Source organism: Hyla sarda, chromosome 1 (assembly GCF_029499605.1).
Source record: "Hyla sarda isolate aHylSar1 chromosome 1, aHylSar1.hap1, whole genome shotgun sequence".
NCBI lineage: Eukaryota > Metazoa > Chordata > Amphibia > Anura > Hylidae > Hyla > Hyla sarda.
In genome coordinates, this window is record NC_079189.1 from 550370526 (window position 1) to 550514704 (window position 144179).

The 144179-nt window shown below is 44.3% G+C and overlaps 1 protein-coding gene across 1 annotated transcript; it reads left to right on the top strand.

Annotated features, from left to right (window-relative positions):
- Positions 1 to 31340: 31340 nt before the first annotated feature.
- Positions 31341 to 96197, top strand: TBCA (tubulin folding cofactor A). The gene is made up of 4 exons (XM_056541643.1): positions 31341 to 31591; positions 88977 to 89082; positions 94422 to 94508; positions 95364 to 96197. Exons 1-4 carry the CDS (start codon positions 31539 to 31541, stop codon positions 95442 to 95444), a joined length of 327 nt encoding a protein of 108 aa, XP_056397618.1. The 5' UTR covers positions 31341 to 31538; the 3' UTR covers positions 95445 to 96197.
- Positions 96198 to 144179: the final 47982 nt, after the last annotated feature.

Consider the following 144179-nt stretch of genomic DNA (forward strand, 5'->3'; position numbering starts at 1 on the left):
TATCTCTACCTCCTATCCAGACCTCCTATCCCTTCCTCGTATCCCATCCTCCTATCCTGCCCTCCTATCCCGACCTCCTACCTGACCTCCTATCCCGACCTCCCATCCTGACCTCCCATCCCGTCCTCATATCCTGTCCCGACCTCCTATACCGTCCTCCTATCCCGACCTCCTATCCCGATCTCCTATCCCGTCCTCCTATCTCGACCTCCTATCCCGTCCTCCTATCCAGACCTCCTATCCTGTCCTGTCCTCCAATCTCGAGCTCCTATCCCGACCTCCTATGCCGTCCTCCTTTCTCGACCTCCTATCCCGTCCTCCTTTCCCATCCTCATATCTCGACCTCCTATCCAGACCTCCTATACCGTCCTCCTATCCCGATCTCCTATCCCGTCCTCATATCTCGTCCTCCTATCTCAACCTCCTATCCCGTCCTCCTATCTCAACCTCCTATCCCGTCCTCCTATCCCATCCTCCTATCCCCACCTCCTATGCTGTCCTCCAATCTCGAGCTCTTATCCCGACCTCCAATCCTGTCCTCCTTTCTTGACTTCCTATCTCGACCTCCTATCCCGACCTCCTATCCCGTCCTCCTATCCCGTCCTCCTTTCCCATCCTCCTTTCCCGTCCTCATATCTCAACCTCCTATCCAGACCTCCTATCCCGTCCTCATATCCCGTCCTCCTATCCCGACCTCCTATCCCAACCTCCCATCCCGTCCTCATATCCCGACCTGTAATATGTGTACCAGGTATTGAAATATTTCCAGCCGTACGGAAATTATATGGGAACATACATTTCCCATTGATTTGCCCGGGACTTTAAACAAAAACCCTGACCCTCACAAATGGGGGTAGTTAAGGGTTAAATTAACTATTCTATATTTTAAGTGGACATATAAGTAACATGTGACCAAGAATTATCGAAATATCTCCAGCCGTTTGGAAGTTATGCCGTAACATATATTTCCCATTGACTTGCATGGGCTTGCATTTAACCATAAGCCCCGCCCCTGGCAAATGGGGGTGAGTAAGGGTTAAATCACCTATCCTATGTTTGTTGCTGACATATAAGTAACATGTGTGCCAAGTTTCATGTTAATATCTTTAGCCGTTTGAAAGTTTTTGTGAAACATACACACATACATACATACATACATACACACACACGTTGAGTTTTATTTATATATATTTATATATATATATGTATATACATATATATATATATATATATATATATATATATATATTTGTGGGGCAAAATTTAACTTAAAAACAACATTTTGTAACTTTTTTGGGCTTCCAATTCTACGCAGTGCACTTTTCGGTAAAAAATGACAGCTTATCTTTATTGTGTAGGTCCCTACGATAAAAATGATACCAAACTTACAGTATATAGGTTTTATTTTGTTTTCCTTCTTTTAAAAAATTATAACCCCTATAACTTTTTTTATTTTTCTGCCATGGTCTGTATTTTTATTTTTTTTTATGGAACTTTTTGATCACTTTTTATAAATTTTTACAAAGTGACAGAAAATACACAATTCTTGTACTTGTGGTTGAATTATTTTATATTTTTATAGTTCGGACATTTACGCATGCAGCGATACCACATATAATTATGTTTATTTTTGCTTACATATATATTTTTTTTTATGGGAAAAGGAGGGTGATTCAAACTTTTATTAGGGAAGGGGTTAAATCACAATTATTAACTATTTTTCTTTACTTTTTTTCTTTGTAATAGGGGGCTATTACATGCAATCATTAAATTTCATACACTGTTCAATGCTATGTCATAGCATAGCATTGATCAGTATTATCTGTACTCCATTGCTCCAGCCTGCTGAGGCTGCCTGGAGCCTTGGAGAATCAATCAGACAGAAAGGAGGCAGGTAAGGGCCCTCCCGTCATCCTTTCAGCTGATCGGGACATCGCAATTTCTCCCACGATCATCCCCATCAGCTCCGCTGAGCTGCAGTGAGTGTATTTCCAACATTTTAGATGCTGCGTCTAAAGGGTTAATGCCAGGCATCGGGCCAATAGCCAGTGAGCCATGGGTCCTGGCTGTTGATAGCACCCAGGACTGAAAGAATATGAAGCGAGCCCAGCTCCTGAGCTTGCATTATAGACCTGCCGCACCGTATACACACAGTGCAGGTCATTAAGGGGTTAAAGGGGAGGTCTATAGTATCTGGCATAGGAAGTTTGTCACACAACACTGGTATGTATGTGGATCAGGTTTCAAGAAGTTTTGTTCCATAAATTTGTGTTGGAGCTCGGATAAGAACAGGACAAATTGTATGCATCCAACTAACTAAAGTGATAGGTGTTTGGTAGGCCAGGATATGGCCTGTTAACAGAGGGGTGTCCATTGGTGCCAAAATAGGACAAAGGAGAGATGTGCAATTCACATGGTGATATGTGCCTTCTCCCAGGACACCGGCCCCATATCATATTTCATAAGAAATTATATATTACTGGGATGTCATCATGTACTATGTAGACTCCCCCTAATTATTTATCCCCATATAAGCTGGGATACTTGTCAATAAAGGGTGTCAGTTGGTACCTTAACTGTGTGCAGTCCTTTTTTTTTTTTTAATAAACTTTATTATTAGAAGAAAAACATAGGGGGAGATTTATCATTGCTTTTAGAGCATTTTTTTGTCTATGTTTTGGCACCGTTGAGGCGCAAGCAGCATATTTAGTGACTTTTATGCGTCTTTTGATATAGACAGTTTCCCTCTTTTTGCCTACCCCTAGAACTTTTTAGGTGAAAAGCTACACCACCTACCAGTAGGCGTGAAAATCACTTCTACCTTCCGCAATTCAACCTTTAACCTCTTGTGGACGACAGCTTCCCACTCCCCTTCTATGACACGAGCTCAGGAGCTGAGCGCAGGTCATAGCTGGGTGGTCCTGGTGGCTGTCACCAGGGCCCATCTCTTATGCCAGACATCACCGATCAGGGTGATGCCGGCTTTAACCCCTTAGACACCACAATCAAATTTGATTGTAGCGTCTAAAATGAAAGTAAAAATGTCCTGGCAGCTCTGTGAAAGTAAGTAAAAACACCTAACCTGCCAAATTCAGGACCTGGGAAAGCATCTACTTCCCCCTCTCACAAGTGTCTAGAAAAAGTGTATGCGGTAGAGCTTTTCCCACCACAGCAGAACTGCGCAAAATTCATAATCCTGCTGCACCTTCTTGATAAATAAGATGCACGCTAGTCAAACCCCCCACCCAATTAAACGTGGGAAAATAACTCTACCATAGGTATTCTTTGATAAATGATGGTCATAGAGTGTACACTTTGTCAGAGCAACAAGAAATGTCATCAAGGCATGCATATGGCAAATAACAAACAAGTCACAATGACATAGTATAAAGCAAATAGATATAACATCATGTTTACCCTCTGGGTTTTTACTTTCTAAATTGGAAATATCTTATAACCAACATGAACCATTTTATAATAGTCTCTTGTGATCTCATATTCCTAATGCATATATTCTTTTATTAATAGCTCACTCAGTTCAACTAATGGTCTCGTTCCCAGTCTGGCTAACATGGCATGACAGGACTGCAAAAACTATTTCCACCAGGCTTAGAGTATATATCATACCCCAGAAGAAGTATTTAACACCAGTACTCCCAATCTTATGCATTTGCACCCAGTCTCCATTAAAGGGGTAATCCACCATAAGGTGATTTTAGTACGTACCTGGCAGACTGTAATGGACAAACTTAGGAAGGATCAGCACTTGTCTTGGGGATAATAATAATAATAATTTTATTTATATAGCGCCTACAGATTCCGCAGTGCATAAATGGCTATGTTGTGAGATTACCATAACACTGTAACTAGCTGTTTGTGAATTGGTATTTCCTGTTTGAGTTTTCTTTTCTTGACTACAAATCCCACAATTCCATCTTCCTCCCTCCCACACATCAGCCACCCCACCCATTGAAGCTCAAATGAGCTGCATCCATTCAAATCAGTGTGGTTTTCAATAAGGGTGCCTACAGCTGTTGCAGATTGATCTATCTCCCACCAAGCGATCCCTCCACCCATTGAAGCAGACAGGCTCCCTGTCATCAGCTGACTAGTGAGTCAGGTCTCTGCCGCATTGCAACCGGGGAAAAATCTGAGACAACAGTAATTTTGTATGCTGTTAAAAATAAATAGTGGGGTGAAAATCATAGAAGAATTGTGAGAAAACCGTCACACACAGGTACAGACACTATATTGTGAACTACACTAACTTTACAGCCCCTGTAGCACAGTCAAATAAAAAAAATTCCTGGAATACCCCTTTAAGCACCTAACTCCAATTTCCACAAGGAACCCTTCAGCGCCCCCATGCAACACCCAGTGGTGTCTTTAAAGTGTTTCATCACCCTTTTGAGTTCTGCCACATCAGGCAAGTAGTGTGGATACGTCTTCCACTAGTGGAAAAAGCAGTTTGCAGGAAATTCTATGTTTCTAATTGCCAATAACAACTCCCTGTGCATGACTGTATGGACTTCCTTAAGAATTTCTGTAGAGGTGGGGATCATTGGGAGGAGCCAGTGACACAGAAGACATTTCATGAGTCTTCCTTTATCTGGTGGGTCAGACTCCCTTTCTGGAATGTAATGGGATATGTATGGTTCAGGCAACAGTGTTGGTGCAGGACCCCACATATTCTTAATGGGGTACTTCGGTGGAAAACATTATTTTTTTTTCAAATCAACTGGTGCCAGAAAGTTAAACAGATTCGTAAATTACTAAAAAAAATCTTAATCCTTCCAGTACTTATCAGCAGCTGAATGCTACAGAGGAAGTTGTATAGTTCTTTTCTGTCTGACCACAGTGCTCTCTGCTGACACTCTTTTTATTATAAAAATAAAAAAACTTATCCTATACAGAAAGAAAAAGAAAACAAGCTTAACCAGCTATAACATAAAACACAAACAAAACCCTGCCTAACCGGCCAGCCCAGCTTAACAGAAAAATTAGTTAATAAATAAACCCACTTACCTAACCAAACTATCTAAACAGCACACTGACACACACATACCGAAAATGAAAATAAAAATAGCACAACTTGGCTTAAAAAATAAATAAATAAATTAGCACTACCCGGCTGTAACTCAAAAACATCCATACTTGGGAAACATACAAGAAGAAAAAAAAATAATAAAACAAAACAGAAAACATAGTACACCACGGCAAAAAAATAAATAAAATTAAGCTGGAATAAACCTAATAAACCACATATCTACTGAAAAAAAAAACAAGTAAACCACATATCAACATAACTGGTCCAACTTCCAAAACAATAGAGAATCTAAATAAACTAACAAATATATAAACATATGCATAAATAAACATGCACATGCACTACAGAGAACCTTTTTACAAAATCAACAGAAAACCCTAGGGGAAAAAACAAACAAAAAAAAACACACTAAAACTGTGCCCTCACCCCCACCACCCCTCCTGCACATGGGTCAGAGTCCATACCGTTCATACAGTTCACGAAGTCCTGCCCTTAACTGACCCATGTCAGGTCCCCCCCAAAGCAAACAAATAAACAAAAACACCACCACCCACAAATACACCCTCCCCACCTAGCACTCCTCCCAACCAATTTATACACAAACTTATGCACACTAAACCACAACCCACTTTAGGCCCAAGTTCGGTCACCTGTAAGCCCTTCATAACGTATCAGCTTAAAACAAAACAAAATGCTAGCGTGCACATGTATTAGCCCACCACCAGGAAGAAGGATGGCAGACTTGATACATCAAAATAATTTTAAACTCTTTCCTTAACTCCCCCTACAATTCTCCCTAATTCTATCCCTCCATTAAAACGGACCCTACTCTCACCCTATCTCTATCCCTATAACACTTCCCCTAACCAAAAGGTCTAGTACCTAGGGCACATCAAAAGAAAACCCTCTCCTTAGGAGAGAAGCCCTACTGGTACCAAGACTGCCATACTCCAAAGACCTGATCTTCCCGAGGTCACCGATGATATTCCTACAGACCTCCACCTCGGAGAGGATTTTTTGTTGGGTTGACACTAAACACCGTGCGTTCCACGTGTAGTACCTAACCCCCTAAGCTAACTAAGAATAAAGTGCCCCGGTCTCGGCCACCCAGGTTCCTAAATGCCCCATAAGCCCACTCCGGATAGGTAAGGCCGGCAAGTTGAATCCAGCCGATGGAAGCACCAACCCGGTTGTAAACCCCTATATTAAAGGGACAGTGAAGCAGGAAGTGGTCCATGCTTTCAAGCGTGTCCCCGCACTCTTCTCGGGGACATCCCCGGTCATCAGAGTTCCTGAACTTTAGGTTGTCCCTTACATATAGCTTCCCCTGAAAGCAGCGCCAGGCCAAGTCCCAAAACTTCTGGGGGATCCTTTTCATGTTCAAAAGATACAACCCCACCCTCAGATCCCGACCTGGGCAGTCCCTGAGCGCCAGAGGCTTCTGGAAGTGGGTCAACAGGACCCGTTTGTCAAGGAACTGCCTTGACTGGGTCCTGATCTCCCACACTCCCAGACCCCACCGACGTATCACCTTCAGAGTCGGGGTAGCGTAAGCCGGAAGATATCCATGGGGAGTACGGAGGTCCTTCACTCGCCCTCCTCTCTCCCATTCCTGGAAGAAAGGCTGAAACCATTCCCTGCAGGAGAGTACCCACGGAGAAGCCCTCTCTGACCAGAGGTTTGAGATGTTGGCTTTCAGCGCCAGAGGCTTCTGGAAGTGGGTCAACAGAGCCCCTTTGTCAAGGAACTGCCTTGACTGGGTCCTGATCTCCCACACTCCCAGACCCCACCGACGTATCGCCTTCAGAATCGGGGTAGCGTAAGCCGGAAGATATCCACGGGGCGTACGGAGGTCCTTCACTCGCCCTTCTCTCTCCCATTCCTGGAAGAAAGGCCAAAACCATTCCCTGCCGGAGAGTACCTACGGAGAAGCCCTCTCTGACCAGAGGTTTGAGATGTTGGCTTTCAAGAAGGTGTTCGTTAAGAACACCACTGGGTTTACCATAGATAAACCCCCAAGTCTCCTTGTGCGGTACGTAACCTCCCTCATGACTAGGTTCATCCTGTTCCCCCATAACATCTGGAAAAACAGGCTGTAGATCCTAGTGTAGTAAGCCTCTGGCAAGATACATACACTGCCCAGATAGATAAACAAGGGGAGCAGATACGATTTGATCAGGTGTACCCTTTCCCTGAGGGTCAAAGACCAACCCTTCCACTGGTCCACCTTCTGAGTGGCATCCTGGAGATTACCATCCCAGTTTTTGGTGGGATAATCATCCTGGCCGAATGTGATGCCTAAGACTTTTGCTGATTCTTGGAGATCAAACGTGGGATCCCCCCCTTCCAGCCAGAGACTCTCACACTTATCCCAGTTGATCTTAGACCCGGATGCCTCTGAGTAGCGGTCCACCTCCGACATCACCACATCGTTAGCGTACGCGACCACTCTCTGGGTGACATCCAGCTCCGCCAGACTCATCCCGACTCCGGCCAACGGCCCACAATCTACCCTCCGGACGAAGGGATCGATTGCGAACACGTATAAAAGCGGGCTCAAAGGAGAACCCTGACGGACTCTGGACCCCACCTCAAAAGAGCCAGACCAACCGTTCACCAGTGGGAAACTCTCTGCCCCGGCATACAAGATCTTAAGCCAATTAACAAAAGTACTTGGTAAGCCATATCTCAGGAGGACCGACCAGAGGTACTCGTGGTTCACCCGATCAAACGCCTTGACCTGATCCAGGGACAACAAGTACCCCTTCCAGAGAACCGCACTACTCCGCTCCACTGCCTCCCTGACACTAAGGACCGCACTTAAGGTGCTTCGGCCTGGAACAGAGCAGTGCTGAGCCCCCGAAAGGAGCCGGGGTGCAAACTTCACCATCCTATTAAACAGTATCTTGGCCAGAAGCTTCCTGTCCGTATTGAGAAGAGCTATGGGCCTCAGATTCTCAATACGGCTAGGATCTTTACCCTTTGACAGAAGAATCAGGGCTGACCTCCTCATTGACTTCGGCAGAGTGCCCGAGGAGAGACACTCATTGAATATCTCAGTCAAGATGGGAGCTAAAGACTCCTTAAAGTTCCTGTACCACTCAGATGTTAAGCCATCCGGACCTGGCGACTTCTTAGGGGCAAGCCCCTCAATCGCTAGTCTCACTTCCTCTTCCCTGATGTCTTCTGCCAAAACGCCAAGAGAGGGGTCTACCCTTGGCTCAGGAATGGTTTCAGCCAGGAAATCCGACATCACATCCCGATCCAGATCCTTCCTTCCCAAGAGGTGCCAGTAGAAGGATCTGACGACCTCCAAGATCCCTGATCTGGACCGATTCAGAGATCCTGTACTATGAGTCCTGAAATGATTTTACTACTCACTGACATCTTACAGTTTCTGTAAGGGTCAGGCGAGCGGTACCTCCTGTAATCCCTCTCAAAAACCAAAGATGTGTGCCTGACTGACACCTCATCAGCAAGGACTTCACTCTGGAGATATCCTCTCGGCTACCTCCAGTCGAGACGAAAAGCTTGAGTTTCCTCCTCAGACCCTGATATGGGCGATACCTGTTCAGGGATCTGAGGCTCGAGAGCTGGCGTAAGAACCCTGCAACCCGCTTCTTGAATATCTCCCACCACTCTGACTTACTACTACATAGGTCCAGTAAAGGTACCTGACTCTGAAGAAAATCCTCAAAGTACTGTCTTATCTCCGCTTCCTCCAGGAGGGACGAATTCAGCTTCCAATAACCTTTTCCCATCCGGGGGGTCTCTGAAACATTCAGGGAAAACACACTTATACAGTGATCGGAGAACTTCACCTCAACCACGGACACTACGGAAGAGATGGCTTCCTCCTTTATATAAAACCTATCTATCCTAGACCTGCGACTACCTTGATGATAGGTGAAACCCGAGTTGCCCGAGGGGCTCCGGATGTGGGCATCCTCTAGGCGAGCTTCTCTAGCTATGCTAATCAGTGCCACACTATCGCAAGTCAGCAGACCATTGGAGCCTCTCTTATCTTGGGACCTCGTGACATTATTGAAGTCCCCACCAAAGATTACTTGCCGACTCGTAAAAAGAAAGGGCTTAATCCTCATGAAGAGATCTTTACGGCCCCGCTTAGTTTGCGGGGCGTAGATGTTAATGAGCCGGAGCTCCTGTCCCTTCATGAAGACATCTAAGATCAAGCACCTCCCCATTTCTAATTCAATAACCCGTCGGCATTCAACAGGAGCGGTAAAAAGGACCGCCACCCCACTATACGGCTCAGCCGCAAGAGACCAGTGGGAGGGACCACGCCTTCACTCTCTCCTGGCCTTTACCAGGGAGGCTAGATCTGACAACCTGGTCTCCTGTAAAAAGAATATGTCGGCTTCAAACAGCTGAGAAAATAAAAGGCTGCAATTCTAGCCATATCAGACTTTATGCTGGCACAGTTAATGATGCCAGCGTCAATGGGGTGAGTGCCGCCATACAGGGTGATTACATTAGACGGCCTCACCCTTTACTTCTGTTTCCCCTTCTTCTTAGCCCCCTCATCCCCTGAAGAAGAAAAGGCAGGACCGCTTTTGGACCTTTTCTTGGATTCTGATTGATCCATATGGTCCCTGTCTCCATCCGGCCTCGGTCTAGCCCTGCCCTCTGAGGAAGGTGTCTCAACAGGACAGGGCCCAGTTCCCCCCAGAGGCTCTTTCTCCCTAGGAACCTCGCCCTCACCTTCCCCCTCCAAGGAGGGGGAGGAGATGGTATTGAGGACGAGGTACCGGTTTGACAGGTCAATCAGAGGGGGGGCAGCCAGGCTTCCGCTTTGGACCTGGCCAGTAGTACAAGGAACAGAGGGCTCTGACCTCTTCTTTCCCCCTTTCCCTTTGCCCTTTTCTTTCTTTTTAGGCCTCTCCCCACTCTCCTCATCCACACTTTCATAGTGGGAGGAATCAGAAGGGTCGGCCATATTGCCTTCCTCTTTGCGCAGCCTCCTGATCCCCTCATCCAGCACGTCCTCCTCCAGGGCTTCAGCGGTTACAAGGCCAGCTTCAGGAGCAGGGGCTGGAGCTACCCCCGTCACCTGGGCACTCTCCAGCTCCCTACTCCTCCTATGATTTTCCTCCCGCCTTAGTTTAGCGGGGCCCTTTTTCCTACTCACTAGCCCTGTTGCGCCCCCATCCCTGCCCGTACCCTCCCCAGCCGAGGCAACTTCACAGCTCTCCTCAGCAGGAGCAGCCCCAGCACGGGCAAAGTCACTGGGACAACGGCTAAAAGGGTGCCCGAGGACACCACACAGGTGACACCGGATCTGCCTGCAGGATGCGACCAGATGACCCACCCCACCAGACAAAGCCCAGACCTGCACAGTACAGCCTGCGCTAAAGTGGGTGGGGCTGCCACACCTGTGACAGACCTTAGGCTGCCCCTGGTAGAAGACCTGGATCCTATCACGTCCAAGGAAGGCGGCTGATGGAATGTGGGCAACCGTACTCCCTGAACGCTTGAGTTTGAAGGAAAACGTTCAGGCCCCAGACCAGATCCCGTGCTCATCAAAGTTTTTCTTGGGCATGTCCGTCACATCCCCATACCGTCCGAGCCAGGTCAAGATGCCACTTTCTTGACAGAGTTCTGACAATAAATCGCCTTTACGGCGAGATCCCGACAGACGGGCTCGTTCTTCGCCACTTCGTAGTTTGACCAGAAGAGTTCAAGACCCTCTGGCCGAACAAAACTGATGTCAAACTCAGACGAACCGTAGGGGTGAATCAGGGCAAAGATGTCACTTGCCCTGAATTTCATCTGAAGGAGGAGCTCAACCACTTTAGCGCGAGGTGGACACGCATCCTCGCCCCTCCAAATCAGACAGACCACATTCCTACTGTTATTGTCCTGCCCGGGTGTCGGGAGGGACCAGACCACCTCCCCATTCCGCTCTCAGAAAGCTCCCTCTCTATCCAGAAAGACAGGTCGACCTCACCCCTTCCCTCTACCTGGATCGACCTGTCGCCCCTGCGTAGAGCCTCCAGGAAGCGCTGTTGCAAGTGGCCTCCAGAGCCGGATGGAGACGGGGACCCCCCTGAACCCCGGCAGCGACATTGGCATAGCTCCTAGGAGCAGTCACTACCGGAGGGGCAGCCAGACCAGACCCAGAACCACTAACACCACCATTCACACCACTACTCTCATCATCTTTATTTTCATTCATACCACTACTACCACCAACATTCACTCCACTGACACTCCCACACACATTCCTCTCATCCGCAACACTACTACAGCCATCATTCTCACATCTTGCACTCTTATCATCCTGCCTAACAAATTCTGGGTTGGCTGGGACTTGTAGTGTTGCTGGTCTAAGATAGGTCTTCTGTGCTGGTCTAGCTGCTGGGGTCAGCGCTGATGGCTCCTCCTCCATGGCTGAAGTCTCCTCCTGAGTCCGGGGCTGCCCCACCGGGCGCACCCCAGTTCCTCCCACAGTGCCTGTGCTTAATTTCCCCGACCGTACGGGCTCTGCAGCTAATCCAGGCGCCCAGACAATCCTCTACCCTCACAGTGGAGTGCCCCGCAGAACACACTGTACTCGGAGGACCGCCCCCCCGAGCTCACAGATGCAACACTCTCTGCCACCGGCGCCCAAACACTCCCCCCCTCACAAGTGCAGTGCCGGTAGTGCCCACAGCACTCGGGGAACCGCCCCCTGAGCACACGGCAGCATAGCTCGCCTCTGGCACTTGGACACGCCCTCCACCACCCTGGGGCATTCCTGTAGTGCCAGAGCTGCCCACCATGAGCCCACCCTGCCCCTCCCTTCCGGCTACCCATCTATTGCGTCCGCAGCCTTTCCTGACGCCATGCTGTATCCCCCATGCTAGCTCCATTCCACCACAGAAACGGGGTCTTGCAGTCTGGGGGACCCAGCAGCCTGAACCAGCTTTGCAGCTGGCCCAGACTGCTGGAAAGGAACAAACCCATATTGTATGGATTCCTGTGTCTTTTGCTTTTTAGCTTTCCTCTTAACTGCCACATCATCACCAAAGGTGAAATTCTGGAGGTGGGCTGGGGACTCCTGCATGACTATAGCCCTCAATAAGCCTCCAGCCTCACTCTCCACATCTTCATCTTCGCTTTCACTAAGCGGAAGCGCCACCTGTGCCGGCTCGATGTAACTGTCCTGAGTCCGGGTGTCACAGGGAGCAGGGACAGGCAATGCATCCTTATCTTTCATAACCTTTACACTTTGCACCAACTTCTCCTCCTCCTCCTTTACACCATCACAACCATCCTCCCTTTCTTCACCGCCACTACTCTCCCCATCCTCCACCTCCATTTTCACCTTACCTGGGGATTTCATGGCGGCAAACCGGCATTCATTCTCCAATTTCTCTCTGAAGAGACCGCTCCCCTCCAGGATCTCTGCCCTCCTTTCCTCCAACTTCACGATTTCACTTTTCAGTGCCGTGACTTTCCTCTTCAGCTCAGGCCGGTTCTTTTTGGAACTCGTGCTTGCGAGATTCTGTGCCCCACGCAGGTCCTCTCTGGCCAGCCTGAGCTCTTTACCACACTGCTCATACTCCGCAAACCGCACGGTCATGCGGGAGCAGTATGTCGCACTTGATTCCTTGGGTCCTCTTTCAACCCACAACTCCAAGCTTTTCTTCCTTGCCTTCCTTCCACCGCCGGATCTCTGGCTGGCACCCGTTGCCAGGGGAGCAGAGCCTGCATTGCTTCAGACTCTGCCAGATCTTCTCCCCCCGGCCGGAAAGGCTGTTGCTGTTTGCTCTCCTACCCCCCCCCCCCCCCCCCCCCCAGCCTTGAAGAACGGGAGGTGGAGGCCAGGGACGCCATGCAGGGAGGCTCTCCCGAGGAGGCTGCCACACTCCAGGGGAGGCTGATGAATCACCTGCTCTGGTCTGCTGGAAGTCTCTGGAGCACACAGAGATACACCTGAATGAGCTGCACACCACACTGCTCTGGACTACAGGAAGTGCTTTCTGCTGACACCTCTGTCCGTGTCAGGGACTGTCCAGAGTAGGAGCAAATCATTATAGCAAACCTATCCTGCTCTGGACAGTTCCTGACACAGACAGAGGTGTCAGCAGAGAGCAGTGTGGTCAGACTGAAAAGAACAACAATTCCTCTGTAGTATACAGCAGCTGATAAATACTGGAAGGATTAATATTTTTAATAGAAGTAATTTACAAATTTGTTTAATTTTCTGGAGCCAGTTGATATGGCAATATATATATATATATATATATATATATGTTTCCCACCAGAGTACCCCTTTAACAATCCCATGAACCTCCATCAACATTTTTGACACCTGAGTTCATTCCCACATACATTATCATAGATCTGTCGTATGTAAATCATAAGTGGGAAAACTGGTGAGGTAATGAGGAGGTGGTACAGGGCTTCACCAGTTAAATGCATACATCAGTATATTTCCCTTAGTTAGGCATTAGTGTAGATTTAGGGACTGCCTGCAAACCTTCCTTCATATACCCCTGTATGTCTGGGTCATCTAAGCGAGAAAACAATTTGGTGAGCGCCTTTGCAGCCAGTCCCTTTAACTCCACATCCCTGATGGTTGCGTAGATGAGAGAAAGGGAGAAAGGACTGTTACCAGAGCCCACCAACCAAAGTCATTTGGTTTCTCCACTGAGGCCTAACCCTGCACCAAACCATGAAAAAAGGAGCAAAACTGATAGTATAGCCATTGATGTGAACAAAGAAGGTCATATTTTACTCGAAAGGCATCCCACTTCATGACCACTCCAGTGGAGTCCATCAGGAAGTTGCCAAAAAGACACAATGGACCTGATTTACTATTGTAAACCCTGTTTTGTTGGGTTGGTGCCAGAATTTGGTATTGCGCCACACATTGTGTCTGCCCCAGAATTTGCGGCAAAAATGTTAAAAAACGCGACCAACTGTCCATTTTACTAAGAAAACGTGGAAAAGGGACATGGCCGTCAGTAAAAGGAGGCATGGCCGTAGAAAAGGAGGCTTGCCCCCACATTTAAAAAAAATATATTTACTAAGGTTTCCACAGAAAATGTGGATAGATTAATCGCTTGTAGAATGGACTTGTCACGATCACACCCTATCGGTCCAGCTAAGACGCTGGAGAGAGTGTGATGGTGCAAGGGTTAAGGCCACCAGACCTCTGGGTATACACTACTAGTCCCAGCAAGTCACCAAATTAACCCTTAGATAAACGTGTTTCCACCAGAGCTGCCTTCAGAAAGGTGAGCTCATATATTTAGAGATCAAAGACCAGAGCTGATTAATTAAACATTTAATCTGATAAAAGGTATCACAGTGCTAAATATATAAAAATACAGAAACAAATGACATACAGGTACAAAAATATATAAAAGAGTTTAGCAAGGCAAGTTCAGAAAACAAAAGATGAAGTTCTTACAGCATGATGGTATAGCAGTCCATGAGAGTGAGTTCCAGCTGTTCTTAGGATGGTCTTGTCAGCTTGTTGCACAGCCTTTAACACCCAACTTTGAGTCTAGCATTGTTTTAAATATCATATCTGCATTCTTGGGAGGGAGACTCCATTCCCCCCTCCCCTCTGATCCCACCAGGGGGTCTTCTCTCTTCCTGGCTCCTTATCTGTGTGATTATATGATGGGACCAGAGTGCCATGTGGATGAAGCATCCCCTCTCAGCCTCAGAACCTCCAGTTCATGCCTTCGCTGGGCCTCTCTTTCTGCCGCCTCTCTCTCTCAGCAGCTCGTATCTGTGCCTCTCTCTCTGCAGCCCGTGCCTCTCTCTCTGCAGTTTGGTACTGGAGAAGCAGTTGGAGTTTCATATTGGCATCCACATTCCCAAGGTGTTGTAAGGCAGTCCGCATATAAGAGTCCAAGGCCTCATGTGGAGTACTGTACTGATGGGGAGTAATGTTGTATTCCCTAGGAGATATCAGTCCTTGGATGGCAGTTCCAGCTGTAGGACTTTGTCTCATGTCACTCAGCTCTTCTGCACGGGCATCATACTCCACAAGATCAGCAATAAGTTCTTCCTTGTTCTTTCCTGCAGTAGGGATGTCCTTTTCTTGGCACATTAGCTCCAGTGCAGGCTTGGACTGCTTGCGATATGCCTCCATATTTACGGGATGAGACAGAGGAGGTAGAACAGGGGATGGGGAGGACAGAACTTTCTTGTACTCTTTTTGTATGTCTTTTAAACCAGCACTGAGCTCGGTCTTTGGAATTTACACACAATAATATGTATGCAATTTCTTTTTAGTGCTAAGATTTCCCTACAGGTAAAATCCAGCAAGCACAAAAAATCTCTAAATATATCCCGACGCTGCCACCAGTTGTCACGATCACACCCTATCGGTCCAGCTAAGACGCTAGAGAGAGTGTGATGGTGCAAGGGTTAAGGCCACCAGACCTCTGGGTATACACTACTAGTCCCAGCAAGTCACCAAATTAACCCTTAGATAAACGTGTTTCCACCAGAGCTGCCTTCAGAAAGGTGAGCTCATATATTTAGAGAACAAAGACCAGAGCTGATTAATTAAAAATTTTAACTAATAAAAGGTATCACAGTGCTAAATATATAAAAATACAGAAACAAATGACATACAGGTACAAAAATATATAAAAGAGTTTAGCAAGGCAAGTTCAGAAAACAAAAGATGAAGTTCTTACAGCATGATGGTATAGCAGTCCATAAGAGTGAGTTCCAGCTGTTCTTAGGATGGTCTTGTCAGCTTGTTGCACAGCCTTTAACACCCAACTTTGAGTCTAGCATTGTTTTAATATCATATCTGCTTTCTTGGGAGGGAGACTCCATTCCCCCCTCCCCTCTGATCCCACCAGGGGGTCTTCTCTCTTCCTGGCCCTTATCTGTGTGATTATATGATGGGACCAGAGTGCCCTTACATCCTGCTGCTTCAAAAGAGCGTCTGACTTCAAAGGAGATACAAACAAACAGCCAGACCCCCAATAAAATGTAATACACAAAAGAATACACCGTCTGAATGACCTCTCACCCATGTCTTGGATAATCCATCACACACAGTTATAATTTATAATACACATTTATGATTTTAATAATCAGGCCTTGGGCCTGACAGGGCTCATCATCTATCTCACCTTCTGTGCTTACTGGAGGCCCTGTTAGTTCCCTCCACCTAAAAAAAGGGGGGGGGGGAGGGTAGAGGAGAAGGCAGATGGAGTATTAGCACATGTTAGATTTTTTTGGAGTGTCTGCATCCTAGTCCGAGAGTTTGAGAATGCTCCTCTATTTTGATGACCCCTACTTCTGTGGGCTCTGCTTGTCCTCTTGTTTATTTTTTTCTGAACCCCATGAATTGGTTTTAGAGGAGTTGATCTCTGTCTCTCTATGTTCTTTTTTTAATACAGGATAGGCTTTATCATCATGAAAATCCTGTAGGTTTTCCAGAAATTGGGCGTGTTTACGTTCCTTCAAATTATACTGGACCTGTTCAATGGCGTTCTGCAGATTTTTCATTTTTGCAGTTTAATTTTTTCCTCCTCACATTCTAAGAGCCATAACTCTTAAAATGTTCACCTAAAGACCCATATTAGGGCTTGTTTTTTTTGCATAATTAATTGTACTTTGGAAGGACATCACTTATTTTAACTTCCCAGACAGTCTGTAAACAGTGTTAATGATTATTTTTTTACACTGTTCATCCTTTAGTGTGTCATCATGATTGTAGTTATCTTTGTTTTACAGCTATGGTAATTATTTTGTTTCAATATACAACATAAAGTGCCTTAAGTACTTACCTGAAAGCCAGTAATGTGCATGCTTAGGAAGGATCTGTGCTTGTCTTGGGGCTAAATGGCTGTGTAGTGAGTCCACCATAATGCTGCTGCTTTCTTTTTGTGAAATTGAGTTCCCTCCCTCCAACTACAAGTCGTTTGTTTGTAAGTGTGAGGTGACTTTTCTCCCTTCCAGACATCAACCATCCCACCCAATGCAGCAGAGCTGAGCTCCCTTCCATGTAAGATGTGCTTGAAACCACAATTCCCTGCAGCTTTGTGGACTATGATCTCCCTCCCACCCAGTGATCGCTCCACCCATGCTGAGTGTTGTAGTCCCTGTTATGTGTGTGTATGCTAGTGTGAAGGGGGGGGGGACGCCTGAATGACACATGCTGGGAGTTGTAGTCCGTTATGTGTGTGTATGCTAGTGTGAAGGGGGGGGAATCCTGAATTACATGTTCGGAGTTGTAGTCCCTGTTATGTGTGTGTATGCTAGTGTTTCCCAACCAGGGAATGCTGGGAGTTATAGTTTTGCAACATCTGGAGGCACCCCGGTTGGGAAACACTGGTGTATGCCCTGTAGAGGTGTGGTGTACTACACCCCCAGGAGACTACTGAGACAATAGAGGTGTTGTGAACTACAACCCCCAGGAGGCTACAGAGGCAGCATGCTGGTGTTATACCACAGACGGAAGACTCCTGAATGATACATGCTGGGAGTTGTAGTCCCTTTTCTGTGTGTATGCCAGTGTATCCCAACCAGGGCTGAGTTATATAAGTGTGCTGTGTATAACGCAGGTTTCCTTGGGCTGCAACTGGGAGGATCAACTGCACAAGCTGATATCTGCTTTTACATGGGGTGTTCAGTAGCCCAATAAAGAGGACATAGAAATGCATGGGTTTTGTACAGGACATGAACATCACTGTATGAACCTTGTGCATTTCTATGTCAGCATTCATACAGGGAAGCAGAATTGCATGGGGTTCATACAGGGGAGCATAAATGCATGGGGTTTACACAGGGAAGCAGAAATGCACAGGGTTCATACAGGGAAGCAGAGATGCATGGGGTTCATGCAGGGAAGCAGAAATGCACGGGGTTCACACAGGGAAGCAGAAATGCACGGGGTTCATACAGGGATGTAGAAATGCCCGGGTACGGTGTCAATTTTAGGACATCGTCAGTCGTACCTCCGTCAGGCAAAACAGCATCCCGCATCCTCCCTCAGACCCATCTCTGTCAGGCGTCAGCCACAACTCCCTCCTTTGTCATCCTAAAGTCTCTCATCCAAAACTCTGTCATCCCTCAGACAAAAAAACATCCTGCCGTGTAGCAGACCCGAGTCAGTGTCAGCTCTCTGCTATACGGGTTCTGCTGTACATGCTATTCAATGTCGGCTCTGCTATACAGTGCTGTGCAGCGTCGGCTCTGTTATGAGGCAGGAAGTTGCGTCTGAGGGAGAATCCTCTGAGGCATGATGGCATTTTGGATGAGGGACTTTCAGATGAGGAAGTTGTGGCTGAAGGATGACAGCGATTGGTGTGAGGGAGGAGGCGGGACGTTTTGCCTGACGGAGGACGGAGTTATGGCTGACAACTGACGGCGATTGGTCCGAGGGAGGAAGCGGGATGCTGTTTTGCCTGAAGGAGGACGGAGTTGCGGCTGACGACTGATAGCGATTGGTCCGAGGGAGGAGGCGGGACGCTGTTTTACCCGACAGAGGACGTAGTTGTGGCTGACGACTGACCGCAATTGGTCATAGGGAGGAGGTGGGACGCTGTTTCACCTGAGGGAGGATGGAGTTGCGGCTGACGACGATTGGTCCGAGGGAGGAGGCGGGATGCCGTTTCACCTGACGGAGGAGGGAGTTACGTCTGACGATGTCCTAAAATGGACACCGTACACAAAGTTCATTCAGGGATGTAGAAATACACGGGGTTCATACAGGGAAGCAGAAATGCGGGTTCATACAGGGACGTAGAAATGCACGGGGTTCATACAGGGAAGCAGAAATGCACGGGGTCCATACAGGGAAGCATAAATGCACGGGGTTCACACAGGTAAGCAGAAATGCACGGGGTTCATACAGGGACATAGAAGTACATGGGGTTCATACAGTGCAGCAGAAATGCACAGGGTTCATACAGGGAAGCAGAAATGCACGGGGTTCATACAGGGAAGCATAAATGCATGGGGTTCATACAAGGGAAGCATAAATGCATGGGGTTCATACAGGGAAACATAAATGCATGGGGTTCATACAGGGAAGCAGAAATGCACAGGGTTTATACAGGGAAGCAGAAATGCACGGGGTTCATATAGGGACGTGGAAATGCACTGGGTTCATACTAGGGATCGACCTATATCGATTTTTCAGGGCTGATACCGATAATCTGTCACCTTTCAAGCCGATAGTCGATAAATTATACCGATATTCCGGTATAAATTATCGGCTATTTCAACCCCCCAGGCGGGGCAGAAGCCGTTGCAGATCAACGATTTAAAGCAGGCGCTTTAAATCAATGAACTGCAGCGGCTTTTGCCGGGCCAGAGACCGCCGCCGCTGCCCGCTTCTCTCCCCCTGCCTGTCCTGGGGTCCTGAGTCTAACCACCACAGTTGCCCCATCCTCTGCCCACATACTGCCGCCGCCCCCCCCATCCTCTGCCCACATACCGCCGCCGCCCCATCGCCTCCCCCCATCCCCGGTGTTATAATTACCTGTTCCTGGGGTCCGTGATACTTCTGGCTCTGTTGGGGTCCTGCGCTGCTACTGTGCGCACTGACGGTGACGTCGCCCTGGGGACGTCACTCGTCATTACGCAGCGCACAGCAACAGCGCAGGAGCCAGAAGTATCGCGGACCCCGTGATCAGGTAATTATAACAACAGAGGATGGGGCGGGGAGGCGATGGGGCAGTGGCGGTATGTGGCCAGAGGATGGGGGGAGGCAATGGGGCAGCGGCGGCGGTATGTGGCCAGAGGATTGGGTAGGCAATGGGGCAGCGGCGGCGATGGTCATCTCTGGCCAGGGGGCGGCGCATTATCAGCAAGGTGATTGCTGATACCGATAATGTCCAAAATCGTGATTATCGGCCGATAATATGGGCCAAACCGATAATCGGTCGATCCCTAGTTCATACAGGGAAGCATAAATGCACAGGGTTCATACAGGGGAAAGAGAAAATCATGTCAGGAGGGACGTACAGGAGCACAAACATACAGGAGAAAACACAGTAGCATGTACATTGTCATACAGGAGAAACCGAGAAGAAGGAAAAAACGGATTTTGGCAGCTGCCGCTAATTGAAATCTACATTTGCAGAATTCTGCGAGTGGAGTTTTGGATGAAATCATAAACCTGTCTAGGACCAAGGGCGTACAGGTACGTCATTGCGTCCAGGGACTTAAGGACCAAGGCGTACGGGTACGCCCTCTGCGTTTCCGATCACCATGGTAACCGGGCGGTGAACGCAACAGGATGCCTGCTGAAATCATTGATAGTTGTCTTTGGGGCTAACGCTAAGCCCTGGCTTAGTAATGGACTCCGTCTAAAAAACGGCTTCCACTACTAAGTCTGAAAAGTAATTAAAAAAACAAACACACACACACAAGTTAAAACATTTCTATTAGGAAAAACATTCCCCCCCACAGCCCTCGTTAACCATTTTATATATATATATATGATACTATAGTTGGATAAAACACAAGACAGAGCTTCTCATTGGGCAGTATGTTTTATATGGTTGGCACTACAGGTGAGTCGCATAAGCGGAACACTCACCTTGTAAGGTTGTGTTTGGCACACAACAACCTTGAGGGCTTTGAGATGTATTCAGAGTTAGCAGGGTGGCGGTGCAGCCGTCCGGATGTTTCGAGTGTATCCTCAATCGATAGTAGATTCAGTAAGTAGTAGATAAAAATATCCGGGTGATCGGCGCAATCCGCATGACGTACAAAATACAAAGTATGCTGATAAAAATCCAAAGGTTCTTTTATTTGCTTGTGTCAGACACGTTTCGAGGTTTTATACCTCTTTTTCAATGACTACAGCTGTAGTCATTGAAAAAGAGGTATAAAACCTCGAAATGAGTCTGACACAAGCAAATAAAAGAACCTTTGGATTTTTATCAGCATACTGTCACGATGCCGGCTGGCAGGTAGTGGATCCTCTGTGCCGGAGAGGGATTGGCGTGGACCGTGCTAGTGGATCGGTTCTAAGTCACTACTGGTTTTCACCAGAGCCCGCCGCAAAGCGGGATGGTCTTGCTGCGGCGGTAGTGACCAGGTCGTATCCACTAGCAACGGCTCAACCTCTCTGGCTGCTGAAGATAGGCGCGGTACAAGGGAGTAGACAGAAGCAAGGTCGGACGTAGCAGAAGGTCGGGGCAGGCAGCAAGGATCGTAGTCAGGGGCAACGGCAGGAGGTCTGGAACACAGGCTAGGAACACACAAGGAAACGCTTTCACTGGCACGATGGCAACAAGATCCGGCAAGGAAGTGCAGGGGAAGTGAGGTGATATAGGGAAGTGCACAGGTGATCAGACTAATTGGAACCACTGCGCCAATCAGCGGCGCAGTGGCCCTTTAAATCGCAAAGACCCGGCGCGCGCGCGCCCTAAGGAGCGGGGCCGCGCGCGCCGGGACAGGACCGACGGAGAGCGAGTCAGGTACGGGAGCCGGGGTGCGCATCGCGAGCGGGCGCTACCCGCATCGCGAATCGCATCCCGGCTGGAGGCGGTATCGCAGCGCCCCGGGTCAGTGGATCTGACCGGAGCGCTGCAGTGAGGAGAGTGTAGCGAGCGCTCCGGGGAGGAGCGGGGACCCGGAGCGCTCGGCGTAACAGTACCCCCCCCCTTGGGTCTCCCCCTCTTCTTAGAGCCTGAGAACCTGAGGAGCAGACTTTTGTCTAGGATATTGTCCTCAGGTTCCCAGGATCTCTCTTCTGGACCACAACCCTCCCAATCCACTAAAAAAAAGGTTTTCCCTCTGACCTTTTTGGATGCCAGAATCTCTTTGACGGAGAAGATGTCCGAGGAGCCGGAAACAGGAGTGGGAGGAACAGATTTGGGAGAGAAACGGTTGATGATAAGTGGTTTAAGAAGAGAAACGTGAAAGGCATTAGGAATACGAAGAGAAGGAGGAAGAAGAAGTTTGTAAGAGACAGGATTAATCTGGCACAAAATTTTGAAAGGACCAAGATAGCGTGGTCCCAACTTGTAGCTAGGGACACGGAAGCGGACATATTTAGCGGAGAGCCATACCTTGTCTCCAAAGGAAAAAATGGGAGGAGCTCTTCTTTTCTTATCCGCGAACTTCTTCATGCGTGATGAAGCCTGTAAGAGAGAATTTTGGGTCTCTCTCCATATGATGGAAAGGTCACGAGAAATTTCATCCACAGCGGGCAGACCAGAGGGCAAGGGGGTAGGGAGGGGGGGAAGAGGGTGACGGCCGTACACCACGAAAAATGGGGATTTGGAGGAAGATTCAGAGACTCTGAAGTTATACGAGAATTCGGCCCATGGAAGAAGATCTGCCCAGTCATCCTGGCGGGAGGAAACAAAATGTCGTAAATAATCACCCAAGACCTGGTTAATTCTTTCTACTTGTCCATTGGATTGAGGATGATATGCAGAAGAAAAATTTAATTTAATCTTGAGTTGTTTACAGAGAGCCCTCCAGAATTTAGACACGAATTGGACGCCTCTATCCGAGACGATCTGCGTAGGCAACCCGTGAAGACGAAAAATGTGTACAAAAAATTGTTTAGCCAACTGAGGCGCTGAAGGAAGACCAGGAAGAGGGATGAAATGTGCCATTTTGGAGAATCGATCAACGACCACCCAAATAACAGTGTTGCCACGGGAAGGGGGTAAATCAGTAATAAAATCCATACCAATCAGAGACCAAGGCTGTTCGGGGACAGGCAGAGGATGAAGAAAACCAGCGGGCTTCTGGCGAGGAGTCTTATCCCGGGCACAGATAGTGCAGGCTCGCACAAAGTCCACAACATCCGTCTCCAGAGTCGGCCACCAATAGAAGCGAGAGATGAGTTGCACAGATTTCTTGATGCCCGCATGACCTGCGAGATGGGAGGAGTGACCCCATTTGAGGATTCCGAGGCGTTGGCGTGGAGAAACAAAGGTCTTTCCTGGAGGAGTTTGCCTGATGGAGGCTGGAGAAGTGGAAATCAGGCAGTCAGGAGGAATGATGTGTTGCGGAGAGAGTTCAACTTCAGAAGCATCCGAGGAACGAGAGAGAGCATCGGCCCTAATGTTCTTATCGGCAGGCCGAAAGTGAATTTCAAAATTAAATCGGGCAAAGAACAGAGACCACCTGGCCTGGCGAGGATTCAGCCGTTGGGCAGACTGGAGGTAGGAGAGGTTCTTGTGATCGGTGTAAATAATAATTGGAAATCTTGATCCCTCCAGCAGATGCCTCCATTCCTCAAGTGCTAATTTAATGGCTAGAAGCTCTCGATCCCCGATGGAGTAGTTCCTCTCCGCCGGAAAGAAGGTCCTAGAAAAAAAACCACAAGTAACAGCATGCCCGGAAGAATTTTTTTGTAGAAGGACAGCTCCAGCTCCCACTGAGGAGGCATCAACCTCCAATAGGAAGGGTTTGGATGGGTCAGGTCTGGAGAGCACGGGAGCCGAAGAAAAGGCAGACTTGAGCCGTTTAAAGGCGTCTTCCGCTTGAGGAGGCCAAGACTTGGGATCGGCATTTTTTTTGGTTAAAGCCACGATAGGAGCCACAACGGTAGAAAAATGTGGAATAAATTGCCTGTAATAATTGGCGAACCCCAAAAAGCGTTGGATAGCACGGAGTCCGGAGGGGCGTGGCCAATCTAAGACGGCAGAGAGTTTGTCTGGATCCATTTGTAGTCCCTGGCCAGAGACCAAGTATCCTAGGAAAGGAAGAGATTGGCATTCAAACAGACATTTCTCTATTTTGGCATAGAGTTGATTGTCACGAAGTCTCTGAAGAACCATACGGACATGCTGGCGGTGTTGTTCTAGATTGGCAGAAAAAATCAGGATATCGTCCAGATATACAACAACACAGGAGTATAAAAGATCACGAAAAATTTCATTAACAAAGTCTTGGAAGACGGCAGGGGCGTTGCACAGGCCAAAGGGCATGACCAGATACTCAAAGTGTCCATCTCTGGTGTTAAATGCCGTTTTCCATTCATCCCCCTCTCTGATGCGGATGAGATTATAAGCACCTCTTAAGTCCAGTTTGGTAAAGATGTGGGCACCTTGGAGGCGATCAAAGAGTTCAGAGATGAGGGGTAGGGGGTAGCGGTTCTTAACCGTGATTTTATTAAGACCGCGGTAGTCAATGCAAGGACGTAGGGAGCCATCTTTTTTGGACACAAAGAAAAATCCGGCTCCGGCAGGAGAGGAGGATTTACGGATAAAGCCCTTTTTTAAATTTTCCTGGACGTATTCAGACATGGCAAGAGTCTCTGGGGCGGACAGAGGATAAATTCTGCCCCGGGGTGGAGTAGTGCCCGGGAGGAGGTCGATAGGACAATCATAAGGCCTGTGAGGAGGTAGAGTCTCAGCTTGTTTTTTGCAAAAAACATCCGCAAAGTCCATATAGGCCTTAGGGAGACCGGTTACAGGAGGAACCACAGAGTCACGGCAAGGGTTACTGGGAACCGGTTTTAGGCAGTCCTTGGAACAAGAGGGCCACCAACTCTTGATCTCCCCAGTGGACCAATCCAGGGTTGGGGAATGAAGTTGAAGCCAGGGAAGTCCAAGGAGAATTTCAGAAGTGCAAATGGGGAGGACCAAAAGTTCAATCCTCTCGTGATGAGATCCGATGCACATTAGAAGGGGCTCCGTGCGGAAACGTATGGTACAGTCCAATCTTTCATTGTTTACACAATTGATGTAGAGGGGTCTGGCGAGACTGGTCACTGGGATGTTGAACCTGTTGACGAGAGAGGCCAAAATAAAATTTCCTGCAGATCCGGAGTCCAAGAAGGCCATAGTAGAGAAGGAGAAGGCAGAGGCAGATATCCGCACAGGCACAGTAAGACGTGGAGAAGCAGAGTAGACATCAAGGACTGTCTCACCTTTGTGCGGAGTCAGCGTACGTCTTTCCAGGCGGGGAGGACGGATAGGACAATCCTTCAGGAAGTGTTCGGTACTAGCACAGTACAGGCAGAGATTCTCCATGCGGCGTCGTGTCCTCTCTTGAGGTGTCAGGCGAGACCGGTCGACCTGCATAGCCTCCACGGCGGGAGGCACAGGAACAGATTGCAGGGGACCAGAGGAGAGAGGAGCCGAGGAGAAGAAACGCCTCGTGCGAACAGAGTCCATATCCTGGCGGAGCTCCTGACGCCTTTCGGAAAAACGCATGTCAATGCGAGTGGCTAGGTGAATGAGTTCATGTAGATTAGCAGGGATTTCTCGTGCGGCCAGAACATCTTTAATGTTGCTGGATAGGCCTTTTTTAAAGGTCGCGCAGAGGGCCTCATTATTCCAGGATAATTCTGAAGCAAGAGTACGGAATTGTACGGCATACTCGCCAACGGAAGAATTACCCTGGACCAGGTTCAACAGGGCAGTCTCAGCAGAAGAGGCTCGGGCAGGTTCCTCAAAGACACTTCGGATTTCCGAGAAGAAGGAGTGTACAGAGGCAGTGACGGGGTCATTGCGGTCCCAGAGCGGTGTGGCCCAAGACAGGGCTTTTCCAGACAGAAGGCTGACTACGAAAGCCACCTTAGACCTTTCAGTGGGAAACTGGTCCGACATCATCTCCAAGTGCAGGGAACACTGGGAAAGAAAGCCACGGCAAAACTTAGAGTCCCCATCAAATTTATCCGGCAAGGATAGGCGTAGACCAGAAGCGGCCACTCGCTGCGGAGGAGGTGCAGGAGCTGGCGGAGGAGATGATTGCTGAAGCTGTGGTAGTAACTGCTGTAGCATAACGGTCAGTTGAGACAGCTGTTGGCCTTGTTGCGCTATCTGTTGTGACTGCTGGGCGACCACCGTGGTGAGGTCAGCGACAACTGGCAGAGGAACTTCAGCGGGATCCATGGCCGGATCTACTGTCACGATGCCGGCTGGCAGGTAGTGGATCCTCTGTGCCGGAGAGGGATTGGCGTGGACCGTGCTAGTGGATCGGTTCTAAGTCACTATTGGTTTTCACCAGAGCCCGCCGCAAAGCGGGATGGTCTTGCTGCGGCGGTAGTGACCAGGTCGTATCCACTAGCAACGGCTCAACCTCTCTGGCTGCTGAAGATAGGCGCGGTACAAGGGAGTAGACAGAAGCAAGGTCGGACGTAGCAGAAGGTCGGGGCAGGCAGCAAGGATCGTAGTCAGGGGCAACGGCAGGAGGTCTGGAACACAGGCTAGGAACACACAAGGAAACGCTTTCACTGGCACGATGGCAACAAGATCCGGCAAGGAAGTGCAGGGGAAGTGAGGTGATATAGGGAAGTGCACAGGTGATCAGACTAATTGGAACCACTGCGCCAATCAGCGGCGCAGTGGCCCTTTAAATCGCAAAGACCCGGCGCGCGCGCGCCCTAAGGAGCGGGGCCGCGCGCGCCGGGACAGGACCGACGGAGAGCGAGTCAGGTACGGGAGCCGGGGTGCGCATCGCGAGCGGGCGCTACCCGCATCGCGAATCGCATCCCGGCTGGAGGCGGTATCGCAGCGCCCCGGGTCAGTGGATCTGACCGGAGCGCTGCAGTGAGGAGAGTGTAGCGAGCGCTCCGGGGAGGAGCGGGGACCCGGAGCGCTCGGCGTAACACATACTTTGTATTTTGGACGTCATGCGGATTGCGCCGATCACCCGGATATTTTTATCTACTACTTACTGTATATAACAAAAAAAAGGCAAGTCGTCGTAGTCCACCGAATCCAACGTAGTCCTCCGCATTCACAAATCTGAAACAAGAAGAGAAACACAAAAAAATGGGTTAGTAAATTTTTTACTACACTGGTGTAAAACTGCGCTAACACTAAGTTACGTTAATTACTCTATACCTGTGTAAAACTACCCTGCGCTAACTATGCTACACTTAACTATGCGAACACTGAGTTACGCTAACTACTCTATACCTGTGTAAAATACGCAATGCTAACTATGCTACACCTGTGTAAAACTGCGCTAACACTATGCTACGCTAACTATACTACACTGGTATAAAACTGCGCTAACACTATGCTAACTAAACTACACCTTTGTAAAACTACCCTAACACTACCCTACGCTAACTACACTACACCTGTGTAAAACTACGCTAACACTACGCTATGCTAACTACACTAAACCTGTGTAAAACTACGGTAATACTACGCTACGCTAACTACACTACACCTTTGTAAAACTGCGCTCATCCTACACTACGCTAACTACATTACACTGGTGAAAAAAACTGTGCTAACACTACGCTATGCTAACTACATTACAACTGTGTAAAACTGCGCTATCACTATGCTACACTAAATACACTACACCTGTGTAAAACTATGCTAACACTATGCTACGGTAACTTCACTACACCTGTATAAAACTATGCTAACACTACTCTACGCTAACTACACCACACCTGTGTAAAAACTACGCTACGCTACACAGGTGTAAAACTACGCTATCCCCACCCTAACTACACTTCACTGGTGCAAAAAATTGTGCTAACACTACACTGCGCTAACTACGCTACAGCTGTGTAAAACTATGCTAACCACACTACACCTGTGTAAAACTACGCTAACACTACGTTAACTACACTAAACCTGTGTAAAAACTATGCCAAGCTTTACTGGTGTAAAACTGCGCTAACACTACTCTACGCTATCTACTCTATACATGTGTAAAACTACAACTCCCATCCTGCCAGGACAGCTTTAAGCTGTCTAGGCATGCTGGGAGTTGTAGTCCCTTCACTGTAAAACCTGCAAAACTATAACTTCCAGCATGCCTGGACATTCTTAGGCTGCCTGGGCATGCTGGGAGTTGTAGTCTCTTTACTTTAACCCCTTAAAGGAATAGTCCAGTGGTGATTCAGTGGTGAGCAACTTATCCCCTATCCTAAGGATAGGGGATAAGTTGCAGATCGCGGGGGGTCCGACCGCTGGGGCCCCCCACGATCTCCTGTACGGAGCCCCGACAGCCCGCGGGAAGGGGGCGTGTCGACCTCCGCACGAGGCGGCGGCCGACACGCCCCCTCAATACAACTCTATGGCAGAGCCGAAGCGCTGCCTTCGGCAATCTCCGGCTCTGCCATAGAGATGTATTGAGGGGGCGTGTCGGCCGCCGCCTCGTGCGGGGGTCGACACCCGCTATCTCGGCGGAGAGCCGGGGCCCCGTACAGAGAAATCGCAGGGGGCCCCAGTGGTCGGACCCCCCGCGATCTCAAACTTATCCCCTATCCTTAGGATAGGGGATAAGTTTTTCACCACTGGACTACCCCTTTAAGGACCCGGGCTTTTTCCCTTTTCAATTTTTCCTCCTTAAATTTAAAAAATCATAACTCTTTAAAATTTTCACCTAAAATTCTATATGATGGCTTATTTTTTGCGTCACTAATTCTACTTTGTAATGACATTAGTCATTTTACCCAAAAATCTACGGTGAAACAGGAAAAAAATTCAATGTGCGACAAAATTGATGAAAAAACACTATTTTGTAAGTTTTGGGGGGCTTCCGTTTTTACGCAGTACATTTTTCAGCAAAAATGATACCATATCTTTATTCTGTAGGTCCATACGGTTAAAATGATACCCTACTTGTATAGGTTTGATTTTGTATCACTTCAGAAAAAAATCATGAATACATGCAGGAAAATGTATACGTTTAAAATGGTCATCTTCTGACCCCTATAACTTTTTTATTTTTCTGTGTTCAGGGCGCTATGAGGGCTCATTTTTTGCGCCGTGATCTGAAGTTTTTAGCGATACCATTTTTGTTCTGATCAGACTTTTTGATCACTTTTTATTCACTTTTTTGTGGTATAAAAAGTGATCAAAAATGCGCTATTTTGGACTTTGGAATTTTTTTGCACATACGCCATTGAACGTGCGGTTTAAAAAGCGGTATATTTTTATAATTCGGACATTTCCGCACGCGGCGATACCACATATGTTTATGTTTATTTTTATTTACACTGTGTTTTTTTTATTCTTGGAAATGCCGGGTGATTCAAACTTTTATTAGGGGAAGGGATAATTGAAAGGGTTAATGATTTTTTTACACTTTTTAATGCAATATTATAGCTCCTATAGGGGGCTATAACATTGCATTAACTGATCTTTAACACTGATTGATTCATCTCCACAGGAATGGATCAATCAGTGTTTTCGGCGATTGAATGCTCAAGCCTGGATCTCAGGATTGAAGCATTCAATGGGCGATCGGACTGCAGGAAGGAAGGTGAGAGTCCTTCCTCCTGTGCTACAGCTGTTCCGGATGCTGCGACTATACCGCGGCGATCCCGAACAGCTCCCTGAGCTAACCGGCACTTTTTACTTTCACTTTTAGCTGCGTGGCTCAGCTTTGAGCGCGCGGCTAAAGGGTTAATAGCGCGCGGCACCGCGATCAGTGCCGCGCGCTATTAGAGGCGGGTCCCGGCTTCACTATGATGCCGGGCCCGCGGCGATATGATGCGGGGTCACCGTGTGACCCCACGTTATATCGCAGGACCGGGACCCAGGACGTACTCATTCGTCATGGGTCCTTAAGAGGTTAAAACCTAATCTACGTCCTTGCAATTTAAAACCTTAGCTACGCTACAATCTAAGCTAGCTACGCTACACTGATGTTAAACTACGCTAACCCTACACTGGTCTCTCTCTCTCCCTGCCTGCTACACTACGCTACCTAAGCACTCAGAGTCCATAGTAAACTGCGCATGCGCTCGCAGTGTTCTACGGAGTTCTGCTTGCTACACTAGCACTACGCTCCTAATGTTGCCTATGTTAGCCCTTTGCTGTCAGCGGAGTGCTGCACATGCGCTTTCAGTTTTCTACGAATTGTAGAGAACTTTAAACATCACCGGTGCATTGCCGTGGAATGAGATTTGCCATAGAATGAGATGGTCCGCCTCCATCACATCCTATTGGCTCACTCTTGTCACGTGACATATTTAAACGTCACGCATCGATGCGCACAGTAGTGTCAGTTTGGCTATCACAGGGAGAGGATCTCCTCACCCTGTGATAGCTGAAGCGGCACGGAGCTCTCATGGCCTCTGTGGCCCGACAGAAGTTCACACATGTACGCAGCTCATACGGCTGCCTCATATACATTTACTCTATTATTACATCCACAGCGCTATCGGGATCCCTATGCCCGATGGCGCTGTCATCAGTCTGCATCCCCGCGAGCGCCCCACGCCCGAAGCTCCACTCCCCGTCCCCCGTAGGTCTATTCCCAGTCCCCTGTTAACGCTCAGGGAGCGATCAACAGCGCTATGGGGATTCCTATGCCCGATGCCGCTGTCATCAGTGTGCGTCCCCCCGAGCGCCCCACGCCCGCAGCTGTACTCCCCGTCCCGTTAACGCTCAGGGAGCGGGGAACAGAAAATAGAGCATCGGGCGCAGGTAAAGTAGTACTGCGCATGCGCAGCACTACGCGAATAACTTAACCTGCGCCCGATACTCTACTTTCTGTTCCCCGCTCCCTGAGCGTTAACGGGACGGGGAGTACAGCTGCGGGCGTGGGGCGCTCGGGGGACGCACACTGATGACAGCGGCATCGGGATCCCGATAGCGCTGTGGATCAACAGTAAATGTATATGAGCCAGCCGTATGAGCTGCGTACATGTGTGAACTTCTGTCGGGCCACAGAGGCCATGAGAGCTCCGTGCCGCTTCAGCTATCACAGGGTGAGGAGATCCTCTCCCTGTGATAGCCAAACTGACACTACTGTGCGCATCGATGCGTGACGTTTAAATATGTCACGTGACAAGAGAGAGCCAATAGGATGTGATGGAGGCGGACCATCTCATTCTATGGCAAATCTCATTCCACGGCAATGCAGCGGCTCTCTCAGAAAGGAGCGCGTGTCGTCTACTGGTAGAAGACATGCCCTCCATTCATTTCTATGAGAGCGTTGATGGTGTCCGCGTGTTGTACTCACAGGTTAAGTTTACATTGCTGCTGCGCTCCCAAAACGGGTCGGAGCACAACTGACTCCACCGGGTCGCTGCCGGTTCTCGACGGATCCCATTGACAGGTCAGTCAGGAATCCCACAGTTTACCATAGAAAAAAAAATAGGGCGGAGATTGACGCCAATGAGAACTTAGCCCTACATGTGGCTGCAGCTGCAACCAAACTGGCACACAATATTTAGTATGTCTATCACTAGGTACAGCAATACTCTTCTAGGAATATTTAACAATTTTAGTGTAAGAAAACCACCTTTATGCACCTTGATACTTGACAGTGACAACCCAGCACTTGTCAGCTCTGTGTACTGCAAATACAACGCCTTGCAACGTGACACTATCACGCATGCGCAAATGCTTCACACACCGCTACCACGCCAGCGCACATACAGCACACATTTAGCAACAGGACACTACCACGCGTGCGCAGAAGCAGCTTTCTCCTAGGAGCAACTCTGTAACAACCGAATACTCGTACGCATGCGCAGAATCCTCAGCGCCGACTCGTGACAACTGCCGCGCCGCTTTCCAAGTTACTGCGTCACCTAGCACTGCGCATCCTCCGTGGTGTCGCAGCTGACTCATCCGGACTTGTATCATCCTCTAAGATGGCGGACCCACGGCTGAGGCAAATAAAGATCAAAACTGGCGTAGTGAAGCGGTGAGTAGTTCTGAATGGGGCTGTTAGGGCGGCGCTGCCTTCTGGACCTGACCCCCACAGTCACCTGCCTACAGGATACCGCAGCTTCGTGTGCGGCTTCAGGGCTCTCAGGCCGCATTGTTCCCACGGTGTAAGCACAGAGAAGCCCCGGGCCCGTGCAGTACTGGTTGTCATAGGGACGAGTGCGGGGTCACGTGGTACACTACTGGGTGCATTGCTAGCCCCGCGCCTTCTACACTGTTCTCTGGCCCTAGTTCACACTTGGTATGACTGCTGGCCGCACCCTCTTATTATTCACGTGTGAAGGACCTCCACAGAGGTAGCATTCATGGACTCTATGGCCGTCACATGTTGCTGAAAAATTTAGCAAACATCTCAACACAAAGTAATAAAAAAACAAAACATAGAAAAGCTGATCATACAAAAAAAGGAAATGTTACCAAGCGTACCGCTTACTAGGCCCCTGGCAACACTTAAAGGGTACCTGTCACTAAATAAACTTTTCTAAACTAACTCAGGCTATGTTCCCTGACTACTCCTCCCACCCTTAGAAAAAAACTTAAGAGCTTTTAAAAGCTCTGTATCTTTCTTACCTTTCTTCTTGCTCACATAGTGTAATCTCTCATCAGAAGTGGGCGTTTCCCAGCAGGCGTGACATCACTGAAGCCTACTGGGGGACAACTTCTGCCCTCACATGGTTGCAGCTAGGTATGTCCCGATACCATTTTTTTTAAAGGGGTTCTCCGGTGCTTAGACATCTTATCCCCTATCCAAAGGATAGAGGATAAGATGCCTGATCGCGGAAGTCCCGCCGCTGGGGACCCCCCGTGATCTTGCACGCGGCACCCTGTTTGTAATCAGTCCCCAGAGCGTGTTCGCTCCGGGTCTGATTACCGGCGTGTGATGTCACTCCTCCGCCCCCGTGTGATGTCACGCTCCGCCCCTCAGTGCAAGCCTATGGGAGGGGGCGTGACAGCTATCACGCCCCCTCCCGTAGGCTTGCATTGAGGGGCGGAGGCGTGACGTCACACGCCGCCGGCCCTGTGGGCGCCGGTAATCAGACCCGGAGCGAACACGCTCCGGGGACTGATTACAAACGGGGTGCCGTGTGCAAGATCACAGGGGTCCCCAGCGGTGGGACTCCCGCGATCAGGCATCTTATTCCTTATCCTTTGGATAGGGTATAAGATGTCGAAGCTCCGGAGAACTCCTTTAAGACAGAGTACGAGTACCGATACTTTAATTCTAGTACTCACTGATACCAAGTACGTGTGCTTTTATTTTAAAGGGAATCTTACACCAGGGTGACCCGGTCTCTGGCACTGATTACCGTCCTGATATGTAGGTTCCTTGTTGTGTACAATGGAGGCGGCTGCTATAATATGAGCCAAGATTCCTCTCTTCTCCATTGGGCAGAACAAAAAATTAGCATTATGGGCGAGACCGATGATCACATGGTGAGCAGCGGTAGAAACTGGGTCGCCTGCACTATCTACCTATAAATTCAAGTTAGTGCAGGTGACACTGCTGTAAGATTGCCTTTAATATTAGGTAGTATCCCCTTGCAGACACTAGCAGAAGCCCCCCCTTGTAGACAGCAGCCCCCCCCCCCCTTGTAGACCGCAAGCCCCCCCCCTTGTAGACCGCAAGCCCCCCCCCTTGTAGACCGCAAGCCCCCCCCTTGTAGACCGCAAGCCCCCCCCCCTTGTAGACCGCAAGCCCCCCCCCCTTGTAGACCGCAAGCCCCCCCCCTTGTAGACCGCAAGCCCCCCCCCTTGTAGACCGCAAGCCCCCCCCTTGTAGACCGCAAGCTACCCCCTTGTAGACCGCAAGCTACCCCCTTGTAGACCGCAAGCTACCCCCTTGTAGACCGCAAGCTACCCCCTTGTAGACCGCAAGCTACCCCCTTGTAGACCGCAAGCTACCCCCTTGTAGACCGCAAGCTACCCCCTTGTAGACCGCAAGCTACCCCCTTGTAGACCGCAAGCTACTCCCTTGTAGACCGCAAGCTCCCCCCTTGTAGACCGCAAGCCCCCACCCTTGTAAACAGCTCACCTGCGGCTGTCCTCTGACGGGTGCTGCTGCCCCATTCTCCCGTCAGCATAATAGCGTTCTATGGAGGAGCATGTGACATACATGTCACTCTGCTTCCTCCGTAGCGTTACACTGGGTGCAGTGGAGGAGGTGGAGTGACGTGTATGCTCCTCCATGGAATGCCATGATGTGGACGGGAGAACGGGGCAGCGGAGCGGCAGCAGGTATCGGATCTGTTATCGGGACCTTGAACGAGTCCCTGATACCAGGGAAATGGCTAGTATCGGCATCGGGACATCCCTAGTTGCAGCACTGTGATGAATAGAAGACCTCAAGCTCTGTGCAGCAGCTTTCAGTCTGTGTATCTTTCAGTGAGGCTCTGTGCAGATTTCAGTCTGTGCAGCTGTCAGTGAGGTTCTGTGCAGCTTTCAGTCTGTGCAGCTGTCAGTGAGGTTCTGTGCAGCTGTTAATCAAGCTCAGTGCAGAGAAACATTTCCTGAGTTTGGTCTCCTGCCATTACAAGCAGGAGTCCACTTTGGTTTTTTCCTCCTTACATTTAAAAAATCATAACCCTTTCAATTTTGCACCTAAAAATCCATATCATGGCTTATTTTTTGCGCCACCAATTCTACTTTGTAATAACATCAGTCTTTTTACCCAAAAATTGACGGCAAAACGGGAAAAAAAAATAATTGTCTGAAAAAATTGAAGAAAGAACGCAATTTTTTAACTTTTTGGGGCTTCCGTTTCTACGCAGTACATTTTTTCAGTAAAAATTACACTTTTTCTTTATTCTGTAGGTCCATACGATTAAAATGATATAACAACAAAAAAAGAAGGGATGAAATTCAGCTCACCACTGTGGGACAATAACTGATTGAAGTTCTTGTAGTAGTAGGAGAGCAGGGCAGGCAAACAGCGGGCCGGGTCCCGGGATTCAACTTGACAAAAGGAAGTCAAAAGAGCAGGGGCCTCCAGCTGCTCCAAAAATTTAAAAACTTGAAAAATTAAAACTTCACATTTAATTCAACTTGTTAAAAACAGAGGATATCCATAGAAAATAAAATGGTACAAGAAACCGACGCGTTTCGAGCCGACACTGGCTCTTAGTCGTCGCACAAAGAATTACGGGCATGTGCCCCTTATATAGTCCTGCTTCCAATTGAGCCCAACGGAAGCAAACAGCATGGATTCGGGAACAAGAATGACGTAAGTGGACCATGTTGGATTCTATAATCTCTATATATACACACATGCCGGTATCTATACAGAGATATATAAATATTTGGCGATTTTGTTATATAGCATATGGTTAGTGCTTACATACATGTTCACACTTTTTTTCTTTACACATCATGCGATTCTGTTTCACTATATGATTTGTATCTACTCTGGTCCACATCCATGTATTGCACATTCAAAACACCTATTTACTCCATTACGACAATACCTCCAGTCCACATTTTCTGGCATTTTTGGTGAATCCAACATGGTCCACTTACGTCATTCTTGTTCCGGAATCCATGCTGTTTGCTTCCGTTGGGCTCATTTGGAAGCAGGACTTTATAAGGGGTACATGCCCGTAATTCTTTGTGCCACAACTAAGAGCCAGTGTCGGCTCGAAACGCGTCGGTTTCTTGTACCATTTTATTTTCTATGGATATCCTCTGTTTTTAACAAGTTGTATTAAATGTGAAGTTTTAATTTTTCAAGTTTTTCAATTTTTGGAGCAGCTGGAGGCCCCTGCTTTTTTGCCTTCCTTTTGTCAAGATTAAAATGATACCCTACTTATGTAGGGTTGATTTTGTCGTACTTCTGGAAAAAAAATCATAACTACATGCACAAAAATGAATGCGTTTAAAATTGTCATCTTCTAACCCCTATAATTTTTTTTTGTTTTTCCACGTACAGGGAGGTATTTTTGCGCCTTGATCTGAAGTTTTTATCAGTATCATTTTTCTGTTGACCGGACTTTTTGATCGCTTTTTATTCATTTTTTTCATGATATAAAAAAGTGACCAAAATACACTATTTTGGACTTTTGAATTTTTTTGCACGTACGCCATTGGCCGTGCGATTTAATTTAATGATATATTTTTATAATTCGGACATTTCCGCACGTCTTGATATCACATGTTTATTTTGATTTACACAGGTTTTTTTAAATGGGAAAAGGGGGGTGATTCAAACTTTTATTAGGGAAGGGGTTAACTGATCTTTATTAACTTTTTAGGATAACCATAGGATAACATTGATCGATGATTCTGCCGCTTGACTGCTCATGCCTGGATGTTAGGCACTGAGCAGTCATTAGGAGATTGGACACAGAGGAGGAAGGTGGGGGCCCTCCTTGTGTCCTTCAGCTGTTTAGGACACCACGATTTCGCCACAGTGGTCCCGAACAGCCCTCTGAGCTAGTCGGGAGTTGTTTACATTCACTTTAGACGCGGCAATCAACTTTGAATGCTGCATCTAAAGGGTTAATAGTGCGCAACACCGCGATCAGTGCCGCACGCTATTAGCCACGTGTACCAGCCTTTGTTAGAGGTCGGGCCTGACCTGCTATGAAGCCGTGGCCCCGCCCTGAAGAGGTTAATGACAGTGCCCATTTAACCCCTTAACAACGCAGGACGTAAAGTACGTAAAGTAAATGGCACTTTAGGCACCAGGACGTACATTTACGTCCTATACATAACCGGGAGCATCGGAGTGGTGCTCAGGTCATGCACGGCAGGTCGCAGCTGTTGATAGCAGCCAGGGAACCCGCCTGTAATGGCAGATATCCGCGATCAGTCCACCTTTAACCCCTCTGCAGAAGTGCGGCAATCCGATCATCTGTAATGGCGTACGGAGGTCCCCTCGCCTGCCTCCGGGCGTCTCCCGGGGTCTTCTGCTCTGGTCTGAGATCGAGCAGACCAGAGCAGAAGATAGCCGATAACACTGATCAGTGCTATGCCCTATGCATAGCACTGAACAATATTAGCAATCAAATGATTGCTATAAATCAGGGGTCTCAAACTCCCGGCCCATGGGCCATTTGCGGCCCGCGGAATGAAAGTTTGTGGCCCGCACCAGGTATGTGTAATTTGTATTGGCCGACGCCCGGGACATGCAGTTCCGTGTGCCGGGCAGGTAACTTCTTCAGGCATTTAGCCCTGCTCCGGGCAAGCAGCGCTAAATGCCGGAAGGCTTCACTTATTCTGCTCTCCTCCTCCCGGTCTCCGATTGGCCGGTGGCCCGAGTCTGAGGAATTACGTCGCCCATAAGACGTCCCTCCGCAGACCCGCATAGGAGGACGTCAGTGACTTCACTCGTCAGGCCGCCGGAGAGGAGAAGCGCAGGACAGGTAAGTGTGTCTGTGTGTGTGTGTCTGTGTGGGTGTCTGTGTGTGAGAGTTGGGTGGGGGGGGGGGGGGGTGACACTGCTACCTAATGTGGGGGACCTGCTTCTACCTAATGTGGGGGGACCTGCTTCTACCTAATGTGGGGGGACCTGCTTCTACCTAATGTGGGGGGACCTGCTTCTACCTAATGTGGGGGGACCTGCTTCTACCTAATGTGGGGGGACCTGCTTCTACCTAATGTGGGGGGGACCTGCTTCTACCTAATGTGGGGGGGACCTGCTTCTACCTAATGTGGGGGGGACCTGCTTCTACCTAATGTGGGGGGGACCTGCTTCTACCTAATGTGGGGGGGACCTGCTTCTACCTAATGTGGGGGGGACCTGCTTCTACCTAATGTGGGGGGGGACCTGCTTCTACCTAATGTGGGGGGGGACCTGCGTCTACCTAATGTGGGGGGGGACCTGCGTCTACCTAATGTGGGGGGGGACCTGCTTCTACCTAATGTGGGGGGGGACCTGCTTCTACCTAATGTGGGGGGGGACCTGCTTCTACCTAATGTGGGGGGGGACCTGCTTCTACCTAATGTGGGGGGGGACCTGCTTCTACCTAATGTGGGGGGGGACCTGCTTCTACCTAATGTGGGGGGGGACCTGCTTCTACCTAATGTGGGGGGGGACCTGCTTCTACCTAATGTGGGGGGGGACCTGCTTCTACCTAATGTGGGGGGGGACCTGCTTCTACCTAATGTGGGGGGGGACCTGCTTCTACCTAATGTGGGGGGACCTGCTTCTACCTAATGTGGGGGGGACCTGCTACTACCTACCTAATGTGGGGGGGACCTGCTACTACCTACCTAATGTGGGGGGGGACCTGCTACTACCTATCTACCTCCAGTGGCCCTAAGATAATTTGAGTTTGAGACCCCTGCTATAAATAGTCCCCTGATAGTCCTATGGGGACTATTAATGTGTAAAAATAAAAGTAAAATGTGAAAAATCCCCTCCCCCAATAAATATGTAAATTGTGAGTTTTTCCCCATTTACCCCCGCGTGCGTAAATATCGCCGCGTGCGTAAATATCCAAACTATTAAAATATAATGTTAATTATCCCGTACGGCAAGGGCGTGAACGTAAAAAAAGTAAAAAATTTATGCTTTTTTTTTTTAATAACATTTTATTCCCAAAAAAATGTATAAAAAAATATTAAAAGTTTTATATATGCAAATGTGGTATAAAAAAATATTACAGATCACTGCGCAAAAAAAAAGTCGCTGCTTATACGGAAAAATGAGTTATAGGTCAGCAAAATAGAGGAATTTTAAACGCACTAATTTGGTTAAAAAGTTAGCAATTTTTTAAGAGGTACAATACTTGAAAAGTATGTAATCATGGGTATAATTTTAATCGTATTGACCCACATAATAAAGAAAACGGGTCTAATTTACCGTAAAGTGTACGGCGTGAAAAAGAAACCTTCCAAAATTTGCCAAATTGCTGTTTTCTTATCAATTTCTCCACACATCGTGTACCTCGCGCCACACCTATCCGACCGCCAGTGGCTTTGAATAAAAGCCTTTTTTGCAGTCATGAAAGACCCCAAATTTCAGGTAAAAATATTGCTATACCCACCACCTGCACACAGCATAAAGGCTGTGTGCAGGTTATTGCACCAAAATGTCATGACAGTTGCGCTTTAAGGGGTTAAAGGGGTATTCCTATCCCAGTAACAGCCCCCCTCCTTCCTACTAACAGTTCTTGTTGCAAAACTACAACTCTCAGCATGCCCGGACAGCTGAAGTCTGTCTGGATATACAGGGAGTTGTAGTTTTGCAATAACTGGAGGCAGCCTGCTTGGGAAAGACAGGAATATTTCACACAGACATTCAGAAATGTCTATTCTTTTTGCGAATTTTGCTCGGAAATGCATTGCACTCTATGAGATGGCGCATTTCCGAGCAGTTCCATTGCCCTCCTGATCAGGCAAATGTGCGGAACATCCGCATGTGTTTTCTTTGCATACATTCTGCACATTTTGCGCCATGTGAGCATGGCCTCTGGGTTGGTTCTGGAAATTCTGGTGTGGCGGCCTCCTGTTGTCTTCAATCCGGAAATTCATATTTTGGACTCCGGCAAAAGAATGAACATGTTCCTTCTTTGGGCGGAAATCCGTGCAGACAGCATTGCTGTTTATCGTGGCGGTGCGTGTCTGTGCAGTCCTGGCACCGATGGATTTCAGGAATTACAGCTTTAAAGGGGTTATCCAGGAATAGAAAAACTGAGCTAATTTCTTTCAAAAACAGCCCCACGTCTGTCTCCAGGTTGGGTGTGGTATTACAACTTTGCTCCATTAACTTCAATGGAACTGAGCTGCAGAACCACACCCAACCTGGAGACAGACAAGGAGCTGTTTTTATAAGAAATTAGCTTTGTTTTTCTATTCCTGGATAACCTCTTTAAACCAGTGCGAATCTATTGTAAACATAAAGCATTATTTACATTAAAAACAACTTTTGACATGTCGATCAGACACTTCAAAAGTTGTTCATTGCAATGGGTCTCATTCCCAAGATGTGCTGCAAGCTATTAGCCGGGGAAGCGGGCAGCATTGCGCTCCACTCTCCAGACAGCCAAGAGATCTATTTTTCTGCGTAGAGAACATGTCATATCCCACAAAAAAAGCTAAAATGATCTTACTCACTACCTAGTTATGATGATTTACATATACTTTTTATGTGTCTAGCACTTATATTTCTCTCACCTACCTTATAGATAGTCATCCTATCCCCTGGAGGGGGGGGTCTCCTCACTCTGACTCCTCCCTGAGTCTGCTGTGCTGTGCTGGGTCTCTTCATCCAGTCACTGCAGGCTGTCCATGTAAGGAACTGTCCAGAGTAGAAGCGAATCCCCATAGCAAACCTCTCCTGCTCTGGACAGTTCCTGAAATGGACAGAGGTGTCAGCAGAGAGCACTGTGGTCAGATAGAAAATAAATTCAACAACAAAAGATATTTTCCTGTGGAGCATACAGTACTGGAAGGATTAGGATTTTTTAATAGAAGTAATTTGCAAATCTGTTTAACTTTCTGGCAACAGTTCATTTAAAAAAATTTTTTTCCACTGGAGTACCCCTTTAATGCGGGAAAGTGCACAGCATCATGTTTTACTCCCACAAATCCAACCTTTTCACTGCATAGACTTAAAGGGGTACTCCCTATTTGTAGGGCTGTATACTAAAGAGAAATCCAAAAAAGAAATGCGTTTCCTCTGATGTCCTGACCACAGTGCTCTCTGCTGACCTCTGCTGTCCATTTTAGGAACTTTCCAGAGCAGCATATGTTTGCTATGGGGATTTTCTTCAGCTCTGGACAGTTCCTAAAATGGACAGCAGAGGTCAACAGAGAACTGTGGTCTTTTTTGGATTTCTCTTTAGTATACAGCCCCTAAAAAGTACTGGAAGGATTAAGATGTGATTTACAAATCTGTTTAACTTTCTGGCGCCAGTTGATTTAAAAAAAAAAAAAAAAAAGTTTTCCACGGGAGTACCCCTTTAACCCCTTAAGTACGCAGGACGTAAATGTACGTCCTGGTGCGGTGGTACTTAACGCACCAGGACATACATTTACGTCCTGTGCATAACCGCGGGCTGCTGCGGGGATCCGATCATTCAGAACGCCGCACGGAGGTCCCCTCACCTCCCTCCTTCCGGCTCCCAGCGTCTTTTGCTCTGGTCTGAGATCGAGCAGACCAGAGCAGAAGATGACCGATAACACTGATCTGTTCTATGTCCTATACATAGAACAGATTAGTATTAGCAATCATGGTATTGCTATGAATAGTCCCCTATGGGGACTATTCGAGTGTAAAAAAAAAAAAGTGAAAAATCTCCTCCCCCAATAAAAAAAGTAAAACGTCCGTTTTTTCCTATTTTACCCCCAAAAAGCGTAAAAAATAAATGTAATAGACATATTTGGTATCGCCGCGTGCGTAAATGTCCGAACTATTTAAAATAAAATGTTAATGATCCCGTACGGTGAACGGCGTAAACGTAAAAAAAAAAGGCCAAAATTGCTACTTTTTTAATACATTTTATTTAAAAAAAATAATAAAAAATGTATTACGTTTTTTATATGCAAATGTGGTATCAAAAAATGAGCCCTCATACCGCCGCTTATACGGAAAAATAAAGTTAGAGGTCATCAAAATAAAGGGATTATAAACGTACTAATTTGGTTAAAAAGTTTGATTTTTTTTTAAGCGCAACAATAATATAAAAGTATGTAATAATGGGTATCATTTTTATCATATTGACCCTCAGAATAAAGAACACACGTCATTTTTACCGTAAGTTGTATGGCACGAAACCTTCCAAAATTAGCAAAATTGCTTTAATTTCCCCACAAAAATAGTGTTTTTTGGTTGCGCCATACATTTTATGATATATTGAGTGATGTCATTACAAAGGACAACTGGTCATGCAAAAAACAAGCCCTCATACTAGTCTGGCGATGAAAATATAAAAGAGTTATGATTTTTAGAAGGCGAGGAGGAAAAAACGAAAACGTAAAAATTTTATTGTCTGAGTCCTTAAGGCCAAAATGGGCTGAGTCCTTAAGGGGTTAAAGGGGTTATCCAGCATAAGGTGATTTTAGTACGTACCTGGCAGACAGTAATGGACATGCTTAGGAAGGATCTGCGCTTGTCTTGGGGCTAAATGGCTATGTTGTGAGATTTCCATAATAATGTGGTTAGCTGTTTGTGAACTAGTATTTCCTGTTTGACTTTTGTTTTTTTGATTACAAATCCCACAATGCCATCTTCCTCCCTCCCACACATCAGCCACCCCACCCATTGAAACATAAATGAACTGCATCCATTGAAATCAGTGTGGTTTTCAATCAGGGTGCCTCCAGCCGTTGCATTAGTTGCAGATTGATCTCTCTCCCACCAAGCGATCGCTCCACCCATTGAAGCAGACAGGGTCCCTGTCATCAGCTGACTAGTGATGTCAGGTCTCGGTCACATTGCAAGCTGGAAAAAATCTGAGACAACAGTAATTTTGTATGCTGTTAAAAATAAATAGTGGGGTGAAAATTAGTGATCGACCGATATCGTTTTTTTAGGTCCGATACCGATAATCGGTGGAGGTTAGGGCCGATAACTTATACCGATATTCCGGTATAAGTTATCGGCTATTTATCCCCCCGAGACACCGCTGCAGATCATTGATTTAAAGCGGGCACTTTAAATCAATGCACTGCAGTGGCTTTTGCGGGGCCATAGGCCGCCACCACCACCCGCTTCTCTCCTCCTACCTGTCAGGGTGGTCCAGGCCATCCATCCTTCCTGTAGTGTCTGGCGGCATTCCGGGTGGAGGGTGAACCGGTCCGGGCTGTCCTTCTTCTCCGGAGGTCATCTTCTCCACTCCGGGCAGGCTCCGGCCTAGTACGCTGCATAGACGCCGCTGCGCAGTGACGCCCGTGCGCAGCGACGCACCTGACGTCACGGCGTAGCGGCATCTATGCAGCGTACTAGGCCCGAGCCTGCCCGGAGTGGAGAAGATGACCCCCGGAGGAGGACAGCCCGGACCGGTTCACCCTTCACCTGGAATGCCGCCGGACACTACAGGAAGGATGGATGGTCCACCCCCATTACGGGTAAGATTAATTTTTTTTATTGACGGGTGGGGGAGGGGTCCGACCGGTATAGCGGTACGGGCAAAAATCCATACCAGTATACCGCCCAGCACTACGGTGGGGGGTGCGACGCGGTGGGTCGGGGTGGCGGTCGGGGTGCAGCGGGTCAGGGGGGGGGCGGCCGCGGTGCGGGGGGCGGGGCATTATCGGCAAGGTAATTGCCTATACCGATAATGCCCAAAATCGTGATTATCGGCCGATAATATCGGCCATACCGATAATCGGTCGATCCCTAGTGAAAATCACAGAAGAATTGTGAGAAAACCATCACACACAGGTACAGACACTATATTATGAACTACACTAACTTTACAGCCTCTGTAGCATAGTCAAATAAAAAAAAATCCTGGAATACCGCTTTAACTCCTTAAGGACGTAAGGGGTACCTATATGCCCTACGCCCAGTCCCGGTGTTTAACCCCTTAAGGACCCAGCCATTTTACACCTTAGGACCCGGCCATTTTTTGAACATCTGACCACTGTCACTTTAAACATTAATAACTCTGGAATGCTTTTAGTTATCATTCTGAGTCCGAGATAGGTTTTTTTCGTGACATATTCTACTTTAACATAGTGGTAAAAATTTTTGGTAACTTGCATCCTTTCTTGGTGAAAAATCCCAAAAATTGATGAAAAATTTGAAAATTTTGCATTTTTCTAACTTTGAAGCTCTCTGCTTGTAAGGAAAATAGATATTCCAAATATTTTATTTTATTCACATATACAATATGTCTACTTTATGTTTGCATCATAAAATTGAAGAGTTTTTACTTTTGGAAGACACCAGAGGGCTTCAAAGTTCAGCAGCAATTTTACAATTTTTCACAAAATTTTCAAACTCACTATTTTTCAGGGACCAGTTCAGGTTTGAAGTGGATTTGAAGGGTCTTCATATTAGAAATACCCCACAAAAGACCCCATTATAAAAACTGTACCCCTCAAAGTATTCAAAATGACATTCAGTCAGCATTTTAACCCTTTAGGTGTTTCACAGGAATAGCAGCAAAGTGAAGGAGAAAATTCACAATCTTCATTTTTTACACTCGCATTTTCTTGTAGACCCAATTTTTGAATTTTTACAAGGGGTAAAAGGAGAACATTTATACTTGTATTTGTAGCCAAATTTCTCTCGAGTAAGCACATACCTCATATGTCTATGTAAAGTGTTCGGCGGGTGCAGTAGAGGGCTCAGAAGCGAAGGAGCGACAAGGGGATTTTGGAGAGTACGTTTTTCAGAAATGGTTTTTGGGGGGCATGTTGCATTTAGGAAGCCCCTATGGTGCCAGAACAGCAAAAAAAAAAAAACACATGCCATACCATTTTGAAAACTAGACCCTTTGAGGAACATAACAAGGAATTAAGTGAGCCTTAATACCCCACAGGTGTTTCACGACTTTTGCATATGTAAAAAAATAATAATAATTAAGTTTTCACTAAAATGTGTGTTTCCCCCCAAATTTCACATTTTTGCAAGGGTTAATAGCAGAAAATTTCCCCCAAAATTTGTAACCCCATCTCTTCTGAGTATGGAGGTACCCCATAAGTTGACCTGAAGTGCACTACGGGCGAACTACAATGCTCAGAAGAGAAGGAGTCATATTTGGCTTTTTGAGAGCAAATTTTGCTCGGGGGCATGTCGCATTTAGGTAGCCCGTATGGTGCCAGGACAGCAAAAAAAAAAAACCCCACGTGGCATACCATTTTGGAAACTAGACCCTTTGAGGAACGTAACAAGGAATTAAGTGAGCCTTAATACCCCACAGGGGTTTCACGACTTTTGCATACGTAAAAAAAATATAAATAAATAAATTTCACAAAAATGTGTCGTCGTCCCCCCCCCCCAAATTTCACATTTATGCAAGGGTTAATAGCAGAAAATACCCCCAAAATTTGTAACCCCATCTCTTCTGAGTATGGAGGTACCCCATAAGTTGACCTGAAGTGCACTACGGGCAAACTACAATGCTCAGAAGAGAAGGAGTCATATTTGGATTTTTGAGAGCAAATTTTGCTTGGGGGCATGTCGCATTTAGGAAGCCCCTATGGTGCCAGGACAGCAAAATAACCTCCACATGGCATACCATTTTGGAAACTAGACCCCTTGAGGAACGTAACTAGGGGTACAGTGAGCATTTACCCCCACTGGTGTCTGTCAGATCTTTGGAACAGTGGGCTGTACAAAATTTTTTATTTGCACAGCCCATTGTTCCAAAGATCTGTCAGACACCAGTGGGGTGTAAATTCTCACTGCACCCCTCATTACATTCCGTGAGGGGTGTAGTTTCCAAAATGGGGTCACATGTGTTTTTTTTTTTTTTTTTAAACCGCTGTAACAATCAGCCACCCCTGTGCAAATCACCTCAAATGTACATGGTGCACTCTCCCTTCTGGGCCTTGTTGTGCGCCCCCAGAGCACTTTACGCCCACATATGGGGTATCTTCGTAGTCAGGAGAAACTGCATTACAAATTTTGGGGGGCTTTTTTCCCCCAAGTATAGGGCAACACCAGCATGTTAGTGTAAAAAAATTTTTAGACCCGGGCTGGGGATGATTTCTATATGTGAGGAGACACATTACACTGCAGGGGCTGGGGATGATTTCTATATGTGAGGAGACATATTCAGGGATGTGGAAATCCTATAGCCCGACGCCCGGGACAAGTAGTTTTGGGCACCGGGCAGGTGAATTGTTCATAGATTTAGCCCTGTGTCGGGCGAGCAGGGACAGACAGACTTCCCCCTTATTTTTCTTTAATGTCGGTGTGAGGCGCAGGAGCGGATGGAAGTCTACACCTCACACCAGCTCTGAGTGTATGGAGGGGGCGGCGGCCTCCAGGTGACTGCAGAGCCCCCTTATCTCCCCTCCCGGAGGATGGACAGAGCTCAGAAGACACAGCAGGGGGAGAGAGAGGATGTAGACAGCTCCGTGCACAGCTCCATCCCCCGCACACAGCTCTACCCCTCCCCCTCCCCTGCTCTGTCTAGACAGGACCTAATCCACCACGGGGCGGTTGCTTGTTTTCACGGGGAAAACACAGAACAGGGGGGAGGGGGAGGACGGAAATCTCACCTCACACCGACCGGGACTACAGCTCTGATGTCCACTCATGGCCGGATCAGGTGAGGAGACCGAGAATGCAGGCGGCGGCAGGAAGGGTGGTTGTATATGTATGGTGTGAGTGTATGTGTGATGTGTATGTAATGTATGATGGGGGGGCAGCAGCAGGTGTATGTATGATGTGTGCATATGTATGGTGTATATCAGTGTTTCCCAACCAGGGTGCCTCCAGCTGTTGCAAAACTACAACTCCCAGCATGCCCTGGGCATGCTGGGAGTTGTAGTTTTGCAACAGCTGGAGGCACCCTGGTTGGGAAACACTGGTGGATATGTATGGTGTAAGTGTATGTGTGTATGATGTCTATGTGTGATGTGTATGTAATGTATGATGTGTGTATGATGTCTAAGTGTGATGTGTATGTATGTGATGTATGATGTGGGGTGGGCAGCGGCAGGTGTATGTATGATGTGTGCATATGTATGGTGTATATTTATGGTGTGAGTGTATGTGTGTATGTAATGTATGATGTGGCGGGGGTGTGTGTGTATGATATGGGGCAGTGGCTGGTGCATGTATGATATGTGTATGCATAAATGTTTTGTATAGGAGCAGACGGGCATTAGGGCAGTTGTGCCATCTAATTTTATTTATTTTTAGTGGACCCGCACTGAATCGCACCCCCAGAATCCCGCCCCCTTCATACTCACCCGACGACCAAGAGCCCCACGGATGCAGACAAACACGCCCGAACCAAAACTACAACTCCCAGCATGTTGGACCATAACCTAAACTGTAGAACTATAAAGTGCAACATGCTGGATGTTGTAGTTACTAACTGTAATTCCCAGTATTCCTTGACACAGACTATGGCTCTGCAGCTGACACAAACCAAAACTACAACTCCCAGCATGTTACACAAGAACCTTAACTGTACTATACTGTGCAACATGCTGCAACACCCACACAACCATAGGCTGTATCAGGGCATGCTGGGAGTTGTAGTTATCTAGTAACTAAATGCAACTTCCAGAATTTTCTGACACAAAATGCACCATATAAACTGGAGAAGCAGAACCCCCCCCAGTAACACATAAGTCCCTATGAAGACTGAAAAAAAGTGATTAAAATATTTTAAAAAGTGCGTATACATGTGAATAAGCCCCTTTCCTAATAAAAGTTTCCAATTTTCTTTAAATAAAAATAATGTACAAAAATAAACATAAGTGGTATCGCTGCATGTGGAAATGTCCAGACTATTAAAATATGATGTTAATTAAACCGTACGGGGAACGGTGGAAATGTAAAAAATTGTCCAGAATTGCTCATTTTTGGTCACTTCATATGAGAAATTTTTTATAAGGTGATCAAAAAGTTACATCTAGACTTTTCTGGGCTTCCCTCGGGTGTAAGAGGAGCTACAGCTCTCCCACCGCTAATAGCCTGACATACTGAGATCGCCTATTAACCCATTAGATCATCGCTGTCAGCAGTGTCTAAAGGAATCTTATATCCATCCCTGGTGGTCTAGTGGGGGGGGGGGATCGTACTATTTTGGTGGAAATTATTTTATCTACCAGGACAAGTGGATTTTCTTGAGGGACAAGTAGATTGTGTTCTGCTTTAGTCCCTTGGACAAGTAGTTTTTTTTTAAATTTCCACACCCCTGCATATTACACTGCAGGGGCTGGGGATGATTTCTATATGTGAGGAGACATATTACACTGCAGGGGCTGGGGATGATTTCTATATGTGAGGAGACGTATTACACTACAGGGGCTGGGGATGATTTCTATATGTGAGGAGACATATTACACTGCACGGGCTGGGGATGATTTCTATATGTGAGGAGACATACTGCACTGCAGGGGCTGGGGATGATTTCTGTATGTGAGGAGACATATTACACTGCAGGGGCTGGGGATGATTTCTATATGTGAGGAGACATATTACACTGCAGGGGCTGGGGATGATTTCTATATGTGAGGAGACATATTACACTGCAGGGGCTGGGGATGATTTCTATATGTGAGAAGACATATTACACTGCAGGGGCTGGGGATGATTTCTATATGTGAGGAGACGTATTACACTGCAGGGGCTGGGGATGATTTCTATATGTGAGGAGACATATTACACTGCAGGGGCTGGGGATGATTTCTATATGTGAGGAGACATATTACACTGCAGAGGCTGGGGATGATTTCTATATGTGAGGAGACATATTGCACTGCAGGGGCTGGGGATGATTTCTATATGTGAGGAGACGTATTACACTGCAGGGGCTGGGGATGATTTCTATATGTGAGGAGACATATTACACTGCAGGGGATGATTTCTATATGTGAGGAGACATATTACACTGCAGGGGCTGGGGATGATTTCTATATGTGAGGAGACATATTACACTGCACAGGCTGGGGATGATTTCTATATGTGAGGAGACATATTACACTGCAGAGGCTGGGGATGATTTCTATATGTGAGGAGACATATTGCACTGCAGGGGCTGGGGATGATTTCTATATGTGAGGAGACGTATTACACTGCAGGGGCTGGGGATGATTTCTATATGTGAGGAGACATATTACACTGCAGGGGCTGGGGATGATTTCTATATGTGAGGTGACATATTACACTGCAGGGGCTGGGGATGATTTCTATATGTGAGGAGACATATTACACTGCAGGGGCTGGGGATGATTTCTATATGTGAGGAGACATACTGCACTGCACAGGCTGGGGATGATTTCTATATGTGAGGAGACATATTACACTGCAGGGGCTGGGGATGATTTCTATATGTGAGGAGACGTATTACACTACAGGGGCTGGGGATGATTTGTATATGTGAGGAGACATTATTACACTGCAGGGGCTGGGGATGATTTCTATATGTGAGGAGACACATTACACTGCAGGGGCTGGGGATGATTTCTATATGTGAGGAGACATATTACACTGCTGGGGCTGGGGATGATTTCTATATGTGAGGAGACATATTACACTGCAGGGGCTGGGGATGATTTCTATATGTGAGGAGACATATTACACTGCACGGGCTGGGGATGATTTCTATATGTGAGGAGACATATTACACTGCACGGGCTGGGGATGATTTCTATATGTGAGGAGACATTACACTGCAGGGGCTGGGGATGATTTCTATATGTGAGGAGACATATTACACTGCACTGTACGGGCTGGGGATGATTTCTATATGTGAGGAGACATACTGCACTGCACGGGCTGGGGATGATTTCTATATGTGAGGAGACATATTACACTGCACGGGCTGGGGATGATTTCTGTATGTGAGGAGACATATTACACTGCAGGGGCTGGGGGTGATTTCTATATGTGAGGAGACATACTACACTGCAGGGGCTGGGGATGATTTCTATATGTGAGGAGACATATTACACTGCAGGGGCTGGGGATGATTTCTATATGTGAGGAGACATATTACACTGCAGGGGCTGGGGATGATTTCTATATGTGAGGAGACATATAACACTGCACGGGCTGGGGATGATTTCTATATGTGAGGAGACATAATACACTGCAGGGCCTGGGGATGATTTCTATATGTGAGGAGACATATTACACTGCAGGGGCTGGGGATGATTTCTATATGTGAGGAGACATATTACACTGCAGGGGCTGGGGATGATTTGTATATGTGAGGAGACATATTACACTGCAGGGGCTGGGGATGATTTCTATATGTGAGGAGACGTATTACACTGCAGGGGCTGGGGATGATTTCTATATGTGAGGAGACGTATTACACTGCAGGGGCTGGGGATGATTTCTATATGTGAGGAGACATACTGCACTGCAGGGGCTGGGGATGATTTCTATATGTGAGGAGACATACTGCACTGCAGGGGCTGGGGATGATTTCTATATGTGAGGAGACGTATTACACTGCAGGGGCTGGGGATGATTTCTATATGTGAGGAGACATATTACACTGCAGGGGCTGGGGATGATTTCTATATGTGAGGAGACATATTACACTGCAGGGGCTGGGGATGATTTCTATATGTGAGGAGACGTATTACACTACAGGGGCTGGGGATGATTTCTATATGTGAGGAGACATATTACACTGCACGGGCTGGGGATGATTTCTGTATGTGAGGAGACATATTACACTGCAGGGGCTGGGGATGATTTCTATATGTGAGGAGACATATTACACTGCAGGGGCTGGGGATGATTTCTATATGTGAGGAGACATATTACACTGCACAGGCTGGGGATGATTTCTATATGTGAGGAGACATATTGCACTGCAGGGGCTGGGGATGATTTCTATATGTGAGGAGACATATTACACTGCAGGGGCTGGGGATGATTTCTATATGTGAGGTGACATATTACACTGCACGGGCTGGGGATGATTTCTATATGTGAGGAGACATATTACACTGCAGGGGCTGGGGATGATTTCTATATGTGAGGAGACATATTACACTGCAGGGGCTGGGGATGATTTGTATATGTGAGGAGACATATTACACTGCAGGGGCTGGGGATGATTTCTATATGTGAGGAGACATATTACACTGCAGAGGCTGGGGATGATTTCTATATGTGAGGAGACATATTGCACTGCAGGGGCTGGGGATGATTTCTATATGTGAGGAGACGTATTACACTGCAGGGGCTGGGGATGATTTCTATATGTGAGGAGACATATTACACTGCAGGGGATGATTTCTATATGTGAGGAGACATATTACACTGCAGGGGCTGGGGATGATTTCTATATGTGAGGAGACATATTACACTGCAGGGGCTGGGGATGATTTCTATATGTGAGGTGACATATTACACTGCAGGGGCTGGGGATGATTTCTATATGTGAGGAGACATATTACACTGCAGGGGCTGGGGATGATTTCTATATGTGAGGAGACATACTGCACTGCACAGGCTGGGGATGATTTCTATATGTGAGGAGACATATTACACTGCAGGGGCTGGGGATGATTTCTATATGTGAGGAGACATATTACACTGCACGGGCTGGGGATGATTTCTATATGTGAGGAGACATATTACACTGCAGGGGCTGGGGATGATTTCTATATGTGAGGAGACGTATTACACTACAGGGGCTGGGGATGATTTGTATATGTGAGGAGACATTATTACACTGCAGGGGCTGGGGATGATTTCTATATGTGAGGAGACACATTACACTGCAGGGGCTGGGGATGATTTCTATATGTGAGGAGACATATTACACTGCTGGGGCTGGGGATGATTTCTATATGTGAGGAGACATATTACACTGCTGGGGCTGGGGATGATTTCTATATGTGAGGAGACATATTACACTGCACGGGCTGGGGATGATTTCTATATGTGAGGAGACATATTACACTGCACGGGCTGGGGATGATTTCTATATGTGAGGAGACATTACACTGCAGGGGCTGGGGATGATTTCTATATGTGAGGAGACATATTACACTGCACTGTACGGGCTGGGGATGATTTCTATATGTGAGGAGACATACTGCACTGCACGGGCTGGGGATGATTTCTATATGTGAGGAGACATATTACACTGCACGGGCTGGGGATGATTTCTGTATGTGAGGAGACATATTACACTGCAGGGGCTGGGGGTGATTTCTATATGTGAGGAGACATATTACACTGCAGGGGCTGGGGGTGATTTCTATATGTGAGGAGACATACTACACTGCAGGGGCTGGGGATGATTTCTATATGTGAGGAGACATATTACACTGCAGGGGCTGGGGATGATTTCTATATGTGAGGAGACATATTACACTGCAGGGGCTGGGGATGATTTCTATATGTGAGGAGACATATAACACTGCACGGGCTGGGGATGATTTCTATATGTGAGGAGACATAATACACTGCAGGGCCTGGGGATGATTTCTATATGTGAGGAGACATATTACACTGCACGGGCTGGGGATGATTTCTATATGTGAGGAGACATATTACACTGCAGGGGCTGGGGATGATTTGTATATGTGAGGAGACATATTACACTGCAGGGGCTGGGGATGATTTCTATATGTGAGGAGACATACTGCACTGCAGGGGCTGGGGATGATTTCTATATGTGAGGAGACACATTACACTGCAGGGGCTGGGGATGATTTCTATATGTGAGGAGACATTACACTGCAGGGGCTGGGGATGATTTCTATATGTGAGGAGACATATTACACTGCAGGGGCTGGGGATGATTTCTATATGTGAGGAGACATTACACTGCAGGGGCTGGGGATGATTTCTATATGTGAGGAGACGTATTACACTGCAGGGGCTGGGGATGATTTCTATATGTGAGGAGACATATTACACTGCAGGGGCTGGGGATGATTTCTATATGTGAGGAGACATACTGCACTGCAGGGGCTGGGGATGATTTCTATATGTGAGGAGACATACTGCACTGCACGGGCTGGGGATGATTTCTATATGTGAGGAGACGTATTACACTGCAGGGGCTGGGGATGATTTCTATATGTGAGGAGACATATTACACTGCAGGGGCTGGGGATGATTTCTATATGTGAGAAGACATACTGCACTGCAGGGGCTGGGGATGATTTCTATATGTGAGGAGACATATTACACTGCACGGGCTGGGTATGATTTCTATATGTGAGGAGACATATTACACTGCACGGGCTGGGGATGATTTCTATATGTGAGGAGACACATTACACTGCAGGGGCTGGGGATGATTTCTATATGTGAGGAGACATATTACACTGCTGGGGCTGGGGATGATTTCTATATGTGAGGAGACATATTACACTGCAGGGGCTGGGGATGATTTCTATATGTGAGGAGACATATTACACTGCACGGGCTGGGGATGATTTCTATATGTGAGGAGACATATTACACTGCACAGGCTGGGGATGATTTCTATATGTGAGGAGACATATTACACTGCAGGGGCTGGGGATGATTTCTATATGTGAGGAGACATATTACACTGCACTGTACGGGCTGGGGATGATTTCTATATGTGAGGAGACATACTGCACTGCACGGGCTGGGGATGATTTCTATATGTGAGGAGACATATTACACTGCACGGGCTGGGGATGATTTCTATATGTGAGGAGACATATTACACTGCACGGGCTGGGGATGATTTCTATATGTGAGGAGACATATAACACTGCACGGGCTGGGGATGATTTCTATATGTGAGGAGACGTATTACACTGCAGGGGCTGGGGATGATTTCTATATGTGAGGAGACATATTACACTGCAGGGGCTGGGGATGATTTCTATATGTGAGGAGACATATTACACTGCACGGGCTGGGGATGATTTCTATATGTGAGGAGACATATTACACTGCACGGGCTGGGGATGATTTCTATATGTGAGGAGACGTATTACACTGCAGGGGCTGGGGATGATTTCTATATGTGAGGAGACATATTACACTGCAGGGGCTGGGGATGATTTCTATATGTGAGGAGACATATTACACTGCAGGGGCTGGGGGTGATTTCTATATGTGAGGAGACATATTACACTGCACAGGCTGGGGATGATTTCTATATGTGAGGAGACATATTACACTGCAGGGGCTGGGGATGATTTCTATATGTGAGGAGACATATTACACTGCAGGGGCTGGTGGTGTATAGACTACAGGGAATAAATATCATACTGGGGGTGATTTCTATGTGTGAGGGGGGACTCCTGAATGACATGCTGGGAGTTGTAGTCCCTGTTATGTGTGTGTATGCCAGTGTTTCCCAACCAGGGAATGCTGGGAGTAGTAGTTTTGCAACATCTGGAGGCACCCTGGTTGGGAAACACTGGTGTAACATGATGTGTATGCTGAATAGGCTAGAACAGTGTTTCCCAACCAGTGTGCCTTCAGCTGTTGCAAATCTACAACTCCCAGCATGCCCAAAGTCTGTCAGGGCATGCTGGGAGTTGTAGTTTTGCAACAGCTGGAGGCACACTGGTTTGGAAACACTAGCATAAACACACATAACAAGGACTACAACTCCCAGCATGTCATTCAGGAGTCCCGTCCCCCCCCCCCCCCCCCCCCGTCCCCCCTCACACATAGAAATCATCCCCAGTATGAGATTTATTCCCCTGCAGTCTATACATCCCCAGCCTGTGTAATATGTCTCCTCACACACGTCCTCCCTCCCCTCCCCCAAAGCAAACTTGAAACCTCCCCATGATAAGTTACGTCCTGTGTAAACAGAGCTGGGGGGAGCTGTGTATGTCCTCATTCTCCCCCTCACACTTCTCCTGGCTTACAGCACGGCACCCACGTGACCAGGCTCAAGCAGGACTGCTGTGATTGGTTCAATGTGTGAGTGCTGTGATTAGTTCAATGTGTGAGTGCTGTGATTGGTGAGCACTCACATATTGAGAATTATGAGGAACGGAATGAGGAGCTGACCACAGGCTGTAGAAGAAGTGTAGGTCGAGATGCTGGATTATGCAGCGCTTCCTGTCTAGAGAGAAATCACTGAAAAAGGTACTTTCCATTCCAGATGGGTTATGTGAGTACATTACAAAGTTATAGAACTTTTTAAACTCTTGCTAACTGTATAGAATTTTTCACCATTGGACTACTCCTTTAAGGACCCAGCCAATTTTCAGTGTAGGACCCGGCCATTTTTTTGACCATCTGACCACTGTCACTTTAAGCATTAATAACTCTAGGATGCTTTATCTTTCTTTCTGATTCCGAGATTGTTTTTTCGTTACATATTCTACTTTATGGTAGTGGTAAATTTTCGTCGATACTTGCATCATTTGTTGGTGAAGAATAGCAAAATTTGATGAAATTTTTTTTTCTTACTTTGAAGCTTTGAATGTTGACATGTTTTTACTTTTGGAAAACATCAGAGGGCTTCAAAGTTCAGCAGCAATTTTTCCAATTTTTCATAAAAATTTCTAAATCAAAATTTTTCAGGGACTAGTTCAGTTTTGAAGTAGATTTGAAGGGCCTTCATATTAGAAATACCCAATAAATGACCCCATTATAAAAACTGCACCCCCCAAAGTATTCAAAATGACATTCAGTAAGTGTGTTAACCCTTTAGGTGTTTCACAAGAATAGCAGCAAAGTGAAGGAGAAAATTCAAAATCTTCATTTTTTACACTCGCATGTTCTTGTAGACCCAGTTTTTGAATTTTGCAAGGGGTAATAGAAGAAAAAGTCCCCCAAAATTTGTAACCCAATTTCTCTCGAGTAAGGAAATACCTCATATGTGTATGTCAAGTTTTCGGCGGGCGCATTAGAGGGCTCAGAAGGAAAGGAGCGACAATGGGATTTTGTAGAGTGATGAAATGGTTTTTGGGGGGCATGTAACATTTAGGAAGCCCCTATGGTGCCAGAACAGCAGAAAGCCCCCCATATGGCATACCATTTTGGAAACTACAGCCCTCAGGGCACGTAACAAGGGGTCCAGTGAGCCTTAACAACCCACAGGTGTTTGACGACTTTTCGTTAAAGTCGGATGTGTAAATTAGAAAAAAAAAAATTCACTAAAGTGCAGTTTTTTTCCCCAAATTTACCATTTTTACAAAAGGTAATGGGAGAAAATGCCCCCCAAAACTTGTAAACACATCTCTTCTGAGTATGGAAATACCCCATGTTAGGACGTAAAATTTTCTGCGGGCGAACTACAATGCTCAGAAGAGAAGGAATCACATTTGGCTTTTGAAAAGAAAAATTTTGCTAAAATGGTTTTTGGTGGGCATGTCGCATTTAGGAAGCCCCTATGGTGCCAGCACAGCAAAAAAAAAAAAAAAAACACATGACATACTATTTTTAGGTGTTTTACGACTTTTTGTTAAAGTTGGATGTGTAAATGAAAAAAAATATTTTTTTCACTAAAATGATGGTTTTTCCCCAAATTTATAATTTTTACAAGGGGTAATAGGAGAAAATGACCCCCAAAATTTGTAACCCCATTTCTTCTGAGTATGGAAATACCCCATGTGTGGATGTCAAGTGCTCTGAGAAGGAGCGCCATTGAGCCTTTGGAGAGTGAATTTGTTTGAAATGGAGGTCAGGGGCCATGTGCGTTTACAAAGCCCCCTGTGGTGCCAGAACAGTGGACCCCCCCCCACACACACACACACACGTGACCCTATTTTGGAAACTACACCCCTCACAGAATTTAATAAGGGGTGCAGTGAGTATTTACACCCCACTGGCGTTTGACAGATCTTTGGAACAGTAGGCTGTGCAAATGAATAATTACATTTTTTTTTCACGGACCACTGTTCCAAAAAATCTGTCAGACACCTGTGGGGCGTAAATGCTCACTGTACCCCTTATTACGTTACATGAGGGGTGTAGTTTCCAAAATGGGGTCACATGGGGGGGGGTCCATTGTTCTGGCACTATGGGGGCTTTCTAAACACACATGGCCTCCAATTCCGGACAAATTTTCTCTTCAAAAGCCCAATGTCACTCCTTCTCTTCTGAGCATTGTAGTTCGCCCGCCGAGCACTATACGTCCACACATATGGGGTATGTTCTTACTCAGAAGAAATGGGGTTACAAATTTTGGGGGGCTTTTTTCCTATTTTCTCTTGTGAAAATGAAAAATTTAGGGTAACACCAGCATTTTAGCAAGAGTATTTTTTTCATTTTCCCATCCAACTTCAAAGAAAATTTGTCAAACACCTGTGGGGTGTTAAGGCTCACTATTCCTCTTGTTACATTCCGTGAGGGGTGTAGTTTCCAAAATGGGGTCACGTGTAGGTATTTATTTTTTTGCGTTTATGTCAGAACCGCTGTAAAATCAGCCACCCCTGTGCAAACCACCAATTTAGGCCTCAAATGTACATAGTGCGCTCTCACTCCTGAGCCTTGTTGTGCGCCTGCAGAGCATTTTAGGGGGTATTTCCGTACTCAGGAGAAATTGCGTTAATTGCTTTTTTTTCCTTTTACCACTTGTGAAAATAAAAAGTATGGGACAACACCAGCATGTTAGTGTAAACATTTTTTTTTTTTACACTAACAGGCTGGTGTAGCCCCCAACTTTTCCTTTTCATAAGGGGTAAAAGGAGAAAAAGACCCCCAAAATTTGTAGTACAATTTCTCCAGAGTACGGAAATACCCCATATGTGGCCCTAAACTGTTTTCTTGAAATACGACAGGGCTCCAAAGTGAGAGAGCGCCATGCACATTTGAGGGCTAAATTAGGGCTTGCATAGGGGTGGACATGGGGTATTCTACTCCAGTGATCCCCAAACAGGGTGCCTCCAACTGATGCTAAACTCCCAGCATGCCTGGACAGTCAGTGGCTGTCCGGAAATGCTGGGAGTTGTTTTTTTGCAACAGCTGGAGGCTCCATTTTGGAAACACTGCCGTACGATACGTTTTTCTTTTTTATTGGGGGGGACAGTGTAAGGGGGTGTATATGTAGTGTTTTACTCTTTATTTTGTGTTATTGTAGTGTAGTAATTTTATGGTGCATTCGCTCTGGTGAGTTACGATAAGTTTCCCGCTAGGAGTTTGCGCTGCGGCGAAAAATTTGCCGCAGCTCAAACTTGAAGCAGGAAACTCAGTGTAAACCTGCCCGTGTAAACCTGCACATGGGGGGGGGGGGGGAACCTCCAGCTGTTTCAAAACTACAACTCCCAGCATGTACTGACAGACCGTGCATGCTAGAAGTTTTACCTTTGCAACAGCTGGAGGCACACTGGTTGGAAAATCTTCAATTAAGTTCTGTTACCTAACTCAGTATTTTCCAACCAGTGTGCCTCCAGCTGTTGCAAAACTACAACTCCCAGCACTTTTTCCCATATCCTCATTTCTATAGGTCAACTGTATAGCACTAGAATCCCTTTTTAGGGGTCTTTATCACTTCCTCCTCAGTCCACCTTGAAGGTTGCTAGTTAAAAGTATGATATAGTGTTCTAACACCCCCCCCCCCCCCCCCCCCCCCCCGAGGTGTTTCGCCAGAAAGAACTGGCTTTATAAAGGTACAGGACACTGACGGGCACGGGCATTCATCCGGGTTTAAAACCCCTCTGTTTGTGGGCGTTCTATGCCTCCGAGTGTATTCCAGCCAATAGTGGTGCCCCACGTCACTCTCCCATGTGTTCTATATTATTGTTTATACATTCAGCCAATCCCTAACAGGGCTGTCTTCCTACTTCATCACGTTAATTTGTTTTCATTGGTCTATTTCATTTCTCCGGACTCGCGTCATTATGCTACGTTCCCCCTATGCAGTGATGTGTCTGGTCACATGACTTCCCGGTCACGTGACTCGTCACGTGTGCCTATCTCGCATCTTTCGTGGCGTAAGTTTGTTTACATTCCCATTTGCCACGCATGCGTATTCTCTTCATTTTAAGATTGTAAGTTATCTTTTTATATTCTTTTTATATTCTCCAACATACTTCACATCTTTCATGACGTAAGTTTTATTCACATCCGCATTCGCCGCATATACGTGTTCTCTTCATTTTGTAATTATAAATGATTATATTTATTATTCTCCAAATCCCCCTATTCTGACCTATATCCCTCATTAGTCCCCATCTTATTTATTGTATTTTGACTATTCATTTCCTCCGTTTATATATGCCCTCATATGCCCCAATAAGATGTTTATATTCACTATTATATTTTAACCAGATGTTTTGGGGTTTTAAGTAATTTGATATTTTTAAGATGTTAATTACTGTATTTATTGGCTTATAACACGCACTGGCATATAACCCGCACCCCCCATTTTAACAGTAAAATTTAAGTAAAAATAATAAAATGTAAAATAAATGACTTGAACTAAATGACTAAACATCATCCCCCCCTCCAACTTTGTTTTCTTCTGCATCTCAGTTTGGTCCCGTCCCCTCCAGTGCCACATCATTCCTTCCCTTTTATCAGTCCCTGTGTCACATTTACCCCTCTCATCGCCACCCCCCATGTCTCATCATCCCACCATGTCTCATCATTTTCCCGTCATAGACCACCACTAGCCATATAGACATTAAGAACTACTGAGAGGGAGGGGGATGAATATTCATAAGCGGCACTGACGTCAGTGCCAGTTAAGCGCCGAAGCCGTGCCAGTTACAGGAAGATTTCAACACATAATAAAACTACAATTGCGGGAGAACGGCGGCGCATATCCGGACAAGGTAGGGCTCATTTTAATCTACGTCTCCCGCACTATCCACCAGTACCTGTGGATAGTGCGGGAGAAAACAAGTGACAGTTTTCCAGAGCAGGGAGGAGACGCCGCTGGTCACTGATTTAAAGTGGCCGCGGCCATGCTGCTAATACTTAACAAGCAGCCGCTGCTGCGGCCGCTTTAAATCAGTGACCAGAAGATTTAGCGGCGTATAACACGCAGGCAGGCTTTTTGCCTTAAATTTAAGTTTTAAAAGTGCGTGTTATACGCCGATAAATACAGTATATGGAAATGTATTTATAGTAAATTCAGGATAGCCATTAATTTATTATTCCATATTCCTTAGTTGTTTATCTATCAGGGATATCTAAGAGAGAGATAGACAGACAGCTGGTGGGAGGGGGGGGGGCGGAGGGTTATTTAAATATTTAAATAACCCACCACCACCTGTCTATCTCTCTCTCTTAGATATCCCTGATAGATAAACAACTAAGGAATATGGAATAATAAATTAATGGCTATCCCGAATTTATTATAATTAATTCCCATATAATTAACATCTTAAAAGATTGTAGTATCAAATTACTTAAAACCCCAAAACCTCTGGTTATAATAGTGAATATAAACATCTTATTGGGGCATATATAAATGGAGGAAATGAATAGCCAAAATACAATAAATAAGTTGGGGACTAATGAGGGATATAGGTCAGAATAGGGGGATTTGGAGAATAATAAATATATAATAATTTATAATTACAAAATGAAGAGAACACTTATATGCGGCGAATGTGGATGTGAATAAAACTTACGTCATGAAAGATGTGAAGTATGTTGGAGAATATAAAAAGATAACTTACAATCTTAAAATGAAGAGAAAACGCATGAGTGGCGAATGGTAATGTAAACAAACTGACGTCATGAAAGATGCGAGATACGCACACGTGACGAGTCACATGACCGGGAAGTCATGTGACCGGACGCATCACTGCATAGGGGGAATGTAATGACATGAGTCCGGACAGACGAAATAGACCAATGAAAACAAACTAACGTGATGAAGGAAGACGGCCCTGTTAGGGATTGGCTGAATGTATAAACAATAATATAGAACACATGGGGGAGTGACGTGGGGCACCACTATTGGCTGGAATACACTCGGCGGGGGTTTTTAAACCCGGATGAATGCCCACGCCCGTCAGTAGTGTCCTGCACCTTGATAAAGCCGGTTCCTTCCAGCGAAATGTCGGGGGGGACACTATATCATACTTTTAACTAGCAATCTTCTAGGTGGATTGAGGAGGAAGTGATAAAGTCCCCTAAAAAGACTCTAGTGCTATACAGTTGACCTATAGAAATGAGGATAAGGTAAAAAGCACTATGATAAGTCCTCCATTATATAAGACGTCCAGAGGGACCCAAAACCAACCAAAGGTTGTGTTTTTAATACACTTTTTGTATTATTTGCACTTAGTAGTTTGAATTTTAAAAAATAACAATAAAAGTTATATTTTAAGGGTAAACCCTAGTGAAAGGGTCTAGTCCCATAGGGGTCTTCATACCCCAAAGGGAATTGTGAATAAAACTTAACTACCAGGGTCCCATGACGTAGGCGTATGTAAAGGGTCCTTAATGGGTTAAAGGGGTACTCTGCTGCTCAGCGTTTGGAGCCAGCGTTGGGAGCTCATGACGTCATAGCCCTGCCCCCTGATTACATCACGCCCAGCCCCTTCAATGCAAATCTATAGGAGTGGTCGTGACGGCTGTCACGCCCCCTCCCATAGACTTGCATTGAGGGGACAGGGCTATGACGTCACAAGGTATTAAAGGGGAACCCTCTGCGATCAGACGCTTATCCCCTATCCTGTGGATAGGGGATAAGAACTAAAGTACGGTACTGGAGTTCCCTTTTATCTCCAACTGTTTAAAAGCTGAAAAGTCATTACTGGTTAGCTCGGGGAGATGATCAGGATCACCGCAACAGGATCACTTACCAGTCTGTTGGATTGGCAATCTAAGGCCACATTCACATGGCGTAAAATGTGCGGAATTTATGCACAGGAAAAAGTATGAACATTTTGTACACTTAAAGAAACCGGCGAGTGCTAGGACCGCACTGAAATGCGCCTTCTCACAGACTGCGTTGCATTTCCGACTTAAATCGGCTAAAATAATTGACATGACTTTGTATTAGGCTATGTTCAAACTGCATGTCTTTTGAGGAATGTCCAGCTTGAAAATTTCCGGTGGATATTTCGCATACAGCAGGGCCGATAAAATATTCTGGTGCTAGGATGGCTCAGGAATGCGCCCTCTTCATATACTTCAATGCATTTTCAAGCAGATTCTGCAGAAAGACTTTAACACAGATTGTTTTTTTTTTTTTTTTTTATAATTTTTAATATTTCCACTTTTGTTTCAGAAAACAAAAATACAGAAAACAAAAATACAAAGTGGCTCTCTTCTCCACAAAAAAGGGGTTCTCCATTTACTTACAAGAAGTCTTTATATTGTAATTAAACTGGATTCACTCCATGCTTTCTGTTTTGGGTGCAAATGCTCACTGCACCCCTTCCTCTTTCCTCTTACATTCAGTGAGAGGTGTAGTTTCCAAAATGGGGTCACAAAAGTTTTTCAATCACCTGTGGGGTGTTAAGGCTTGGTGGGCCTTTTTACCTTTTACCCCATGTAAAAATGAAAAAAAAAAAAGGTCTACAAGAACATGCTAGTGTAAAAAATTGAGATTTTGATTTTTCTCCTCCATTTTGCTGCTATTCCTGTGAAACACCTAAAAGGTTAACAAACCTTTTTAAATGTCATTTTGAATACTTTGAGGGGTGCAGTTTTCATAATGGCGTCCATTATAGGGGATTTCCAACATAAAGACCCTCATATTAACTTCAAAACTTAACTGGTCCCTGAAAAATTCAGATTTTGAAATTTTTGTGGAAAATTGCAGCTATACTTTGAAGCCCTCTGATGTCTTCAAAAGGTAAAAACATGTCAATTTTATTATGCAAACATAAAGTTAATATATTGTATATGAGAATCAATATATAATTTATTTGACATGTCCATTTTCCTTACAAGCAGAGAGCTTCAGTTAGAAAAATGCAAAATTTTCAAATTTTTCCTGAAATTTCGGAATTTGCAAATGATGCAAATATTGACGAAAATTTACCACTAACATAAAGTAGAATATGTCACGAAAAAACTATCTCTGAATCAGAATGAAAGGTAAAAGCATCCCAGAGTTATTAATGCTTAAAGTGATAGAGGTCAGATTTGAAAAAAATGCTCCTGTCCTTAGGGTCATAATGGGCTCCGTCCCCAAGGGGTTAACACCCCACAGGTGTTTTTGTTAAAGTTGGATGTGAAAATGTGGGTGTTACCCTACATTTTCATTTTCACAAGGGAAAATAGGGGGGGAAAGCCCCCCAAAATTTGAGTATGACCCATATGTGGATGTAAAGTGCTCTAAGGTTGAACTAGACTGTGTCCGAAATTGAAGGCCTTGTGTGTTTACAAAGCCCCAATGGTGCCAGAACAGTGGACCCCCTCCCCATATGTGACCCCATTTTGGAAGCTACACCCCTCACATAATGTCATAAAATTTTTCATTTGCACAGCCCACCGTTCCAAAGATCTGTCAAACGCCAGTGGGGTGTAAATGCTCACTGAACCCCTTATTAAATTCCGTGAGGGGTGTAGTTTCCAAAATGGGGTCACATGTGGGGGGTCCACTGTTCTGGCACCACGGGGGCCTTTGTAAAAGCATATGACCCCCGACTTCAATTTCAACCAAATTCTCTCTCCAAAAGCTCAGTGTCGCTCCTTCTCTTCTGAGCATTGTAGTTCGCCCACAGAGCACTTTACATCTACATATGGGGTATTTCCGTACTCAGAAGAAATGGGGTTACAAATTTTGGAAGCCTTTTTCTCCTATTACCCCTTGTGAAAATGAAAAATTTGGGGTAACACTAGTACCCCTTGTCACTTTCCTTGAGGGGTGTGGTTTCCAAAATAGTGTTTTTTTTTTTTTTTTTTTCTTTTTTCATTTCTGGAACTATAGGGGCTTCCTTAATGCGACATGCCCCCAAAAACCATTTCAGCAAAATTTGCTTTCAAAAAGCTCTATGGTGCTCCTTCTCTTCTGAGCATTGTAGTGCGCCTGAAGAGCACTTAATGTCTATACATGGGGTATTTCCATACACCTGTGGGGTGTTAAGGCTCCTTGTACCCCTTGTTACGTTCCTTGAGGGGTGTAGTTTCCAAAATAGTATGCCATGTTGTTGTTTTTTTGTTTGTTTTCTTGCTGTTCTAGCACCATGGGGGCTACCTAAATGGGACATGCCCCCCAAAAACCATTTCAGAAAAACTCACTCTCCAAAATCCCATTGTCGCTCCTTCCCTTTTGAGCCCTCTACTTGAGCACTTGAGATACACATTTGAGGTATTTCCTTACTCAAGAGAAATTGGGTTACACATTTTGGCGGGGATTTCTCTCCTTTTACGAAAAACAAGAATGTGTACATCTACAAGAACGTGTGTGTAAAAAATGAAGATTTAAAATTTTCTCCTTCACTTTGCTGCATTTCCTGTGAAACACCTAAAGGGTTAACACTTTCTGAATGTCATGTTGAATACTTTGAGGGGTGCAGTTTTTATAATGGGGTAATTTATCGGGTGTTTCTAATATGAAGGCCCTTCAAATCCACTTCAAAACTGAACTGGTCCCTGAAAAAATCCAATTTTGAAGATGTGAAAAATTTGAAAAAACTTTGAAGCCCTCTGATGTCTTCCAAAAGTAAACACATGTTAACTTTATGATGCAAACATAAAGTAGACATATTGTGTATGTGAATCAATATATAATTTATTTGGTATGCCTATTTTCCTTACAAGCAGAGAGCTTCAAAATAAAAAATATTTTTTTTTTTTTCAAATTTTCATGAAATTTTGGAATTTTTCACAAAGAAATTATGCAGGCACACACCTTCTCCCACTGTGGTAACTCTATTCAGTTCTTTCAGTGTATTTATTCATTTTTTCACCTTATTTCTTTGCACTGTGTCACCTTATCCCTGTTGTGGATAGCAACCATCATGATCTGTATATATACTGCATTTTTGCATTGTGTCACTTTATCTATAATGTAGCTACTGTTAAATACATTGATTCTACCTACCTCAGCTACCTAGCTGCTGTTATTTTGTGTGTAGCCTCCCATTTAGACGGTCCTCCACCACTATGCTACCGTGCTCCTTTTTAAAGTGTTTTTAAATATCTATCTGTCTTTTTGAGCATATATGTTTGATAAAATCATTTGTAAACTACTCTGATGGTTATACGCTTTTTTCTTTGGTCTGTTACCTACTGGGCTTATAGCGTAGATCTGTGACGCACTTGGGACTTATGTATCTTAAGAAATGATGCAAGTATAGACGAAAATTTACCACTGTGCTAAAGTAAAATATGTCACGAAAAAAAAGTCTCTGAATCAAATTCATAAGTAAAAGCATCCCAGAGTTATTAATGCTTAAAGTGACAGTGGTCAGATGTGCAAAAAATGCTTTGGTCCTTAAAGGTGTACTCCGGTGCTTGCACATCTTATCCCCTATCCAAAGGTGATAAGATGCCTGATCGCGGGAGTCCCGTCACTGGGGACCCCCGAGATCTTCCACATGGCACCCCGTTTATAATCAGTCCCCGGAGCGTGTTCGCTCCGGGTCTGATTACCGGCGACCACACGGTCCAATTATGTGCAATTATCTGTCCACTGCCTGTTGCCATTTGAATTCTGTCTCTAGTAATATCTAGATCAGGACAAATTACAGGAAGTGTTAGTGGGGTTTACCATGTTCTCTCTGCAGGAGGGAGAAAGTGACTGGGCTGTGCACCTGCAAGCTGCGTCAGTTTGCCCGCTGAGGATGATCTACAAAGGTATATTAGTGTACTTACTGCTGTATGTTCATATTGCTGCAGTGTAATCTCATCTTCCTTTTTAGCTTCTTAGTGGCAACTTAGTGTAACCCTGACCTTGCTGTGATTTTTTTTTTTTTTTCAGTTGCGGTTTACTTTTCTGCTTACATAGCACCCTGCAAACCCAGTGCATCAGTAACCCCTTCTCCCTTTTCATGCAATCTGTTGTAGTGAACTGTCTTAACAGCCCAGCACAGTGCCAGAATGTGTAGGCTAGTGCACTTTCTCCAGTACTATGTCATGGCATAGCAGCGAGTAGTATGCTGTTCTGTGGGGAAGTCCATATATGTGACTTTTATATAACTTTTATGTAACTTGGATAAAGGGTTTTCTGGGTGTTCAATGTTTAGATCCTCCTGCATCACCTGTATTCCTCTAGGCTATACAGCTTTTCACCCTCCCATCTAAAATACAATAAAAGGAAGCCAAGGTGCCAAGGATTCAGTAAGATCACTCTTCTTTATTTGAGTAAACCTACAGCAGTATCTGGCATTTACCTAGCCAAAACAAACACTGCCCATTCAGGCAGCCTTTTGTAACGGTGCTAGGAGTCAAACCTCTACAGATGTGATATTCATAGCTTTTATCTCTATTAAAGTCCTGGAACCTGCCTTAATCTCTGGAGGATACATGACGTACATGTACACCTTGACTGTCTGGTAGTTGATGCACCGTGATGTACATCCTGAGTCTATACGGGACTATGAAGCAAACGTAGGAGCTGCTGGGGCTTCATAGACCGCGTTTCTAATGGATCACGCTGATACCCGCCTATAAAACTTCAGATGGAGGTGATGTGAGCTGTGTGCCCGCCACGCCTTATTAAGCTCCTCTTAGCGCCCTAACTGCTCCACAAGCGACAGGACTGACCATGAGACTCTGCCATGTCCTCCAGATGAAGCAGGCAGCAGAGACAGAAGATTTCGGGGAGATTATCCCAGTCAATCCTCGAGCTGTTCCGCGCCTCACCGGCCTCCAAGATGGTGTCGGTGTCTCCTCCACGCTCTGACCAGCTTTCAGATGGAGAGGAAGGAGCGGCCGCAGTACAGCTTTCGCCTGCTGATATGTACCGGAGCATCCAGAAGTTGTTCTTCACCGAACTCCAAAAGGCGGTGAGTGACTTTTCCCAGCAAATTCAAGCGCTGGGTCAGCGGTGGCAGACAATGAAAATCGTCTGGATGAGCTTGCAGACGCGGCAGAGGCTAATCGCCGCGACATAGATGCCCACGCTGACAAACTAGAGGCTCTGGAGCTTAAATTAGAAGATATTGAAAATCGCTCTAGGAGAGCTAATGTCCATATTAGGGGCTTACCTGAGACCAACACCGACCTTAAGGGGACTGTTATGTCACTGTTTGTGGCCCTGCTCCCTCAGACTGCTCCTGAACTGCTCCGTATGGATAGGATTCACAGGGCCCTGGCCAGGCCACGAAACCCTGACACTCCCCGCCATGTTGTGCTCAAGCTGCACTATGCTGAGGTTCGGGACTTGATCTTGTCGGCTACAAGGAATGTCTCCGGCTTACCTGATATGCCACCGGAGGTCCGGATTTATTCAGACCTGGCCCCTTCCACGCTGGAGAGGAGGAGCACCATGTGCCCTGTTACCCTAGCCCTACAACGGGAACAGATTAAGTACCGGTGGGGATTCACGTTTTCCCTTTCTTTCCAAGTTGGTTCCCGCAATTATATGGTCCGCTCTCTGGCCGCGGCCCAGGAGGCCCTTCTTAAAGAGCGAATCGCCTGGTCTGATGTACCCTCATTGCCACAACAACAGGGCCACCCTGCCCGCGCCTGGACTGTGGTCCCTTCAACTACTCGCCCGGGGCTGGCCCTGCCTCGGGCTGAAGAGCGGGTTACCTGACTTCCATATGTTCTTTTACACCTGGTTGGACTGGTGAACTATGTTTTTAGTTTTATTGCTCAGCCCCTGTCCCTTATTTTCATGCAGGAGCAGGTAGTGGCTGGATTGCATGCTCTCTCGACACCCGAGATGGAAGTGTGTCACTCCACTCAGGAGTGGGTAGTGACTTTCCCTGTCCTTTTCTTTTTTTTTTTTTGTCTTTCATGTTTGTTTTGTGGTTTGTTTTTGGTATGCCGCTAATGCTCTCATTATATGCAAATTAAGCCTGACATTATATTTATACAGGAAACTCTCTTTACTCCTTCTTCTTTTCCCTCCCACCTTCATCCTGCCTACTCTAGGTTTTATTTTTCCTCTTTTCCTTCTAAGTCTCGAGGGGTCGCAGTATGCTTTCATATTTTGAAGTGTCCTCTGTACAGACTGTCCCTGAGGGTCGTACCTTGATTATATTAGGTACACTGTATGGTAAGACTATATGCCTGGTGAACTCCTACGCGCCTAATGTTGACCCTATTTCCTTTTTTCTTTCCTTATGCACTAGCCTGTCCTCCCTTTCTTATGATGTACTTCTTTGGGCGGGTGACTTTAACTTCATATTGAATGGCAAATTTGACAGGTCCTCTTATGCTCCCTTTAGACGCTCCGGTACCCAGCACCGTGCCCTGTTAGATCAGTTTCGCTCGTTGTCCCTGGTGGACACATGGAGGGAGCATAATGGCTCCACCCGTAGATAGTCATATTATTCCCCCTCCCACCATCAATATTCCCGCATTGACTGGATCCTTACTAATACTTCCACTCTACCTTACCTGTTGTACTCTAGACATGTGTTGTCTTCCTGGTCTGACCATGACTTGGTGTTAACTGTCCTGGACCTTGTGGGTCGCCCTACCACTCAGTCTAGCTGAAGACTGAATGAGGCTCTTCTGTCCAATCCAGCGGTGAAACGGGTATCTGACTCTCTGAAGTTGTATTTTGATGTTAACTCCTGATGGTGATCCTATCTGGGTGTGGGTGGCTCACAAGGCCCACATACGTGGTACCTTCTTTGCCATAGCCTCTGGTATTAAGAGGGATCAGGATAGATATATTACAGTCCTGGAACATAGACTTTCACCCGGTGGAGCAGGCAATCCGCTGGACGGGAGCACTTTACTACCGATTTGCTAATAATAAACCGGACCGGTTGCTGGCCCGCCAGCTGAGACTGAGACGTATGCTTAACTATGTACACAGACTGCAAATTCGCCCAGGTTCATACTCTTCGCACCCCCAACACATCTACAAGGCTTTCTATGATTTCTATTCCCGTCTTTATTCTGAGCCGCACCCTACGTCAGACTCCTCTTTTTTCTTTCTTCCGCTAATCTTCCTTCTCTCACCCCTGATGATAGAGAGGCCCTGGGAGGCCCTATAACTGCTGTGGAAGTCGCTGACACTATTTCTGGCCTTAACCTAGGGAAAGCCCCGGGTCCAGATGGACTGTCGGCCCCTTACTACGAAAAATTTGCACCCGTCCTACTACGCCATTTAACCTTCTTATATAACAAGATGTTTTCTGTTTCTTCCCTTCCTCCTGAATACTTGGATGCCCATATTACAGTCATCCCCAAACCCCAGAAGGACCCCCAACTAGTATCCAACTACAGGCTGATTTCCCTCATCAACCTTGATACTAAAATTTTAACATCTATCCTGGCCCATAGACTTAACACCATCCTCCCCCGTCTTATCCATGCCGATCAAGTCGGGTTTATCCCGGGCCATCAAGCCCCCGATAACCTCCGTAAGGTCCTGGACATCCTCCATTGGAGCTCCTCGACCTTTACGCCCCTACTGACCTTGGCCCTCGATATCGAGAAGGCCTTTGACAGTGTAACCTGGCCCTATTTGTTTGGTGTGCTCCATTCCATGGGTTTTCCGTGTTCCTTTGTACATATTCTCAGCTTGCTGTACTCCGCTCTCTCTGCGTTTCTTAAAGGACATGTCCGGTGCTCACTTTTCTTATTGTATCCGTTCCGGGCTGCAAAAAAAAAGAAAATAAGCTTTCTCTTACCTGCCTAGGCTCCCCCGGTGCTTCAGTACAGATGTTTGGTTCCCAGGCTGTATTCTTCTTACTTCCTGTTAGCCCGGCACGTCACACGGAGCTTCAGCCTATCACTGGCCGAGGCGGGACATCGCTGCGGCCGGTGATAGGTTGAAGCTCCGTGTGACGTGCCGGGCTAACAGGAAGTTAGAAGAATACAGCCTGGGGACCAAACACCTGTACTGAAGCACCGGGGGAGCCTAGGCAGGTTTATTTTTCTTTTATTTTTCAGCCCGGAACGGATAAAATAAGAAAAGTGAGCACCGGACATCTCCTTTAAGTTGCCCACCACTACTCCCTCCCCTGTTAGGATCCACCATGGTACCCGCCAGGGGTGCCCCCTGTCGCCTGCATTTTTTGCACTGGCGATGGAGCCGCTGGCGGCCACTATCCATGCCTCTCATGATGTGACGGGTGCGAGGATAGGCTCTGATCACTATAAACTCAGTTTATTTGCTGACGACTTGCTCCTTACCATCACCAACCCTCTTGTATCCCTCCCTAACCTGTCCAGTATTCTCTCTCACGTCTCGGCCCTTTCGGGCTTACGGATCAATAACTCCAAATCGGAGACCCTGTTTCTCCATGTTCCGCATCGCACACAAAAGCTAATTAATCTAAACTTTGGCTTCCCTGACTCTACTTCTAAACTTTCCTACCTGGGCACTGTCCTTACCCCCTCTATCTCTACGCTGCACCAGGCTAACTATCCTCCGCTTTTCCAGTCTATTCGTTCTGACCTTCGCTCCTGGGACCTGCCTTTTCTGTCGTGGTTGGGGCGGGTTCACACGGTTAAAATGGTAGTGCTCCCCCGTCTTCTTTATCTGTTTCGTTCTCTCCCTATCCCAGTCCCGCCTGCTGATCTCCGTGCCTTGCTGAGAGATGTTTTATTTTATTTGGCGTAGTAGGGCCCCCCGTATTCCGAGGAAAATTATGTACTGTCATAAACGCTTGGGTGGTCTATCTGTGCCAAACTTTACTAGGTACTACCATGCAGCTAGGCTAGCTCAGCTTATGTTGTTTCATGCCCCCTCTGGTGCTCCCCTGTGGGTACGCCTAGAATCCTCCCTCACTTCCCCATATTCTCCCTCCGCTCTCCTCTGGTCTGTTCCGTCTGTCTCCCATCTTCTTCCTTCTTCTGCTTTGTTGACTTTATACTCTCTTTCACTTTGGCGAAGGATCCGGTTTAAGTTTTCTCTGCATTCTGGTGCTTCTCCTCTCACTCCTCTCTTTCATAACCCCTCTTTCCAGGCCTACATACAACCCCATTTTTGTGGTGGACGTCTAATAATTTCAGGTATCTCCATGACTTTTTATCCCGCACTAAGTTGACGACGATGGAGGCATTCGTACTGCAGAACTCACCTCCTGGCTCTGAACTCCTCCGTCTTCGTCAAATTTTCTCCTTTCTGTCAACACTGTCCCCTCCTTCTAGAACTGTCTCTTCATCCTTCTTTGAATCTACCGCCCTGTATTCACCTCTTTGCTCCGGCTTGCTTTCCCTGGTCTATGCTCACCTGAACTCTCCCCCGAAAGACTGCAAACTCCCCTTTATGCTACAGTGGGAATCCGACCTCCATGTAACACTCACCCCTGACAAGTGGCAGGCATGTTGCGAGACTCTTGGTAACGGCAGTTGGCAGGTGTCTCTTACTGAAACTTCCTTGAAAATTCTACATAGGGCCTATTATGTCCCCTCTAGGCTCCACGCCATTTATCCCACGGTTTCCCCACTATGTTTCAGGGGCTGCCCCATGGCGGGGAACATGTATCATATCTGGTGGGGTTGCCAGACTGTCAGACAGTTTTGGAACTCTGTAGTAGCTCTATTGAGAGAGGTCTGTTCCTCCCGATGCCCCCTTCAACCTACCTTTTGTTTGCTGGGGGCCCATCCTGCTAGAATGCCAAACAAGGTCTTCCGTCTAGCACAGTTTATCCTGTTAGCTGCACGTATACATATTGCTACTTGTTGGAAACATCCGTCTTTGTCTCTACAAAGGGTGGTGGATAGGGTTAATGTTATTATGTTGTCGGAGAAACTCAGTGCTATTAATGATGCGGTGGACAGGTTTGAGTCTGTATGGTCCTCATGGATCTTTTCCTCATACTCCCCAGATGTCAGATACTCATTCTTGCTGTATTAGTCTCCCTGGTAAGCCCTTTGCTGTTTTGTGTCCTTATACCTGATATCTTTGTATACCTGTGTTCTGTTGTTTGTTATTTCACTATTATTGCTATGATGATACCTGGGCTGCGTCCCGGGAAATGTAATATTCTGTCTGGCCATCTTGAACCACAATAAACTTGGTTTTGTTTGTTGCTAAAACTTCAGATGGCATGATCAATACTGAAGTATAATGGGGTATATCATGTAAAAAGAAATTGTCTGTGTCCTCAAGGCCAAAATGCACTGTGTCCTTGAGGGGTTAAAGGGATAAGATGTCTGATCGCGGGGATCCCGCCACCGTGGACCCCTGCGATCTCTCCTGCAGATCCTTTGGATTAGGGGATAAGATGTATAGGGGTGGAGTACCCCTTTAAATGTTTTTTTTCAATAGGGGCTGTTTGTCTGATTGGTGCCGGTTTAAATGATGAAACCCTAACTGATCAGCCAGGCAATCATAACTGAGTATGCTGCTCATCTAGCCTGTAGAGTTGATGGGTGTAGCAGTGTGCTATGTGTATGTCCAATCACTGCTCTTTTAAAATGATGGGACATCCTCGTGATCAGGTGATAAAGGCGTTTTTTCCTATGAAGGACCTTAATATCCAAAGCAGTCTGTTAGCTCCCCTTCCCCCCAATAAAATATCATAATATTGCTCAATAATATGGAAACTCATTATGACAAAAGTAGTTAAGGAGTCACCATGTCTGTGGTTTAACCTATAACGTCATAGATGCATTTATCTCTGGTATTTATGTTCTGCTATAAGGAAAAAAGTTGATAATAGAGATGTAAGTTTCCACAAACACATCATTATTGGCTACAGAACTAGGCCGGACATTGGACTTGTGGGTAAAGGGGATCGGTAGGTGCTGACATAGTGTGATTTATAGCAATATCTTGGAGAACATGTGGTGGTGGTATGCGGCGGAGGCCCGCCCATACGTTAGTCTTTAATTGCATAAACCATCCTTAAATATGTCTTTTTCTATCCATTTGAAACTAATAATGGCTTTCAATTTAAAGTGAATGGAGAATGCCGGGGCCATGCAAAAACAGCCCTGACACTGTCCCGTTGTTTCCTTCCAGTTAAATGAAAGTGACATCGGTAGATTAGAATGAGACTTAGACAATTCACATTGCAATTGTGTTAGTTTAACTTTAACAATCTTTTAACACTCTTGTTTAAATGTAGCTGACATACCATAATTACACATCTACAAGCCTTGATTAAAGAATTTTACATCTGAACCTATAGGGAGCACGGATTGGATTTTTTTTTCCAAGAAACCTTTTATTTTTTATTTTTTTCCAAAGTTGATAAACTAGCCAAAAAACATTGCTATAAACTACAATAAGATGGCACAATGAGGTTAGGTAATAACAACCAGATTTTACTAATTTTGTTCATCTCAATAATAGAAAGACATTTATGTTGGGGTTGTAAAGTTTGAACACCAATTGTCTTGGATGCTTGACCGGGAAGGTTTCCTCAAAATTATTCCTTGGTTTTCTTGGTATATTGAGACCTTAGCAATGTACTTTTTGGAGTAATAAATTCAACGTTGAAATTGTAATACCAAGAAGGAAAAGTCATGGAATTATGGAAATCACAGGATCGATAGACATGTTAATGATATCCAAATGTAAAAACAACTCACAACAAAATCGAAGCATGTCATTAGTGTTGAGTATTAGCACCATGCCCAGAAATATACACACGTACAGGCCTTGACATGCTGTGAGTGAATGAATTGTCTGAGGAATGTTTCGCTACACTGAATGCACTTGGGCATGCAAATAGGAGACCTGTCCGTAGGCGCAGCATGCCCTGGTAGTGCGTTTAAAGGAGTACTCCAGCAAAAGTTAACTTATTCCCTATCCACAGGATAAGTAGCTGATCGCAGGGGGCCCGACTGCTGGGACCTTTGCGATCTCCCGGACAAGACCCCGGCTCTCTCTCTGAGGAACACGTGTTGTCTACCAGTAGACGCCACGCACTCCATTAATATCTATGGGACCGCTGATGATGCCCGAGTTCTGTACTCCGGTCTTTTCATTGCTCCCATAGAAATCAATGGAGCATGTGCCGTCTGCAGCACTCACTGAGCAACGGGTCCCATTCTGCAGATCATTGGGGGGGCCCCAGTTATCGGACCCCGTGCTTTCAGCTACTTATCCCCTATCCTGTAGATAAGGGATAAGTACATTTTTACCATAGTTCTTTAACCCCTTAAGGACCAGGCCAATTTTCACTGTAGGACCAGAGCGTTTTTTGCACATCTGACCACTGTCACTTTAAGCATTAATAACTCTGGGATGCTTTTACCTTTCATTCTAATTCCAAGATCGTTTTTTCGAGACTTATTCTACTTTGTTAGTGGTAACATTTTGTCGATACTTGCATAATTTCTTGGTGAAAAATTCCAAAATTTGATGAAAAAAATGAAAATGTTGCATTTTTCTAACTTTGAAGCTCTCTGCTTGTAAGGAAAATTGACATTCCAAATAAATTATATTTTGATTCACAAATACAATATGTCTAATTTATGTTTGCATCATAAAGTTGACATGTTTTTACTTTTGGAAGACATCAGAGGGCTTAAAAGTTCAGCAGCAGTTCGGCGGGCGCTGTAGAGGGCTCAGAAGGGAAGGAGCGACAATGGGATTTTGGAGAGTGAGTTTTTCTGAAATGGTTTTTGGGGGGCATGTCACATATAGGAAGCATCTATGGTGCCAGAACAGCAGAAAAACCCCCACGTGGCATACCATTTTGGAAACGACACCCCTCAAGGCACGTAGCAAGGGGTCCAGTGAGCCTTAACACCCTACAGGTGTTTGATGACTTTTCGTTAGTCGGATGTGTAAATGAAAAAAAAAAATTTTTCACTAAAGTGGCGTTTTTTCCCCAAATTTACCATTTTTATAAAGGGTAATGGGAGAAAATGCCCCCCAAAATTTGTAACCCCATCTCTTCTGAGTATGGAAACACCCCATGTTAGGACGTAAAATGCTCTGCGGATTAACTACAATGCTCAGAAGAGAAGGAGTCACATTTGGCTTTTTGAAAGCAAATTTTGCTGAAATGGTTTTTGGGGGCATGTCGCATTTAAGAAGCCCCTATGGTGCCAGAACAGCAAAAAAAAAAAAAAAACACATGGCATACTATTTTGTAAACTACACCCCTCAAGGAACGTAACAAGGGGTACAGTGAGCCCTAACAATTCACAGGTATTTCATGTCGTTTTGTTAAAGTTGGATGTGTAAATGAAGAAAAAAAACATTTTCACTAAAATGCTGGTTTTTCCCAAAATTTTACATTTTTACAAGGGGTAATAGGAGAAACTTACCCCCAAAATTTGTAACCCCATTTCTTCTGAGTATGGAAATACCCCATGTGTGGATGTCAAGTGCTCTGCTGGCGCACGACAATGCTCAGAAGAGGAGGAGCGCCATTGAGCTTTTGTACGCCCTTGGTCCTTAAAAGGTTAAGGCATGTACGTTTAGTAGCACGTGAACGTGCGGCCTGGTACATTGTTGAAAAATGGCTCAGAAACATGACCGTACCACTAGTTTCACAACCAAATCAATGTTAGTGACTTAAGGGGTCTGGTTATTGTACATTATGCCACCTTATACCATAACCTTGGGAGAAGGACCGGTGTGACATTTCATTGTAAAGGCCTTCATGGTGTTGCCCACATGGTCTCACTGAAGAAAATAGACCATTGTTATATTTCTCTACACCATGACCACCTTGATGTTGCAGTTCCAATGATTAGGAGGGGACGTTACACTGGGCCTACACCCAGGATTATGCTGTGGGGTGGCATATTGTACACTAGCCAAACTGCTCTAGTCTTCAAGGTACACTAACAACTTGGCATTACATTAATTTGGTTGTAGAACCTGTGATACGGCCATTTATCTGGTCCAAGGTGCCATTTTTCAACACATTACCAGGCCACATGCTCTTCATTCTACTGTACGCAGCCTGCATGGCCTTAAAGGGGTACTCCGGTGAAAACCTTTTTTCTTTTAAATCAACTGGTGGCTGAAAGTTAAACATATTTGTAAATTAATGAAAATCTGTAGCTTATGCCTCTAGGACCTCACCAATGGTGCATAATGGTGTGGGCAATGATAGATGTAACAGCGTTTGCTCAGAATTTTTTTTTTTATTCAGATTATAAAATATAAATAAATGTATAAAACAGTATCTGTTAAATCTGAATTAAAAAACAATTTCTGAGCAAACGCTGTTACATCTATCATTGCCCACACCATTATGCACCATTGGTGAGGTCCTAGAGGCATAAGCTATAGGTTTTCATTATTTTACATTATTGTTGCCGGTGGGGTCCGGCTTTAGCTTTAACTGCCTCGGTCCTTCTGTTGTGAGCTGCACCTTATTTAAAGTTTTATATTTGTAAATTACTTCTATTAAAAAATCTTAATCGTTCCAGTACTTATTAGCTGCTGAATGCTACAGAGGAAATTCCTTTCTTTTTGGAACACTGATGACATTACGAGCCCGGTGCTCACTGCTGACATCTCTGTCCATTTTAGCAACTATGCATAGCAGATGTATGCTAAGGGCAGCGTGGTGGCTCAGTGGTTAGCACTGCTGCCTGGCAGTGCTGGGGACTTGGGTTCAAATCCCACTAAGGACAACAACAATAAATAAAGCTTTATTATTATTATAACGTCAGCAGAGAGAACTGTGCTCGTGATGTCATCAGAGAGCATTCCAAAAAGAAAAGAATTTCCTCTGTAGTATTCAGCAGCTAATGAGTACAGGAAGGATTAAGATTTTTAATAGAAGTAATTTACAAATATGTTTAACTTTCTGCCACCAGTTGATTTAAAAGAAAAAAGGTTTTCACCGGAGTACCCCTTTAATGTGCGATCATGGCCTGTTGCACCTTCGGACATGTCTGCTTTTAAGCACATCTGGTGCAACATTGGATGGCAAAGAGGACTGCCAGCATTGGATCTTGAGGATATTCATGCCAGACTGCATTCAGCGTGGCAAAGCGTAACTCAGAGAAACAAAATGAACCTCAATGATTGCCTGCCAATGTGTGTAGGTGTGTGTATTTCTGCATGTGGTATAAATTGAGATGTTTTGAGATTTTTGTTTTCATTATTTGCGTATCATTAACATTTCTGTCAATCCAGTGATTTCCATAATTCCGCAGCTTTTCCTATTTGGTAATTTAATTGTGATATAGACTCAACAATAATAGGGACCTTAAATCTCCAGTCTTGAGGCTCTAACTCCTGGCCCTACTTCCAATTAGTTGATGAAAGGGACCATAGCGCTTAAGTGAGTTCCTTTAATAGTCACCAGGCAAAGTGTATTACATTCAGTAGCAGTTGTACTTGGTATTCAGCTCAATGGGGTGAGCTGCAATTCCTGGCAGAGCCTCTACAAAATGTATGGAGCTGTGCTTGGTAAGTAATGATAAGGCTTTAGAGCACAAGCCCTGCTGTCCCATCAGATAGTGGACCGGCAGGGGGTGCCAGGAGTTGGAGCCTCCCTACTTTTTCACTCTAGCTGCAATCCAGCATGCCCAATCCCTTTGTTTTTTTAGGTAGATAATCGACCCCCATAGGTTTCGGGCAGCAGCTTTCTCCCCTCGTTTAGAATACATGAACAGTTAGCTGAGCATGGAATAAACTAGAGGAAGGGGCGGCTGTTGGCCAAATAAACATGACATCACTTGGAAGTTCTGGGCCCCCACCTGTCTTTACTGTCTGGTCGGTCTCTAGAAGGACTAGAAGACAACTATTGCAAATATACATTTTCTCATGCAGGGTCCTTGACTCTTTGCCGTTGCATGATATGGTATGTAATCTAGTCTTGTCTTATTATTAGCGCTACATGTCAAACTTCCATGTGTTGTACATTTCAAGTTTAATTTCTTTGTGGCTGAAACTTTGATTTGTAAGATTCTTAGGCAAGTGTTGGAATTGATTGTTAATGTCGGATGCAGAAAACATTAAGGCATGGAGTATGGTTATGTGACTCTTGCATAGGTTAAAGTACTGTATATAATTGTTAGAAGAAGCCAGCATGCGTCCATAAAGCAAGTATCATGCACAGAATATTTCTTAAAATTCTTAGGGCATATTAGAGAATATATATGAGTTGTGAGCATTTGTAAAAAGCACGTTTTTTTTAATAAAGTGATTCTGTAGAACTCTATTAGGGAGAATATAAGGACCGCATGTTGGCATAACAGTTAATCGTAAAATCTTCCTTTTATGATAAACTATTATACATTGGAGGTGATGGAAAGCTGAATATGGTGGATTAAATGCAGGTCTGTGCACAAGCAGTAAAAGGCTGTTACTGGGGTCTAACTTGTTGGGTTGGTTATTGGTGATGTCTTTGGAAGGTGACCTTATAGGGAATCTTATGAATCCCCTATATCTGACCCTCCTAAATTAAAGTTATGACTAAAAAAGAATGAAGTTATAAGCCTAGAGAAAATAGTAGACTCTAAGCGTAAAGCAGAAGAAATATGTAAGTATTTAGGGCACCTCCAGAGGGACAGTCTTTGTTGTGGAGAGGCCTTCATATATTATGAGTCTGTGTCTATTCAATGGGGGACCTCAGCTGATCACGAGAACAGGCCCCAGACTACCTTGTCCCCAGACTACCGTGCTTTGCTGTCGTCTTCATTCTCATAGTAAATGGAGGAATGTTTAAAGGAAATCTGTCTATAGTATCACCTGCACTAACCTGTCATACAGTCAAAATTATACTTACGGCGTCTGGAACCGCCACGCCATTCCGCCATTATTGCTTGTTTTTGGGGTATTCATATTATGTCCTTGGGGCATGGGCATAGCTTGGACCCGAGCTCCGGGCACTTTGACTTAATATCCGCCCTGCTCATCCATATGCATAACCCCCTCCCTACATGTGCGGCCGTGCTACTGTATGGTGCATGCGCCGTACAGTAGCACGGCTGCGTGATCAGGGAGGGGGTTATGCATATGGATGAGCAGGGCGGAGATTAAGTCAAAGTGCCCGGAGCTCGGGTCCAAGCTCTGCCCATGCCCCAAGGACCTAATATGAATACCTTGAAAACGAGCACTAAAGGCGAAATGGTGTGGCGGTTCCGGACGCCGTAAATATTATTTTGATCAGTATCACCTGCACTACAAGCCTGTATTCTTTGGTATGGGATTAGTGTTGTCAATGGGACAATTCCTTTAAAGTTATGTGCACATCTAATTTGACTGTACATGGTATACATCATACAACCAGCTGTATATATTTCCGATAAATACCACAGTGGGCCTGCGTTGGGTCCACTGATTTCATTACACCAGTATATAGTCTAAAAGTAATAGGATCTAGTTTGTTTTTGCAGAACATAGAAGTGTATACGCTTAGATGTGGACCAAAGTCACTATTGCCCATAGCAACCAATCAGAGCTTTTATTTTTCAGAGACCTTTTTCTATATATATATATATATATATAAAACTCAATGAGGGAGATTTATCAAAACCTGTGCAGAGGGAGAGTGGTGCAGTTGCCCATAGCAACCAATCAGATTGCTTCTTTCATTTTCCACAGGCCTCTTTAGAGGCCTGTGGAAAATGAAAGAAGCAATCTGATTGGTTGCTATGGGCAACTGCACCACTCTTCCACTGCACAGGTTTTGATAAGTCTCCCCCAATGTGTGTGTGTATGTGTGTATAAATGTATGTATGTATGTTTGTTCCACAAAAACGTCCAAACGGCTAAAGATATTAACATGAAACTTGGCACACATGTTACTTATATGTCAACAACAATCATAGGATAGGTGATTTAACCCTTACTCACCCCCATTTGCCAGGGGCGGGGTTTATGTTTAAAGTCCCATACAACTCTATGGGAAATATATGTTACTGCATAACTTCCAAACGGCTGGAGATATTTCGATAATACTTGGTCACATGTTGCTTATATGTCCACTTTAAAATATAGGATAGTTAATTTAACCCTTAACCACTCCCATTTGTGAGGGTCAGGGTTTTTGTTTAAAGACCCATGAAAATCAATGGGAAATGTATGTTCTCATATAACTTCTGTACGGCTGGAGATATTTCAATACCTGGTACACATATATTACGGGTCGGGATAGGAGGTCGAGTTAGGAGGTCGGGATGTGAGGATGGGATAGGCGGTCGAGATGGGAGGACGGGATAGGAGGACGGGATAGGAGGTCGGGATAGGAGGTCGGGATAGGAGGTCGGGATATGGGGTTGGGATATGACAACAATATATGGGAATGGGATATGAAGTCAAAAGCTTCCTCCTCTGTTGATTTTCCTCCTCAACAAGGATGAGGAAGGAAAAACCGGGCAACGCCGGGTACTCAGCTAGTAACAAATAAAGAAGCAATCTGATTGGTTGCTATGGGCCACTGGTCAACTTTTCCTCTGCACAGGTTTTTATAAATCTCCCCATGTTATACTACCTTTGGTCCACTGAAATCAATAGATCTGGCATGGATTCACTGCAGTATATGTCAACATACCATTTGGTTGCACAGATGTGAACAAGCCCTAAACAACCGTTCTCTTACTTCTGGAGAAAAGCTCATTTACATCCATAGTAATGTCCATATTGTTCAGTATCATCTATTTTGGATGTTAAATGTTCATATAAAGGAATATCAGTAGATCTGGATCCTGTTGCCTCGTTTTTAGGAGGTAGCAGACATTTTAGAGGTTCCTCTTATAATTCCAGAGCCTTTGTTCCACTTACTATGTTACAATTTCTCAAGATATTTACATCAAATTATACCCCACCCCCAAGTTCTCCGATGAGGTCATCTCCTCTAATGAAAATGAGAGAATCTTCATTAACTTGTGCGCGCACATTGATCTCTGGGTTTTACACAATCCGTTTACAGCTTAACTACCTGCCTATTGAAACCTGAAAAGCCAGATTATGATTAATTTCTCGGCTGTAATAAAGAAATCCGTTTGAGTCAGTGGCAGCATATTCTGCTACTGAAATAGAAATTCAGTGAACAGTGGCCTCTATTCCGTATCATTTATAATGCGGCGGCGGTGCCGGGCGCACATTTACTATAGTGTGACCTTGGGCGAGACCTGCAGTCAGAAACTAAAGGAAAATGAAGCACTGGCCCCGGATATCCTTCTGGCTGCAAGTTAAAAACACTGTGCATGGCTTTTATACAGTTTTGCACATTTCAGTTAGCTCCGTGCACAGCGGATACCCTTAATAAAATGACAACAGTAATTTGGTTTTGTCATTTGAACTGGCACTGGCTACATGCCTCAAAAATACAGTATTAGGGTTGCTGAATGTGTGTCGGGTCTAATTCTTTTTTCCATTTTCCAGAGAGCGGATTTTCCATTAACTTTGGGAAAACACACTGGCAGATTCGTTTAAAAAAGCGGCGCAGCTCCACCCCGGCTCTAAGTGACTTAGCCGGTGCAATAAGAAATTAAGATCAAGGGACATTTTTCTCATTAGACTTTTTTTTTTTTTCTTTTTTGTTATTTGCATTCCGCCGATGGCATTGCGACTTGTAAAAACCCTACCCGCAGTATAACTCATCTCAAGGAGTCTTAAGACACTTACTGTAGCATATGTTAACTATTACAAGATGGCTTGATGGAAGGATATTAAAATTACTGATAATTGACATAAAATATGACAAAGTGTTTTAGGCTTTCTGAGCAAAGCAACACACATTACGGAGGAGCAGCCCCATAATGGAACTGATTAATGAAGGATTGCCGAGGCATACGCCGCTGATGTTATGAAAAATGAATTCTTTGTTGTCTCGCCGACAACCCAGGAACTGCAGCCGGAAAAGACTATTAGCCAGAATCATTATCAATAGCAATATTTTCAAACTCTATTATGGCAATCAGGTTAGAATTTATCCAATAGATTTAGTTCATTTGGTGGTAATTGATAAATAATCAAAATTTATCAATGCGCTTGCACACATTTCACTAACAATCAAGCAAAAATGGTCCATTTACCACCTGACTTGGTCCAAATTAGGATTAAATTGATGATCAATTAATCTTCGAAGGGGCAGTGTTGTATTTTGCAAAGGAGCAGCGGAGAGAAAGAGAGAGAGGGGGGGAAAAAAGGCAAATAAATGGAGTTAAGACGGAAGATTAGGAGAATGAGCCAAGCGGCTATGGTTCACAGCTAATAAGCACGCAGCTGGATTACAAATGGCTGATTTTATAGGGTTGGTTCAGAAAATAAAATGCGTTTACACTGCCGCCGTTGTGTAGCTTGGGTATTTCATGCAATGTATATTAATCTTTTTTTGGATGGAATGAAGAGAGCTCAGCGCTCGGCTGTGTTTAACATATGTAGGCAGTGCATGGATGTGTACAGAAGGAAGGATGTCACATGTACAGCGGTATCATCTTATCGCACTTCATGGCTTTTACGAGGTCACTGGAAACACTTCTTAATAGGATCTTAATTTTCTAATGTTGGCAGATGATGGCAGATAAAATATAATAGTGGTTTATGTGCCATACACTTATAAAATGTTAATTCTCAGGGATAATACACTCATTTCTTTAGATAAGAGAATTCCACTAAATGCTCTTGTATAAGCCGGGTTGCAACCTTTATATACACTTAAAAATTGTTTAGTACAAATGGCAAGATATTTGTCACTTACATTAGCCATATGCCAAGATAGCCAATAGTCATCCGAATCAACAGTTCTCTCCTGACTCAAACACCCCCCCCCCCAGAGAACAATGCCATAGGCCTCTGTTGAAAGGTTATGGGGGGTATTTATCAATTTTGCCTGTTGACAGTTTCTTTTCACCCTTTTTTTTTTTCACTTTGGTTTTCGGGGACATGCACCAAATTTATCATTTGGTGCAAGTTGTTAGTAATTTGGATCAAATGTTGAAATCAGCTGTTCACAGCGCCTTTTACACAGAAGTTACCGCCACAGAGGACGTGTATTTTACCCTGTAGAGCGGCCATTTCGAAGTCCCTCCTTCAGTATATCAGCAAGTGACGTGAGTTATTATATTTTGTGGGGTTTATAGCCACCATGTGAAATGGATTTTATTTTCAACTTTGGTAGTTGTTTTTTTTTTTTTTTTGTTACTTTAGTGCAGTGGTCTCCAACCTGCGGACCTCCAGATGTTGCAAAACTACAATTCCCAGCATGCCCGGACAGCCGTTGGCTGTCCGGGCATGCTGGGAGTTGTAGTTTTGCAACATCTGGAGGTCCGCAGGTTGGAGACCACTGCTTTAGTGCTTACCATTCCTGAACCTGTGTGGCCATGTGCAATTTTATAATGTATTTTTAACCTTTACATTTTCTGACATTGCTAAGTGTGTTTTCCATGTGCAAAATTTCTTGGCGGGGATTTGCGCCAAAAAAACGGGATTTGCGCCAAAATTGCACCAAAGATCGATTGGCGCAAATTATGAATTACTGACTAAAGTTGAAATCACACACAGGACCGTGTGATTTTGAGAAAGTTGTAAAAATGACAGTGGAGAAGATGCGCCAAACTTTGGTGCAAAAAGACACTGCGCCAAAGTATTGCGCCAAAGTTACGTGAAAAAAACACATAAATCATTTGATAAATACCCCTCTATCTCCCCCCAAAACTGGGCATTGGGCAGTTGATGTCCAACATGCCTGATCCTTCCCATGGAGAAGAGTTTTATAAGGCCCTTCATATACATTAGATGTTTGTCCAGTGCACGTGGCCCAATTGTCACTGCCTCAGGTTTTGTTCACACAATATTTTAAAATCCAACACCTATTTCCAAGGCTGAAATCTAACGCTTAGGCTTAGATATCTGCTGTGTATTTACAGATTTGCAGCAGATTGGCCCCTGTCATTCAGTGGGAATATCCCTTGTAGTATCTGACAGTGTTACGCCACTTATTTTTGTTAGATTTTTATTGCATGTTAATGGGGTTGCAGAAACCATATTTATTTGCATGGGGGTGTGGTTTGGCTTTCACATGGATGTCATCACAAAAATATATACGCCAAAATCTGAATTGAAAAAAACATTGTGGAAACATACATTAAGGCCAGGTTCACACTAATTTCCGGACAGAGACATTCCTTCTGGAGATCCCGAGTGTGCCCAGCACCAACTGATTCAGTCTCCGCAACCATGCATACATAATACAGAATAAGCAAGCCCATTTATTTTATTTTTTTTATTTTTTGGTGGTGGTGAAATATCTGCTGCTGAAATTCTGTAGTCTGCACTTTGCAGCAGAATCGCAATGCCAATAAATGGGATTCTGCTGCACCGGAATTTCCAAGTGGGATTCCGCTTTGAAATTCCACTCTGAAATTCCGTAGTGTGATCCTAGCCTAAACCTCTGACTATATACTCTAAAAACTGAGCAGAACAATAGCCACCTACATAAACCATTGCTTTATGGGAATGATAGCTATACATACCACATTGCTTTGAAAGGCTTATAGCTCTCTACATAGGGCATTGCTTCGAGGGGAGGATAACTCTGTATGTACTGAATTGCTATAATGGGAGGATAGCTTTACATATGGCATTGCTTTGAGGGTAGAATTTGGTCTGTACATGCAGCGTTTTGTGGAGAGCATAGCTCTGTACATTTAGCATTGCATTGAGGGAAGGATAGCTCTGTACATTTAGCATTGCATTGAGGGAAGGATAGCTCTGTACATTTAGCATTGCATTGAGGGAAGGATAGTTCTGTACATATGGCATTGCATTGAGGGAAGGATAGTTCTGTACATATGGCATTGCATTGAGGGAAGGATAGTTCTGTACATTTAGCATTCCATTGAGGGAAGGATAGTTCTGTACATTTAGCATTGCATTGAGGGAAGGATAGTTCTGTACATATGGCATTGCATTGAGGGAAGGATAGTTCTGTACATATGGCATTGCATTGAGGGAAGGATAGTTCTGTACATATGGCATTGCATTGAGGGAAGGATAGTTCTGTACATATGGCATTGCATTGAGGGAAGGATAGTTCTGTACATATGGCATTGCATTGAGGGGATGATAGCTCAGTACATATACAGCATTGCTGCAAGGTGAGGATAGCTCTGTACATACAGCATTCCTTGGTGGGGAGAAAAGCTTTCTACAATACAATCAGCATCCAATTGAAGCCTAACAGCATCCACTTCCTTCAAATAGATTCCGGTTCTTTTGCTCAGCTATGTGCCCATGGTGAAAAGCCTCCAACACTCCTTCAAGCAAACTTTTTTCTAGGACTAGGTGATATGAACCTGTGATTGCTGAAGATAGGGTTTAATAGAAATACCTGGAGACCTTCACTAAGCCCTAGCTATCATGACAGCCCAACAGCACCCCATGATTGCAATATTGTGGGGCCCCCTCTGCTATAGATTGCAGCATCTAAAGGGTTAATCAGATGGGATCAGGGTGTTATCTCTGTTTGTTTTGGCTGCAGGAGGTGGATACCAGCTGTTTAACACAGCCAAAACACCATGACAAATTAATATTTATTTATATAGTGCTGATTCTTTAGCACTTTACTGTTTTGAGGGTACAAGTAAAGACAAATGGCAGAAAGTGCTTTATTGATACAATAGTCCAGCCAAGTGCAGAGAGTGTAGGTGGAGACTGCCGAATATGGAACCTTTGTCTTCAGGACCCAGAGGTCTCAGAAGGGGGCAAAGTGATTAGTATAGGAGACCAATTAGGGAATTTTATGGGCCTGCTTGAAGAGATGTCTATAGGGCAGGTTTAAAACTGTGGGTATGTACGGTATAAGTCTGCGGGTATCCCTTTCCAGAGAACTGGTGCAGCACGAGCAAAGTCTTGGAGATGGGAATGGGACGTTTCAAAGATGTTAATTACAGATCATTAGAAGAGTGGAGAGCATGTGTAGGATGAGAGTTTGAGATATATGGAGGTGCAGCGCTGTAGAGAGCTTTGTGGGTGGGAAGGGAGGATTTTGTGTTCTAGACTGAATAGGATGCCTTTGGATGTAAAAGACTTAAACATGCCTGGGATGGCGCAATCATTCATTAATGCATTGCCTTTGCTTCAAACACTAAACTTAGGGCTGTATTAGATGATCTGAGCTGCCCTGTAAGATTTGCGCTAGTATATGGAGCCTATGTTACAACTCCAGCGATGGGAGGAGAGCTGCACAAACAATTGCTGGATTTTTCGCAGGCTTTGTCCTGCAATCATCCCTTATTACACGAGATGTGTCTCCTATGGCCGATTTTTTTTAAATTTTTTATATATATAATTTTTTTTTTTGTCTGGTCTCGGTGATCCGATCAGCTGATTAAACCAGTGTTTGCTTGTTTGTTGGCCAAGGTGGTGCCGCACCTTGTCATAGGGCCTTTACTTGTGTTTTTTTTATATTTTCTGTGTGATTTGTGTGAGTCACATACAGTGGTCCCTCAAGTTACAATATTAATTGGTTCCAGGACGAACATTGTGTGTTAAAGCCATTGTATGTTGAGACCATAACTCTATGAAAACCTGGTAATAGGTTCTGAAGCCCCAAATTGTCATCCAAAAATAGGAAAAGTGAGGATTAAAGAAAAATAAGTAGATAACTAATTCAAATAAAGCAAGTCATTACATATGAAAGTAAGAAAAATCTTCTGGAAGATGTAAATCACTGTCTATGTAGAGGACAGGAGCTTCTTCAGTGTCCTGTACAGTACACACAGTGTCCCAAAAAAAGTAAAAGGAAGCCGCCCCCACCTGGAGCAGCTATCCCTGGCACAGGTAAAGAGTAGTACAGAACATGTAGTACAGGGGTTTTACCAGTGAAATGCCCATTCCTATTGATCTGTTCTTCCAGCCATTAACAAGTTTTGCATATCTGGACTGTCTGTACATTGTATGTTGAGTCTGGTTTCAAGTTACAATGGTCCAGAAAAGACCATTGTATGTTGAAAATATTGTATGTTGAGGCCATTGTAAGTTGATGCATCACTGTATTTTAATGCGTATTAATATTTATTAACTTCCATTGTGAAAAAGAATGTTACCTATAGCCCTCCATATCCCCTTGCTTCTTACGGTCATGGCCAAACTCTCTTATAAGTGTATATATGGATTGTATTTGATCTTGGTAAAAATCCCCGACAGTTAAGATAAAGTGATAAAGTAATGGATGTTAGCCTCCATTTGCTGTAAGAGGAGAATAATTGAAGAGCCTGAGCTGTTGGGGGGGGGGGGGGGGGGTTCTGTAGAAACGTCCTGGCAGCTAAGATGAACCAAGATTGCCTTGTATGTGACAGATGCTAAAGATAAGGTTGAGATTGTAACAAGCAATATTTCTGTGCTATTATTATCATGCTACTCTTCTGTCATACGCTCAGTCTTTTCCAGCAAAAATTGTACTATATTTTTCTTCTGTCACATAAAAGTATATCAGTAAGCTACAAAAACCTGTGTCATAGTGTTTCCTTTAAGCAGACAAAGATGGATCTTGGCTCATCATTACTATTGGCACAATGGCAGTAGCCAGAGGAAAACAAATCTGTCTATATATGTAATTGGGCTTTATCACTGAAGCTTCTTTTTTTACATTTTATAGATGTCTGTTATCTTTATATTTGTTTACCTAAAACTGATCCTGTCTGTGTCCTTAAATCCTAGTTTTCTTCCTTGTATGGCTCCCTTGCATGCAGTTCACTGAAGAGGAGGAGGTGTTTATTTGATTGCCCTTACATCTAACCTGAGAACCTTTTCCATCACTGCTCAGAGCTGACAACTGGCTGCTCTGTCCACTGAGGCTCTGTGACACGGCCCGGCTCACACAGCAGGCTGATAGACAAGCCTAGAGCCTGCACAGAACCCTGCCTTTCCTTCGCACAGTTTTATGTCTCTTCACAGAGACTCACAGTAACTGCAGGGACAAGACAGTGTTCTGGACAGTGTAGGGACACCTAGTGGTAAGAAGTATAGATAATTTTTTCACCCACAAATGTACACCTGTTAACCATTGTATATTACAAATATACATAAAATGTTCTCATTTACATCATAGAAAAAGTTTTCGCAAATGACAGTGGCCATTTAATAGTTCCCTGCTTTGTTCAATTCCAGTTGCTTAGAAGGGTTCCTTATTTTGACACCAACTGGTCACTAGACATTAGATCTGGGCTTCTCCTATTCCATTTGGCTTGTCTGGGTCCTAACTGTGGCTCCCAGCAATCAGATACTCTTAAGAATTACAGAAGGGCAGTATGACCAGCTCACAAAAAAACATACAAACCCCATGTCAAGTCTAGTATGTAATAAGAGTAATAAGACAACGAGAACCATACAAGGTGGAATGGAGGAGGACACAAAAAAAAGTGATGGCAGTCAGGAATGAAGATGATGAAAACAGAAATAAAAACAAGGACTGGTCATCCCCGTTCACCCACACTAAACCCAGTACACTGGGTTACAGTTTGGGTGAACAGGAGACCAATGAGAGGTCAATGAGTTAAATACGTACCTGTAGTCCGGAGCTGTGTCACTTCGAAGATCCTCTTCTATCCCCGCTAAACGGCACATAGGAGGCAGGCCCGCCAGGTGAATTTGAATATTCATTGGCACTGATTACGTGAGCGCCAATGAATTTACCAGTAAATATTCAAATTCTCAGCTATACCACTGTGTTCCTGCTGAGACTCTGCTCCTTTCCTGGCAAGCAGAAAGCTATTTGTGTTGACTGCTCTACCATGAACAGAGGAGCACTACAGAGTCCTGAATGTTGACTGCTCTACCATGAACAGAGGAGCACTACAGAGTCCTGAATGTTGACTGCTCTACCATGAACAGAGGAGCACTACAGAGTCCTGAATGTTGACTGCTCTACCATGAACAGAGGATTACTACAGAGTCCTGAATAAGAGTGAGAGTGGAAGTGCATGTTGTTATATTTTGTAAACACCAGGTGACACCAAACTTTGTAACTCTTCACTGGTCATTCTTTTCACAATATGTAAATGGAAAACGTTATTTGTTATTTATGATTTATTCAATTAACATGATATTTATTGGCAGGGGAACTTGTTTTCCTTGCGGTTCTAGTAAGATTTCTGATAATGGCCTGTGGCATAGCCACGTCCCACTTGCACAGATTCTATGCAGTGCAATTTCTTCCCTCACACATGTTGACGTAGAGTTTGTTGATGGGGGGGGGAAAAATGTCATTCCATCATTTTACATTTCCTTCATTTGTCTCCAATGTCTCTGTCAGATCTCAGGAAGCATAAACCTCTTTTGCCAGCGATTGTAACTCTAATCAGAGAAACTTGACTGATTTAACAGGGCGTAAAATAATTCTCTCTCAAATGGTCCTCCAGTTGTGTCAGGTCATTTTACTTGCCAGTAGCCATTTCCTCATGATCTTCTAAATGTAAATCCTGGTATTTGTATTTATTTTACCTCGTATTTGCTTCATTGTGGCGTTGAGACACTGTAATAAGAACAATGAAGGCTTGTCGGCTCTAGTTTACTGGATGCAGACATTTTGCGCACATCTCGTGTTGACCTTGTGAGAAGGAAGAAGAGCGTTGCAGCTCAGGTTGGCAGCTTTCATTTGGGCTCTAGTGCTGGAGAGTTGTTACATTTCATTAGTTGGGGAAGAACCTCACGGAACATCTTTCTGAATGAAGGAATGCTTCTTACACTTCTAGCAATGTTTCCATTGAATATTTGCAGACACGTTTGCCATTTTTCTGTAATCCAGGATAGGGTGTAATGGCAGATAGTTCCAATATTCCCCTACCTGCATAATACTCATAAGGGTCCAGGAAGCGGTGATGTATAAGATGTTTGATAAGTTCCTCAGACCATAGCTGCTTCAGTTGTCCCTGTCTTCATCATGGAGGAATAATATTTATATTTTTAGTACCCCGAATACTACTTTAATATTGCTCATGGTATTATCTAAACATTATTTGATCTCTATTAATGATGACCTTGAACTCCTTTTGTTTTGAACAGTTTGTCCAAGGAAAAATTAATGTATGAAAAAGAAGCCAAACAACAAGAAGAGAAGGTGGAGCGCATGAAAAGTGAGGGAGGGGATGAGTACGTCATCAAAAAACAGGCAAGGAACAATTGTCGTATTTTAATCAGCCCATTCATTTTACTATTATCCTTCTAAAAATACAGTGAAACCTATACATAAGAACATCTCTTTGAAAAGACACACCTTAATCGGGACCATATTTAGTGGAACAGATTTTAAGTCCACCATACCATATGCTTAGTGGCTATTTTCCTTAAGAAGACCCCTTTTAAATAAAATAAAAATTTGGTGGTCTCAAAAAGGTTTCCTTGTACACTTCCTCTGGCACCAAGAATTCCCCATAATATTAGAATATTGAAAAATTTATGAATTTGGGCAGCCGGAAAGTGCTGGTATGGCGGAACACTGAGCATGTAAGTGGCCATGAAGGCTTTGGGGTAGTAGTTTATGTATCACATTGTAAGACTTGTTAGTAGGGCAGACAAGTTGTTGCAGATATACCCAATAGTTATAATGTATACGGTATGGCTGGTAAAATCTTTATAACACTCTGACATAGAGACATATGGTGTAGCTGGTTTTCAGACCTCTTTCACAGACCTCTTTTTAGATGAGTCTATAGAGAAATGGACCCCCTCTCTGTTACTCCATCGGCACCTCTGCATGACATTCATGGGTGCTAGGTTGCTATGTAGCCGGGGGGGGGGCCTGACAAAGGATATATTGTCTGCTTTGTGTATTAGGCTCTAATAGGCTGTCTGTCTGTAAAACACAGACGGGCAATATTACATCACAGTACAGAACTATTGCAGATAATTATATGAATAATCAAAGTAAATTCTAATATCCACATATAGTAAAAGATAAAATAAGTTAATAAGATTTTTAGGTACCATATAATAGTATGATTGGAGAATAAACTCATGCAAAAAAAGTAATCGCTCTTGGAATAAACAAAAAATAAAAAAATAAAGGGGCATTCTGAAGTTTGAATAACTAAGTGTTCAAAATTGCTGTATGTGAAGAAACATATCAGTCTGGAGGCATCACCTGTCGTTCATGGCTCCTTTAGTATACGTTTATATCCAAGCTGTTTCCATCTCCCATTACCATCAACCAAGTCTGTTGTTTTTTTTATAAAACAATATAATATATATATATATATATATATACACCGTATTTATCGGGGTATACCATGCACCGGCCTATAACACGCACCCTCATTTTACCAAGGATATTTGGGTAAAAAAAAGTTTTTTACCCAAATATCCATGGTAAAATGAGGGTGCGTGTGCGCGCGTGTATACCCAGATATACCCCCAGGAAAGGCAAGGGGAGAGAGGCCGTCGCTGCCCGCTTCTCTCCCCCTGCCTTTCCTGGGGTCTAGAGCCCTGCTGCCGGCCCTTCTCTCCCCCTAACTATCGGTGCCGCTGCCCGTTCTGTCCCCCTGACTATCGGTGTCGGCGCCCCATTGCCGGCGACGATAGCCAGGGGGAGAGAAGGGGCAGCGGCACCGATTGCCGGCGCCGCTGCCCCGTTGCCTCCCCCCATCCCCGATGGCATAATTACCTGTTGCCGGGGTCAGGTCCGCGCTGCTGCAGGCCTCCGGCGTGCGTCCCTGGCGTCGTTGCTATGCGCTGCACGGTGCGGCGCATGACGTCAGTGTGCCGCACCGTGCATAGCAACGACGCAGGGGACGCACGCCGGAGGCCTGCAGCAGCGCGGATCCGACCCAGGTAATTATGCCACCGGGGATGGGGGGTGGCAACGGGGCAGCGGTGCCGGCAATGGGTGCCGCTGCCCCTTCTCTCCCCCTGGCTATCGGCGCCGGCAATGGGGCGCCGGTACTGATAGTCAGGGGGACAGAACGGGCAGCGGCGCCGATAGCTAGGGGGAGAGAAGGGCCGGCAGCAGCGCTCTAGACCCCAGGAAAGGCAGGGGGAGAGAAGCGGGCAGCGACGGCCTCTCTCCCCCTGCCTTTCCTGGGAGTGTATCGGCGTATAACACGCACATAGATTTTAGGCTAAAAATTTTAGCCTAAAAAGTGCGTGTTATACGCCGATAAATACGGTATATGATATAAAAAGCAAATGCAACGCTACTTAGCCAAAGGTGTGGTGGGTGCCAGCATCTTTGACTTGACCAGAGCCCAAAGCAGCATAAGTACCAAATGGAGTAGCACTCCAGATGTCACTCCAAAACAAAAAATGTATTATAAGCACACATCAGATCTGTGGAACTATTCTCGAGGATGTGGTACCTACTCATTAGGGCTATAATCAGTGCACCCAGTGCAATCAGTTAGCATAATTAAGTGCAATTATGCATAGTAAACAATAAAGAAGTGCCTAAATTAACATATATATATATATATATATATATATATATTATATTGTACCGTGTATATATTTATAAAAAATACATACACACATATATAAACATTGTAATGGCAACATACGGTAAGTTTTGCAAATGTTACTGACTGCTGTTCTCTGCAGATCAGTGGTTGGTACCATTGAATGTGCAGACTTTTTAACTGTGCCAGGCTACAGGAGGATGAGCCACAGGCTACAGTAATATGTCTGTATAAAATGGAGGCATCTGGATTGGCAGGGAGCAGTGTAAGATACAGGAAGACTGAAGACTCATGGGAAATGTAGTCTTCAGTAGAAAAGCAGCAATATGCCATGGGTGCGAGGGGGCATGGTTGATCTGGGAATCCTTAGAAATAAACGAAAGTGTCGCTACTAGACACAGTGACTGTTTATTAGTTCACCACATGACTTATCTTAAATGGTGGCAGTCGGATAACCCCTTTAACCTAAGGATTTTCACAAAACAACATTTAAGAGTATGTAGGCAGGAACACTTTCCCATTCAGTGGGGTTCCAGTTTAGTAATTTTGCTCCCTATCGCATGGTGAGAAGAATATCATCTCTGGTAAAATGAAATGCAGGGATAAGTAATAACTTTTTATGCATGATAAGCATCAAAATATAGACCTGCTGTTTTCTGTTTTTCATTTTCTTTACCTTTCTTTTTCCCTTAAAGCCTCCTGCCAGGGCTCCTCGGTGTGATCAATAGACTCAATGACAGTTTTTGTTCCTGCAGTAATTATCTCCCTGTGATATCTCCACACAGGATTTCTTTATAACCCATAAGATGCAGGCCACCAGGATGCAACCAGCTGAGCCCCCATTTGGGTGAAGGGGGGAAAACAGCAGAAAGAGTTTATTTTAAGTAAACTTTCTGAGCTTAGGCTGCGATTTCTGCCACGGACAGGGCAATTACTTGTACAGCGCTCTATCTGCTGTCCGTGTCCTTGTCTAGAAGAGCTCTTCCTGAAATGCAAATGACATACTATATATAATACTGTATATATTTATTTTCAGGGCTGACTATAGTTTGAGAATAACAGCAGGGAGTATATTTTATATATTGTATTATGATAGTGTGACAGAAATTCGCCACTCGTGACTTCTTGCAAAAGTAGCTTTATTATTAAGTTGCCAGTGTTGCTTGAATTGTAGCTTTTTGTCATTTAACCCCTGAATGACTGAGCTATATTTATTTAACCTATCCTTAGGCTATCAATATTAGCTCAGTGGTGAGCCAGCTCTTGGCACCCTCGCCGATCAGCCTTTTCAAGTGAGTGCACGCTCTTCAGACATCTGTACTCCGCCTCGCTGTACATTTTACTAGTAGCTGTGGAGTGTATTGTAGCCATTTCCTATTCAATTAGTACAGTAGTACACAGTGTACAGTGTGCAAAGAAAGAAAAGGCTGCTGCGCTCACTAAAGACCACATGGTTCTTTCAAAAGGCTGATCTGATATTGATGGTGAATACTAATAATAGACTACAAGAGGGGAATTTCTAAAGCAAGTACGTCTTTGACGTCAAGGGGGCGGGGCTTTACCAAAATGTATGCTAGAAATCAAGTTTAAATTGTAGCTGAAATCTATGCTAGCTCGGAGCTGGTATAGATTTTAGCGCACAGACAGCCACTGAGGTGCCTGATTTGTTAAATGGCATGTGCCTTTTTAATTGAGCGAATCAGAAGCCAGCAGGATTTTAATTAAAGGAATACTCTGTCCCTAGACATCTTATCCCCTATCCAAAGGATGGGGGCCTCCACAATCTCTCCTGCAGCACCCACTTGTCATCAGCGGCTCCGGCCCCTGTATCGTGAGTCATCAGACATGGAGCGGTCTTCGCTATGTGCAGCTGATGACAAGTGGATGCTGCAGGAGATGTCTAGGGGCGGAGTACCTCTTTAAAGGGGTACTGCAGTGAAGGACAATTTATCCCCTATCGATAGGATTGTGGATAAGTGTCAGATCGCAGGGGGCAGACACTTATCGAGCAGGGATCAGCACACAACCTTGATTTATTTCCATGGTAGAGCTGGAGATACACGTGTACAGTGCTCAGTTATCTATGCTTGTTTGCATTCTGTCAGCTGTAACTTTTATTTTAAAGTTACATAAGCTATTTCAAATATTTAAAGGGAGAAGCAGGATATAAAAGCAATCGGTACCTTTCATGGAGCTGAGTTGGTTACCAATTTATAAAATATCCTTTTCATTTCCCAGCCAGGTGTCAAGGAGGTGGAGCTTCCCCCACATCCCAGCGCCTCCTTGATTCTAACCTTATCCCTGTAATTAAGGCAAAGAGGGTCTGGGAGGAAAGGTGAATGATGAGGCGTGCCAGGCTGTGATATTTGAGCAGCTCAGCCCCACTTTTTTTAAGTTTGGCAACCACAATCCGCTCTGCAAAAGGCACAGTTTGCTTTTATCCTTTAACACCTATCCAACAGTGTCTGCAGCATTTAGCAGCAAATAGAGCCAACATATTAACTTCATTTACCCTGTTCTTAGTGAGTTGGACAATCCCATAGACTTGCATTCTAAGACCATCTTGGTCACATGATACCTAGCCAGGAGAGAATGCTGCTATTTTGTTTTATGTTTAATAACATGCCAAAAATGTAGGTTCCAAAACGGAATCTGATGGAGCATGTCACAGTTGTGTCTATCTGATTGAGGATGTCACTTTTCTTCAATATCTTTACCATTACAGAAACAGCAGTCCATATCTTTGTCTTTGTTGATCCAGAAAAGGGCCAAATAGATGTAGATAGAAACATAATGATCTTTTCAGTAGGATAGATATGTTAATTGCAGGCATGTTTACTTACTGTGGATTTGCCATCCACATCTACAATGTAAACCTCTTCAAAATAAAAAGTTTGCAACAATATAGAAATTCAGAGTAAGGGTAAATGTCCCATCTGGCTCAGTCATCCATATCATCGAAAGCATTTACATTAAATATGATTAAAAAAAATAACTCATTAGCTCATTGCAACCACTTGTTTGGCTGTTGGACTTTCTTATTCTTATTTTGGAATTTTAGATTGAAGTACTGCAGGAATCTCGTATGATGATCCCAGATTGCCAACGCAGGCTAGAAGCAGCTCACACGGATCTTGCACAGGTCTTAGTAAGTACATATTTGTCCCTTTTCCTTTTAGGCCTCATAGATTATTCAGCAAATGTCTAAATTTTGTCTGTTATTTATATGGATACAGGACCAGGTTGTCATACTGCATAGAAACATTCTAGTTTAGATGCTCGAGTCTTAAATACATATAATGTTATTATCTACATTATGGGGGACTTCAAGTGTTTTAAGCATTTGCTGGTGTTTAGTGGGTGTATAGTCTTTTATTACTGTAGATGGGTTCATTTTGTTGGCATTGCTATTTTTTTTACTTGATAATTGCACTTCTCTTTCTATGATGTTGTACTGTCCAAGCGTTCTGAGAGTTGTAGTTTTGCACCAGCCGGAGACACGCTAGCTGGGAAATACTGCTGTATAGTTTCTAATACAACCCTCTCTTAGTGTAGCCTCAACAGCAGAGAACCTCAGAAAAAGGGCTGGATTACAAAGGGCGCTGGTAGCCAGGTAAGAGTATTGCACATTTATTACCCACAATGAAAATACCGTTTGTAATCCAACCCTTTTCTCCGGAGGTTCTTTATTTGTATGCTACACATGAGGCTTGGAGTGGCTGCAGGGTCCAGGCTATGGGTTACACGCTATTTCCAATCTTGTACTTGGTACAACCCACATCGGTGAGCAGTTGCAGTCTTGAAAATATCATCCTTGGTATTTAACTATATCACACTACGGAGTGCTATATTTCTTTTATTGTAGTCAACAGCAGAGCAACCACCTGAACATTGTAGATGTCAACTTTTTAGTGTAAAAGCATTTGGCCGCCGTCCCAAAGTGGAGGCAGCAGTATGTGTGTGTCTTATCATGCTTTAACTAACAACCTTTCTTTCTTTTTAGGAGAATGAAAAAGACTTAGAAGAGACAGAGGAATTTAAAGATGCCCGTGCCATGGTGGACTCTGTGAAATTAGAAGCGTAAAACGCTCTCTGTGGCCTCCATTTTTATGCTATATTATTCCACTGTCCTGTTTTGAAAAATGGGAAAAATCTAATGCATTTCCATAGCCTAAAAATAAAAAGAAACTTGATTGCAATTGTATAGCTTCTAGGATTTAGATAATATATTGGTTTATTTTATACAGGTATATAGCAGCGTCATTCCAGGTTAGTTCAGGGGAAATGCTAAGGCTTCCTTAGGTCGTACAGTGAGCACTTCTCAAGGTTGGATAGAAGGTCGGAGATGACATGTCACACAGGTCTGATATAATGAAATAAGTCACTGACTAACAAAGATTAACATGGCGCAATACGTCTTAACACTTCATTGTTAATGCACAAGCCTGTAATAGGAGGGAACTGGTTTATCTCAGGAATATACCATGTCACTAGATTTACAGGTATGCCTGCTTTATCAGTTGTCGTGTTTGTCAGCTGCTGCGGGAAAGCCCTGTGTGTTTTCTCATAGGAAAAGACGCAGCGTATTTCCCGCTGTGCAGCGTGTAATACGATGCGTATACGCAACGTGTGATCCTACCCTTAGAAATGTACCTCCTAGTCCTAGTTTGAGAGTGAAAGTTAATAAAGTTTCTTAAGACCTAGAAACCCCATTGTTTAAGTCTCATAATTCCACATGTAATATGTATGTACACTGTGCAAACGTTATCTGATATATACTACCTGTTAACCATCAGACCAGAACACATGATGTGGAATAAAATATTGCCTTCCTGTTTATCTTGTCTACTATCAAACATTTCACTATTTATTCTTCTTGTTGCAAGGTGAAGGTTACCATCATATTTATGCTTTTCTTCTTATTCGTCTCTCTGTAGGTCGAATTCTTAGGTTTTTTTCTTTTTTTCACACATACAGCATCTCATTTTATTTACCCGTTAAGTCACAACGATTTATTTTTTATTTTTTTGCATTTTCATCTGTCTTTTACTAGCCATAAGGCTTTCAATGTTCCACCTACTGACCCATAGAAAGGCTTGTTTTTGCATGACCAGTCGTACTTTGTAATTACATCATTCATTTTACCACAAAATCTAAACTAAAGCCCCCCAAAAAAATTATTTGTGGGACAAATTTGAAGAAAAAAAAAGTTTTGCAACTGTACTTTTAGGGGCATTGGCATTATAATTTAGTAGTTTGAACATTTCCAAATGAGCAATATCAAATATTGTTTTTGTTTACAATATTGCATTAGAAAAGTGGGAAAGGGGGGTGATTTAAACATCATTCAGGGGGGCGTGGCTTGGCAGAGGTAGATGGCCGCATGATTGCTGAGCTCCGGCACATAGCGACAGATTAAGCTTCCAGACCCGTTTCACACAGCCCTGATTCTGCCGAAACCCCTTCCGGAATCCTTCTGACCCACCTGGCAAGCTATGGCAGCGAGGAAAAGGAACAAAACCAGCGGAAGACCGAAGAAACTAACGGACTTCTACTCCGCTCCTGAAGGCCGTACCTCACGAGATGGCGCTGAACTATCTACACACAGCGCGCGCGTTAACAGTAGCGCTGTATCCCCACCACGATCCGGGGTACCTGCCGATTCACAGCGAGGCAGCATTTCCTTACCTTCATCACCCGCAACTGCTAGAGGTCCGCTCCATTTTGTCCCTGACACGGAGCAGCATAAGTGTTACTCCCCGACCACTGCAGGGTCCCGCTACAGAGCTCTGCAAAGGTCCTCTCAGCCAACATGTCCGGATTCCATGAGCTCTATCAAACAAAGACCTCGCATGTCCTCAGAACAGGACTGCTGCTCTGAACCATATGGGATGCTTCTGGACACTGTGAGTACGGACATTTTTCCTAACTTTCCTACCTCCAATGTGCATGTCACTGAGGTTACCTTGAAAAATATGCTCCTAGTACTGAACACTATATGAGCTACTATGGCGCAATCCCTAGCGCCCATTCATGCAGCTATATCTGAGACAAAAAAAAGGCATACCGAAAGCACACCGAAAGCAAGATGGCTGAATTCGCCACCTCTCATAATGATCTTATAGACGCACACTATGATCTGGAATCGGAGGTGCAGGAAGTTAAATGTAAAATTGCTGACTTAGAAGACAGGTCGAGACGCAATAACATTAAATTCAGGGGCATCCCTGAGGAGGTGTCCACGAAAGATTTGATGTCTTACCTGTCTGGACTTATGGCTGCTTTATTACCTAATATGTCCCAACAAGACCTATTGCTGGATAGGGCACATAGAGTCCCGCGCCCACAGCATCTGTCAGATGACGTACCCAGAGACATTTTAGTGAGAGTCCACTTCTTTCATATCAAGGAGGCTCTAATGGCTAAGTCACGTCAAAAGGACTTACTCCCAGATCAATACCGCATGATCTCTCTTTACACTGATCTGTCGGCTATAACCTTGCAAACCCGTAGAAAATTGGCTCCTATCACAGTAGCCCTTCGGGAACACAAGATTATGTATAAGTGGGGATTCCCTACCCACCTGCTGATCCATAAAGATAAGCTGCATGTCATTAGATCTCCTCAAGAGGGGGCCCGGCTGTTGTCCATGTGGGGGATCGCTGTGGACTTACCTCCTATCGAACGTTCCTCTTCACAGTCTCGAATTCCACCGGACTGGACGGTTGTTTCTTACCGCTGAAAGGGTCACACTTGAACAGCCATGGACTTGGACGTGCTGCTTCCTCTGGGCTTTCAAGTGACTTGATTTCCCCCACACTGCGGTGAGGATTATTCTTCACCATACTCTGGATTTCCTGGGTTACCTTATTCTTTGGGAACATGTTCACTCTGCTTTTTGTTTGTTTTCCCCTGTTCTCCCTCCGTTTCTCCCCCCCCCCCCCCTCCCCTTCTTTTGTCTTTCAGGCACGCTTCATTAGGAGATACCTTTTCTACAATCAACTTGACATCATTCACCAATCTCTTCACCTGGACTCTTGTATGCATTAGCTGTCTGGACTGCCATAATGGTAATTAAGGTTGCCTCATTGAATGTCAATGGGCTTAATTCGCCACGTAAAAGGTGGTATTTATGGAAAGAGGCAAAGTCTTTATCCTGTGATATACTAGCAGTGCAAGAAACGCACTTATTGGAGGCTGACGCCCATAGAGTTAAACATCCCCTTTACCCTCATATCTACCATTCCCATTTCACCACTAAAGCTAGGGGAACCCTTGTTGCTATCTGCAACACATTAGCGTTTACACCTATGAAAGTGGTAGCTGACAAGATGGGACGATATGTTCTAATTGTGTTCTATTAATAATGCAATATACACGATAATGTCCATATACGGACCTAATGGGAAATAACTAACTTTCATGAAAAAGTTTTTTGCATACTCCATAAACAAGGTCAGACCATATTACTTGGCGACTTTAATGCAGTAGCAGATCAGACAGTTGACTTATCGAGACCTGACAGACACCGCCCCTGTGTCTCTACATCCTCTTTTTCACAGGGAGGACTTTTTTGATGTATGGTGCATATATCACGCTAACGAAAGAGATTACTATTTTCACTCGCAAGTTTCAAATAGTTACTCTAGAATAGACATAATACTTGTTGATAAACATCATTCAGGGGAAGGGCTTAGTCGCATTTATTCACACTTTTTTTTTAATCAGCATAGTATTGATCAGTGTTATCAGCACTCTGCTTCTCCAGCCTGCCGAAGCAGAGTGAAGAACTGACCATACATAGGCAGGCCTTTAGGTGCCATGTCAGGTGATTGGGAACCTGCTATCACACTGGGGAGATCCCGATCAGCAATCTGCAGTTCTGCCAAACCAAACTCTGTGCATCATAGATCCGTAGAGATTTAGAAGTTCAGTTTAGTAGAAAAAGGTTGGGTCCAGGTGTTAAAACCTTGAATATAAACAGCATAATACGCCTGCCTAAATAAGCTATGAAGGGAAATGGAGGCAAGACAAAGATCTAACATGCTGGAGGCTGTGTAGCGGCACCATTTGATTCTCAGCCAGGTGTCATATGGTAGAGATTCTTATGGAATCCAACAAAGAAAACTACTCTATGACTCATGCCCAAAATGCAATAGCCTGAATTCATTCCATGCCTGAGGACTTCAGTTGTGTGAACGTACAGTGAGATTCTCCAAGCTCAAATCTTATAAATTGGTCATTTATTAATTTCTCCTTGTTAGAGGATGTTCACACAGTGGAATTCCACAGGAATATTCAGCTTGGAAATTGATTTCAATGGGATTCTGCTGCACTGTGCACACGGCGGAATTTCCGGTTCCTGTGTCCACAGAAAGAATAAACATGTCACGGGCTCAGGCTGTTACAGAAACCTTGGCCCAGTTTTACTAATGTGGTCTAATAGTTAGTGCAAACTTAGACTAGACAGTTAAAAATGTGCTGGATTTATCACAGGGGTTCAGGCTGATTGATACAGACTAGCCTTACCCATAGACTGTCCTGCACAAGTTACAACTGTTAGTTGGCTGACTTTATTACAAAATGTCACACACGCTACTCCCCCTAAGCCTAAGTTTAGCAAGGGAAAAAAACATAAATATTCATAATGGCTGCCATAAAGAAACCAATAATAAAACAAACATTTCAATAAAAATAAACCCTGAAGGAGCAGAGATTACCAGAAATTGAAATCAGTATGTAACATAGTAGTTACTAAGGGTAATTATCAAAGTGTATATTCCGTGTTGATTTGCTGTAACCTGGACAAATTTAAAATTCATGTTTTATTATTGTCATATAATCAGTAAACAGTAAAGAATTGTATACATTTGAAATATAAGATATATATATATATATATATATATATATATATAAGATATAGATATATATAATATAGTAAATTTTCGCATCCCTGAAATTTTTCTACAAAATTAAGTATTTCTCACAGAAAAAGATTGCAGTAACACATGTTTCCCTTACGTCCTAACCAGCAGCACAAGTGGGGTGTTCTGCCCCTGTGAAGCTGGCAGGACGGTGGAATTTTTAATTCCGCCCAAGCAATTTAAATTAATTAGCCCCCCCATAAAAGGCCTCCTCCCCTAGGCCATCTCGCTTTTTTTCTGTCCTGTGTAAGGACAGCAGGACGGTGCAGGCTCCTTTGGAGCCTGCCTGGATGTCTCCCCTGTATTGGGGAGATATTTTTGGGGCGCAGTACCTTTTTCAACTGCCCCCTGTTTTTTTCTCTTTATATTATCTGGGCCTCCGGCCTGGTTTATCTTAAAACTATTTGTTTTGACTATTTTATTTGCTACAAGGATCCGGTGATCCCTCATAGCATTAGGGATGCCGCTGCGTTTTTTTTTTTTCTTACCCGCCTGGCGTCCCACGTGTCTCGGCGCACGCTCGCCTCCATTACACTGTGCGAGCCGTGGACCGGAAGTACGTCATCTGACGACTTCCGGTCCCGGCCTCACTTTCTTCAGCGCTTTGCGCTGCCTTTTAAGTTTTTATACTTAGGGGAAAATTCAGGCGTGAGCCCTTTCCTAGTTAGGGAAGGGCTCAGTGGATAATTTTTATTAAAATTCCCTTCCGGGTGTTTCAGCCTATTGCAGGCTGGTCTTCTCTGAAGGGGGCGGGGCTTCCAGGCCCTTTCCCATATAAAGACAGCTGAGACCTTCATTCAGTCTGCTGCCATCATAGCTAGTCCTATTTACAAGCCTAGCATTAGTGGTTAGAGCTCCTATCTGCATTATAGGTATCTCTCCCTCTCTATTTGGCGTTAGGGCGATAATAATTTTGTTTATTATCCCTAACTTATTTTCTTTCTTTCCAGAGTCATGTCTACTCCTTCCTCTAGTGACCCACACTCTGGTGGTCGTAAGGCTAGCGCCAAAAAACGCCATCTAGCTTGCGCCAATTGCGGCACTCCGCTTCCGGACGCTTACGAATATAACAGGTGTCCCGGTTGCCGTCCACCCCCTAATCCAGCTGAACCTACTGTCCAGGACATGTTCATCTGGATGAAGGAGTTTATGGGAAATTCCATATCTGAAATTAAGAGTGCTCTTGTTCCCAAAAGAGCTAGAACTGAATCCACTCCTCCTTCTGTGGCGGAAGAATCCGTTATGTCGGTCGATGTATTGGACCAGAGGTCATCTGTACAGTCTGAACAGCCTGTTGAGGTGAAGATGTGTCCGCCTCTTTTCCCTGCGGAAAAGACGCAGAGATTACTTAGGTCCATCCGGTCAAGGGACCAGGATGTTGACCAAGGGGAAGCCTCTGCATCCACCTCTAGAGAACCTTGGGTTTTCAAGGTGAATGATGCACGCAAAAAGATGATGAAGGCTGAGTGGAAACACCCAGATAAACCTGCGCTTGTCACTCGTACCTTCAAATTGATGTACCCTCTCTCGGACGCGGAATCTGATTCCTGGATGCCACCTCCTAAGGTTGATATGGCAGTAAATAAACTGTCCAAGAGAGTCTTGGTTCCCGCGGATGATGGAAGCAACCTCCAGGACCCGCTTGATAGGAAGGTGGATTCCCTTCTCAGACGCACATATTCAGCAGCATCAGCGTCTGCCTCTGTGGCTATTGCCTCGGGAGAAGTGTCTGACTTCGTGAAGGAGCGTGTGGAGCGCATACAGACTGAGATTGACAACAATGTCCCTAGGGAAGACATCTTGGACAGCTTCAAGACACTCCTCCTTGGTATAGACTTCCTCTGCGAGGCCTCCCAGCAACACCTTAAGCTAGCTGCCAAGCCTATGGCACTCGCTTCTGCTAGCAGACGTCCCTTGTGGTTACGCCCTTGGGTAGCGGACAACACCTCCAAGTTTAACTTGTGTGGGATGCCTTTCGAGCCTACTTGGCTATTTGGTTCTGAGCTGGATCGCATAATGGAAGGTTATGCTGACAAAAAAGGCAGGTGCCTTCCTGTTCAGGCCTTTCGGGGTAAAGGTAGAGCAAGAGGGGGGAAGTCCCAGGGCCCTCCTAGATCCCAGAGACGTCAGTCCTTTCAAAAACGTGGTGGAGGTCGCGGCCGCGGTAAAGACCGGAAGGCCGAGCTATGACTCTCCACTGACATCCACCAACGTTTTCCCTCTCCCTTCCCCTCAAGTGTTTGTTGCAGAGAATCTATCTGCCCATCCTCCTCCAGTAGGAGGACGTTTAAGTTTATTCCTTACAACCTGGATGCAAGAAATCCACGATCCCTGGGTTCTGAAGGTTATTCAGTCGGGGTACAGGATAGAATTTACCTCCCCTCCCCCAAGGAAGTTTGTCTTAACAAAGTTACTTCCTCAGCCAAAACAGGCTGTCATAGAAACCTCAGTTCTCCAATACTTGGGAAAGCAAGCTTTGGAAGAAGTTCCCCCAGATCAAAGAGGATCTGGCGTCTACTCCCCGATATTTTTGGTTCCCAAACCAAATGGCGACTGGCGCTTGATAATAGACCTGCGCTACCTAAACCGATTTATAAGGAAAAGGCGGTTCAGAATGGAAACCATTCGCTCGGTGGTCAGTATCCTGAACCCACAAGATCTCATGGTCACTATAGACTTGAAGGATGCATACCTTCATGTCCCTATATTTCCTGCCCTCAGGAAGTTCTTAAGAATCGCCGTCACCATAAAAGGTATGGTAAGGCATTTCCAATTTGCTGTTCTACCGTTCGGCATTACCTCCGCTCCCCACACCTTCACAAAGGTGGTGGCTCCAGTTGTCTCTGCTCTAAGACTAAAAGGCCTAGAGATTGTTCCTTATCTAGACGACTGGCTTTTAAAAGCCGCGACTCTAGACATTCTTCAAGCTCATCTTCAACTGACCCTGGATTTTCTTCAACACCTAGGGTGGCTCATAAATTGGGAAAAATCCGAGATCATCCCATCTACCTCAAGAAGGTTTCTGGGGTTTGTCCTAGACTCCTCTCGGATGACGCTGTCTCTCACCCCAGAAAGGAGAGAGCGCGTCATAAGAGCCGCAGAGTTTTTGTCGGTACCACGCAGAGTGCCCATCAGAACTCTAATGAAGATGTTGGGCCACATGTCAGCGTCTGCAGAAGCAGTCCCCTGGGCCCTGTGGCACCTCCGACCTCTCCAAGATCAGGTCTTGACTGCCTGGAATCGCAACCCCTGTGGGTTGGACAAAAAGTGCACCCTGTCGTCCGAAGTCCGTGCCTCTCTCAGGTGGTGGACGAACCTGACAGATGGGAAGTCCTTGATTCAACCTCTGTGGATCACTCTGACCACAGACGCCTCCCTTCTAGGGTGGGGAGCCCATCTGGACGACCATCCGGTTCAGGGTACCTGGACCCCTCAGGAAAGGTTACTCTCATCCAACATGAGAGAACTGAGAGCAGTTCGTCTTGCGCTCCTCCACTTTGCTCCCCATATCTTAGGGAAAGCAATAAGAGTCCGGTCAGACAACACCACTGTAGTGGCTTATATCAACAGACAGGGTGGCACAAAGTCCCAAGTGCTCCTCAGGGAGACCGGACTTATTCTATCATGGGCAGAGCTCAACCTATCCCACCTTGTTGCAGTCCACATCAAGGGGGATCTCAACGTAGTGGCAGATCGTCTAAGTCGCGGGCTTGCAGTCCAGGGAGAATGGTCTCTCAACGAGAAGATCTTCAGGAGGATAACCCTGAAGTGGGGTACACCAGAAATAGACCTCATGGCAACCCGGCTGAATGCCAAAGTGAGCAAGTTTTGTTCCCTTTACAAGGAGGACAATCCGGTGGCGATAGACGCTCTGTCCATCGCATGGAGGTTCAGGCTGGCCTACATATTCCCTCCACTTTCCATGATACCCAGGGTATTGATGAAAGTCAGGCAAGACCAGACCTCAGTGATTGCCATCATCCCATTCTGGCCGAAGAGGTCTTGGTTCACCCAACTCATGAGGATGAGTCAGGGGTGTTATTGGAGGCTTCCCCACGTGCAGAACCTTGTGTCTCACAACACAGGCTCCTGCCTAGATCTGAGGAGACTCAATCTGACAGCCTGGAGATTGACAGGACCCTACTAAGGAGTGGGCTTCCTGCGGAGGTCTTGAGAACTATTGCACACTCGAGAGCAGAGTCTACAAACAAGGTTTACTCCAGGATAAAGAAGATTTTCCTTCAATGGTGTGCAACGAAAGAGGTAGTTACCTCAGATCCTCCTCTTTCTGCAATACTGCGTTTTCTCCAGGATGGCCTTGACAAGGGTCTTAGCCCATCCACCTTAAAGGTTCAGGTCGCAGCACTCTCTGCCTTCCTAGGCAGGTCTATATCACAAGAATCCCTGGTTAGAAGATTCCTCAAAGGGGCTGAAAGACTTAAACCTACAGTTCTCAGACCTATTCCCAGTTGGGATTTAACCACTGTTCTCAGGGGGTTATGCGCTCCCCCCTTTGAACCTCTGGAAGAAGTAGACTTTAGGTATTTATCCCTTAAAGTCACTTTTTTATTGGCCATAACCTCAGCCAAGAGAGTGGGTGAGCTTCAGGCCCTTTCGGCTTTCGAGCCTTACACTGTTTTTCTACAGGACAGATTCCTGTTGAGGTTTTTACCTACCTTCCTTCCTAAGGTTCCGACTTTCTCCAATACCAACCAGGTCATTTCTCTTCCAGTTCTACTGCCTAATCCATCCTCTCCTGAAGAAGCGGTTGACCACACTCTGGACATCTCTAGAGCTCTCAGAGTCTATATCTCAAGAACTGGAGAATTCAGGAAGTCGGAACACCTCCTTGTCTCTTTTTCTGGAAAGAACAAGGGCTTGAAAGCCTCTAAACCTACCCTAAGTAGGTGGATTAAGGAGGCAATCCGAGAGACCTTCATAGTCCAGGAGCTAACTCCTCCTGCCTTTGTCACTGCCCATTCCACTAGGGCAGTCTCTACTTCCTTTGCTGAGAAAAGGTCTGTTCCTCTGGAACAGATTTGTGCTGCTGCTTCTTGGAGCACCCACAATACTTTTTTGAGTCATTACAGGGTTAATGCCAAACGATCGGAAGAGTTGGCCTTTGGGCAGTCAATCCTAAGTGCCACTCTGCCGTAGTCCCTCCCTATTTGTGTTGTTACTCGCTAAGTCCCCACTTGTGCTGCTGGTTAGGACGTAAGGGAAGCGTTAATTTTTAACGTAAATTTGTTTTCCCTTAGTCCTAACAGCAGCACACAAATTTCCCGCCCTAAACTTTTTTGTTACTTGTTATTAAGCGAGATGGCCTAGGGGAGGAGGCCTTTTATGGGGGGGCTAATTAATTTAAATTGCTTGGGCGGAATTAAAAATTCCACCGTCCTGCCAGCTTCACAGGGGCAGAACACCCCACTTGTGCTGCTGTTAGGACTAAGGGAAAACAAATTTACGTTAAAAATTAACGCTTTGCTATACACATGTATATTCCCTTTGTGTGTATTGGAACTAAACCAAAAAAGGAGGAAAAAAAGATAATTGGACATAATGTCACACCAAACTCCAAAAAATTGGCTGGACAAAAGTATTGGCACCCTAACTTAATATTTGGTTGCACACCCTTTGGAAAAAATAACTGAAAGCAGTCGCTTCCTATAACCATCAATAAGCTTCTTACACCTCTCAGCCGGAATTTTGGATCACTCTTCCGTTGCAAACTGCTCCAGGTCTCGCTTATTGGAAGGGCGCCTTTTCCCAACAGCAATTTTAAGATCTCTCCACAGGTGTTCAATGGGATGTAGATCTGGACTCATTGCTGGCCACTTCAGAACTCTCCAGCCCTTTGTTGCCATCCATTTCTGGGTGCTTTTTGACATGTGTTTGGGGTCATTGTCCTGCTGGAAGACCCAAGATCTCGGCCGCAAACCCAGCTTTCTGACACTGGGCTGTACATTGTGACCCAAAATCCATTGGTAATCAGATTTCATGATGCCTTGCACACATTCAAGGCACCCAGTGCCAGAGGCAGCAAAACAACCCCAAAACATAATTGAACCTCCACCATATTTCACTGAAGGTACTGTGTTCTTTTCTTTGTAGGTCTCATTCCGTTTTCGGTAAACAGTAGAATGATGTGTTTTACCAAAAAGCTCTATCTTGGTCTCATCTGTCCACAAGACATTTTCCCAGAAGGATTTTGTCTTACTCAAGTTCATTTTGGCAAAATGAAGTCTTGCTTTTTTTTTGTCTCTGTGACAGCAATGGGGTCCTCCTGGGTCTCCTGCCATAGCGTTTCATTTCACTTAAATGTTGACGGAAAGTTCGCACTGACACTGTTGCTTATCCACTGCTTATCCACCATCCGGACTATCCTGCATTGACACCTTTCATCAATTTTTCTCTTCCATCCGCACCGAGGGAGATTAGCTACAGTGCCATTGGTTGCAAACTTCTTAATAATGTTGGGCACTTTGGACAGAGGCAAATCTAGATCTCTGGAGATGGACTTGTAATCTTGAGATTGTTGATATCTGGTTCTCAAGTCCTCAGACAGTTCTCTTCTTTCTGTTGTCCATGCATTGTGTGGCACACACACACAATGCAAAGACTAAGTGAACTTCTCTCCTCTTCATCTGCTTTCAGGTGTGATTTTTATTTTGCCCACACGTGTTTCTTGCCCCAGGTGAGTTTAAAGAAGCATCACATGCTTTAAACAATCTTGATTTTCCACAATTTTGAAAGGGTGCCAATAATTTTGTCCAGCCCATTTTTGGAGTTTGGTGTGACATTATGTCCAATTTGCTTTTTTTCTCTCCCTTTTTTTTTGTTTAGCTCCAATACACACAAAGGGAATAAACATGTGTATAACAAAACATGTGTTACTGCAATCCTTTTCTGTGAGAAATACTTCATTTTCTAGAAAAATTTCAGGGGTACCAACATTTACAGCCATGACTGTATAAATATGTGGGGCATCATGTCAAACCCATTTAAGGCCTGGGTCTATAATTATTTTAAAACATTTGAATTTGCTCATAAATCAAACTTAGATTTTATTCTTTAGCTGCATCTCTATTCAACAGCAAGCAATAGTTCCAGCAATGTGGAAATTATGTTGTCTTAACAAGCAAATTATTTTATATGCTAAATATCACCAGCCTCTCTAGGGATGTATAAGGAATAGTGCAACTTCCACCATAATTTATGTTTTACTTGCTGTGGCTGTACGTATCACGAATTGGCGCTTAAGGTATAATAGTGTTCATTGGTGTGTACAGGCATAACTGTTGTCTCTGAGCTGCTTATGTAGATAAAGCAATAGATGTGGGAGTCAACTTCTTGTCTCATAAAATGTTACTTATTTTCGTAAGCTTGAAAGCTTGTACTCCAGGGTTGATGGAACTTAAAATAATAGGAATTTTCTTCTTATGTTCTTAAACTGCAATCCGTCTTGGCAAGCCATCATTCTTCAGTAATCACTAACGTTTTATGAGAGAATAAATTGGTTCAGTAAATTATATTATTCTTGAAAGTGAAGAAATGAAATGTGTCTGATGCTGAAACAGGGCTCCTCACATTCTCACAGCTTTGGCGGCCATGCTTTTCCAATTTCTACATTGATTCTCATCCTAATGTTTTAGCCTATTGAAAATATATAGTCTATATGTTTTACCACTCTTAGCCGTAAAAAAATTATAACATTTTTAATGCTGTTTTAATGTTAGTTTTCTTTTGTGTCTAATATATTACAGATTACATCAGTTGTAGCTGAAATAAATAGAAAACCTAAAGAAATGGTGGGGTTTGCATAACTGCATTGAGAATCTCTCTTTAAAGAGGATGGAGCTCTGTTTCTGTAATCCTCTGCTCATTCCGTACAGCCTGTTTTGCAGCCTTCATAAGGGCGCTGTAACGCCGAGCGCTCCGGGTCCCGCTGCTTCCCCGGAGCGCTCGCGGCATCCTCTCTCTGACAGCGCTCCGGTCACTGCTCCTGACCGAGAGTGCTGTTCCCCTGTTAGTGGCAGGGATGCGATCCGTGTGGCGGGAAGTCCCCGCTCACGGATCGCATCCCAACTCACTCACCGTCCTCCCACTGCTCCGGCCTAGCTACTTAGGGCGTTCGCGTGCCAACTTCCTGATATTTAAAGGGCCAGTGCACCATTAATTGGTGCCTGGTCCAATCAGGTGCCGCCTGCCTTGACCTTCTGCTACGTCTGACCTTGCCTTCACCTTGTCCTTGTGTACCACACCAGTCTCAGCCGTCAGTGAGGTCGAGTTGCTATCGGGGGATACAACCTGGGAGTTACCGCCGCAGCAAGTCCATCCCGCCTTGCGGTGGGCTCTGGTGAAAACCAGTAACTTCTTAGAACCGGTCCCCTGGTACAGCCCACGTCATCGCCTCACTGACACAGAGGATCCACTACCTGCATCCTAACCGCTTACCAGTCTGGTTCCTGACAGGTGCCATTATGTATGTCCAGCGATCTGGCTCAGAACTTATTCAGATCACCGACCACAACTAATGCCACAACTGATATCAATGTCCATGAGCTGTGTATGGTCTGTTGCCTAGTTATTTCAGCATGCTAGACTGGCGAACCCTGCAAGATGCGCCCAATTGAGGTGCCTGATAATGGGATCAGTTCGGTCAACAACTTTACTCCAGTGCCTTCCTACATTGCCATAAAAAACTTAGCTGGATTATCGGACGTATGTGACAGCACCCTAAAAGCAAACTGGATAAGCAGCTCTAGTCCATTTGATGGTTTTCTTGCAGTTTGTTGCCCTATGAAACTCAGAAGAACTTCATTTGAAGAACCGCATGCATTTAGTCAGTAGTAGGGAAACCCTCAATAACTTTGATAAATATAAAGTTACTTTGTGCAGGACTCGAAAGTGCAGCAGGCCACAATGTTTTGATTTTAGCACAGAAAAACTATGTTTAGGAAATGGACTTAACGTAGTCACTATTTGACATGTGCTTTACATCAGAATACCTTTTTGACAGGTTGCCAACCTATACATTAACGTGTGGCCTAAAGATTCAAATTAAATTAAATTTCAGTGGGGATGGGGGGCAATTACAATATATGTACACAAGAATAACAGATAACGTGTATAGAATAGATGGGCTACACGTATGCCCAACATATAGTAGGGGAGCCACCTTATATAAATCAGATAAATATAGAAATCCAAGGAGAAAAATGTGCTTCTAAAACTTAACTTTTACTGGTATAAAGTATATACACAACACAGTCCACCTAGGGACAAATGCTGCCACTGACCAGCATTCAGCAGTCCAGTACTAGACAATAGGGGGTCATTCATATAATTGTCCATACTGTCAGTGGACTGCTAACATAGATCATTAGTACATATGAAATATACACATGATTCACAATCCCGACGCGTTTCTGCAAGCGTCTAAGTAAAAAAACCTATGACACCTGCTTCCTCAGGGGAAACATAGGGACCTGTGTGAGTCAGTGTTATGTCATATACAGTTAACACCTGAATTTATACAGTAAGTCATGTGCATTAGAGCATCAGCAAAATGATGGACCCCTAAATCCATCAGAACAGTCATATCAGTAGTGCCTTAGTGTCTGCTCCCGCAAGTATACACGTAGTCACAATGAGGTATGAGGAGTATTCATAGGACCTGTAAGAAAATGGGGAAGGAACAGAGAAAACATTGCCACTTTCAGTAAATTTAGCTTACCCCAGTGATGGCACATAAGGTCCTTACGTTATTATATGGTTACTCACATGACCCCCGGGGGAACCTGAATGGCGGCGCTACCTACAGTGAGGTATACCATAGGCAGATTTAATACACTGTACTAGTAGTAACTTCGCTTTGAAACATACCAACATATGAAGTTACTCACAAAGAAGGGCCGAGATGCAGACGCTGCAGTGGCAGCACTTCCGCCGTGTTACTGGAACTGCACACCAGTACGCATGCCAGGATGCTTAAGATCACGTGACCACTGTGATACCCGTCTACGGCTCCGCCCCTTGTGATGCCGCATAGGGAGACAGCCCAGAGTCAAAGCCCAGTTTTATCGTAGGCGTAAGTGCTCCGTGACCAATACATGGAAACCTCAAAATCGCTGATTTCTAGAAACATAGAATGTGTCAGCAGATAAGAACCATTTGGCCCATCTAGTCTGCCCAATAATCTGAATACTATGAATAGTCCCTGGCCCTATCTTATATGAAGGATAGCCTTATGCTTATCCCATGCATGTTTAAACTCCTTCACTGTATTTGCAGCGACCACTTCTGCAGGAAGGCTATTCCATGCATCCACTACTCTCTCAGTAAAGTAATACTTCCTGATATTACTGCATAAACCTTTGCTCCTCTCATTTAAAACGATGTCCTCTTGTGGTAGTTTTTCTTCTTTTAAATATGCTCTCCTCCTTTACCATGTTGATTCCCTTTATGTATTTAAAAGTCTCTATCATCTCCCCTCTGTCTCTTCTTTCTTCCAAGCTATACATGTTAAGGTCCTTTAACCTTTCCTGGTAAGTTTTATCCTGCAATCCTTGTACTCGTTTAGTAGCTATTTTTTGAACTCTCTCATGAGTATCTATATCCTTCTGGAGATATGGCCTCCAGTACTGCACACAATACTCCAATTGAGGTCTCACCAGTGTTCTGTACAGCAGCATGAGCACTTCTCTCTTTCTACTGCTTATACCTCTCCCTATACATCCAAGCATTCTGCTAGCGTTTCCTGCTGCTCTATTACATTGTTTTCCTACCTTTTAAGTCTTCTGAAATAATTACTCATAAATCCCTCTCCTCAGATACTGAGGTCAGGACTGTGTCAAATATTATATATTCTACCTGATTTCTAGCCAGTTTATAGAGGTAGTGATGAGATATATATGTGGAGGAGATGGTAAATCCGGATTTTGAGTGTGGAATCCATTAATTATTTTATTAAGACACAGTAGTAAGAATAGAGACCAGGGATTGTGTTTAACCCTGTATATGCTCGCGAGGCCAACCCTTTCAATATAATCATAGAGGGATATGTCAACATATATCCGGACATGATCTACAGGCATACTGCTCACATTGTAACATGCTAGGCTTATCATGAGTACCCAGATTCCCAGTAATGAAAGAATGCAAGTTCCTGGTACACAAAAATCCAATTTTTTTCAGCAAGCCTAGCCAAAATTTTCAACGTTTTGCCACTTTTAAACTGCCACCTTTTGTATTAGTGTCTGGAGCTCAGAGGGAAAGGGGGGTTTGATGTCCTGCTAGCCAGCAGTTTTAGTAGTATTTATGCCAGAAATAGGCATAAGCTGTAGCTGAAATCTTCCCCAGCTCAAAGCCCCACATAAAAAGTAATGCCCTTGCCACATAACAGGGATGGACAAGGTTATCAGTTGGGGTCTAACTGCTGGGACCCCCATGATTCTGAGAATAGAGAAAAAATTTCCTCTAAATGAATGGAACATATTTGCAAGACACGCCCTCAATCATTCTCTAGATGTCTTACACACATTGCCAAGCTCAGCTCTATCCCAAAAATATGTGGCTTAAGGCTGTGGTCGCATCTACATTGGAGGTTCTTTTGGGAGCACTTGTGCAGATTCTGTAAAAAAAAATAAAAAAAAAATATGTCAGCAAAATAGCACAGCATGCAGCATGATTTTGTCAGGCAAAAAAAGAACTCCATGATGGAAACCTGTCAAACCCTAAAAAAAAGCATCTTTTGGTATCCAGCATGTAAGGGTTGCCCCAGCTCACTCCTGGCTTTCTCCGCACCTCCTGCCTGTTTGCAATGACCTGAGGTGATCAGGGAAGTCTAAATCAGCCAAAGTGAGGAAGTAGCCCCAAGAGTCGGGCTTTATACGCGACTCCTGGAGTTATGTAAACAGAGTATTCCATGTGTCTACATCATTTATGTATACGTTACTCCCATTAAAGTCTAAGGGAGTTAAGCAAATGGAGTAATTTCCCCACTTCGGCTTCTTTGGGCTTTATCGACCACCTCCATCCACTGCATACAGACTGGAGGAGCAGAGAAAGCCATAAGGAGCAAGATAACTCTTTGAGGCTCTGTTCACATCTATGTTGGCGACTTCTCTTAGAACCTTTTGTCACAGATTTTTTCATATTTTCTGTCAAAATAACACAAAATTCATGCAATTTTTCTTCAGTAAAGTAAGTGCTGCCAATAGGGAACACAGTGGATATCATAAGTCAGTAGTATCTGTTGGGGGCCTCTGGGGGTCTGTTCTATGACAGTCCAGGTATGATCCGATTATTGAAGAGATAAACGGAGATGTAAACAGAGCCTTAGAAATGTAAAATGTTAGTCTGACAAAAGAAACGTGAATGGCTTGTACATTTCTCTCAAATCTAAATGTCCTTTTAGTTTCTGCCCATAGCTTAAGGAGTTTATTCCCATAATCAGAATGGACCACAATATACCTACTGTGCCACCCGCAATAGATCTTCATGTCTTGTCCTATTTCCAAGGAGAATGCAATTTAATAATGGCTAATAGGCCTGTCAATCTGTAAGTCAATAATATTACCCACTTACTTCTATTATACCACCTGTGGGTAGAGTATTAAGCAATTTTTTCCAAGCAGTTTGATTCTTCTCCATGTCATCATGAAGAGATTGTTATGCTGGTGGCATCATTAGTTAAAAACATTCATGCTCCCGCAATGTAGTCCCAGGATCTGCTTGTGGTCTCTGTGCTGTAATGTGTAGATCAAAAACAGAGACAAGAAAAATCTGGTTTAAAAAGTTGGTTAGAGTCCAAATGCAAACAAGGTTTTGCTGACAGATGGCACGATAAACATATAAATGTTTTCTATAATTTTTTGGCTTCTCGGTGCGAGAAATTTTGAATATTCACAGCGAAGGTTGGCTGTGGTCTGTTGTAAATAATTTAGATGCTACTGTGGATTTAGCAATAGATGTGATTTAGAAAAATTGAATTGTTTGGACATTTAAAAATGCAGTCTCTATGCTTCTTCTGCAGAGAAGATGGTGGGGGATGAAAAAATGGTGAGCAAATAATTTAAAAAGTTTTCTTCTGTATGGAAGATTTCTAACTTTCCCACAGATACTTTTTTCTTTGCCAGAAGATGTCGATCATTTGGAATATAATCCATCTGTTAATAACCAATTTGTTGCCTCTAATCAGTACAAATACTATAGCTCATATCTGAAGAAATGAGCAAAAATATACTGAATTTCTCCAAATTAATGTGCCTTAAAATGATAACTCTAACCACTGAATTACTAGCTGGAAAATTGAGATCCATTTGTGTGTATCTATTTATAAGGCGTCTAGCAATTCTATGTTTACTTATAAATCTAAGCCCATATCGAAAGGGTGTACAGCGGTGATGCCTTACTGGTGGCTCAGAGAGTGCAAGTGGTGCTTGTGTTACCAATGCAATCCCCCAGAAGAGGGCAACTTTAGAAGGTATCAAGCTACATTCACACTATGGAATGTCCGTGTTAAGAAATTCTGCTCGGAAACTCTTATCTTTAATGGATTCTGCTGCAGCATGCACACTGCAAAATTTCTATGGTGGAAAAAAGGATTTGTACCTTACCGTTAATTTGGTTTCCACAAATCCTTCATTACAGCACTATGATGGAGGATGCTCCCTCATCACTGTAGGGACAGCAAACAGTTTTAAAAGGGGCTCCTCCCCAGAAACACCCTAGTGCTTACAAATTACTACAAGGATGTACGATATAATGAACCCAACAGGGCAGGAATTATGGTGGTGCCACGAGGAAGGGTTTATGAAAACCGAATTAGGCCCCTTTCACCCTGCAAAATCTTCCGTCTTGAACTCCTGTCAGAAAGTCCATAAAACGGCCGTCAAAAAATCCCATTCATGTCAATGGGATTTTGTGACCATCCTTTAGCATCAGTTATGTCCCGTTATGACTAACGTCCGTCATTTTTGACTGTGCATGCACTAATTTGTTCCGACAAATATAACGGACGTTAACATTTTAACATTGAAGTCTAAGTCACAAAGAACATCCGTTAGCGCCCGTTATTTTCACCTTCTGTTATGATCCGTTATTGCTACTGAGCATGCTCAGTACAGCACCACAACCAGAAGGGGTTAAAACAGACATAAAATAACGGACTATAACGGTGCATGACGGATGAAATAATGGTTGATAACGGATGGAACATGTCCATTATTTTGACAGAATGCCTGTTAAAATAACGGACAATGGTCATCCATTATCATTCTTTATGTTCAGTTATTGTTTTTTCATGACCTGTTTTTGCAGAATAATGGGTGTCCGTCTAGGGAGGGACCACTGCTTCAAGGACCCAAAATAGCAGTCTTGAAATGTTATGTGCAGCCTATAATGACAAGCATTATAAAAAAATGACTGCCCTGCAGATCTGTTCAGGCGAGTCATTTGCCTCTTTTGTCCAGGAAGATTGTTATGGAAGTCAGAAGAGACTTTAGGGACAAAACTGAATTACATGTGGAAAAAATCCTCTATTTTGTGATTCTAAAGAATTATTCTTTTACGCATAGTGTCTGAATATACTTTATTCTGTGGGCCACAGTGATTGTCAGATATAGAGATTCTTGAACCCTCTCCGTCTTTGAACCCTCTCCAGCTCCACTCTATCTTTCTTGTACACTGGTGCCCAGTACTGTACACAGTATTCCATGTGTGGTCTGACTAGTGATTTGTACAGTGGTAGAATTATTTCCTTGTCGTGGGCATCTATGCCCCTATTGATGCACCCCATGATTTTATTTGCATTGGCAGCAGCTGCCCGACACTGGTCACTACAGCTAAATTTACTGTTAACTAAGACTCCTAATTCGTTTTCCACATCAGTCGTCCCGGATTTTTCTTCCCCATGTGCATTACCTTACATTAATCAGTGTTGAACCTCATCTGCCACTTCCCAGCCCAAACCTCCAACCTATTCAGATCCATTTGTAACAGTGCACTGTCCTCTATAGTGTTTACAGCTTTACAGAGTTTAGTATCATATGCAAAGATTGCTACTTTACTATTCAACCCCTCTACAAGGTCATTAATAAATATATTAAATAGAATAGGACCCAAGACTGACCCCTGTTGTACCCCACTAGTAACAGTCACCCAATCAGAATAAGTACCATTAATAACCGCCCTCTGTTTCCTATCACTGAGCCAGTTACTTACCCACTTGCACACATTCTCCCCCAGCCCCATCCTTCTCATTTTATGCACTAATCATGCATATGGCTCTGTATCAAATGCTTTGGAAAAATCAAGATATACAACATCCAGTGATTGCACCTGGTCCAGTCTGGAGCTCACCTCCTCATACAAGCTGATATGGTTAGTTTGACAGGACCAATCCCTCAAAATACTCCAAAATAGCATCCCTTAGAAAACCCTCAAACAATTTACATACAACGGAGAATAAACTAACAGGCCTATAATTCCTGGGGTCACTTTTTGACCCCTTTTTAAATACTGGCACCACATTTGCTATGCGTCAGTCCTGGGGAACTGTCCCTGTCACTATAGAGTGCTTGAATAAGTCTATTACTTGACTTAACTCTCTTAGAACACGGGGGTAAATGCCATCTGGACCTGGTGATTTGTCTATTTTTATTTTTTGTATGCGGCACTGTACTTCTTCCTAAGTTAGACAGGTGACCTATACTGGGGAGTTTACCTTAACTCGCTGTATTTCACCTGCCATTTTATTTTCCTCTATGAATACAGTGGAGAAGAATGTATTTAATATATTTGCTTTTTCCTTATCCCCATCTATAATTTCTTTCTCTTGACTTTTTAAAGTGCAAATACTTTCTTTTTTAACCTTTTTTGCTATTTATTAATAGCAACATTTTTGGGTTAGTTTTACTCTCATTGGCAATGAGTCTTTCTGTCTCCACTTTTGCGGCTTTTAGCTTTTTTTTACATATTCTACATTTTTCTCTATAGCTTTTTAATGTTTGTTCACTGCCATTCTGTTTTAATAGCTTAAATGTTTTTTTGTCATTTATTGCCCCCTTAACATATTTGTTTATCCACATTTTCTCCTATTCTGACCATTTTATTCCTATTAACAGTGAGAATTTAAAATATTTTTTAAAGTCTCCCATTTAGTGTCTGGTTTTTCAGGATATATTCTCCCAATTTATATTGTTAAGGGCCTCTCTGAGTTGATCGAACTTTGCCTTCCTGAAGTTCATTGTTTTTGTGGCCCCTCGAGAGATTCCCTTAATGAAGTACAAGTTATAATGTATTATATTATGATCACTAATTCCTAGGTTTCCTTCTACTTGCACATTAGTTACTCTGTCAGGTTTGTTGGTTAATATTAAGTCTAGTAAGACTCCCCCTCTGGTTGGGCCCTGCACCATATGGGACAGATAATTGTCTTTAGCTATAGTCAGAAACCTGTTTCTGTTATGAGATTCACAGGTCTCGGTCTCCCAGTTTATATCAGGATAGTTAAAGTCCCCCATTATTATCACCTCATTCTGATTTGCTGCCTTGTTTATTTGCCTCATTGATCTTCTGCCTCTTCCATTATATACATAGAATTTTCTTAATGGGAACATATCAGCATTGCTTTCTACCATTAGTACCTTGGTCCCTTGTATGGGTTTCTTCCCATTTGTGTGGTTTGTTGACATGTTTGGTGTTTTAACTTGCTTCTATAGAAGGAATGAGCACATAAGGGGCCGAAACTTGCTAGCACCAACCTGCTTAACCAAAAGTCGCTGCATGGAACTAATAGAGTTTCTCTTACAAAATTAAGTGGTCCTATTTACTGGAAAACAATAGGCAAACATAAGAATAAATGAATAGGTCCCGATTAGTATTCCTTCCCCCTGTCCCCTGGAAAATGAATGGTATTTGCTGAGGTTATATTTTCCTGTCTCATGTTAGAATCGGTAGTTTGCTTTTCTTTTTCTTGCTTTGTGCCCTCTCTTGAGATAACTGCACTAAGTAATTGGTATTGATTATTCTAATATCAATATTTTGAATTTTCAACTTCTTGATTTTTTCTATTTATTATTTTCAATGGAAATTTTTACTCAAATTATTGTTTTTAATGTGTGAAGTTGTGAACATATATTGTTACTTATTTCTGATGGGGTTTAAAATGTTATTTGAATAGAACTTGGAGTTTGTCATGAAGCACTGTTTCTCCCATCAAATATGACATAATCTGAGATGGAAGCTCCAAATATGCAGTTGAAGCTACATTTTATGTTATAAAGCAGGGAAATATTATGTTATGTACAGTTTAACGTGCTATTTATTTATGTAAACATTTATTCATACAGCAAGATTACAAGTTATCGCCTATCTTCTAAGACCCCATTCAATCTCAAAAACTGGGATCTGAGTCTCCTGTCAGAATGGGGATGTGGGATGCACATGAGCGTTTACATCCCCCCCACCCCCCAAGCGAAAACATTTTTAGACCTGTATAATTGTTCAAAGTTATTGATCCCTAGGAGCCATGGCTCTTGTGTAGGAGAAAAAAAAGTTTATTGGATAAAAGTATAAGGACATCTACACATTACACCAGCATGAGCGTTTAGGACAGTCCATTCTAAATCGATAGGCATTAATATGTCCCAGGTGTAACAGCTTCTGATCTTCTGAGAAGACCGTCTACAAGATTATGGAGGTGTCTGTGGATAATCTTGTCCCTTCATCCAGAAGAACATTTGTGAGTTCAGACACTGATATTGGAGGAGATGGCCTGCCTTACAATCTCTGTTCTAGTTCATCCCAGGTGGGTTTGATAGGGTTAAGGTCAGGGCTCTGTGCGGCCAGTCATGTTCTATACCAAACCAAACACCCATGTCTTTACTTTGTGCATGGGTACAGTTGTGGTGGAGAACAAAATGACCAAACCTCAATTGTGTCCACAAAGTTTGTCCAAAGTGACAATTGTCCAAAATGTCTTAGTTTGCCCTAAGTTTTCCCTTCACTGGAAATCACCTAGACAAATCACTGAAAAATAACCCCATATTATTATGACTCCTCCACCAGACTTTGCAGATGGTACAATGTAGTCAGGCAGGTAACATTCTGGAAATAGCCAAATCCTGACTCGTCAGATGTCCAATAGAGAAGCACGAACTACCACTACACAGTACATGTATCCTCTGAGTCCACTGGTGACAGCTTTATACCCCTCCATCCAAAACATGGCATTGTGCTTGATGGTGTAAGGCTTAAAGCTGCCCGGCCATCTCATCAAGCTCCCAGTGGACACAGTTTTTGTGCTGATTTTAATACCAGATGAGGTTTAACCCCTTAAGGACTGGGCCATTTTTCATTTTTGCTTTTTCCTCTTCACCTACTAAAAATCATAACCCGTTCAATTTTCCACCTACAGACCCATATGAGGGCTTTTTTTGTTTTGGCCACTAATTTTAATTTGTACTGACAATCATTTATGCACAAAATCTACGAAAATTGGGGAAAAAAAACTGCCATTTTGTAACTATAGGGGGCTTCCACCTCTACACAGTGCACTTTTTGGTAAAAAGGACACCTTATCTTTATTCTGTAGGTCCATAGAGTCACAAGGATTTATGTAGGTTATATTTTATTTTACTACTTAAAAAAAAATTATAACTACATGCCCCAAAATTAGTATGTTTAAAATTGTCATCTTCTGACCCCTATAACTTTTACGTTTTTCCACATATGGGGATGTATGAGGTCTCTTTTCTTGCGCCGTGATCTCAAGTTTTTATTGGTACTATCTTTTGTTTTCATGGTACGATTATTGGTACTATTTTTGTTTTGATATTTTGATCACTTTTTACAATTTTTTTTTAGGATATACAAAATGACCAAAAATACCCAATTTTGGACTTTATATTTTTATTTAATATTTTTATAGTTCAGACATTTATGCATGCGGTGATACCACATATGTTTGTTTATTTTTGTTTACATTTATTTTTTTATTTTTACCTCTTAAGGATGCATGGCGTACATACAAATTTTGGTGCATGAAGTCATAATTTTTTTTTTGTAGTATAATAAAATAAAACCTATATACATTAGGTATCCTTGTAACCGTATGGACCTACAGAATAAATATAAGGTGTCAATTTTACCAAAAAGTGCACTGTGTAGAAGTGGAAGCCATCCCACAAATAATTTTTTTTTTTTTTTTTTGTTTCACCATAGATTTTGTGGTGAAATGACTGATTAAAAAGTAAAATTGGTAGCTCATGAAGCAAGCACTCATATAGGACTGTAGGTGGAAAAATTAAAGCGTTATGATTTTTAGAAGGTGAGGAGGGAAAAACCACGGAAAAACCCTTAAGGGGTTAAATAGGAAAAGGGGAGTGATTCAAACTTTTATTAGAGAAGGGGTTAAATCACATTTATTTAACTTTTATTTTTACTTTGTATACACCCTTTTTTAGTCCCCACAGGGGACTATTACATGCAATCTTCTGATTGCATACACTGTTCAATGCTATAGCATAGCATAGCATTGATCAGTGTCATCGTCACGAGGAGGAGGGTCCCTACCTGCCTCCTTGCTGTCCGATCGTTGTTTGATTGCTCTATGCCTGAGATCCAGGCTGGAGCAATCGAGTGCCGAAAACACTAATCAATGCAATGCTATGGCATAGCATTGATTAGTGTCTGCAATCAATGTATTGCATGTTATAGTCCTCTATGGGGGCTATAACATTGCAAAAAATCTGTGTAAAAAATAGTTAAGAAATGTGATTTAACCCCTTCCATAATAAAAGTTTGAATCACCCCTCTTTTCCCATAAAAAAACAATGTAAATAAATATAAACATATGTGGTATTGCCGCGTGCGTAAATGTCCGAACTATAAAAATATAATGTTAATTAAACCGCAAGGTCAATGGCATACACGTAAAAAAAAAATCCAAACTTCAAAATAGTGTATTTTTGGTCACTTTTTTTTACCATAACATTTTTTTTAAAAAGCAATCAAAAAGTCTGATCATACAAAAATGGTACAAAGTGAAAAAAAAACTTAAGATCACGGCACAAAAAATTAGCTTCCCTGTATGCAGAAAAATAAAAGTTATAGGGGTCAGAAGAGGACATTTTAAATGTATTAATTTTCGTGCATGTAGTTATGATTTTTCCCGAAGTAAAACAAAATCAAACCTATAAAAGTAGAGTATCATTTTAATCATACAGACCTACAGAGTAAAGATAAGGTGTCATTTTTACAGAAAAATGCACTGCGTATAAACAGAAGCCCCCAAAAGTTACAAAAAGGCAGGTTTTTTTCAATTTTGTCCCCCAAATATATATTTTTTGGCTTTAGCCGTAGATTTTTGGGAAAAATGAAAAAGTAGAATTGGTGGCGCAAAAAAGAAGCCATTATATGGGTCTGTAGGTGCAAAATTGAAAGGGTTATGATTTTTAAAAGTTGAGGAGGAAAAAACGAAAGTGGAAAAACGCTCAGTCCTTAAGGGGTTAAAGTGTACCTGTCATTAACAAAAACGTTTGATATAAGGTAGATAATACCATTATATGTATATTTGTTATATACATTGATTTAAAAACTTATATATTTTTGGGTGAAAACATGCTGTCCCTACAGCTATTGCCGGTGTGTCTCTATGAGATGTCCAAGTACAGGAAGTGAGAGCAGGAGAAGCAGAGCTCTGTGCAGGCTCCCGGCTTGTCAATCATCCTGTTGTGTGAGTCATAGAGCCTCAGTCTACAGAGCCCTGATTGTTCTCAGTGTATAGGTCCCTGCTTGTCCTCAGTGTACAGAGCCCTGCTTGTCCTCAGTGTACAGAGCCCTGCTTGTCCTCAGTGTACAGGTCCCTGCTTGTCTTCAGTGTACGGAGCCCTGCTTGTCCACAGTGCACGGAGTCCTGCTTGTCCTCAGTGTACGGAGCCCTGCTGGTCCTCAGTGCACGGAGCCCTGCTTGTCCTCAGTGCATGGGGCCCGGCTTGTCCTCAGTGTACGGGTCCCTGCTTGTCCTCAGTGTACAGAGCCCTGCTTGTCTTCAGTGTACGGAGCCCTGCTTGTCCACAGTGCACGGAGTCCTGCTTGTCCTCAGTGCACGGAGCCCTGCTGGTCCTCAGTGCACGGAGCCCTGCTGGTCCTCAGTGCACGGAGCCCTGCTGGTCCTCAGTGCACGGAGCCCTGCTGGTCCTCAGTGCACGGGGCCCTGCTTGTCCTCAGTGCACGGAGCCCTGCTTGTCCTCAGTGCACGGAGCCCTGCTTGTCCTCAGTGCACGGAGCCCTGCTTGTCCTCAGTGCACGGAGCCCTGCTTGTCCTCAGTGCACGGAGCCCTGCTTGTCCTCAGTGTACAGAGTCCTGCTTGTCCTCAGTGTACGGAGCCCTGCCTGTCCTCAGTGTACGGAGCCTTACTTGTCCCCAGTGTACGGAGCCCTGCCTGTCCTCAGTGTACGGAGCCTTACTTGTCCCCAGTGTACGGAGCCCTGCTTGTCCACAGTGTACAGAGCCCTGCTTGTCCACAGTGTACAGAGCCCTGCTTGTCCTCAGTGTACAGAGCCCTGCTTGTCCTCAGTGTACAGAGCCCTGCTTGTCCTCAGTGTACAGAGCCCAGCTTGTCCTCAGTGTACAGAGCCCCTGCTTGTCCTCAGTGTACAGAGCCCTGCTTGTCCACCCACACTTCCTGTATTTGGACTCCTCAGAGACACACATGTAATAGCTGTAGGAACAAAAATATACACATTTTTTAACCAATGTATATTACAAATAAACATGGTATTATCTACATTAAATAAAACATTTTTTGAAAATGACAGGTACACTTTAAGCTTTGCAGTTATGGAGACAGCAGAGCATTGGTGACTACAGGACCACACTGAAATCTGTGAGGGCTATAGAACGAGCCATTCTTCCACAAATGTTTGTAAAGGCAGACTGTATTGGTAGGGTCATGTTGTTATACACTTGGAGCATTGGAACTAAAGGAAACACGTCTTCAGTGATTGGCACAATACTTCTAGCATTGACAGGTAAAATGACTGTGAGCTGGGGCACTATGCCACTCTTCTGATATATAATTGGCAAAATAGTTTCCAGGGAATGTATTTCAATTGTGCAATAGATATATGAAGAACTAACATACACCTTCAACTATGTATAGGGTTCTGGTATCTTGTAGAGTGTCAGAGCCTGTTCATTGCTCAGGTTTCACATGTAAACATATAACCATCATAATCTGGTAGTCAGGACATCAGCCAGGAGGGCCAGGTGTTTGACCATAGGCCCTACCCCAGTGTTTTCCAACAAGGGTGCTGCCAGATGTTGAAAAACTACAACTTTCAGCATGCCTGGACAGCCAAAGGCTGTCCGGGCATGCTGGAAGTTGTAGTTTTGCAAAAGCTGGAGGCACCCTGGTTGGGAAACACTGCCCTACACTCACTGGCTATTTTATTAGATACACCAGTTCAATTTCTTGTTAACACAAATATCTAATCAGTCAATCACATGGCAATAGCTCAATGCATTTAGGAATGTAGATGTGGTCAAGACAATTTTCTGAAGTTCAAGGGGATATAGGTGACTTTGAACATGGCATGGTTGTGGTCAATGTACTGTATATAGAAATAGGTACCCCCTGAGCTTATATTGGGGAGTCTGTAGCTGGGACTGCATATTTTGGTTTATTTCTTTGATATATTTCATGATGCATGACAGCAATATATTTTATTAACCCGAATTTACTCAAACATATCAATGTACACAACAAAGGTTCCCTACATGCAGCTAAACTATAGCACTAAACTAGCATTAGATTAGGTCACTTTAAGGTTCTTCCATTTGAGCTGATTTATATAAAGCAATTTCCAGAGCTACAATTCACTTTATTTTTTAATGAATTTATTAAAAATATGAAGCGAGAAGGAAATACAACATCTGTTCTTAGGATATTGGCTGGCGAGTAAGAAAATCTGCTCTAGAGTATTAAACATGCTCTTGTTTCCACGTTTACTACTGGAAGGAAAATTCACATGAATACAAATTATTTTCTCAAGATGCATTGTGCCGCTGAAGGATATTTTCCCCAATGTCATTGCATATATATCAGTTATCTAGAAGTACAAACTGGCTTGTCATAAATATGGATTTACTTCTTGGTCATTCACAGACATAAAGAGATTTGCAAATTTCCATTAGGATCATATCATTGTCCAGTATATGAAATGTATATATTAATGCACATAGGCATAAGCATTGTGCATTGCATATACATTTCCACTGATCAGCCATTACTTTGTAACCACTTGCCTAGGATTGTGTATGCCCTGCTTGTGACGCCAAAACAGCTCTGACCCGTTTAGAAATGGACTCCACAAAACCTCTAAAGTTGTCCTGTGATTTCTGGCACCAAGACGATAGGAGTAGATCTTATAAGTCCAATAAGTGGGGACAGCAAAGTCACAATATCCTGTAATCTCCACTATCTAGAAATCTCTTGTTCTGTAACCGTAATGCAGTTCACAGCAGGGCTACCTATAGCAGTGACAAAGAGTAGACAGATGGCAGCACTCACCATACAGTAGCGAAATCTTTATTGCAGAAGATGGTGCATACAGGACATCTGCTGGCAGAGACAGTGAGTGTACACAGGACAGTCTGTTTCACGTGACACGCGCGCTTCCTCTAGCCGGGACACAGTAATGGCAGGTTTGGTGGCTGGGAACCTAAGCAATGCCGTTACATATTTCTGGTGTCCGGCATTTTTTCCCTTTGGCGCTGTAGAACATGATTTTTTATAAATTTCTTGTGGAACTAATATTTGGGCACTAAATGCCATCAATAGTAATCTATAAGACATTAAATGACAGTACTATTTGGACCCAGTACAGCCATGTATGTTGTATAACTGTATATATTTCTTTGTGTAAGGTTTCTTTCTTTCAATTAGGACAATCGGATACACATGTATAGCGGAGGAGCTAAGCATGACATTTCATACATACACCTTTTTCCAAATTATTATGCAAATTCTATTTGTGTCACAAAGATTAAATATTTTGTTTTGCAATTTAACTCATGGATGGCATTGTGTCTCAGGGCTCTTTTGATCACTGAAAACAATCTCAGACACCTGTGATAATTAGATTTCCAGGTGAACCCAATTTAAGGAAGAACTACTAAAGGTGGGTGTTCCACATTATTCAAGCAATATGGGGAAGAAAAAGGATCTCTCCGCTGCCGAAAAAGAGCAAAATAGTTCAATGCCTTGGCCGAGGTATGAAAACATTAAATATTTCACGAAAATGTAAGCGTGATCATCGCACTATTAAGAGATTTGTGGCTGATTCAGAGCACAGATGGGTTCATGCAGATATAGGCGCATTGAGGAAGATTTCTGCCAGATTCATTTATCGGATAAGAGAGCAGCTGCTAAAATACCATTACATAGCAGCAAACAGATATTTGAAGCTGCTGGTGCCTCTGGAGTCCCATGGACATCAAGGTGTAGAGTCCTCCAGAGTCTTGCAACTGTGCATAAACCTTCTATTCGGCCACCACTAACAATGCTCACAGGCAGAAATGGCTGCATTGGGCAGAAAAATATATGGAGACTAATTTTCAAACAGTCCTCTCCACTGATGAGTTCCGTGCAACCCTGGATAGTGCAAATGGATTGAGTAGTGGATGGTTGGTGGACGGACACCCTGTTCTAACAAGGCTGCAACGTCAGCAAGGCGGTGGTGGAGTCATGTTTTTGGCCGGAATCATGAGAAGAGAGCTGGTCGGCCCCTTTAGAGTCCCCGAAGGTGTAAAGATGAACTCTACAAAGTATGTGGAATTTCTGACTGACCACTTCCCTGGTACGGAAGGAAGAACTATGCTTTCCATAATAAAAATCATCTTCATGCATGACACTGCACCATCTCATGCTGCAAAGAATACCTCTGCATCAATGGCTGCTATGGGGTTAAAAGGAAAGAACATCATGGTGTGGCCTCCCTCCTCCCCGGATGTTAATAGCAAATAGCAGTAAATTTGCTACCAACACAACAAATGACAATTTTCAGTTCTTTAAAACATATAAAGTGTTTTGAAACTTACTGTGCGTAACATCTGGGGGGACGGGCCGGGCGCAACATCTGGGGGGGCGCACTCTCCAGGATAGGAATAATTATTTTTATGTGCCCTAGCCGGCTGCCATGTGTGGCTGCAGGCGGGGGGCGGCCAGAGCATATAAAAACTAATACTGTATACTAAAAACCAGGGGGCCTCCAGCTGTTGTGAAACTACAACTCCCAGCATGCCCGGACCGGGAAAGGCTGTCCGGGCATGCTGGGAGTTGTAGTTTCACAACAGCTGGAGGCCCCCTGGTTTTTAGTATACAGTATTAGTTTTTATATGCTCTGGTCGGCCCTCGCCTGCCGCCACACACGGGAGCCGGCTCGGGCACATAAAAAGAAGTATTCCTATCCCGGACATCCCTGTGTCCCGAAAAATCTTTTCGGGACATAAGGATGTCCGCCGGTCACTCACCATTCCCCGGCCTGCGCACGTCCTCCTTCGGACCTTCGCTTCTCCGCCTCTATGGTTGTACGCACGGCACGGGACGTCCCGTGCGTACAACCATAGAGATGCAGGAGGACTGCAGGATCGTCGCAGGAGAACGCGCGCTGGCCAGGGCCTGATAAGTGACCGGCGGCGCGTCATTTTCTTCAGTGTTCCGGTCACCGCTCCTCCAGTCCCGGCACCTACTGCTATGGTCCATAGTAGATGTGACCCTGGGCCGGAGGAGCGGTGACCGGATCACTGTGGGGTCAGCAGTACAGACATACAGCCTCCAGCCATACACTGTATGTGGCTGGAAGCTGTATGTCTGTGGGGTGGGGGGAAGCTGCCTACTATTGTGGGGGAACTGCTGACCTAATGTGGGGGAGCTGCCTAATATTGTGGGCAACCTGCCTACTATTGTGGGAGAAATGCTGACCTAATGTGGGGGAGCTGCCTACTATTGTGGGGGAACTGCTACTATTGTGGGGGAGCTGCCTACTATTGTTGGGGAGCTGTCTACTATTGTGGGGGAGCTGCCTATTAATGTGGGGGAACTCCCGACCTAATATGGGGGAGCTGGCAATCTAATGTGGGGGAATGTAATCTAATGAGCGGAGCGCTGCATTTTGCATTTTACCAGAAGACTGGGAGAAGTCATTTTCGGTATCGGTTTCGGCCGAACATTTTTTTTATTTCGGTTTCGTTTCGGTTCTGAAATTTCCATTTCGGTGCACCTCTACTCATTTTACCATAAAATGTTTTGTTTTCACACTGTACACTTAACGGTAAGAATGAAGCGTGTTTTTTATTCTGTGGGTCAATATGATTAAAATGATACCCATGGCTAGATACTTTTATATTTTTGTACCACTTAAAAAAAAATCTAAAACTTTTGTACAAAATCAGTAATCTAAAATCGCCTTATTTTGACCACCTATAACTTTTCATTTTTCCGTATATGGGGCGGTATGAGGGCTGATTTTTTTGAGCCATCATCTGTACTTTTTATCGATACCACATTTGCATATATAACATTTTTAGATCATTTTTTTGGGAATACAATGTGACAAAAGCTTAATTTTTGGACTTTATTTTTTATTTTTTACGTTTACGCTGTTCACGTACAGGATAATTAACATTATATTTTGATAGTTCGGACATTTACGCATGTGGCAATACCAAATATGTTTATTTTTTTTAAAAAGTACGCTTTTTGGGGGTAAAATGGGAAAAAAGGACAATTTTAATTTTTATTGGGGGAGGGGATTTTTCCCTTTTTTTTAAACTTTTGATTTTAGCATTTTTCAACTTTTTTTTATTTATTTTTTTACACTTTTTATGTCCCCATCATTTGATTGCTAATACTGTGCAGTGCTATGCATAGGACATAGCACTGATCAGATTTATCGGTGATCTTCTGCTCTGGTCTGCTCGATCTTAGACCAGAGCAGGAGACGCTGGGAGAGGGACAGAGGCAGGGTAGGGGACCTCCGTCCGCCATTACAGATGATCGGATCCCCGTGGCAGCGCTGAGGGTGATCCGATCATCTATTTTAACATGCGCATTGCCGCAGATGCCGTGATCTGTACTGATCACGGCATCTGAGGGGTTAATGGTGGACATCCGTGCGATCGGGTATGTCTGCCATTACCGGCAGGTCCCAGGCTGCTGATAGCATGAGCATCGGAGTGGTGCTCGTGGTCATACACAGGACGTAAATGTACGTCCTGTGCGCTAAGTACCGCCAAACCAGGAGGTACATTTATGTCCGTGGTCGTTAAGGGGTTAAAACAAGTCAAAATGAGGCTCAGTAGTGTGTGTGGCCACCACGTGCCCATATGACCTCCCTACAACACCTGGGCATGCTCCTGATGAGGTGGCGGATGGTCTCCTGAGGGATGTCCTCCCAGACCTGGGCTAAAGCATCCGCCATCTCCTGGACAGTCTGTTGTGCAACGTGTCCTCGGTGGATGGAGCGAGACATGATGTTCCCGATGTGCTCAATCGTCAGGTCTGGAGAACGGGCGGGCCAGTCCATAGCATCAATGTCTTCCTCTTGCAGGAACTGCTGACACACTCCAGCCACATGAGGTCTAGCATTGCCTTGCATTAGGAGGAACCCAGGGCCAACCATACCAGCATATGGTCTCACAAGGGGTCTGAGGATCTCATCTCCGTACCTAATGGCAGTCAGGCTACCTCTGGCAAGCACATGGAGGGCTGTGCGGTCCCCCAAAGAAATGCCACCCCACACCATTACTGACCCACCACCAAACCAGTCATGCTGGAGGATGTTGCAGGCAGCAGAATGTTCGTCACAACGTCTCCAGACTCTGTCATGTCTGTCACATGTGCTCAGTGTGAACCTGTTTTCATCTGTGAAGAGCACAGGGCGCCAGTGGCAAATTTGCCAGTCTTGGTGTTCTCTGGTAAATGCTAAATGTCCTGCACGGTGTTGGGCTGTAAGCACAACCCCCACCTGTGGATGTCAGGCCCTCATACCACCCTCATGAAGTCTGTTTCTGACCATTTTAGTGGGCACATTCACATTTGTGGCCTGCTGGAGGTCATTTTGCGGGGCTCTGGCAGTGCTCCTCCTGCTCCTCCTTGCACAAAGGTGGAGGTAGCGGTCCTGCTGCTGGGTTGTTGCCCTCCCACGGCTTCCTCCACATCTACTGATGTACTGGCCTGTCTCCTGGTAGCGCCTCCATCCTCTGGACACTATGCTGACAGACACAGCAAACCTTCTTGCCACAGCTCGCATTGATGTGCCATCCTGGATAAGCTGCATTACCTGAGCCACTTGTGTGGGTTGTAGACTCCGTCTCATGCTACCACTAGAGTGAAAGCACCACCAGCATTCAAAAGTGACCGCCGTAAAAAAAAAATAAAAAAAAAAAGATCAAAAGGTAGTATGTATCGCAAAAATCATACCAATAAAAAGTACAGCTTGTCCCGCAAAAAATAAGCCCTCACTTAATGGCATTGGATGAAATATTTAAAAAAGTTACGGCTGTTGGAAAATAATAACACAAAAAAGGGAAAAGAGTTTTTCTCAGAAAAGGAAAACTAACATAAAAAGCTATGAAGCCAGAAAATGGGTATCGCCATAATTGTACTGATGCACAGTGAACACCATAAAAAAAAAAGTTATAATAAAAAACGCCAGAAATTTTGAAGTTTTTCACAATATTTTGGAGTTTTTCATAAAAAATGCTGCATATGTCAACAAAAATGCGCCAAAAATTTGACAGTTCCAGCTCCCAAAAAAAGGGTTGTAAAAAAGTCCAAAATCTATTTCACATAATTAAAATAATGAAAACCTAAAATAAGGTGGTATTAAAAGTATAGCAGAAATGTTCACACAAAGTATGCGGCTTGGATACCTGTTCCATGCTTCCTGAAACATCAGAAGCTCCTCCAATCCAGAGTGTCCACAAGGCGGTGAGCTGGTCTTTTCAATATTTGACAAAAATGCACCACTTATACAAAGTACAATATGTCACGAAAAAACATTCTCAGAATCGCTCCGCTCAGAAAAAGCGTTCTAAAGTTATTACCATTTAAAGACTGCTATTTACATCAATTATTTAGGTAAATGAGAAAAATATAATTTACATAATAATTTGGAACAGAATGTAATGCTATGCTACTTTTGTAAAATAATGTAGACTATGACTCAGAGCAGCACTCTCAAATGATTTCCCTTTTTTGTATGCTATCAATAAAGTGTTTGGACCTTTAGCCTCATGAGCCGGCATCCTTTCCTACATGGCTCTCCAACTGTTGCAAAACTACAACGCCTGTCATGCCCGGACAGCCTTTGGCTCATCCTGAACATACTGTCTTTTCTATATAAAGTTGTACAAATGTATAGGACTTTCCTGGGTCATGTGATACTGCAATTTGATGTACCCAGAGTTCCCTGGGTTCAGGACCTAAAGGCTTGGCAGCCAATGGGCTGTAGTCCAGCCTCCTTAGTATATTAGGGGCTGTGGTCTCTAAATTCTCGCTCTTATCTCTTGGTTCCTGCTCCTCATCCTGTACACTACAGCATATACTGCACAATTGCAACTAGGCCAAAGCCTAAGGAACCTGCAGCCACTAAAAACGTGAGTTACCAAGCTCTATCTACAATTCCTAGTGACTACTATTCAACTCAAGTAAACAATTAGTAGCACAGTGGCCTGCATAAATCTCAATACTACAAGTCCCGGCAAGCCTGTGAGGTATCCTGCCTCTAGAGAAACTGCATAACTGTAAAGACTGTTCCATATGAAGCTTAAGTAAAAGTTCCAGTTATTTGCATAATTCCAGCTGTGGACATTCCATTATTTCCTGCCATACCGCACCCTGGGGTCACGACAAATCAGGGGTTAATAACACCTTACCCCCCAGGATCAATACCACCAGACCCTGCTACACCGTTGCATCACCCCAGACACCACACATGTTTTGCTATACAGATGTTTATTCCCATTGTGTGTATTGGAACTATGCCAAAAAAGGGAGGAAAAAAGCAAATTGGACTTAATGTCACACCAAACTCCAAAAATGGGCTGGAAAAATTATTGGCACCCTTTCAAAATTGTGGAAAAATAATATTGTTTTAAGAATGTGATGCTCCTTTAACCCCTTAAGGACCAGGCCATTTTATACCTTAAGGACCGGAGCGTTTTTTGCAATTCTGACCACTGTCACTTTAAACATTAATAACTCTGGAATGCTTTTAGTTATCATTCTGATTCCGAGATTGTTTTTTCGTGACATATTCTACTTTAACTTAGTGGTAAAATTTTGTGGTAACTTGCATCCTTTCTTGGTGAAAAATCCCAAAATTTGATGAAAAAAATGAAAATTTTGCATTTTTCTAACTTTGAAGCTCTCTGCTTGTAAGGAAAATGGATATTCAAAATATATTTTTTTTGGGTTCACATATACAATATGTCTACTTTATGTTTGCATCATAAAATTTATGAGTTTTTACTTTTGGAAGACACCAGAGGGCTTCAAAGTTCAGTAGCAATTTTGAAATTTTTCACAAAATTTTCAAACTCACTATTTTTCAGGGACCAGTTCAGTTTTGAAGTGGATTTGAAGGGTCTTCATATTAGAAATACCCCATAAAAGACCCCATTATAAAAACTACACCCCCTAAAGTATTCAAAAAAACATTCAGTAAGTGTATTAACCCTTTAGGTGTTTCACAGGAATAGCAGCAAAGTGAAGGAGAAAATTCAAAATCTTAATTTTTTACACTCGCATGTTCTTGTAGACCCAATTTTTGAATTTTTGCAAGGGGTAAAAAGGAGAAAATTTTTACTTGTATTTGAAACCCAATTTCTCTCGAGTAAGCACACACCTCATATGTCTATGTTAATTGTTCGGCGGGCGCAGTAGAGGGCTCAGAAGGGAAGGAGCGACAAATGGTTTTTGGGGGGCATGCCGCATTTAGGAAGCCCCTACGGTGCCAGGACAGCAAAAAAAAAACACATGGCATAACATTTTGGAAACTAGACCCCTCAGGGAACGTAACAAGGGGTAAAGTGAACCTTAATACCCTACAGGTGATTCACGACTTTTGCATATGTAAAAAAAATATATATTTTTTTTACCTAAAATGCTTGGTTTCCCAAAAATTTTACATTTTTTAAAAGGGTAATAGCAGAAAATACCCCCCAAAATTTGAAGCCCAATTTCTCCCGATTCAGAAAACACCCCATATGGGGGTGAAAAGTGCTCTGCTGGCGCACTACAGGTCTCAGAAGAGAAGGAGTCACATTTGGCTTTTTGAAAGCAAATTTTGCTCTGGGGGCATGCCGCATTTAGGAAGCCCCTATGGTGCCAGAACAGCAAAAAAAAACACATGGCATAGCATTTTGGAAACTAGACCCCTCGGGGAACGTAACAAGGGGTAATTTGAACCTTAATACCCTACAGGTGTTTCACGACTTTTGCATATGTAAAAAAAAAAATATTTTTTTTACCTAAAATGCTTGTTTTCCCAAAAATTTTACATTTTTTAAAAGGGTAATAGCAGAAAATACCCCCCAAAATTTGAAGCCCAATTTCTCCCGAGTATGGCGATACCCCATATGTGACCCTTAACTGTTGCCTTGAAATACGACAGGGCTCCAAAGTGAGAGCGCCATGCGCATTTGAGGCCTAAATTAGGGACTTGCATAGGGGTGGACATAGGGGTATTCTACGCCAGTGATTCCCAAACAGGGTGCCTCCAGCTGTTGTAAAACTCCCAGCATGCCTGGACAGTCAACGGCTATCTGGCAATACTGGGAGTAGTTGTTTTGCAACAGCTGGAGGCTCCGTTTTGGAAACAGTGGCGTACCAGACGTTTTTCATTTTTATTGGGGAGGGGGGTTGTATAGGGGTATGTGTATATGTAGTGTTTTTTTACTTTTTATTTTATTTTGTGTTAGTGTAGTGTAGTGTTTTTAGGGTACAGTCGCACGGGCGGGGGGTTCACAGTAGTTTCTCGCTGGCAATTTGAGCTGCAGCAGAAAGTTTGCGGCAGCTCAAATTTGCAGCCAGATACTTACTGTAATCCTCCGCCCATGTGAGTGTACCCTGTACATTCACATTGGGGGGGGGGGGGGGGAATCCAGCTGCTGCAAAACTACAACTCCCAGCATGTACGGTCTATCAGTGCATGCTGGGAGTTGTAGTTTTGCAACCGCTGGAGGCTCCATTTTGGAAACAGTGGCGTACCAGGCGTTTTTCATTTTTATTGGGGAGGGGAGGGGGGCTGTGTAGGGGTATGTGTATATGTAGTGTTTTTTACTTTTTATTTTATTGTGTGTTAGTGTAGTGTAGTGTTTTTAGGGTACAGTCACACGGGCGGGGGGGTTCACAGTAGTTTCTCGCTGGCAGTTTGAGCTGCGGCAGGAATTTTGCCGCACCTCAAACTTGCAGCCGGATACTTACTGTAATCCTCCGCCCATGTGAGTGTACCCTGTACATTCACATTGGGGGGGGGGGGGGAGCATCCAGCTGTTGCAAAACTACAACTCCCAGCATGTACGGTCTATCAGTGCATGCTGGGAGTTGTAGTTTTGCAACAGCTGGAGGCACACTGGTTGTGAAACACAGAGTTTGGTAACAAACTCAGTGTTTTGCAACCAGTGTGCCTTCAGCTGTTGCAAAAGCTACAACCCCCAGCATGTACGGACAGCGGAAGGGCATGCTGGGTGTTGTAGTTATGCAACAGCTGGAGGCATACTACATTGGCTGAGGATGCTGGGGATTGTAGTTATGCAACAGCTGGAGACACACTGGTTTGCTACTTAACTCAGTGTGCCTTCAGCTGTTGCAAAACTACAACTCTCAGCAGTCACCGACAGCCAACGGGCATGCTGGGAGTTGTAGTTATGCAACCACCAGATGCACCACTACAACTCCCAGCATGCACTTTAGCTGATTGTGCAAGCTGGGAGTTGTAGTTACACAACAGCTGAAGGTACACTTTTCCATAGAAAGAATGTGCCTCCAGCTGTTGCAAAACTACAAGTCCCAGCATGCCCATAAGGGCATGCTGGGAGTTGTGGTGGTCTGCCTCCTGCTGTTGCATAACTACAGCTCCCAGCATGCCCTTTTTGCATGCTGGGAGCTGTTGCTAAGCAACGGCAGGAGGCTGTCACTCACCTCCAACGATCCTCGCCGCACAGGTCAGTCCCTCGTCGTCTCCGCCGCCGCCGCTGCTCCTGGGGCCCTGATCCCAACAGGGGCGCCGGGGATCGGGGTCCCCAGCACCCGGGGTCGTCTTCCCGCACCCGCTCACGTCCTCCAGAAGAGGGGCGGAGCGGGTTGCGGGAGTGACACCCGCAGCAGGCACCCTGATTGGTCGGCCGGTAATCCGGCCGACGAATCAGGGCGATCGTGAGGTGGCACCAGTGCCACCTCACCCCTGCTGGCTCTGGCTGTTCGGGGCCGTCTCTGACGGCCCCGATCAGCCAATAATTCCGGGTCACCGGGTCACTGGAGACCCGATTGACCCGGAATCCGCCGCAGATCGCTGGACTGAATTGTCCAGCGATCTGCGGCCATCGCCGACATGGGGGGTCATAATGACCCCCCTGGGCGATATGCCCCGATGCCTGCTGAACGATTTCAGCAGGCATCGGGGACCGGCTCCGCTCCAGATGGTTGCGGGGGGCCGGTAAAACACATGACGTTCTCATACGTCATGTGTCCTTAAGGACTCGGAAATGGAGACGTATGAGAACGTCATGTGTCCTTAAGGGGTTAAACTCATCTGGGGCAAGTAACAGGTGTTGGGCAATATAAAAATCACACCTGAAAGCAGATAAAAAGGAGAGAAGTTCACTTAGTCGTTGTGTCTGTGTGTGCCACACTAAGCATGGACAACAGAAAGAGGAGAAGAGAACTGTCTGAGGACTTGAGAACCAAAATTGTGGGAAAATCTCAAGGTTACATCTCCAGAGATCTAGATTTGCCTTTGTTCACAGTGTGCAACATTATCAAGAAGTTTGCAACCCATGGCACTGTAGCTAATCTCTCTGGGTGTGGACAGAAGGGAGAAATTTATGAAAGATGTCAACTCGGGATAGTACGGATGGTGGATAAGCAGCCCCAAACAAGTTCCAAAGATATTCAAGCTGTCCTGCAGGCTCAGGGAGCATCAGTGTCCGCACAAACTATCCGTCAACATTTAAATGAAATGAAACGCTATGGCAGGAGACCCAGGAGGACCCCACTGCTGACACAGACACCTAAAAAAGCAAGACTACATTTTGCCAAAATGAACTTGAGAAAGCCAAAATCCTTCTGGGAAAATGTCTTGTGGACAGATAAGACCTAGATAGAGCTTGTTGGTAAAGCAAATCATTCTACTCTGAAATACCTACAGTGAAATATGGTGGAGATTCAATGATGTTTTGGGGTTGTTTTGCTGCCTCTGGCACTGGGTGCCTTAAATGTGTGCAAGGCATCATGAAATCTGAGGATTACCAATAGATTTTGGGTCGCACTGTACAGCCCAGTATCAGAAAGCTGAGTTTGCGTCTGAGGTCTTGGGTCTTCCAGCAGGACAATGACCCCAATCATGTCAAAATGCACCCAGAAGTGGATGGCAACAAAGCGCTGGAGAGTTCTGAAGTGGCAGCAATGAGTATAGATCTAAATCCCATTGAACACCTGTGGAGAGATCTTAAAATTGTTGTTGGGATAAGCCGCCCTTCCAATAAGAGAGATCTGGAGCAGTTTGCAAAGGAAGAGTGGTCCAACATTCCGGCTGAGAAGTGTAAGAAGCTTATTGATGGTTATAGGAAGCCAATGATTTCAGTTATTCTTTCCAAAGGGTGTGCAACCAAATATTAAGTTAAGGGTGACAATAATTTTGTCCAGACCATTTTTGGAGTTTGGTGTGACATTATGTACAATTAGCTTTTTTTCCTCCCTTTTTTGGTTTAGTTCCAAAGCTGGGTGACAGGCAGTACATAAAGCTAGGAAAGTAATGTGAGTCCTGCACCGTGTACTGTCTATCACCCAGCTTTCCCAGTCTCCTGAAGCTCCAGAAGTGATGGACTGCTCGTCCTCCCTCTACTTGTCAGTGAGCATGGAAGCTGTGCCCTCTCTCTGCTACCGCCCTTCACACTAACTCAGCAACACCACTGCTCACTGTGCAGCTTGGCATGCCTTCTTCCTCCGTTCCCCTGGCAGATATTGAAATAGGTATCAGGGACATTTGCACGTGTACAAGTACTCATGCAAATATCCAGTAACCGCACTGACACCAATATTAGAACATCCCTACTATCAACTGTAAGGAGCACCATAACGGGATCTTACTACTGTGTGGGGGCACTATTAGGGGGGCAAACTACTGTGTCAGAGCACTATTATGAGGGAAACTACAGTGTAGGGTGCCCCAAGAAGTTTGACAAGGTGTGGGTCCCATGGATGTTACTGGACATGTCTACGGCTCCTTCATTGCAGGGGGCCTCTCAATCCTAAGTGGGTATGGTGTGGTGAGGCGGGCTCCTAGGATGTTTGATGGTGTGTGTGTTTGTCTTTTGTGTTTGTTGTGTTGGTTGTTCCCTTGTGGGAGTGCATGGATGTTACTGTACATGTCTACGACTCCTTCATTGCAGGGGACCTCTCAATCCTAAATGGGTATGGTGTGGTGAGGCGGGCTCCTAGGATGTTTGATTGTGTGTGTATGGGTGTGTGTGTTCGTCTTTGGTGTTTGTTGTGTTGGTTGTTCCCTTGTGGGAGTGCATGGATGTTACTGGACATGTCTACGACTCCTTCATTGCAGGGGGCCTCTCAATCCTAAGTGGGTATGGTGTGGTGAGGCGGGCTCCTAGGATGTTTGATTGTGTGTGTATGGGTGTGTGTGTTTGTCTTTTGTGTTTGTTGTGTTGGTTGTTCCCTTGTGGGAGTGCATGGATGTTACTGGACATGTCTACAGCTCCTTCATTGCAGGGGGCCTCTCAATCCTAAGTGGGAATGGTGTGGTGAGGCGGGCTCCTAGGATGTTTGATTGTGTGTGTATGGGTGTGTGTGTTTGTCTTTTGTGTTTGTTGTGTTGGTTGTTCCCTTGTGGGAGTGCATTCTGCCCAATTGCTATATTTTATGCTACATGTGGAAGGTTCACTTGTGTAAAACTGTTTGACTGATTTCTCATGTTCATTGACATACATAACCTCTCCTGCTTTTGGGTGCTGTTGGGGTAAGGGTGGTGGGGGGGGACTTATTGTTCTCTTTTGAATGTTATATTCTTTTGTGTGTTGTTTTTTTTTTTTTTTGAAAATTAAAAAAATATATATATATATAAAAGAAAAATCACAACTTTGTATCCATAGTGCAAGACACCATTGCTGTCAGTATATGATAGCAATGGCTCGACTTTCCTTTTTGTTTTGTTCACACACAGTATTTTGGCTGAAAATAAAACCAAGAAAACTCTTTTGTTCCTTTGTTCTAATGATCAGTGTGGTCCCAGCACTTGCTAAAATACGACCACATTTTGACCTGTACTGCCGCACATATTTTGCGCTGTAAACAGCCAGATTAAAAAAGTTTTTGGGACTATCGCTTTTTGGTGCAGGGGGGGGTGACGCTACGACTTTATGGGGCCCTACAACTAAAATTCCTAATGGTGGCCCTGCCAATGGTCTTTAACCAGTGGCTCTCCATCTGTTGCACAACTACAGCTCCCATTATGCCATTCTGAAGCAGTGGTCTCAAACGGTGGCCCTCCAGATCTTGCAAAACTTCAACTCCCAGCATACCTGGACAGTCATTTGCTGTCTGGGGATGCTGTGAGTTGAAGTTTTGCAACATCTGGAGGGTCACTGTTTGAGACCACTGTCCTAAAGGGCCATACGTCTTACACCAAAGTCCTTCAATCAGTCTCTCTCCAGCAGGTGCACAACTACAACTCCCATCATGACAGCTTTCGCCTCATCCTAAAGCAGTGGTCTAAAACTGTGGCCCTCCAGATGTTGCCAAACTTTAACTCCCAGCATGCTGTGAGTTGAAGCTTTGCAACATCTGGAGGGCCACAGTTTGAGACCACTGTCCTAAAGGGCCATGAATCTTATACCAAAGTTCTTTAATCAGTGGCTCTCCAGCAGTTGCACAACTACAACTCCCATCATGACAGTTTTCAGCTCATCCTAAAGGACCATAAATCTTATACCAATGTTCTTCAACCAGTAGCTTTCCCGAAGTTTCACAACTACATCTCCCATTTATGCCAGCCTTTGGCTCATCCTAAAGCAGTGGTCTCAAACTGTGGCTCTCCAGATGTTGCAAAACTTCAACTCCCAGCATGCTCAGACAGCCGATGGCTGTCCGGGCATGCTGTGAGTTGGAGTTTTGCAATATCTGGAGGGCCACTGTTTGAGACCACTGTCCTAAAGGGCCATTCATCTTATACCAAAGTGCACAACTACAACTCCCATCATGACAGCTTTCGGCTCCTCTTAAAGGGCCATAAATCTTCTTCAACCAATTGCTCTCCAGTGGTTGCACAACTACAACTCCCAACAGCCTTCTGCTGTTATACTCTATGGCTGATGACATAAACATAAACAAGTGTCAGTAAACCAATTAAATGTAATTTAAATAAAAAATGTTTTTGCAAAAAGTCAATCTCATTCCCTGGGGATTCTGTGGGTTCTTTTCTTTTTGTTGCACGGTATCTAGATGGTAGAGATGGCTGCTATGTATTTGTGCATAGGGCTGGATACTAATGCTGGCATTAGTGGCCGTAATGAGTTGGCTATAGAGGAGCCTCCTGTGGCTAGTGTGTAGGAGTCAGGTGGTCCTCAGCTTGGACCCCACACATACAGTTGTCGGGGTGGCAGTGCCTTCCAGCAGAGGGAAGCTTTTGGTGTGAGCTCCAATCTTCATTATCGGCCTCTAATCAGACCTCTCCAGTCCGTGCCGCACGGCCGCTCCATCTCATTAAGGAAATCGCTCTTCAATGCTGATTATTTTATTTGCGGCTATAATTATAATTCTTGCGACTCAATCACGGTTTAATGGAGCCCACATGGAGGGCAGCAGCGCTAATTAGCGCAGGAGATGCGGGCGCAGGCGAGCGCTGGGCCGGGGGAGGAGGCACCTGCTGCAGGGTGAAGCTTCGGCAACCTCCGCTCTCCAGGCAGCAGGAGCCGGGGAGGAAGAAGAGGAGGAGGAGGAGGAGGGAGATCACACACAACAGCTTATTACTTCTAATTCCCAAACTGTCACCAAATCACTTGCACGAAACAAGACTGGAATTCGTCAGGCTGGCATTTCTGCGGATAGAAGATCGATTTTCTCTTTAGATTTCTCTTAATTGACTGAATATAGACTCTGCCCAAAGATTGGACCAACACAATGATGTAAAGCCAAGCCCAAATCAGCTAAAAGTATAGTAATAACACCATAACTGTATATATAGAAAACATACATAATATACAGAAATAGGGAGACAGATATAATTAACTGAATATAGACTCTGCTCCAAGATTGGACCAACACAACAATGTAAAGCCAAGCCCAAACCAGATAAAAGTAAAGTAATAACACCATAACTGTATTTATAGAACACATACATAAGATACAGAAATAGGGAGACAGATATAATTAACTGAATATGGATTCTGCTCCAAGACTGGACCAACACAACAATATAAAGACAGACCAAACCATCTAAAAAAGACAGAATAAACCTCTGTATATTAATATCACAGGAACTGTATTTATATAATACAGAATAATATACAATGACCCCTCGACTTACAATGGCCCCGACATATGATCATTTCAACATATGATGGCCTCTCAGAGCCCATCGTATGTTGAAGGCAGCATCGACATATGATGCTGCTGTGTGTGGGGGCCATCATACAAACAGCTATCTGACAGCACTGACAACTTCAGCAACTGACAGATAGTTGTATAATGTGCCCCGTGTGCCCCGTTCTGCCTCCTGTTACTCACATGCTGTCCTGCTAACTCATACAGGCTTCCACTGTGAGCTCCGTGTAAGCCCCGCCCCCCAGTGCAGCCATAGCCAATAGCCTGCAGCATCTTACTGCAGGCATCCAATGAGCTGCTTGCTGCCCTCCCCTTCCTTTCCTATAGAGCTGTAGTCGGCATGATGGTAATGGAGGACATTCTGTCCGCCCTGAAGGTATTTAAAGAACTGTACAGTACTGTATGCGATGTCACACATCACATACAATACATATACACACTATATACCCCATACATTAATGTTTCCCTATCAGTGTGCCTCCAGCTGTTGCAAAACTATAACTCTCAGCATGCCCAGACAGTCAATGGCTGTACATGCATGCTGGGAGTTGTAGTTGTGCAACAGCTGGAGGCACCCTGGTTTGTTAAACACTCCCCATACATTCCACATACAATGGTCATCCCAGAACCAATTAGCAGTTTCCCATAGAGATATATATTCAACATACAATGGTTCCGAGGCCCCAGAACCAATTACCATTTTTACATAGACATATGTACTCGACATATGATGGTTTCAACATATGATGGTTCTCCTGGAACCAATTAATATCATATGTTGAGGGACCACTGTAATTAGATACAGAAATAGTAAACACAAATATACATACATGCAAAGAAATGAGCTTGATATCTGCACCCATGCCACGTTTTTGTCTCCATATCACCATTTCGGTTACATGATGTATATTATGTTCACACGGCCGTCTGTCCCCATTTTTTATCCCCGTTTCAGTTCCGTTCTTGCAGGCTGTAAACGGATTAAAAACAGTTTAAAAAAAATCCCATTCATGTCAATGGGATTTTTTTACAATCCGTTTGCACCCGTCTGCACTCATTTCCGTTTTTTTGACGGCAGAAAATGGCACATGCAGTATTTTTTCTTCCGTCACAAAAACGGAAGAAAAAACGGATTCAGTAAATTTAACATTGAAGTCTGTGGAAAACGGATGAGCCATTAATGCCATCCGTTTGCATCTGTTTTTTCAATCCGTTTTTTTGATCCGTTTTTACTTCTGAGCATGGTTTATTACCTGAACAATAATGGATACAAACAGATACAAGTGGATAACATCCATTTGCATCCGTTATTGTCCGTTTTTTTTAAAGTCCGTTTTTATTTTCGATGGGAGAAGAATGGGACGGGTCTAGACGGCCGTGTGAACGCAGCCTATGTTTGACGTTACAGTACGTAGGAAACTGTTTTGTGTACACCATAAAAGTATATGTTACAATTCCTTTTAATTTAAAATGTAAATCAATGGGAAATGGATTGATGCCATTAAGTATACAATTTTATCCTTGTGCTCAGAGGAGTTGTTTCCAATGGGAAATGGATGGCATCTGTTTTAATCATCTGTTAAAATATACATATGTTCCTAAGAAACATATACTTTTAATGGAAACAAAAATGCAGTGTGAATGCCCAAGATTGGACCAATACAACAATGCACAGCTGAGCCTAAGTCTTATGTAAAGGGCAGAAGAAACTTGGGCATAGTAATAACACCATAACTGTGTGTGTGCGTGTGTGTATATATATATATATATATATATATATATATATATATATATATATATATATATATACATACATATACAGTACAGACCAAAAGTTTGGACACACCTTCTCATTCAAAGTTTTCTTTATTTTCATGACTATGAAAATTGTAGATTCACACTGAAGGCATCAAAACTATGAATTAACACATATGGAATTATAGACATAACAAAAAAATGTGAAACAACTGAAAATATGTCATATTCTAGGTTCTTGACACCTTTTGCTTTGATTACTGCTTTGCACACTCGGTAGTCACCTGAAATGGTCTTCCAACAGTCTTGAAGGAGTTCCCAGAGATGCTTAGCACTTGTTGGCCCTTTTTGCCTTCACTCTGTGGTCCAGCTCACCCCAAACCATCTCGATTGGGTTCAGGTCCGGTGACTGTGGAGGCCAGGTCATCTGGCACAGCACCCCATCACTCTCCTTCTTTGTCAAATAGTCCTTACACAGCCTGGAGGGGTGTTTGGGGTCATTGTCCTGTTGAAAAATAAATGATGGTCCAACTAAACGCAAACCGGATGGAATAGCATGCCGCTGCAAGATGCTGTGGTAAACATGCTGGTTCAGTATGCCTTCAGTTTTGAATAAATCCCCAACAGTGTCACCAGCAAAGCACCCCCACACCATCACACCTCCTCCTCCTCCACACCAGCACACCTGTGAAGTGAAAACCATTTCAGGTGACTACCTCTTGAAGCTCAACAAGAGAATGACAAGAACGTGCAAAGCAGTAATCAAAGCAAAATGTGGCTACTTTGAAGAACCTAGAATATGACATTTTCAGTTGTTTCACACTTTTTTTGTTATGTATATAATTCCACATGTGTTAATTCATAGTTTTGATGCCTTCAGTGTGAATCTACAATTTTCATAGTCATAAAAATAAAGAAAACTCTGAATGAGAAGGTGTGATAAGAAACAGAAATAGTAAACATAAATATATACATCTCATACATACAGGATATGAAGTCTATATCTGCGTCCACGCCATGTTTTTGCCTCTGGTTCTCCATTTCCGTTACAGTACATTTTATTTTGCTGTATGCAAAAACGTAGGAAACTACCATATTGTGTACGCAAAAAAAAAATTGATGTTGCAGTCCTTTTTTACAACAATGTAAGTCAATGGGAAAAGCATTGGCACCATTAAGTATCCAATTTCATCCCATGGCTCAAAGGAGCTGTTTCCAATGGGAAACAGATGGCATCTTTTTTTAACATAAGATCCTAAAAAAAATATACTTTAAATGGAAAAAAAAATGCAGTGTTAATCCACCAAGACTGGACCAACACAACAATACCCAAACCCAAGTCATCTGAAAACGCAGAAAAACATAGGTAACAAAAATATATACAGTACATGCAAACATATTAGGTTGATTCCTGCGTTTTTGTGGTTATACCAATGAAATGAGCAATATATAAAAATACTTTATTTTTATTTATTTTTTTCAAAAATCGTAGATGATTTGATGGCAAATATCAGGACTCTCTTCATTTTTTTTTAGGACAGATTAACCATGGTTCAATGGTTAAACCCATGAAACCAAAGAAATATAACAGTTTCACATCATGATGTCTTGACCATGATGATAGCATTGATGAATTTTCCCCATGGTGCACAAGTATTAAAATAATAATAATAAACTAAATATACTAAAATGGAATTGCAGCTGTTGGATTTAACCATGATAATAGAACAATCAATGGTGGACATACCATATGTGGGCCCAGTAGGTAAGAGGGACCATTTCCACCCTAAAGATGACCATACACAACTAAACACTTGTTCAGCCGACATGTCTCCCAATCTCTCCAGATACATGAATGTTCATCAAGGCCAAACGTTCATTTGTGCTTGATAGAGAGGAGGGATAGGCTGCTGCCAGACAGTTCTAGTGTCAGCTTATCTCTCAGAGAACGACAGGTTTCATATGAGTATATGTAAACATGTTTGTATTTATATATGTAATATAGATGAAATAGGGTTCTTATACAGAGTATTTCAGTCGTCGTCCATAGATATCAATAGTATTCAATGATCCCTCAAATTACAATGGCCTCAACATACAATAGTTACAACATACAATGGTCTTTTCTGGACCATTGTAACTTGAAACCAGACTCAACATACAATGACAGACAGTCCAGATCTGTGAAACATGTCAACGGCTTTAAGAACTGACCAATCAGAATGGACATTTACTGGTAAAACCCTGAATTACTGAAGTTCATGCACTGTCTAGTAGCGCCCCCTACAGTACAGAGAGGTATTACATGTTCTGCACTACTCTTAACCTGTGCCAGGGATAGCTGCTCCAGGTAAGGGCAGCTCCATTTTACTTATTTTTTTGGACACTGTTTGTACTGTACAGGACCCTGAAGAAGCTCCTGTTCTCTACATCCTGGGTTCTCAACTGGTGGTATGCGTACCCCTAGGGGTACACTACTGGTTGATTGGGGGTACCCAAAAGCGCTGACAAATACCAGCCATGCATTGGCCAGTATTTGTCAGTGCATAGCAGCAGCAGCTCTCTGTAATGGCACAAGGGGATTAATATGGAGGGGGTGATGATAATCCCCCCCTCCTCCATCTTTATCCCATTGTGCCATTATACCACCCCCCCCCCCCCCCTAATCCCCTTCTGTCATATCCGATAATAATAGCACAATATGATTAAGCTGGGGGGGGGATCTTCTTGTGCCATTCCCCCCCCCCCCCCTCCATCTTAATCCCCTTGTGTCATTCCCCCCTTCCTCTGATCCCCTTTTGCCATATCAGATAATAATGGCACAAGGTAATTAAGTATCGCATTAGTATGTAAGAACACTCCTTTTGTCCGTGGGTACCCCTCGTGCGTAATTTTCGTGCGAGGGGGTACCCGCAGACATACTTTCAGCCTTTGGGGGTACAGTCGCCAAAATGTTGAGAAACACTCCTCTACATAGACAGGGATTTACAGCTTCTAGCAGATTTTTCTTACTTTTATATGTAAGGACTTTCTTTATCTATATTATTTATCTACTTATTTTCTTTAATACTCACTTTTTCCTATTTTTGGATGACATTTCGGGGGCTTCAGACCCAATTACCAGGTTTCCATAGAGTTATAATCTCAACATACAATGGTTTCAACATACAATGGTCTTCCTGGAACCAATTCAAATTGTAACTTGAGGGACCACTGTAATCTATACACGGACTAAGAACATGCTCATGTGAAAGAGGCCAATAATAGGGTCTGACAGTCTGACACCAACATGTC

What these genes read in the sequence shown, in the direction of transcription:
- TBCA (XM_056541643.1), top strand. Translation starts at nt 31,539, where the DNA reads ATGGCGGACCCACGGCTGAGGCAAATAAAGATCAAAACTGGCGTAGTG. An exon ending in AAAACTGGCGTAGTGAAGCG is followed by an intron (nt 31,592 to 88,976) that starts GTGAGTAGTTCT and finishes TGTTTTGAACAG; the next exon opens with TTTGTCCAAGGAAAAATTAA. An exon ending in AGTACGTCATCAAAAAACAG is followed by an intron (nt 89,083 to 94,421) that starts GCAAGGAACAAT and finishes TTGGAATTTTAG; the next exon opens with ATTGAAGTACTGCAGGAATC.